This window comes from Schistocerca piceifrons, chromosome 6, assembly GCF_021461385.2.
Source record: "Schistocerca piceifrons isolate TAMUIC-IGC-003096 chromosome 6, iqSchPice1.1, whole genome shotgun sequence".
NCBI classification, from domain to species: Eukaryota; Metazoa; Arthropoda; class Insecta; order Orthoptera; family Acrididae; genus Schistocerca; species Schistocerca piceifrons.
In genome coordinates this window covers 62,923,407-63,067,585 of record NC_060143.1, presented here as the reverse complement: position 1 = coordinate 63,067,585, position 144,179 = coordinate 62,923,407, and positions in this window count along the sequence as shown.

Genomic DNA, 144,179 nt, shown 5'->3' with positions numbered 1-144,179 from the left:
CCTGTTTGTTTCCACTGATTCATAAATCCTTGTGGCAATTAGTTCTTTACCAATTGCATTTAGGTTCTATCCATGTGATGTATATAGCTCCTTGTTACTAGGAGTATTAACAAAGCAAGTGTTATGGAAGCCTTTCACTATTTGTTTTAGTTTTCCGTTTGCGGATTGAATTTCTTGGTTTACACAAGACCATTCAGGTAGGTCATGCCTGTGTGGTACACCAACTACAATCACATTTGTATTTTGTAATTCTGACAAGGCTTTATGTAGTGAATGAAATGCCAAGTTGGCTTCATTCTTTGCTTTGTCATTAGCCCCTGCCCAAATAACTGCAAAATCTTCTTTTGTCAGCTTATGCAGGTCATTGCATTTTTTAAATATTACACTAGTGGGGGCACCTGGTAGCACCTTCCCTTCAACATCATACTTATTTGAAGCTAAGTTTAAAATGTTTCTTGCACACTCTCGGCCATGACTATCAGAAGCAACAAATATTTTGGGTCTCTTACTCAATGACTCGCTCTCAGGAGAACATGTTTGGATTTTCATTGCTGCACATTTAGACTGCTTTTCATTTTGAACTGCGTTTTGTGATGTGGTATGCCCGCTATATTGTGAATCCTGATTTATGTTGGATGCTTCAAATCTGTGGTTTTTTCACATTCTTTCTTGGCTGATTCTCGCTTATGTAGTTCGTTTGTTAGTACACATATAATTGTTTTCGAATACTTAATCCTTTCTTACTATTGTCTACATCTACATCTACGTGATTACTCTGCTATTCACGATAAAGTGCCTGGAAGAGGGTTCAATGGGCCACCTTCATGCTGTCTATCTACTGTTCCACTCTCGAACGGCACGCAGGAAAAACGAGCACTTCAATTTTTCCGTGTGGGCCTTGATTTCTCTTATTTTATCCCTATGTAGGTGGGTACCAGCAGAATGTTTTCGCAATCGGAGGAGAAAACTGGTGACTTAAATCTCATGAGAAGATCCCATTGCAACGAAAAACGCCTTTGTTTTAATGATTGCCACTCCAATTCAGATCATGTCTTTGACACTATCTCCTCTATTTCGGGATAATACAAAGCGAGCTGCCCTTCTTTGTACGTTTTTCGATGTCATCCATCAGTCCCACCTGATGTGGATCTCACACTGCACAGCAGTACTCCAGAATAGGGCGGACAAGCGTAGTGTAAGAAGTCTCTTTGGTAGACCTGTTGCACCTTCTAAGTGTTCTGCCAATGAATCGCAGTCTTTGGTTTGCTCTACCCACAATATTATCTATGTGATCGTTCCAGTTTAGGTTATTTGTAGTTGTAATCCCTAAGTATTTATTTGAATTTACAGCCCTCAGATTTGTGTGACTTGTCGCGTAATCAAAATTTAGCTGATTTCTTTTAGTACTCATGTGAATAATTTCGCACTTTTCTTTATTCAGGATCAATTGCCACTTTTCGCACCATACAGGTATCTTATCTAAATCATTTTGGAAGTCGTTTTGATCATCTGATGACTTTGCAACACGGTAAATGACAGCATCATCTGCAAACAATCTAAGACGGCTACTTAGATTGTTTCCTAAGTCGTTAATGTAGATCAGTAACAACAGAGGGCCTATAACACTTCCTTGGGGAACGCCGGATATTACTTCTGTTTTACTCGATGACTTTCTGTCTATTACTATGAACTGTGACCTTTCTGACAAGAAATCACGAATCCAGTCGCACTACTGAGGCGAAACTCCGTAGGCACACAGTTTAGTTAGAAGACGCTTGTGAGAAATGGTGTCGAAAGCATTCTGGAAATCTAAAAATATGGAATCAATTTGACATCCCCTGTCGATAGCACTTATTACTTCCTGAGTATAAAGACCTACTTGTGTTTCACAAGAACGATATTTTCTGAATCTGTGCTGACTATATGCCAAAGATCATTTTCTTCGAGGTACTTCATAATGTTCGAATACAGTTTACGTTCTAAAACCCTACTGCAAATCTACGTTAGTGATATAGGCCTGTAATTCAGCGGATTACTCCTACTTCGCTTTTTGGGTATTGGTGTCACTTGAGCAGTTTTTCATTCTTTAGGTACATATCTTTCTATGACTGAGTAGTTGTACATAATTGCTAAATATGGAGCTATTTTATCAGCATACTCTGAGAGAAACCTGACTGGTGTACAACCTGGACCGGATGCCTTGCCTTTATTAAGCGATTTAAGCTGCTTTGTTACACCAAGGATATCTACTTCTATGTTTCTCATCTTGGCAGTTGTTCTTGATTAGAATTCAGGAATATTTACTTCGTCTTCTCTGGTGAAGGAGTTATGGAAAACTGTGTTTAATAACTCTGTTTTAGTGGCACTGTAATCAGTGTCTTCACCGTTGTTATCATGCAGTGAAGGTACTGATTGTGTTTTGGCACTGGTGTATTTTATGTATGAAAAGAATCTCTCTGGGTTTTCTGCCAAATTTCGAGACAGAATTTCATTGTGGAAATTATTAAAAGCATCTCGCATTGAAGTACGTGCTATATTTGGTACTTTTGTAAAACTTTGCCAATCTTGGTGATTTTGTGTTCATTTGAATTTGGCATGCTTTTTTCGTTGCTTCTGCAACAATCTGACCCCTTTTGTGTATCATGGGGGATCAGTACCATCACTTATTAATTTATGTGGTATATATCTCTCAATTGCTGTTGATATTATCTCTTTGAAAACAATCCACAACTCTTCTACACTTACATGATTAGATAGGAATGGGTGAAGACTGTCTCTTAAAAAGGTGTTAGGAGCATTTTTATCAGCTTTTTTAAAATATGTATACTTTGTGTTTCTTTTTGCTGGTTGTAGGTGTTACAGTATTCAGCCTAGCAGCAACTGCCTTGTGGTCGCTAATCCCTGTATTCGTCACAATATTCACTATTTGTCCAGGATTATTTGTTGCTAAAAGGTCAAGTATGCTTTTGCAACCATTTACGCTTCGAGTGGGCTCATGAAGTAACTGTTCAAACTAATTTTCTGAGAAAGCATTCAGTACAATTTCGGGTGATGTTTTATGCCTGCCGCCAGCTTTATAGGTATAATTTTTCCAGCATATCAAGGGTAGATTTAAGTCACCACCGACTATAATTGTATGAGCGGGGTACTTATTTGAAATGAGACTCAAATTTACTTTGAAATGTTCAGCAATCCTGTCTTCTGATTCAGGGGGGCGGTAAAATTAATAGTTATGTCCTCTACCCACACTATTTCACATGAACTATCTAATTCAATTTCGCTACAACACAAACTACCTCTGACAGCAATAAATACTCCACCACAAACTGCATTTAATCTATCCTTTCTGAATACTGTTAGATTGTTGAAAAAATTTCGACTGAACTTATTTCCGGCTTTAGCAAGCTCTCTGTACCTACAACTATTTTAGCTTCAGTGCTTTCTATTGGGTCTTGGAGCTCTGGTTCTTTTCCAACACAGCTACGACAATTTACATCTACAATACCAATCGTTTCTACAACTACCTTACTGTGTTTCACCTGCCCACTTTCTGACGGACGCCCTTTCTATGGTTCCCTGAGACCCTCTAACCTAAAAAATCACCCAGTCCCTTCCACACAGCCCCCGCTGCCAGTATAGCCGCGTCCTGTGTGTAGTGGACTCCTGACCTATTAAGTGGGACCTGGAAACCCACCACCCAATGACGCAAGTCAAGGAATCTGCAGCCTGCACCGTCACAGAACCACCTGAGCCTCTGATTCTGACCCTCCACTAGGTTCTGTACCAAAAGACCACAGTCGGTTCCATCGACGATGCTGCAGATAGTGAGCTCCACCTTAGTCTCAGAAGCAAGACTGGCAGTTTTTACCATTTCCGCTAGCTGCTCGAAACCAGACAGAATCTGCTCCGATCCATAGCATCACACGTCATTGGTACTGACATGAGTCACCACCTGCAGTTGGCTGCACCTTGTGAGTTCATTCTTTAACTTTTCGCACACACATGTTTTTAACAGGTCTGTTTTGATTTCGTCCATATCGTTACATTCAGTACAAAAACAATCATTGCATTTCCAGCTTATCACTCTATTCATTGCATTTATACCTGAGTAATAGAATTTCCTCTTTCACTTTGCACAACTCACGTCTTTTCTTGGTGTTTTGTTACAGGAACTCGGTTTATTCCACGTTTCCTTATTTATTTCGTAAATAGTATTCAAATTTTCCGAACTGCTCACTGCCATTGTGAACGAGTTAGTAACAAAACACAATATGTTACTGTTCCTTCAACAGATCGCCGTATTTTTAGTTACTTGTAGAGAATAATTACTAACCCACATATACACAACATAATATGGTTAACTTAAGCTCGTTAATCTATCAAAGTAACTTATTTTACGTACAACATTATCAGTACACGCCCATTCATTCATTCATTTATTGGTACATTTGATTCATTACATACTTAAACAGTACATTGAATATAGGACAAGTCAAAATTGCGAAAAGAGCGGAAAAACACACACACACCCACACACACATACACACACACACACACACACAGAGAGAGAGAGAGAGAGAGAGAGAGAGAGAGAGAGAGCATGGCAGAATTAATTACAGATAACAATCATAAATTACAAGTGACAAATATAGCAATTTGTATTTAACCATTATTACATAATCATTGTTTACAGAGTAAAAACATTTTCCCACTAGAAATGACTTAAGATTATGTTTAATAAAAATTTTATGTTGCTGCGATTTTAAATCACTGGGTAGGCTGTTAAATAGCTGAACTGTTATCTGAGATACACTTTTTTGGTACAGTGCTGTTCTACACTGTGACATGTGGATATTATTGGTGTTTCTTGAGTTGTGACTGTGTATATGCTTATTTTGTTGAAGATGTCCAGTTTGGTTTAAAAGATACTCATTTGCGAACGGGATACACTCATATATGTAAAGGCTTGGTAGGCTCATTATTTTTCATCTGGATGAAATGTGGTCTGCATGTTTCCAGTTTTCTTAGGTTGCAGATAGTCCTCATTGCTCTTTCCTGCATCCTAAAGATCTTTATGCTGGTGGCTGAATTTCCTGAGAAGATTAGCCCATATCGAAGTAGTGCATGGAAGTATGCATAATACGCCTGAATAACCGTTGACTTGCTTCCACTTTTATTTAAGACACGCAGAGCATAACAAGCTTTTGATAGTTTTTTCTCAAGTTCTTTCATATGACAATCCCATTTTAAATTATCTTGTACCCATAGGCCTAGAACCTTAGTGTCAGTAACCGAGTTCAGTAACGTATTTTCAAGGTATGGTACTGTAACAAAGTTTTGCACATGTGGAGAAGAGTGAAAATTCATAAAGACAGTTTTTTCTTTCTTTATTATTATTTTATTTGTTTGAAGCCAGCTAGTAATTTGGGACATTACAGTATCTATTGTTACTTTCAATGAGATTTTGTCAGCATCTATTATTAATATGCTGGTGCCATCAGCAAATAAGATTAGTTTTCCCAATTTAATAAAGTCATTAATATCATCAATATAAAGGAGGAACAGTAGAGGTCCTAGGACAGAACCTTGTGGCACTCCATACTTTATTGTTGATTTACTGGAGACATGTATTTTTCTGATAATTTTCCTTGTACTGATATGTCATCATGCCTTAAAACCACCACTTGCTGCCTGTTTTCTAGGTAAGACTTTTCCTCTGATTTGGAATTCCTTGGACACCTTTTTGATCTAATTTGTGAATGAGGAAGTCATGGTCAATTATGTCGAAAGCTTTTGAAAGGTCCAGAAAGATACCAGTAGCATCTTTTCTGTCATCCAGTGCTTTAAGCACAGCTTCTATGTACACATTCATTGCTGTTGCTGTAGAGTTTGATATACTGAATCTATGTTGATTTGCTGAGAGTAATGAATGTTTTGTAATGTAGCTTAGTAGTCTATTGCAAAAAATTTTCTCAAATATTTTGGAGAAAACACTCAGTTGGGATACTGGATGATAATTATTTACATTTTCAGAGTCCCCTTTTTTGAACAGTGGAGTTACTTTAGCTGTTTTTAAGCTATTGGGAAAGATTCCAGTTGACAAGGAGTTGTTTAATATGTATATTAAAGATTTTAATACATTATCAGATGACTTTTTAAAGACATAGTCTGGCACACCATCCAGTCCACAGGAATATTTGTTTTTGAGTGACCTTATTATTTGTTTCACCTCTGTTTCCATGACTGTTTGAAGGAACATAGACTTAACACTTGCATTTAAATAACTTGGTAGGCATGTAGGTCCATCGTCATACTGATTTTCGATTAACTGGTTTGCTATATTAGTAAAGTACATGTTAAACTTTTCAGCTACCTCTTTTGGATCTGAGTGTCTGTTATTTTCAATTTGAAGAAAGATATTTTGTGAAGTTGATTGTTCTGTACCAGTTTCTGCTCTAATAACCTTTCATACAGCTTTGATTTTATTGTTTGCATTTGAGATGTACTCTTCACTTTTTGTCTTTTTGGCTTATTTTATTACCTTGCTGAATATTTGGTTGTATTTTTTCACATAATTTCTGAATTCTAGTGTAGTATTGCTGTGCTTAATAAGACAGTGAAGAATTTTTTTCTTTCTACTGGAAGTTATAATGCCCTTCGTTACCCAACATTTATTTTTTACTATCTTAATCCAACCTTTTATTCATTGGAAACGCTATATGAAAGTAGTGAAGGTATTCATTGTGGAAACTGTCGAACGTGCTATTTACTTTAGTTTTACTAAAGATATCGCCCCACGTTTCCCTTGACAGTATAAAATTAAACACTCTAATTTTGTCATCACTGAAGTCTCTTTGTTCAACTATTTTAGCTTTTGGTCCACACTTAGTGTCTGATTTCAGTTCAATAGACAGGAGCTGAGCTTCATGGTCACTGTAACCCATATTTATAACACTAGTTTTATAATTTAGGTCACTTGGTCAACCGCAGTTTTACTGTCGGCAATAATTCTAGTTGGGGAATTGACTGTGTGTTTAAAACCAAAACTATTGACTATATTTAACATTTCATTTCTATGATTTGAATCTTGTAAAAAAATCTACATTTACATCTTTACAAATAACCACTTTCTTTTTCTCACACTTTATATAATTTTGCAGCCTTTCAAAATTTTTAATGAAAATTTCCCAGTACCCAGATCTAAATAGTATTACAACGAAAATATTAACATCTGTCAACAACACACAGCTCAAGGGCTTTGTCTCTTGCCAAGCTTCGATACTTTTCTTTTGCAGTAAATTTTAAATAATCTTTTACAAAAATAGCTGCTCCACCACATTTACTATTGCTTCTACAATAATAACTGGTAAGCTTGTGACCCGGAATAACAGTTGACATAATCTGGTCTTTGTCTCACCAGTGTTCAGTTACACATAGAATATCAATTTTTAGTTCAAGATTTACTAATTCAAACTGATATAACTTATTTTCTAGAGATTGAACGTTGTGGTGTAAGAGTTTTATAACACATTAGTATACTTATTAGCAGATGTATTTACCCATGATTGACAGTTTATCTTGCAATTTCCCTTGTTCACTGTTTTTTGTGCGATATTTAAGTCCTAGTCATTTGATGTGAGTGCAGGTAACTCGGACACTGATGCAGTGGCCTTCTGCTTACATGTTGCTTGCTTCCTCTTGTTAATAAAAAATCCTTCTGGTGATTTGGGTGCTTTGTGTTCCTAGTAGGTGGTGTTTTTGCAGTTTGCTTTTGGGAAGGCACCATAGAAAGTCCTTTTCCTGTATTGCTGCTCTTCTTGGCCTTAAAGACATTTTTTGGACCCCTGCTGCTATTGCTTTTTCAGGTGGTGATCTTGTTTCTGCTGAAGCTTTTGTTTTTAATATTTTATCTGTGACCATAAAACTGTCATTTGCTTTTGCATCTGTGTTCACTTCACTGTTAATTGTAACAGCATCTCCCACAGGTCCTATTGGGGAAGATAGGCCCACAGTGATATCCACTGACTGCAGTGTTTTAGCTATCTCTCTCGATATTAAGTTTGAGTTTGACAGTGTCCTGTTTTGCACTGATTCGGTTTTAGCAGGAAGTGGGATTGTGGCTATCTTCACAGCAGTTTCACCTTTTATCATCCTCAGTATCTCTGAACACATTTCCCTCTTTCCTCTAGTGTTTCTATGGAGACCATGTCTTGTAAAACACTCCCTCACAGCACTGTTTACGTCTATAAAGATAGGATTTTGGAAGCTTTTACAGATCTTCTCAAACTTTCTGTTTGTGGCTGTTAACTCAGTGTTTACACATGACTTTGGTATTAAGTCATGTCTCAATGGGAGGCAGACCACATAAAAGTTTACAAGAGGTAGTTTTTGTATTTCTTCCTTCAGAGCTCTTGTTGCATGCTCGTTTTCATTTTGATACACGTCATTTGAGCCACCAGTTATAACACAGTAACTGGCAGGTGTCACTGTTTTTTCGCAGGATATTACAACTTCACAGAGAGGTGCTCCAGGCTTAATGATACTGGTTATTTCTGTGTCTGGTTGTATGCTTCTTAGTATATTTACGACACCCCTGCCATGACTATCTGCCAAAACAAACATTTTAATTCTTCGCTGCACGTCGAACTCTGCACATAACCACACGTATTTACACCATGTTCATAACGTAAAGTTTTTGGGAGTCCACTACTGTGATTTTCTGGGTGTATGCTTATATCAGAAAATTTCTTTCCTTTTTTTCTCATCGTAATAACAGACGCACTCTTTGTTGTGTTTTCATTTCATAACAGTATGTTAAGTCAGTCAGGTAAACACGTAAATGAAGTGAAGCGGAAAGGGGAGTTTGAAATAGGTTTCCTCAATATACAGGGTATGACAGATAAAAACCTATCTGTTAATGAAGTTTCTAATGAAAACATGTTTGATATCTTATGTATAAGTGAACACTGGTGCAAAAAGGAAGAACTAGGTTACAAAGTACTGGATGATTATACTTTAGTTAATTGCTATAGTAGGAAACACCACTTGAATAGAGGAGTAGCAATATATGTAAAAGCACAGCCTACACGAAAGTATAGTAAGCTAGATCTCTACACTCCCTGTGAGGAACTGCACTTTGAAACATCAGGTATAGTAATTGAGTGCCTTAAAATATTAGTAGTAGTAGTCTACAGGTCACCTAGTGGAGACCCCAGTATCTTTCTTGAGAAATTTGATGACCTATTAATGTGCTTCTGTACACCAAAATGGGAACAATATACTATTGTCATTGGAGGGGACGTCAACTCAAGTTTTGATATTTTGCAGGACAAAAACCTGTGGCACATTTCAAGAATGTACTTAGGCAATATAACCTGTACTATACTAACTCCAAACCTACCAAGGGCCCTGCTTGTCTTGATAATATACTTACGAATATTAATAGAACTCACATGTGTTCAGATGTAGTTAGTTTTCATTTCTCAGACCATAACGCAGTATATATTAGTCTTAGCAGTGTAACTCCAGACTGTTCCAGCCCAAAAGCTAAAACTGTAACCTTGAGACCTAAGAACAAAGAGAGGATAGATAGATTTATACTTTCCCTCACTTGTATCAGCTGGGATGCCCTATTTAGTGGACTATGACATTTTTCCTCCAACATTGTTTTTACTGAGTTTTTCTCTATATTTTTAAATACATTTGAAAATAATATTCCTTCGAGAAAATGTACTCAAAATATTAAGGATAGTAGTTGTTATAAGAGAAGGAAAAACAGGGAGTGGTATACTCCACAGTTAGGGCAAATGAAAAACACTGTTATACTCTATTCTGGTATGTACAAGAACAGTAAAATTGGAACTACATAAAGAAGTATATTCCAGAGCTTAGTGTAATTATAGACAGGCTATTAATGATGCTAAGAAGCTGTATAATACAGCTCTCATCGAAAAGTCGAGAAATAAATGCAAAAAAGCCTGGAGTATAATTAACTCTGTGGCACACATTAAAGGAAAAGACGTTATTGCCATATCCCCAGATGAATTCAATAAATTCTGCGTGCAATCTATTGAAGAAATATGCATCTCAATAGACAAACCTCCAGAAAATGCCCTTAACTTCATCGATATCTATTTTGAAAGGCCCCGACAGAGCATTTTCAACTTCACAGAGGTGTGTATCAATACAATTCTGAAAATAGTTAAAAATTTCAAAGCCTCAGATAGTGTTGATTACTATGATTTATCATGTAACTTATTGAAATACATTATTGACTGCAAAATTGATCCCTTAACCTACTGTGTAAATATATGTCTAGCTGAAAACAAGTTTCCTGATGTACTAAAAATATCTAGAGTGGCCCCAGTATATAAGAAAGGTGATAAGAACTGTCCTGCTAGTTACAGACCAATATCGTTAACTCCTGTTTTCTCAAAAATTCTTGAAACAATTATGTATAATCAAGTTAGCACATATTTAGATAACTTAAACTTAATAAGTGACAAACAATATGGATTCTTGAAAGGTAAATCCACAACAGATGCTATGGATTCTCTTGTAAAATTTGTGCTGGATGTGTTTGAGGCTAGGGGATTTGCTCAGGCTACATTTTGTGATCTGAGCAGAGCATTTGACTGTGTGGACCATGATACTTTACTGAATAAGCTATCCAATTATGGTTTTGCTAATAGCAGCATAAATATGATTAAGTCCTTCCTTGAGAACCGCCAACAAATTGTATGCATTAACAGGGAGAAGTCAGATCTGATTAATGTTAGGTCTGGCATGCCACAGGGCTCAATACTTGGTCCTCTATTGTTTTTACTTATGATTAATGACCTGCCATCTTTTGCAAACTCTCACACAAAAATGTATGCCGAAGACACAACTTGTTTAAATTAAAGGTCAGATTTAAACACACTAAAAACATAGTTAAAGATACCCTTGCTCAGAGTTCATTATGGTTTAGAGCGAATGGTTTTCTACTAAATGAAAGTAAGACCCAGGCACTTCTCTTTAGCTTAAGAGAGAATCATGACTTAGAAAGTATAAAATTTTTAGGTGTTACAGTAGACAATAAGTTGACATGGGAACCACATGTCAAACATATATCTGCCAGACTCTCAAGAGTTATCTATTTAATAAGAACTTAAAAAGACATGTCCTAATAGTTATATAAGATCAGCATATTTTGCTTTCTTTAAAAGTATCATAGCATATGGAATCTTATTGGGTGGCAATAGCAGTCACATAAAGGACATTCTACCTTTACAAAGAAAATTAGTAAGAATAATAACCGACTCAGATAAGTTAGATCAATGTAAACCCTTGTTTGTTAAATTGCAATGCCTGACAGTAATAAACTTGTACATCTATAATGTTCTAGTATATGTTAGCAACAATATTTCAAATATGTCATTAAGAAAGGATGTACATAGCCATAACACCAGGAACAAATCATGTTTAGATGTATCATATCAAAGACTATCCAAGTCACAGAATTCATATTTAGTTCTTGGACTTAAGTTGTACAATAAGTTAAGTATAGATTTAAACGAGTTACCTGTCAATATCTTCAAAGCTAAGTTGTACAGAATACTAGTAAATAATCCTTTAAACACAGCAGACGAATTTTTTGAAACTGAAAATACTGTCTTACAGCACAGTATCTAGCGGATTGCCTTATGTAATCCAAACTAAATTGTATTTAGTAATTAATGTTAAAAATGTAAGTTATCTTGACGTTGTCTATTGCTTTATGAGCTGAACGACAGTAAAATTTTATTTATTGATTTGATTATATATCTTCTGGTCTTTTGTCTGTATCTAAAACATTGGCACTCGGAATACGTTTTCACTTTGTTTTCTATTTGCATATACATCGACTGGTCTTTTGTCTGCTTCTAATACACTGAAACTGTTTTTTAATGGCACTTCGAACGCGTTTTCACTTCGTTTAGGCCTAACAGACTCGACATAACTTTTGTTTGGCACTATATGCGTTATATTTGCACTTTTGTATGATTGTAAATATTTCAAGTCTTGCTGTAGTTTTATAATATCTTCACACAGAATGTTAATAATTTTTTATTTTGTGTCTATTTCCCGAAGCATTTCGTCTTTGTTTTTCTGCAGAAGTTCGCGTTTTGCGAGTTGGTCACTATCACTTTTACTGACACAAAGATTTGCTTGTTCTGTTCTTCTAGTGTTTTTTATCAATATGTTACATGGCACACACATATTCCCATACATTGCACTATATTTTTTGCACAGAGAACACTTACGCGCACGTTTTTTACCATTATATACGGAACCCATTCCATAGACTCTGCATACTCCCTGTGTAGACCCTCTCGATTTCATTCTTCTTTCCTCTTGTAAAAGTTGTTACTACTGTAGCTTCTTCTGTATCTTCTATTATTTCATTAAATATGACATTATTGGAGACAGCTAGGTTTTTTCATCAGTTTGGTAAATTCTGTAGGGGACGAATCCAAATCATATGTGACAAAGATTCATTTCTTTGATCTGTTTTCAGTCTTTCTTCATCTGTGATCCTCGATGGAAACATAGCAGTCACACCCCTAGCTTTTTAGTGGGAATATTCTTGATTTCGACCGCGTTGTCAGACTTTCAACCATTTTCACGGAAGTTTCTAATTTGGCAAGAGCTTCATCTCTCGTCTTCAGAAAACTAACAGTCCAGAAATGGAAAAAAATCATCTTTAAGCAACAGAAAATGTCCTGCTCCTCCTAACAACAAGAAATTAATTTCACACAAGTCAACGTGAAATACATCCAGAGTAATTTCAGCAGTCTTCGTATTTGTCAGATGAGGTTTGTGAGTTGTTGGCATAAACACAACCAACACATACACATTCATTCCAGTCATCAGTATAAAAAATGCCATTTTTAAAATATGTCTTTGCATTTGCGAGATTTTGATGTGCTATAGTTGAATTCTTTTATCCTGGCGGCTCGCGCATGCCCGCGCAGACGCGGGAGATTGCTGCGTTGCCAGTTGCAAACGACTCGCGGGCCAAGAGATGCAGCGCCATAGTATAGTATAGTTCGCAAACTTACGTTTAGGGGGGAGCGCACAGTTTATGAAGTAAAGCCACCATGGCCGCATTAACCCTTTCGGTGCTACAGAGACGTGCTTCCCGCATTCAGCGCTGTGCGCGATTTTGTCATCACTGCACTGCTCGCCTGTGCTGACACATGGTGTTCCGACTGTGCTTTGACACACTTATCATTCGATTCCACAAAAACTATTTGGCCCAAAAATTTGATTTTTACACATCTTCTTGACTGATACCTTCCCCCCATAAATGACTTAATTTTGTTTCGATGTTCAACACAGTTATTGTGCAGCATTAAATGTAGTAAACCATTGCACGAAATTTTGAAGAGTTTGCAGAGGTAATAGTCCATAGCATATACTTCCCATATGGTCGATTTTACTTGCCACAATGTTGAGAATGAAATGTGGACAATATACCTAAATTTCATATGAAATTTACTGCATAACAAAATCTCATTTAATTTAAGTACCAGATAGGTGTTGTATGTAATATTGAGAAATATTCCGTCTTTCACGACTGTAATAAAAGTTTTATTTATACCAGAGTCAATTCGCTTTGTTCTAAAAAGTTCTGATTAAAACAAAATTGGCGAAGTACCCAAAACTAAATTGTGGACGTAATAAAACATAGAAACTAAAATATATTGTCAGTGAGGCGCAATGCGCAAAAAAATTTGTATTTGTCACAACTGACAGCAAATACTTGCCAATACATAGATCAGTTGACGAAAACATTGAATATGATGATGTTGCCAAAGCAGCGAAGCAAAGAATTGCGTCAGATAATCAAGTAGCCCGGCAACGTACAAGCCGAAATTCTGTTCTAAACAATACTTTTAATACTGTCGCAAAGAATATATTTCAATATGAATAGTAAAACAGCGACTGCGGAAGAGAAGATATACAAACAAAACAGATAACATGAATATTATATGTGTGCGTTTTCATTGCTTTTAATTGCTGTGCAAAGAAATATTGGAGAACAAAATTAGAAAAACCGAAAACTTATTATGATTATAATGAAGAGTCAAAGAACTAGAAATTTCAAAACAATTACATTCAAACGAATAAAATTCATAAAGTAAGACACTTCGATATTGTTTTTAAATAAACAAAATATTAAACGTCGATCAAGGTATGAACTCAGAACCTTTTGCTTCACAGTCAAACACCGTGACCATTACGCTAAAGCATCTCCTCCTTCCAATAAACTCCTGGAGAACTCTAATACGTCACGCAAAATACCGACAACCACTGTTGATGTAACTATGAATTATTCACATTTTGTCGAAGTACAATAGGAAATAAACATATACCGCTGTTCTTTACTGTGAAAAGCGATTCATGAGAATGATACAAACACCTTTCCTTGCTATCGCCTGTATTAGGAGGCTTATTGCTTGTTTGGTTTAATTAATTAATAGAATATGAAGCAACTGGTATAAAGAATGCTTTTTCCAAACTTCCTATAAAAGAAAGTCTGCTATCAAGCCGTTGCTTTTGTTCAATTACTTTATTTATGACTGAACGTTTCTAAAACTGTACTCGTCCATGGTCTGCACTGCAGTCAAGCTCTGGCAACGTCGTTCTCTGTTCATTGGCTGACTGTGTTTTGTGACGTTAGATGCGCAGAACGAACCTAAACTCAGCCGCCGTCGTAGATGGCGCGCACTTTAACTTTTCAAGACACATTTTAAATGAGGCTACTGTCATGCATTTCTTGGTCTCTATTGTATGAAACAATATCTTCACTATTTGTGAAAAAGGTGTTCGAATTACAATTAAGAAGAGTTTCAGTGTTTCAGAAGCAGGCAAAAGACTAGACGAAATATATGCAGATGCAAATAATATGTTTATTATTATGACGATAAAGGGAGGGAAGAATTTTTCAAAATAAAATTTTCCAAATTTTTTATTAAGAATTCCTGAAAAAGTAATATATTCAAGATTAGCCTCACATATATGTAGAAATGAAGCACTAACAAAATGTCTGTTTGGTTTTCAGAAAGGCTATTCCACAGTAAATGCAACATATGCTTTCACCGATCAAATATTAAATGCTCTGAATAACTGAACATCACCAATTGGCATGTTTTGTGATCTCTCAACGGCGTTTGACTGTGTGAATCATGGAATTCTTCTGCATGAGTTTTGGTATGGTTGGGACAGCGCACAAATGCTTTAATTCATATTTAACTGGATGAATGCAGAATGTTGTATTTAACAGTACAGTTAGTCTACAAAAATCAGCAAAGTCCTATAACTGGGGAAATACCTAGAATGGTGTCCCACAGGGTTCAGTCTTTGGTCCCTTATTGTTCTTAATATATATTAACGACTTGCCACTCATATTCATCAAGATGCAAAGCTAGTTCTCATTCCTAACAATAGAAATGTGCTCACACCTCACAAAAGCAATAATTAGCTGAGGAAATTGTAAATAACATTTTTCAGATAGTTATTAAGTGTTATTATATATTATCTGTCTTGAGCTGACTGCAATGTAATTAAAAGGAATTACACCAGATGCATTTCGCTTTTATTGATAATGCATCTTTTGAGGAATTCTGTAAATTGGATACATATGTTTGTGCATTTATTTTTTGATGTAGAAACGTATGTATCCAATTTACAGAATGCGACAAAAGATGCTTTATAAACGAAAGCGAGAGGCCCCTGGTGTAATTCTTTTTAATTACATTACAGTCATCCCAAGACAGATAACCTGTAATAACTGATGTTAACAGCTGCTGCGGAAGATGGCTACACAAACAAATGTATAATTAATAAGTGGTTCTCTGTAAATTGATTCCACTCTAAATTTTGGGAAAACACTGTATATACAGTTCTGTACACTGAATGGCATAAAACCACTGATAAATATAGAATTTGAACAGAAATCTGTTGCTAAGGCAGAATATTCAAAATTTCACAGTTTGTACAGTGATGAGAAATTCAGTTGGAAGAAGACATTGACAATCTGTTGAACCATTTCTCAGCTACTTATGCTATTAGGATTACTGCAAATTTTGGTAATAAACATACCAGTAAATTAGCCCACTATAATTATTTCCAGTCACAGCTTTCATATGGAATCACATTTTGGGGAAATTCATCATTAAGAGAAAAATTATTCATTGCACAAAAGCATGTAGTCAGAATAGTAGCTGGAGCCCAACCAAGATCACCAAACTGACAGATTCCACATCATTATGAAATGTTGTGTGTGTGAGAGAAAATTATGCCATGTAAAGAAACATTACATTAAACTCACACATTCCACATCATTATGAATTGTTGTATTCATGATCTGTGGAACAAGTATTAACATAATGTAATGAAATATGTTATATGATACAGGGTAATCAAAATAAAACTGGGCTAGAAAATACTTGAGGGTGAAATGAAATGCACTGACTGAGTTAATGAAGGGAATATGCCATAACTGTTAATGTGAAATGTTGTCAAAATGTTACCACAAAATGCTTGTCTCAGGACTGTTTTATTTTGGTTACGATTCCAGTAGTAATGTTTTTGCCCCCACTTGGTGTCATTATTTTCTTCAAAATAGTGCCCCCCCCCCTGCAGACTAAGTGTATTACTCTACACTTTTATGAAGAGTAGCTCAGTCGAAAGTGTTTTGTTGATTATATCCTCCAGTTGCATGTGGTACATTATACACACCTAAACATATTAGCGCTGTCTCTTTTCCACAGATTAAAAGTAAATACTCTAAATACTGTTTTTTTCTGTGAAAGACATAATTTCAGCATAGCCCACTTAAATTAAAATTATTCTCTTTTTGTGGTCCTTGCTCAGCTGGCTGCAGTAAGTATAAACTTGCATCAATTACACATTGTGTGAGCTGGTCAGGTCAGGCCATTTGTTGTCACCCAGTATTCATTCTGACAGAATTATATAAAATGTAGAGTGTCATTCACAGTTAACAATATTTTAGTGATATGTTTATAGTTTGGCTAACTGTCAAAAAGTTACAGGTAAAATTGTGGAAGGTATAACTTTACTTTGGGCAATGTAAGAGATTCTGTTCATACTGAAGTCAGCTTAATACATGGCAGGGTCTCTGTACCAGATGGATTTCACTGTCAATGATAATGCTCTCCTATCACTGAAGTGTTGACTACATTTGCTGGCTCACTCTTCCTTCACACAATGGCTTATGGTGCACTCGGGGAAACTCACCATATAAATATGAGTAATGCATCAAGTTTTTGTAGTGTTGTGAAGATTAAAGTGTTTTTTATAAAGAAAGAAAATAATTTGTGTATCTTGTTTCCTTTAGGTAACAAACTTTAACTGAAATATCCAGTTGATTATTTCAATATTAATTGAACTCTGTGGATTTTGTGAATTTTCTTGGCTTTGTACTTTCCATAATTGAAGTATCGGTATCCACTGAAGTTCTCTTTGAGACTGAAATTGTTAACACTGTAGTACAGTATTGTTAGTCTTCTGTAGATGTGCACTGCACTGCAATCTTTACCATGGCATTTTAGAATACGTATCAGTTGTGGCAAAAAACACATTGAGTAAATAATAGCAAAATGTGAACTTGGAAGTATTTCACATATTACAATCTTTCTTGAGATTTAACTAGGTTTGTGAGGACTCTTGAGTATAACACATATGCATTTGTAACACCACTGAAAGTACTATCAAAGAATGCTAAATTTGCTGTGAGATATTTTCCTGTAGATCTTGCTTCCTTAATCAGTATTTTGAAACATATATTTCAGACCCAAAAATCTAGCAGCAGCAAGGAATATTATACAGAAAAACTTAAATATTAGAAGCACAGCATGATTAAAATTTTTTGTATTTCATTATTTAGTCAAGGAATGCTGAATTTTGAGTGTTGTAAAGGCCACCAATGAAGCAGTACAAGACAGATGTGTCCTAGTTTCTTTTGGTCACAACACAATTAAAATACAATCACAATATTTTCTTCAGTATGCTGGAACCAAGTTATAGATGGCTTTACATACACCCAGCATTATGTAAAATGTTTGTTGATAGTATCTATTGCACCTCTCCATGCTAGTCTACCCTGTGCAAGCCACATCATCTATACCTAGCAACTGCAACTTATGTCAATTTGAACCTGCTTACTGTAGTCCAGCCTTGATGTGCCTCTTACAAGTCCCCCCCCCCTCCCCTCCCCCAGCTCCTCCACCCCTCTTCATCTTCACACCCTTACCAAACCCACAATTTCCTGATTCTTCAAGCATCTGTAACACTGAATTTCAGAAGCTGTTACTTTGTACATTCAAAGAGCCAATGAAGTTTCAGATTTTAAAACCATTTATTTTGTCTGTGTAAATGAACACTGGCATAACAAGTCTGACAATTTCGATCTGAGGTCGAAGTTAAGTTGAAAAGTGACAATTTGGTTGCAAGTTTGCACAGACAACAGATGTAGAAGCAAAATAAAAAAAAAAAACTGTAAGAAACTGATCTGTAACATATTCTGATGTCTACTTTCATACCACATATAATGCATTTTTTGTTATAAAAACTGAAACTGCAAGGTAAGTTGAGAAAGCCTATATTGGATAATAGACAAATGCCTGTCAAGTGTTTTGGTGCATATGCATACGTCATACACAGTAGTTTCCTGCAAATACATATCTAGTACTTAAGCAATGAAACATAAGTGTATGGATGGCATGCAGTATATATTAGTATTGGCATAGATGAGCAATACAATGTCTGTACTGTATACCAGACTATATGTTGAAACATAAAAATTATGAAATAATTTCATAATGGAAAAAATAAAAGATATTCATATGCCATAAACTGAAAGTAATAGCATAAGCAGAAGAACATTGAAACAGATCAGCTGAGTGGCATTTCGGTCCTCCATCAACAGAAGAAAAGCCATTCATGATTGGCAGGCCAGCACAGAAGGATTGACAAAAAATGAGGAAGACTGAATGTGCAAATAGATGACTTAATGCAAAATGGGTGAAACTAAAAACTGACACATTGAAATGGATTCGAGGACACTGTCAGAATGGCACTGTAATTAATACAAATATGGTTTATATATATGCTTGTAATGCAGTAATACAGTGGAACTTAAGACTTCAAGGATGGAGTTGGTTGGTGCTACAGGTTTATGAAGCATCATGGACTTGGTATGCAAACCAAAACCAAAATTTCTCAGAAAATGCCGCAGGAGTATGAAGAGAAAATATTTTCTTTCCACCACTTTATTATCAGGGTGGAACTCAGCCAAATAGCGAATATGGATGAAACTCCTCTGACGCTTGATGTGCCAAGTAACAGGACTTTGGCTATGAAAGGTGCTGAAACTGTAACTATAAAAACAAGTGGACATGAAGAAATGCACTACACTGTTGTCCTTTCATGTTGTGCTGATAGTACTAAACTTAATCCAATGATCATTTTCAAGTGAAAAACAATGCCAAAACCTTCTGAAATCCCACCAGGTGTTGTTGTTCATGTACTTGAAAAGGGTTGAATGGACGAGGCTGGTATGAAATAACGTATTAACAGATTGTGGGAGAGAAGGAGGGGAGCTTTATTGAAGAAGAGTCCTCTTCTTGACCTAGATCAGTTTAGCAGTAATTTTAAAATTATGTAAAATAGAAATTGAGACAGGGAATCCAGATCTTGCTGTTATTCCTGCATGACTTACTTTACAATTACAACCTCTTGATGTCTAATAAATAAACCAGTTACAATGTACATGAGAGAAGAACAGAACAAATAGATGATGGAAGAAACTCAACATGAATTGATGCCAAAGACAGCTTTAAAATGACCCATAATCAAACAAACAATGGAAACCCCAGGTAGGAGTTTATTGATACTCCTACAGTCACACAAGTGTGTCAGTGGATAAAACAGCCATGGTCTAGCGTGAGAGAAGACATTATTGTTAAATCTTTCAAGAAGTGCAGCGTAAGAGACACTCCTAATTGCAGTGAAGATCATGTCATATATGAAGAGCACAACAATGATGAAGAAGAGGAAGAAGAAAAAGAAAGCTCAGATGATGATTTTCAGGGATTTTAAGGGTCAGTTCACTTTTATAAACCAAGAATTTTTTTAGTCTGGCTTTGCAGTCTACTAATAAAAACGGTAAAAATATTATTTTAAAAAATTGCTTGGAAATTAAGGTGCATCTTATATTCCATAGAACCTTATAGTCTGTATAAGATGCTACAGACTATAAGATTCACCTTAATTATTAAGTAATTCTTCAACCCAAACTAAGCATATCGATAAAGCAGATGGACATTTAGTTGCAAATTTGGCATCCTGAGCTGAGTGAAATTGTTACACGTTGTTATACATCTCCCTTTTTGGGACACACAAGCCCTGGGAATATTTAAAAAAAAAATTCGAAAGTTCTACAAAAAGTCTTGAGGTTTCAAAAATTTTGCAAATAACAATGGATGGTCAAGCCATAAACTGGAAATTTTACAATTAGTTACAAACTAAAGAGAAAAAGGATTTTGAAAATTATGTCTTGAATGTAGGTACTTGCAACCTTCATGCTATGCACAATGCATTCAAGAGTAGGGGCAGCTTCAAATTGGATTGTGGACTTCATTTTATGTAGTCTCAAAAATTTGTTCAAAGATCCACCAGTAAGTAAGGTGCGAAGATTGTATGTTATTTTCAAACACAAAAAACTTGGGTTAAAGTTTTGTCTGTATTGATGGGTAGACAATGGTCCTGTGGTATCCAAATCCATAGAAATCTGGAATGATGTGAAGAAGTATTTGTGCAATATCAAGAAGAGGAAGACAAGTAAACCAAGTCATTCATTGTCATACTAAACACCGCAAAAGATAAGATTATATCTGTTAAGTTAAACTTCTTTCTTTGCTTTGGAAAACCTATTGAGCCATTTTGACTTGCTATCAAAGTGACAAACTCCTGCTTCCATTTCTTGCTGCAGATTTAACAAGTCTGATCTGTAGTATACTGTCAACATTCAGTGTGTTAAAAGAAGAAAAACTTACAGCATTCAGTTCTCCAGCTAAATTAGCAGAGTTCACATTTGAAAGAGGTTCTCAGAAAGACACATCATAATTTTTCTTGGGATTTGTAGGGGACAGATAGTTGAAGGAATTTCTAAGTAGTGAGAAAGTCACAGAGTGGAATACACTGGAAGTAAAACATAGTTTACAGTTTGAGACCTGAGTTTCTCCTGGCGTATACAACTTTCAAATAACTTCCGGGAATTCAGCCAGGTAACACTTTCAGCGACCGCCGATATTTCGGCGGGAGAACACCCCGCCATTTTCAAGGCAAACTGGAACGGACAGGCGGCGTACATGCAAATTTAATACCTCGGTTCTCAGACCCAAGCAGGAAAGATAACACACACACACTGAACACTAGTGCCACCAAAGATGGCCAAAGTCAGAGCTATCGATAGTGAGACTATGAATTCGCAGGTGAGGTAGCATTGAGTCTGTCCCTCTGTTTCTTGACAAGGGAGAGAGCCGGATTCCAAACAGAGTTTAAACAGAAACCTCCATCCCTGTTAACAAGGTTGCTCGCTAATTTAATCTCAACTGCCTCCCGAATCACACTGTCCCAATAGCTGGACATGCATGCCAATATCTCGGTGTTATTATATAACATGGGGTGACCAGTATCCAAGCAATGTTCGGCAATAGCAGATCTATTTGGCTGCTGTAATCGTGTGTGCCATTTATGCTCAGTACATCTGTCCTCCACGGTCCTGATAGTTTGACCAATATATGCCATGACGCAGCTACAAGGGACACGATATACACCCGCCTTACGCAGTCCAAGATCATCCTTAACGGAACTCAAAAGTGCTCTAATTTTAGATGGAGGTTGGAAAACACATTTCACATCGTATTTCCGTAAAATACGACCAATCTTATTGGACGTGTTTCCTACGTAAGGCAAGAAGGCAGTAGACTTAGGTGTTGACTCAGAATTATCATCAATCACCTGATGTACAGTTGGTCGATAGTGCAACGCACGTTCAATCTGTCTATCACTGTAACCATTTTGAAGAAATGTAACTTCAAGATGGGACAGCTCAGCTGGCAAAGTCTCAGCGTCAGAAACAATATGTGCCCTGTGTACCAAGGTACGAAGTACCCCTTCATGCTGAGCCGAATGGTGACAACTATTAGCTTGTAAGTACAAGTCGGTGTGAGTACGTTTCCTGTAGACTGCATGTCCCAATGATCCATCATCCTTCCTCCTAACCAACACGTCGAGAAAGGGAAGGCAACCATACTTTTCCACCTCCATCGTAAAACGAATGTTCGGGTGGATCGAGTTTAGATGTTCTAGAAAGACATTCAAATTCTCCCTACCGTGAGGCCAAACAACGAAGGTATCGTCAACGTATCTATAGAAACAGGCGGGTTTTAAAGGCGCCGACTCCAATGCACGTTCCTCAAAGTCTTCCATAAACAAATTTGTGATCACAGGAGACAACGGACTACCCATCGCAACTCCATCTGTCTGCTCGTAATACTGGTCATTAAATAAAAAGTAAGTGGATGTCAACACATGCCTAAAGAGATTAGTTAAATCAGCACCAAACCTGGCTTCAATTAACCGCAACGAATCAGACAGAGGAAGACGAGTGAAGAGAGAGACCACATCGAAACTCACTAAAATATCAGAGTCATTCAGCCTCAGTCCCTCCAAACGACGTAAAAAATCAGCTGAGTTCCTGATATGATGTTCACACCGTCCTACTTGTGGACTCAACAGAGAAGCAAGATACTTGGATACACAATATGTCGGGGCGCCGATGTTACTCACTATAGGACGGAAAGGAACCCCTTCCTTATGAACCTTTGGAAGGCCATATAACCTAGGGGGAACCGCACTATAGGTGTTAAGCCTCTTGATTGTGTCCTGCGACAAACCACTTTTCTTCAGGAGGCTGTTGGTCTTTCTCTCAACACTTTTTGTGGGGTCAGCATCGATTCTGCGATACGTTGAATCAGATGGTAAACGTTGCATCTTTTGTACATAATCATGTTTATTTAAAACAACGGTGGCATTGCCCTTGTCAGCAGGTAAAATAACAATACTGGGATCAACTTTGAGAGAGCGTAAAGCAGCCCTCTCTGCTGCTGTTACATTACTCTTGGGTGGACGAGCCCTAGTCAAAACACGGCATGCCTCCCTCCTAACTTCTTCTGCAGCGTCAGGAGGTAGTTTGCAAACTGCCTGTTCAATTGAACTAATAAAATCAACTACTGGCAAATTCTTCGGAGTGGGTGCAAAATTTAATCCCTTCCCTAGCACGGATAAGGTTGCGTCGTCAAAAGATTTCTCTGTGAGATTTATCACAGAACGTCGAGATATAACATCTGACTCCGCGCGATGAAAACGTTCAAACTTTGCCAAATGCCGGGCAGTAACGGAGTTGTACTCCCAGTCAGCTTGGGTCCATGAGGCACCGTCCAACCAATCCCAAGTGAAATCAGACACTTCAGATGCAATCATTAAATGGAAACGATACAATTCTTTGGAGACAGAATCCAAACATCGACGAGTAAAACGAATCCTTTCGCGAACAAGAGCCAAGCCAGTACGTTGCTTAATTCGATTGGCGGCAGGAGAATTAATATGGTGCACAACCTTAGCAAATGTTGGGACATGATTTTCATCACGACACCTCAATAAAAACGACAAAGCACATTGCAGTCTAACTCGACAGCTACGAAGTTTATCCAACTTACGTAAACACCGATACATTTCCTCCCCGTAGAGGTAAACAATGTGAGACCTGAGTTTCTCCTGGCGTATACAACTTTCAAATAACTTCCGGGAATTCAGCCAGGTAACACTTTCAGCGACCGCCGATATTTCGGCGGGAGAACACCCCGCCATTTATCGTGTCCCTTGTAGCTGCAGCATGGCGTATATTGGTCAAACTATCAGGACCGTGGAGGACAGATGTACTGAGCATAAATGGCACACACGATTACAGCAGCCAAATAGATCTGCTATTGCCGAACATTGCTTGGATAGTGGTCACCCCATGTTATATAATAACACCGAGATATTGGCATGCACGTCTAGCTGTTGGGACAGTGTGATTCGGGAGGCAGTTGAGATTAAATTAGCGAGCAACCTTGTTAACAGGGATGGAGGTTTCTGTTTAAACTCTGTTTGGAATCTGGCTCTCTCCCTTGTCAAGAAACAGAGGGACAGACTCAATGCTACCTCACCTGCGAATTCATAGTCTCACTATCGATAGCTCTGACTTTGGCCATCTTTGGTGGCACTAGTGTTCAGTGTGTGTGTGTTATCTTTCCTGCTTGGGTCTGAGAACCGAGGTATTAAATTTGCATGTACGCCGCCTGTCCGTTGCAGTTTGCCTTGAAAATGGCGGGGTGTTCTCCCGCCGAAATATCGGCGGTCGCTGAAAGTGTTACCTGGCTGAATTCCCGGAAGTTATTTGAAAATAGTTTACAGTTATATTTATTAAAACACTGTAGAAAAGTCTCCTGTAAACTATCCTATAGTTAGATTTATTTCTTGTCTGGAACCAAGAAGTATTGTGTCAAAGAAAGAGTTCTGCGGCAAGAAGATGATTTTAAGCAAGTGGGTGAGCAGCAACTATGTTTGTCCAGAAAAATGTGACAACTTGTTCCTGCAATACTTTTGTAAAATCTGTTCCATAAAGCACTTTTTCTACCTTTGATCCCGTATCCCAGAGTTCTAAATTAGCTGATTTTTTTGGGAAATATATGTCTACTGAAGAATATATGGAAATATTGGATGCTGTGAAAATGCTGTTGACATTACCACATGGACAAGCCTCTGTAGAAAGAAGATTCTCAGGAAACATAAAATTGGAGGTACAAATCCTAAAGAGCCACCTTACATTTCTTTGAGAATAATCGAAGGCCACATCAATTTTTGTGATGGCCTACTGAAAGTATAAATGTCAAAAGAAGTTTTCTCATCAGGAAGCAAGACTTTGCAGAGATACAAGGTGTATCTTGACCATAAGAAAAGTCAAGGAACCTGGGGGTGTCTCTACAAGAGAGAGAAAACTGAAAGATGAACTGGAGTAATTAAAGAAGAAGATAATGTGTTTAGAAACTGATGTAGGAAAGCTAACAAAATCTGCTAATGCATTCTCAGAGAGAGCACAAAAGATTGTGGATAATGCACTTTGTTGTCAGTCAAACACTTTCTGAAGAACAGCTAAGGAAAAAACTGGTGGACATAAGTGAAACTAAGAAACAAATTAAAGAAAAAAAGAAGGCTTTGAAGAACTAAGTGAAAATCACTTTATACTGCTGTCCCATGTTCAACTGAACATGTTATATAAAAAATAAAAAGTAACCAAACTTTATTTTGAAAAAACAGTGTAATGTTCACTTTTACCAGTCACATTTCAGTCTAATGTGCCCAGACAGGCAATCAAGGCCATTTTAAGCACAAACAGTGACTAGGAACAGTAAACTCATTGTTTCATTTGATATCAGAAATAGTTATGGTAAGGCCTAATCTAAAATGTTTGCAGTGTATTTTGTTGTATAATTATTTGATTTAACTTCCATATATTTTTCTGAACAATTTTATAAAGTGATACATATAATTTGTAGCCAAACTGAGTGCTATGTCTTCATATTACTATCTAAAAATTAATATTGTTGCACAAGGGGATGTTCATACTAAAAACTTCAGACTTTTGGAAGGTAGTGAGATAAGGTATTCTTTTATTTTTATGTTTAGGTATCTTATGTGAAAAATAATTTGTTGAAGCTTACTGTTTACAAAGTTGCAGTTGGTTCAGCAGCAATACATAAAACCTCCTTATATTTATAAGCTCCTCAATTTTTTTTTCAGAAAAAGAGTGCGGTCCGGTCCATGTAAAAACTTGCCAAATCAAACATTTTTCTCTCATGCCAAAATTATGGCTTCAGAAACTGATCTGTGATGAGCAGTTGGAACACTGTCACAGAAACAGCTTTTACTACAACTGAAGATCCTTGTGGAAAGTGACTTATTTCTGTGTAATTTCTTATGCTTGCTTTGGCTATAATGCTTTCTGCACAATATTAGGGTAGTTTTAGTGGCTTGCACTGATTTACTATTCCATGTTTTGGCTGACAAAGCAGAAGCCATTGCCAGTAACTTGCAGTATAATGTTTACAGGACTGTAGAGCACAGCAATAATGCAGTTAGCCTTGGTCCCCGCATGTATAGGACGGCAAAACTCAAAGGCCCCAACCTGCACACTTATTTCCAATGCACAGGAAGTAATAGCCGATCATCTGACAGCCAGCATGCAGTCACTACATGGCATAGTATCGTCTTTATAATACAGCAAGGCAAATCTGGAACTATCTGTACTGACATTTAATGAGTGGCAAATCATCTGGAACCATGAAGTCACAGGATCTGATTATAGTGTGCCCCCATGACGTCACTTCAAATAAAATGACTCTCCTAGCAAGCAACTAGTGATGCTCACCAACAGATCCCACATTTAGATATACCAGAAAAGTCTTGAAGTGGACCTTTTGTAATGGCAGATGTCACCAAATTTCTTATAGGTTATTTCTCACACCATTTTCAATTGTTTGCAGACCTCTACAAGGGAAGAGTTTTGCCTCTCTCAGAAGTTGATTCACTGCAAACTAACACCCTTTTTTGAACACATCATTCAAGAGAGTCTGGGGATCATATCAGAGAACATGGCATTAGCAGTGCGAACATGACATGATGCATCATATTCAGACCTCACCAGGCTCATCAGTCACTGCTAAGCCAAGAAGACAAACATCCAAAAAATTTTTGGTGGCAAAGACAGACACAGAGAGGTAAATACAAGCACCTTCCAACAGCCAATGGGCTTCGTTCATTCACATGGTACTAAAGAAGAATAATACATGGCACTTATGTGGCAACTACAGGGTACTCCATTCAGTCTGTTGTTTGGTTTAAAAAGTGTGGCACAGAGATGGCAAAAGTTCATTCGCCAAGTTCTCTTCAGTTTAGATCTGCTCTTCTGCTAAATGAATGATATTATAGTGTTCCCAGGCCCCACACAATGCCACCCCTCAAAACATGAGGGAACCTCCACCTTGCTGCACTTGCTGGACAGTGTGTCTAAGGCGTTCAGCCTGACCGGTTTGCCAATCCTTAGCGGTCCATTTGGCGTGTTGTTGGGCCCATCTGTACCACACTGCATGGCATCATGGCTGCAAAGATGGACCTCGCCATGGACGTCAGGAATGAAGTTGCACATCATGCAGCCTATTACACACAGTTTGAGTCATAAAACAATGTCCTGTGGCTGCACGAAAAGACAGCATTATTCAACATGGTGGCATTGCTGTCAGGTTTCCTCCACACCATAATCCATAGGTAGTGGTCTTTCGCTGCATTAGTAGCCCTTGGGTGACCTGAGCGAGGCATGTCATCGGCAGTTCCTGTCTCTCTGTATCTCCTCCATATCCGAACATCATAGCTTTGGTTCACTCCAAGATGCCTGGACACTTCCCTTGTTGAGAGCCCTTCCTGGCACAAAATAACAATGCAAACATGATCAAACTGCAGTATTTATCATCTAGGCATGGCTGAACTACAGACAACACAATCCGAGTATGTCCTTCCTGTTGGAATGATTGGAACTGATCGGCTGTCGGACCCCCATCCATCTAGTAGGCACTGCTCATGTATGGGTGGGTTTAGTGACATCTCTGAACAGTCAGAGGATCTGTGTCTGTGATACAATATCCACAGTCAATGTCTATCTTCAGGAGTTCTGGGAACCAGATGTGTGTATAAACATTTGGAAGAAGAACTGCTAGGATTATTAAGGTATTTATTTCTCTCCATTAGAAAATGTATTAGCAAAGCAAGCCCTTAATTGATTCCAAAATAGTTACCAGATTTGTCAAAAGCATTGTTTGTGTAACTAAATATGTTATTTTCATCATTTAAACAAGTAAATTGGCTTTACCCTTGTAGTAGAAGAAACCGTTAAAAGAAGGAATTTTTTGATAGATTCAGTTAATTAAATGAGTAATGTTTTAATTGTAATTTCTGTAAGTTAAACATTGGACAATGTCTAGTTTCAGTACATATTATTGTGATGATATATAAAGGCCCAAGTTTTGGTCCCGAGACAGTCAGCCCATGGCCAATTGTCAGACAAGAAACCTGGATTGGTTAGGCCAGCAACAATGCATCAACTTAACCGTTAAATAAGTGTGACACAAATAGGCTGTTTGTTAAAATAATGACAGTGTCTGTTCAATAGTGCAACACATACCGTATTGTTCTGTAAGAACTTTGTGGTTAGGTTTTTACTGCTCATAGATGTTCAACGGTAAACTATTGTAGCAGTATGCTGACATTTGCCTGCAAACTATTACTGAGGCTTGTCAAAAGTTAAACAATAGTGAACTGGTCACATTAACTGTGTGATATTGGGAATTGTGAACAGTGAAAGCAAAGAACTGTGAAATGCAACTGTGCAACTGTTGGCTACATCATTTGCAGTAGTCAGTGTTGAACTTCCACCCCCAATTTTCAGCCAGTATAACAACACTGTACATTGACACCGAGGACTATCAATGAAGAATGAAGAAATAAAGCAGACAAATGTCACAAAGTTCCATGCTGACATGCCAGCACTTGATGTTATGCTGAAACATTCCAACCCCCCCTCCCAAAGCAATGGACCATTGTTGTGTAAGGAGTGCAAAAACAGTGGGGGAGGCCGGAGGCTGGAACCAGATGTGGAAAGCGGCAGCTGCTGTGGTGTGGGTGGGTCCAGCTCCATTGGTAGGATGAGAGGAGGCGGAGGAGATGAAGGCATCGTTCCATGGCATCATTCTGCAGTGTCGTGATGACACCCTCTAGCAGCTGCTGAGGCTGCGCTGTCCTCTGGGAGAAGAGACACAGAGGGATCACCGTTCACATGACAGTGGTGAAGCTGACTCTGATGTCGACCGTGCATCCCATCTGGACATGTAATGAGATACATGCAAGTGCCAAGTCGATGGACAATATTGCATCACACCCATCGTCTGCTGCCACTAAAAACCCTGTGAAAGACAATATCATGTGGCGCAAAGTGATACTTATGGCCTTCATTCAGTGCTGGATGCTGAGAAGTGTGGAGCTGGTGGAGCAGTCTCCAATGGTGGTGACCGTGAAGCAATTCTGTTGATGATGGTCCATCTCGTGGGTGTGAACGATAGGAGGTGAGAAACATTTGCATTGCTAGATCCCTGGTATGTGCAGAGCAAAGTTTGGCCATCTACTGCTTGAAGGTTCTGACAAAACATTCCACTTTGCCATTTGACTGTGGATGGAATGGCGCACTAGTTAGATGCTGTGTGCCATTGTGTTCACATAATGTTTCTAGTTCATTTGATGTGAACTGAGGGCTGTTGTCTGACACTATGACTTCAGGTAAACTTTCAAGGCAAAAAATAGAGGACAACACCTGAATTGTGCTATGTGAAATCGTCGAGTTCATTGACACAGAAAAAGGAAACTTGCCATACGACTCAACCAAAATCAACCAACAAATGTTCCAAAAAGGTCTAGCAAAGTCTATGTGCTCACATTTCCATGGTGATTGCTACTTAGGCCAAGCAGAGAATTTTTGTGGCAGAACAGACTGATTTTCTGCACATGTGTGACACTGTGACATCATCTGTTCTATTTGCACATCCATATCATGCCAAGTACAGTGTCGACATGCTAACTGTTTCATACAAACAGTCCCCCAGTGTCCTTGGTGAAGTAACTGCAACTCTTCTTTTTGCAAAGCTTTAGGGATCAACACATGTGACTATCCACTGTCATTTTGAACAAGAATCATACCTTTCTGTATAGCAAGGCTATGCTGACATGCAAAGTATCGGCTCACTACTGGGTTCTTTATGGTATACAAGGAACAAGGCCAAGATGTGCAAATGTATGTTAGCAAAATGTTCAGATTTGAATCAGCTTTTGTGGCCTGTGGAATTTTCCTGTAGTTCAGCAGAAAAGATTGAAGCAATTCAGAATCCTGAACATCAATGTGACAAGAAGATGCAGTCGGAGCGTCAAAGTCTGTATCAGAGCCAATTGGAAGACTAGAAAGTGCACCCGCATTATCATGTTGAGCTGATGGACGATACACAATCTCATACTAGTACTGAGACAACAACAAAGCCCATTTATCAGTTTTTGGTCAGTTTGTACAGGAACCAATTTCTTCAGATGAAACAAGAACTGCAATGGCTTGTGATCTGTTATTAAGTAGAATTTTCTGCCATACATATAGTGGTTGAATTTGGTGACACCATACACAATAGCCAAAGCCTCTTTCTCAGTTTGTGAATAGTTGTACTGAGCTTTGGACAACACTTTGGATGTGAAAGCAACAGGTCTGTCTTTATCACCGATTGTGTGTAAAAGCACTGCACTGATTCCGTAAGAGTAAGTGTCAACTTGCAATAAAATTGGTTTGTCAGGATCAAAGGGAACTAAGCATCAATCACTGAGCAATGCATCTTAGAGTTTTTGAAAAGATACATAGCACTCACCTGTACAAACAGAGGGGACATTCTTGCAAAGCAAGCAATGCAAGGAAGCTGCAATTTGTGCAACATTCGGAATGAGCTGAATATAATATTTCATTTCCCCTAAGACTAACTGCAATTCTGACATTGCAAGGAAATGGCAAATCTCGTATGGCTAACAAATGCGACTGAAGAGGAAGTACACCTTGACTGTTTACAACATGACCAAGATACTGCAATTTAGGTTTAAAAAAATCACTCTTGTCTAGTCTACACTTTAGTCCAGGATCAGATAACACATGGAACAAAACACAAAAATTTGTAAGGTGTTCTTCAGGTGTACAACCTGCTATGACAATACCGTACAAATAGTTTGAACAGTTTGGCACTTGAATTGTCAGCTATTCCAAATACCACTGGAATATGGTGGGTGCGGAAGCACTGCCAAAAGGCAAGTGCAAATATGAAGGTGACTCAAATGAAAACCTTAAATATTTTTGTAAATATTATTTATCATGCAGAAGTGGTGCAAAGCTGTATCACTTTTCAACATAATCTCCCCCACACTCTATCTAAGTCCTCCAGCACTTACAAAGTTCTTAAATTCTATTAGAAAAAATTCTTTTGGTAGTCCGCACAACCATTCATGCACCGCGCGGTGTACGTCTTCATCAGAATAGAACTTCTTTCCTCCCATTGTGTCTTTGAGTGGTCCAAACATATGGAAATCACTTGGGGCCAGGTCTGGTGAGTATGGTGGATGAGGAAGACACTCAAAATGCAGGTCTGTGATTGTTGCAACTGTTGTACAGACAGTGTAGGGCCTTGCATTGTCATGTTGCAAAAGGACACTTGCTGACAGCAATCCACGTTGCTTTGATTTGATTGCAAGCTGCAGATGATTTTTTTTAGGAGATCTGTGTATGATGCACTGGTGACAGTGGTCCATCTAGGAATGTAAAGTTCCAAAATAACGCCATTTTTGGCCCAAAAGAGAGTCAGCATAGCCTTCCCTGCTGATGGTTCTGTTGGAAACTTCTTTGGTTTTGGTGATGAGGAATGGAACCATTCCTTACTCGTGCCCTTCTTTCTGGTTGGTGGAAGTGAACCCAGGTTTTGTCCCCAGTAACGATTCTTGCAAGGAAGCCATCACCTTCTTGTTCAAAGTGCCGAAGAAGTTCTTCACAAACATCAACATCTCATTCTCTCATTTCAGCAGTCAGCTGCCATGGCACCCATCTTGCAGACACTTTGTGAAACTGGAGCGCATCATGCACAATGTGGTGTGCTGACCCATGACTAATCTGCAAATATGCTGCAATGTCATTCAGTGTCACTCGGCTGTTTTCCTTCACTATGGCTTCAATTGCTGCAATGATCTGTGGAGTCACAACTTGTTGTGTTAGGTTAAATGGCCTTGGGCAAGTACAGAAAGGCCAACAGCCTCAAAGGGTGGGGGGCAAAGTCAGGACATGTGGGGACCAAGCAGCAATCGGTATTGTAATTGTAAACTGTCAAAGCTGCATTTGTAAAGTACCGGAACTTCAAGCGCTGATAGAAAGCACAAAATCTGAAACCATTATAGGCACAGAAAGCTGGCTGAAGCCAGAGATAAATTCTGCTGAAATTTTTACAAAGGCACAGATGGTGTTTAGAAAAGATAGATTGCATACAACCGGTGGTGGTGTGTTTGTCGTTCTTAGCAGTAGTTTATCCTGTAGTGAAATAGAAGTGGATAGTTCCTGTGAATTATTATAGGTAGAGGTTATACTCAACAAGCGAGCTAGGTTAGTAATTGGGTCCTTTTACTGACCTCCGAACTCAGCAGCATTAGTGGCAGAACAACTGAGAGAAAATCTGGAATACATTTCACATAAATTTCCTCAGCATGTTATAGTCTTAGGTGGAGGTTTCAATTTACCAGATATAGACTGGGGCACTCAGATGTTTAGGACGGGTGGTAAGGGCAGAGCATTAAGTGACATTATACTGAGTGGACTATCTGAAAATTACCTCGAGAAATTAATCAGAGAACCGACCTATGGAGATAACATCTTGGACCTACCGATAACAAACAGACATGAACTTTTCAACTGTGTAAGCGTAGAACAGGGAATCAGTGATCATAATGCCGTTGCAGCATCCCTGAATATGGAAGTAAATAGGAAGTAGGGAGGAAGGTTTCCGTCTAGCAAGAGTAATAGAAGGCAGATTTCAGACTACCTAACAGATATAAATGAAAATTTCTGTTCTGACACTGACAATGTTGAGTGTTTATTGAAAAAGTTCAAGGCAATTGTAAAATTCGTTTTGGACAGGTACTTGCAGAGTAAAACTGTGAGGGACAGGAAAAACCCACTGTGGTTCAACAAAAAAGTTAGGAAACTACTGCAAAAGCAAAGAGAGCTTCACTACAAATTTAAACGCAGCCAAAAACTCTCAAACGGAAGCTAAACAATATCAATGTTAGCGTAATGAGGGCTATGTGTGAAGCGTTCAGTGAATTCGAAAGTAAAATTCTATGTACCGACTTGACAGAAAATCCTAGGAAGTTCTGGTCTCATGTTAAACCAGTAAGTGGATTGAAACAGCACATCCAGACACTCTGGGATGATAATGGCATTGAAACAGAGAATGACACGTGTAAAGCTGAAACACTAAACACCTTTTTCCAAAGCTGTTTCACAGAGGAAGACCGCACTGCAGTTCCTTCTCTAAATCCTCGCATGAACAAAAAAATGGCTGACAGTGAAATAAGTGTCCAAGGAATACAAAAGCAACTGAAATCACTCAACAGAGGAAAGTCCCCTGGACCTGACGGGATACCAATTCGATTCTACACAGAGTACACGAAAGAACTTGCCCCCCTTCTAACAACTGTGTACCACAAGTCTCTAGAGGAATGGAAGGTTCCAAATGATTGGAAAAGAGCACAAGTAGTTCCAGTTTTCAAAAAGGGTCACCGAGCAGATGCACAAAACTATAGGCCTATATCTCTGACATCGATCTGTTGTAGAATTTTAGAACATGTTTTTTGCTTGCATATCATGTCATTTCTGGAAACCCAGAATCTACTCTGTAGGAATCAACATGGATTCTGGAAACAGCAATCGTGTGAGACCCAACTTGCTTTATTTGTTCATGAGACCCAGAAAATATTAGATACAGGCTGCCAGGTAGATGCCATTTTCTTTGACTTCCGGAAGGCGTTCGATACAGTTCCGCACTGTCGCCTGATAAACAAAGTAAGAGCCTAGGGAATATCAGACCAGCTGTGTGGCTGGATTGAAGAATTTTTAGCAAACAGAACACAGCATGTTGTTCTCAATGGAGAGACATCTACAGACATTAAAGTAACCTCTGGTGTGCCACAGGGGAGCGCTATGGGACCATTGCTTTTCACAATCTATATAAATTACCTAGTAGATAATGCCAGAAGTTCCATGTGGCTTTTTGCGGATGATGTTGTAGTATACAGAGAAGTTGCAGCATTAGAAAACTGCAGCGAAATGCAGGAAGATCTGCAGCGGATAGGCACTTGGTGCAGGGAGTGGCAACTGACCCTTAACATAGTCAAATGTAATGTATTGTGAATACATAGAAAGAAGGATCCTTTATTGTATGATTACATGATAGCAGAACAAACACTGGTAGCAGTTACTTCTGTAAAATATCTGGGAGTATGCGTACAGAATGATTTGAAGTGAAATGATCATATAAAATTAATTGTTGGTAAGGTGGGTGCCAGGTTGAGATTCATTGGGAGAGTCCTCAGAAAATGTAGTCCATAAACAAAGGAGATGGCTTACAAAACACTTGTTCGACCTATACTTGAGTATTGCTCATCAGTGTGGGATCTGCACCAGGTCGGGTTGACAGAGGAGATAGAGAAGATCCAAAGAGGAGCAGCGCGTTTCACCACAGGGTTCTTTGGTAAGTGTGATAGCAATACGGAAATATTTAGCAAACTCAAGTGGCAGACTCTGCAAGAGAGGTGCTCTGCATTTTGGTGTCGCTTGCTGTCTAGGTTTCGAGAGGGTGCGTTTCTGGATGAGGTATCGAATATATTGCTTCCCCCTACTTATACCTCCCGAGGAGATCATGAATGTAAAATTAGAGAGATTCGAGCATGCATGGAGGCTTTCCGGCAGTCATTCTTCCCGGGAACCATACGTGACTGGAACAGGAAAGGGAGGTAATGACAGTGTTTAACAGACCTCTTCCTAAGATTTCCACAGTTCTTTGAGTTGTCCTACTCCTTTGTCCACATGGTGACTTCAGGCACTACAGGAGATTCAAATTTATAGTCCGAGGTCGTTAACAGGTACGAACAGTTTGGTACTTAACTCATATCGATGGCTGCGTTGTTGTCTTCGTGAAGTCTAGAGGTGATTCCACTGTGATGTTCCCGCGGTTTTTCTTTGTGGTTGGATGAGACTAACTGGTTTGTAGGGCGACATGGTATTTTGATTTTTAGAGAGCAAACGTTACATTAGTTTTGCACATCACTATTTAATTCATTTATTCACATTTAACACTTCTACAAAAATATCAAAGACATTGTTTTACACCACATCTGTATCACCACCTCCTCCAGCCCATGCTTCCTTTCCAAAAGCCCTTTAACCACCTCTACCAAAGATCGACCTCCTTTCCGCATGAGCAAAGATAACTGTCTCTTAGTTGTTAAACTCGCAGTCAAAGGCTATATTTACATAAAACGTTACACGTAAAAAAATTACTGACATACACGATCTTATGTTCTGTTATAATACCCCCCACACAAAAGTCCGTGCATGGCATGCATGGGATTGTGTGTCACTATGGAATAAAATATATCTAATACACATATCATAATAAAATTTCCAGTTCCGAAAGTTAGTAATAAAATTGGTTTCCCAAGTGATCTTAGTTATATATATACACTTTCCATGATATACAATTTGAAAGTTACATTGGCTGTATTGAGCAATAAGTGTAATGAGCTTATAACTAACAATGGTAGCTGCAGACCCGTGTCAAGATGGGTACATAATTATATAGTATATGCATAAACTCAAGTTTACTTCAATACTGACTTAATGCATCTTAGTTAACCTCATTCTTCTGATTGTCAGTGGTTTCTTTAGAATATATTAAGTGAACTGTGGAATGCAGGCATCTCTCACAATCTTTTAATATAAGTGTTTCAATAAAATACCTTAGGGCATGGCTTGTGCCCAAAACAACCATTAAATCTAAAGAAATCATTATTATAAAATAAACAGGTTCTTTTAACCACATACATAAAACAGACATAGTTCAAAATATTGTAATACTTCTACACAATGTTAAATGGTTGTCTCTTAGGGAAAATTCATGTATACGTGATGAATGGAATCACATGGTGAATCCAGTGCAAATTCAATGATGTGTGATCAGCACTGTATTTTCAGAGTCAGATTGGTTTACATATTTATGATTTAATGTTTTCTTTATAATGAGATAGCTGAGACATTTCATATGATTGCGACTATAATTGCAGTATCCTCACATTGTACATCTATTTCAGCTTTATAGGTCAAATTATGACAAACTCTACACTTAAATTGTGTAAGATTGTTAGTATTTATACCTTAACTTTACATCATTATTAAGCAGTGTTTCATTTTTATTTACTCTCCTGTGCTCAAATAGCATATTGCCATGAATAGAAATTATTCCAAATTGTGTAACAGGGTATGAGATAAATTCCTAACAGCTCTTCATTCACTTTAACATTAAATTATCTAAACTATTACAAAATATTCTCCCACAATATAAACTTCAAAATTAGTATCACATAACCTTCAATCCATCACAAGTGTTTCAAAAGTAATACACCAGCATCTGTTTCCATAATGCTCTAAACCTCAATACATTCTTAATTTGCATGATTAAATTTCATGACTACCCACTATATTTTTAACACACTATAACATACCTGGTCTTTCAAAGTCCACTCTCATAATCTGATAAGTACCTCCAGTTTGCTTTATCCATTAAATAATGTTCCATCTGACATAGCTTACAAATGACAAGGTTTTGTCTTCTTACACACAATCACTATTCATATCTTATTACTTTAAAAGTGTCCACATCATTAACTTTGGTTTCTGTTAAGAGACATTACTATGACACTGTAGAATGGTTCGTAGTCTGACACACTGATCTCGTACCAAATTTAATGAATGGGTATACTAGAGAACAAAGAGAAATTAGTACAGACATAATTCACATTAACACAAAATCTACTTCATACTTTTAGCTGACATAGTCCCACACTTTGACATGAAGTTTTCCTTGAATGATAAAACAATAAAGCGATGTAGTTGGGCCAGTCAACTAGTTCTTTCCGAGCAGCATTTTACATATTAATGACTATTTTATGGGTCATGTTTGTAGAGTTTTAACTCTGTAACATTGCACAGTCCAAATAACTTCTTGGATTTTGGGTAGATTAGCCTATAGGCGTTAGGGTGTGGGTTTTCCTTGATTTCAAAGGGGCCTACATAGATGTCAAAAAATTTCTTTATTTCAGAACTCATCAATTTAGATTTTTCATGTGTTTTTACTAAAACCAGATCTCCTGTCCTGAACTGTACTCCTTTACTTCTTGCATCATGTCTCCATTTTCTTACCTCTCCTTGTCTTTTCATAGTGTTCCTAACAGCTGTCTCTCTTTCCTGGGGTGTCATAGTTTGACAAGGTGGGAAATCAACATTCTCAGAAATCAAATTTGCAGGTCGTCTATTAAACATTACTTCATAAGATGAAAAACCAGTGGATGAATGCTGTAGGCTGTTCATTATATCCTCAAAGTCAGTAACATTTTCAATCCAATTAACATGATTTTTACTACAGTGTGTTCTGCAGAGCCTTCCAGTTTCCCTCATGTACCTTTCTGCTGGGTTACTTGATGGGTGACAAACCGAAATCAAAATATGTTTTATTCCTTTATCTTCAATAAAATTTTTCCATAATTTAGATGTAAACTGTGACCCATTATCAGACATGATGGCCTGGGGTATACCAACATTTGTGAAATAATGGTTTGTCAGCTTGATGATAATTTGTTTACTGGATGCTCTCTTTACTGTATACAATTTTATAAATTTAGAGAAAACGTCAACTATAATGAAGATGTAACTATACCTTCCCCTTGACCTTGGTAGTGGTCCATATAGATCAATAGCTGTCAAATCAAGGTTTTTATTTGGTAAAATGTTTTGCATCAATCCTTTAGATGTTTGGTTGCTCACTTTTACTCTCTGACAACGATCACAGGTTTCAAGTTTTTTCTTCACTATCCTATTGATATTATAGAAGTATACATTTTCCTGTATCTTCTGTATACATTTTGTTGCCCCGCAGTGTCCGAAGCTTTCATGTATGTAACTGATTAACGTGTCAATACATTGCTCAGGCCAACATAGTTTCCAATTGTCTAAGTCAGGTCTAGGTCTCCTAAACAAAATCCCTTTTTGTACTTTATAATACTGATCTACCTTTTCTCCTCCCTTTTTCCCTATATAACTTTTAACCAACTTCCAATTTTCATCATGGTTTTGGTTTCTATGAATATCATTACAGATTTTCAGTATTTCAGCTTCATCTTTTACACCCTTTAAGTACATAAGTTTGAACTCTTTCTCCTCTTTTCCATAAGTATTTTCAACATCTGCACCTACTGGTAGTCTGGAAAGGGCATCTGCAATGACATTATGTTTACCCTGAATAAATTTGATCTCATAGTCAAACTGTTGAAGGAATAAAACCCACCTTGTTATACGGCCATGATAGAGTCTGCACTCCTGAATGTACGATAGAGCTTTATGGTCAGAGAAAACAATTACCTTGTGCCCTAAAAGATAACTTTTAAACTTATTAAATGCCCAGTGGATGGCAAGTAGTTCCTTCTCTGTGACTGTATATGATTTTTCATACTTTTGTAAAACCCGGCTAGCAAAAGCAATAGAATGGTGTTCTAATTTTCCTTCTACTTCTATGTTTTGAAACAAGTGTGCCCCTAAACCTGTCTCACTACTATCTGTCATTATACAGAATGGTAACGACATAACAGGTCTATACAACATTTGACTTTGGGACAGTTGTTGTTTTATTTCCATGAATGCATCCTGACAATCTCGTGTCCAATCCCAAACAGTATTCTTTTTTAGTAAGTTACGTAAGCAGTTTGCATTTAAAGCTTGGGTACTAAGAAATTTTCCATAGAATCCAGTGAGACCAAAAAAGGACTTGAGTTGTTTTTTGTTCTTGGGAGTAGGGAAGTTTACAATGGCCTCAAGTTTATCCTTATCAGGTAAGATTCCCTTTTCTGAAATACTATGCCCCAAAAATTTCAGTTCATTAACTCCAAAACAACATTTTTCCAATTTTACAGTCATTCTCCCTTCCCTCAATTTTGAACAGACTTGTCTCAGAAGGTTTAGATGATCTTCCCAGGTTTTTCCAGTTACAAGAATGTCATCTACATATACTATTAATTTAATGATATGAATTAATAGAGGGAAACATTCCACGTGGGAAAAATATATCTAAAAACAAAGATGATGTGACTTACCAAACGAAAGCGCTGGCACGTCGATAGACACACAAACAAACACAAACATACACACAAAATTCAAGCTTTCACAACAAACTGTTGCCTCATCAGGAAAGAGGGAAGGAGAGGGAAAGACGGAAGGATGTGGGTTTTAAGGGAGAGGGTAAGGAGTCATTCCAATCCCGGGAGCGGAAAGACTTACCTTAGGAGGAAAAAAAGGACGGGTATACACTCGCACACACACACATATCCATCCACACATATACAGACACAAGCAGACATATTTAAAGACCAAATATGTGTGGATGGATATGTGTGTGTGTGCGAGTGTATACCCGTCCTTTTTTTCCCCCTAAGGTAAGTCTTTCCGCTCCCGGGATTGGAATGACTCCTTACCCTCTCCCTTAAAACCCACATCCTTCTGTCTTTCCCTCTCCTTCCCTCATTCCTGATGAGGCAACAGTTTGTTGTGAAAGCTTGAATTTTGTGTGTATGTTTGTGTTTGTTTGTGTGTCTATCGACGTGCCAGCACTTTCGTTTGGTAAGTCACATCATCTTTGTTTTTAGATATACTATTAATTTTGAAGACAATTCATCACCTAATACAAAATCCAGTGCTCTGATAAATTCAGCTACAGATACATTCAATCCAAAAGGGACAACACAATATTTGTAACTTTTGCCACCATACAAAAAGGCAGTATACTTCCTAGAATCAAGTTCAAGTGGTATTTGGTGAAAACCAGATGTCAAGTCTAGGCTACTCATAAATTTTACATTATCAAATTTGTGCAGGAGTTCATCCATATTGTCAGGATGGTCATTTTCTCTAATCAAAAACTTATTAAGGTGCCTAGAATCAAGTACAAGTCTAACCCCACCATTTCTCTTAGACACAACTACTAATGGGTTGTTGTAAGCACTTCTACTTCTTTCTATAATCCCCCAAGTTTCCATTTTTTGGATTTCCCTTTCTACATCTTTTTTCCTGGAGAATGGAATGCCATATGGTTTTAGGAAGAAAGGATGATGATCTCTGAGTTGAAGTCTGCACTGATAGTCTTTTACCTTCCCTGGTCTCTCACTGAATGTATCCTGAAATTCCCATAACACTTCTCTTAACTGATTTTTCTGACTTTCACTTAGATTTACAGCTTCCTTCAATTTTACTTTGACTAATTCTTCGAAATTTTGTTCATTTATAAGATCAAAGGATGTGTTATCACTTATGGCTTTGTTATCTACCTCGCTTACAACAGCTTTGATATGGTTGCAAGAATTACTACAGTTAAGGATGTACATTTCTGTTTTCAGAATACTATTTTTCTCAGGTTCAGTACTTATAACAGTCTTATCTTCCCAAGAGAAGCTTACACCCACTTTTAAGACCCAATCCATGCCAAAAATGATATTTTCTTCTAACCTTGGGACCACAAGGCAACCCTGCTCAAACTCCACATTTTCAATTTCAAACGTTAACAATACTTGACTTTTAACTACCTTACTTTGCCTACCAGTGGCACCTCTGATTTTTACCCCTACAACCGACATTTCTACAAAGTTCTTACCATCTCTAATTTTATCTCTAAATTTTTCTGATATTGCACATATGGGGCTTCCTGTATCAATAAGACAGTGCCCTTCCCACTGATTTACTCTTATTTTAATGTATGGACAGCCTAATTCCTTTTCATCTGCCTTCCCCTCGGGGACTTCATATAGTAAATCTTTTTCAATTTCTTTATAATTTCCATCTACTTCCTCCCTTTCAGTCTTCATCAGGTTTACCTGATTTTCAGATTCTAAGTTACTAGTGTCAAGTTTACACTTTGGCTGCACACAAAATATCTCCCTACTGTTTATGTACCTTTCACTCAGACTCTTTCTTTTACTCTCCCACCAGCGTGGGCATAAAACTCTACTAATTATACTTAGACGATACCAAAACACTTTACTACTACAACTCTCATTATACTGGTTCCACAGGATTTCTAAGAATTGGCTTCCTTTGCTTTCAGTAATATCACGCAAATCTAATTCTTTCACAATATTTTCACTTTTGTTATCACCACTTTGATTAACCATGAACTCATCAGGAAAGACATGTAGCTATTGATTTTCAGCTGTCACTTCATTATTCTTATCATATTCCTGTGCTTCGTCACCACAACTATCATCAAGTTCCAACACTTCATTATTTATTTCAATAAAAACATTGTACTCACTTACTGGTTTGCTTACCATACTTTTCACATCAAAAATACTAACATCATCACTATTATGGTGTACTTTACTGCCAGTTTCATCTATTTCTCTCTGTTTTTCACTTTTTATGGTTGATTCTTTTTCCTGTTGCTTAGGTTTATCATCAGCTGATTCACCATTACCTTCTTGTGTGAACAACCCCCCCAATTCTGAACTGAAACATTTGTTACTCTCTTCATTATTAGCTTGCTCTCCCCTTTTTGCCCACCTGTAAAAATCATTTAACATCTCCTCATCTAGAATTGAGTCAGAACTTTGATCTCTCCTATGTTTATTTTGTGGTGGTCTACTGTGCCACATAGCATCCCAAAATTTTTTATCAAAATTTATATAATTCACTTGGTATTCCTGGTTTTTAACCTGTTTGTTAATGGTACAGTTATTTACAGTATTGGGTTTTGTGTGAAAGTTAGTGGTCCTATTATGTTTAAATCTGTTCGCCCCAAAGCTGTGGACCCTCATTGAGGCGGTCCGGAGTTTTCCGGATGTCTACCTCTATTGTCACTCCTCAAATTTGTATTCATTCTGTTGTTACCTTCCCATCTGTTGTTCCTAGTTACACCATTGCTTTCCCAGTTACTCCCTCTCCAATTAGCATTGTACTCTCTTGTTCTATCATATTGGTGTTCATTCTGAAAATCTCTATCGTCCCTTCTAGGGTTCTCTCCACGGTAATCAGAATTCCACCTCCCACTGTAATGGTTTCCGTTACTAAACTGTTGCACATTTCTCTCCATTGCCCTGTCTAATTTGTCTATATATTTTAGAAACTGGTCTAAACGGTCGTCAGGTCCATGCACTAATTCCCACTGTATTCTTTCAGGTAACCTCCTTTTAAGGGCACCAATTTGCGTCATTTTGTCGAAGGGTTTATCTAGATGCACCAATTTCCTAAGTTGATCCCTGCAAAAGTCTTTCATTGAGTGGTTTCTGCCCCTGAAGCTAGGCCCATTAAAAATTCACTTCTTATTCTACCCTGTTCAGTCTCAGACCAAAACTTATTTAAGAAACTCTTCTTAAAATCATCAAACGTTTTCCACTCATCAAAATGTTGGTTTGCCCAAGACAAAGCTTCTCCCTCAAGAAATTTTTTGACAAATTTAATCTTTAGATTATCAGACATGCCAGTAACAAGGTTGTCAGAGCAGTGTTGTAAAATATCTACAGGGTGTAAATTATCACAAGGAAAACTTTTTACAGGTGAATTACTCCACACACTTCCACCATTCATACATAAATTTCTAAACACAAAATTATCTTGCATTTCAGTGAATCTCTTGTCTATTACACTTAAATTACATGTTACAGACTCTTGTATCTTATTTAATTCAGCATCTAAGGAGTTAACTTTTGATTCTGTATCTAGACTTAATTTGTCTACCCTCTCCTCCACAGTTCTTTGAGCTGCAGTTAACCTTTCAATCTCTTTCCCTTGACTTGAGCTAACTGTGGCTAACTTATTTTCTAAGGTCACAAACTTATTTTCTATAGCTTCAATTTTGGAGTTCACGCCCTTCAAACTTTCTCCTAATTGAAGTTTTAAATTTGAGATCTCTTCTTTTAGTACATTCCCGTTGCTTTTCATTTTTGCTTCCAGCGATTCACTGGATGCATTAATTTTCGATTCTAGGAGTTCACTATTTGAGTTCATTGCCCTTGTTAATTTGGACTGCATTTGTCCCATTCTGGCAAAGAGTAAACTTACCCAGTCCTGTTGATCCGGTTTTCTTTCGGTTTGTGAGTCATCTGGATCGTCACTTACACCACACACGTTCGAGTCTAACATTTCTCCAACTTCCTTTTTAATTTCTTCTGATAGCGTCATGCTGACACCATGTGTTTGGACACAGTTTTGACAAAAAGTTTAAAACAAAGCAGAATTGTACTTATCTTTACACACCACGACGTCGATCACAGGTCCACCTCTCCGATAAGCCAGCACTTTGTTGGTTCTCACACTACTTTTTCTGGTCCAGGAAAAACGTGTACAATGTTATTCACATTTTACGAATTATAAAGTTTGTAATGTTCCGCAAACGAAGCACAATTAGTCCCATCGCATTTAACTGTAATATCCCGGACGAACCCCCAAGTTTAACAGACCTCTTCCTAAGATTTCCACAGTTCTTTGAGTTGTCCTACTCCTTTGTCCACATGGTGACTTCAGGCACTACAGGAGATTCAAATTTCGGTTCGCCTGTGTAGCCGCCTGATTAGTGAGCTGCTTATGCAGTGTGGAGAGGTGTTTATATGACGGGGCGAGCGCAAGCTGCCGCTGAACGTGCCAGTCACAAACAAGGGACTGAACCCGACAAATTGCTGGCTGCTCAAATTTATCAGCCAACAGGGCACCTAAATCATACTGATGTAGTATTGGCACTATCTGCTGAAATTGTGAATTGTACTGTTTGAAAATCTGTTCTCTGAGTTTGGCATCAGGTGGGTTGTACATGATCGCATCACACTACATAACATCTGAATATAAAGCACCACAAGCACATTTGAATTTGCATTTCTTCGTCATATCCTGCAAATCTGTTACCCACTCATGATAGGTTTGTTCTGGCTCTTTTTTACAATTACAGAATTGATGCCTAGCTTCTACCACATTCACTTGTTGGTCATAATAGTTAATTAGCAACTCTACAATCTGTTCACATGAAAGTTCACTTGGAGTGGTGTTAGGAAATAGTTTCTGGGTTAGTCAGAACACTGCACTTCCTACTGTGAATAACAGATACAGAAGTTTCACAGTTTCTGGTACGTTGTGAGCAAGCATGTGGACTTCAAGTTGTTGCAACCACTTGAGCCATTCTTCGCCTTGTTTATGAATCCAGCAAAAAGGTGGTATAGGTGTAGATGGTGCTTGTTGTATCTGGTGTGCAGCGTTGGCCAGTAACTGCGGCATCATGTTGAGCAGTGTATGTATTTGCTGAGTCTGGAACTGTAATATCTGCATTATCTGTGTTGCATCTAATACTGGCGGCTGTAGCGACAGAGCAGGGCGTGGGATAGTTGGGGTGGATACTTTGGAAGAGAGAAATGCAAGGAACAGACAAGGCAAGCAAGAAGAAAAGTAAAAAAGCAAAGAAAATTTCTGCAACACACACCTGAAAATGCTGATTAGCAAAATAGACTGCTAAAGCAAGTAAATGCCCCTGCAAAATAAAGACAAGAGAGAATTAAGGCACCAGTAAAACACAAAATAAAAATCTGCGGCCACCTTGCACTGGGTTCTTCAGGTAACTTGTCACCAATGTGGTGTCCTGCCCACTCGTATAATATAGGATGCCTAGGAAGCTGCTTTCTCAGATCGCTAAATGATGACTCAAGCAGTCTTATTAATGGAGTTTATAACAATGAGCTAAATTGACAACACTTAACTTTGTATTTCTACAAATGTGGGTTGCAAGCAAATGGCAACATGCAAATAATCAATGTCCTCCAATATATACAATTTCCTTGCGAGTAAATCACTCAAGTTTATAAATCATGGCTCATCTTCTGGTGTGGCTCTTCTAGTGTGCCCAAGGCTAGCTAGAGCAGCACTTATATTCTCTTTGTGTAGGTGCCACTCCTGTTGTGGTATGGTGCTAGTCAGCATCCTATTGGTTGTCGTCTGACAGCCTTCTCTGCTGTGAGGTTCCAGGCTGACCTAACAGCACTTGATGTTATGCTGGAACAGATCTCATCACCATTCTGCCACATTTCTCTCCCTCACACCCCCTCCCCATCCCTTCCATTCGGTCCCTAGAGTATTGCACATACAATATATGTGAAAGTCTGTGTCAGGCATGCAGGCATGCAGAGTGTTATATCTTTTAAAGTTTGAGGTAATAGTGTCTTTCAGGTATGGTTTAGCCAATCTGTCTTCTGACTGCTATAATAACATTTAACCTATACATTAAATGAATTGCAAATACAATAAAAATTCATAAGATATAGTTTTCACATATAGAGAACTTAATGGGAGAAAGTTTGTTAGCATAAACACTTAAGTTTTCCATAGTGCCTTTCAGAAGTCCTCCTACTTTCTTTGCAGTCACCTGACCATGTCTTTGGTTGAAAACAACAAACTTCACTATCAAATAAGAACACCATCAAATTTTATTAATCGTGAGTGTCTGTGTCTGACTGATGTAGGCAGTATAACAACATACTGTTAGAGGACAAATGACTGTACCACACAATGTATGACTTGCAAAAAAAATTCCACAAGATACAAGAAATGACTGGTACTGATATCTCAGAGAAGTACTGTGTAATATGCAATGAAAAGCAGTGACAGGACATGAAGAGTATCCAGATATTAGCATCCATTAACAATGTGCTGTCAACTTCTCTGTTCCAGCTGCACATCTCTGAGAACACGTCATATGAATTAAAAACATAAGAAATGAAGTAATTTAAAATATAATTGAAAGGCAGAACAATTTTGACATTGCACTATATTAAGTAAATGTATATAAGAATTTTATAGGAATATTTGCAAGAGCACAGCACTATGACTATAACACTTGAAAGACCACTCTAACAAGATTATTCAAAACATCAGAAGAACAAAAATAGTGGACAAACTAAATAAGTCCAGCATATATATTCATCTATATAATAGAAGGAAACATTCCACGTGGGAAAAATTATATATAAAAACAAAGATGAGGTGACTTACCGAACGAAAGCGCTGGCAGGTCGATAGACACACAAACAAACACAAACATACACACAAAATTCAAGCTTTCGCAACAAACTGTTGCCTCATCAGGAAAGAGGGAAGGAGAGGGGAAGACGAAAGGAAGTAGGTTTTAAGGGAGAGGGTAAGGAGTCATTCCAATCCCGGGAGTGGAAAGACTTACCTTTGGGGGAAAAAAGGACAGGTATACACTCGCACACACGCACATATCCATCCATACATACAGCCACAAGCAGACATATTTAAATATGTCTGCTTGTGGCTGTATGTGTGGATGGATATGTGCGTGTGTGCGAGTGTATACCTGTCCTTTTTTCCCCCAAAGGTAAGTCTTTCCGCTCCCGGGATTGGAATGACTCCTTACCCTCTCCCTTAAAACCCACTTCCTTTCGTCTTCCCCTCTCCTTCCCTCTTTCCTGATGAGGCAACAGTTTGTTGCGAAAGCTTGAATTTTGTGTGTATGTTTGTGTTTGTTTGTGTGTCTATCGACCTGGCAGCGCTTTCGTTCGGTAAGTTACCTCATCTTTGTTTTTATATATAATATATATTCATCTTGTAGACATGAGGTTTTACCAGTCGATGCAGCAAAATAAGTGAATAAATTCAGAGTAAGTGCACAGGTGCACTGCTTAAATAGTTATTGTACGAACAACTCATATGTGGAAATTCTGGCAGACAAAACGTAATAGAACATGGCCCCTTTAAGGCATGAGAGCATTTGAAACACTGAATCTCTTCAAGTCTTTGACCAACATTATAGTAAAACCATGGTACCATAAGTTGCATCATTTTCACCTTACAGAGTGCTTTAGTACATAATGGCAATTGGTAATGGTTAAATATATGTGTAAAGTTAGAAACTCATAAAGTATTACAGACAGTAGAATTAGACAACAAAGTTGATCAGTTATTTACATATATTGTAGTTGGTACAGAAAATTATGATACATTTTAAAGTATTTGTATCTTTACAGGTAAATAAGGATTCATGAGTTAATCATTGTTCCAAATGATCAAAGTTCATAGAAGTACAGAGTTGTTTGAACAGATGATGAACAACAGCTTGCTTGATTGTGAAATTACACATGGTATAGGAGATTTCAACAATTTCTTATTGTAAGCCTGTATAGAATGAATCATGGATTAATTGTGATTCAGAGCATAACTACTTTTAGAAATTTGGCTTGATAAAAGATTAAGTAGACTCGACATCTTCATGGATAGATGGTCAATGATGGTCCAAAGTAAATGTTGAAGTTATGCAAACACAGTGCAGACTTGATGTCATTTGTGGAAGGAATAGGAATTTTGTAGAAAGAAAAGTCAATTTATATAAATTCAAAGTCAACTCATAGTCATCTGACTTATGGTTGATGGAAAAAAAGTCCAAATGTGGTGAAATTATACAAAAGGAAAGTAGACTCTTGTCGAGCAGTGCTGAAAGAGATGGAGAGACAGGTTGCCCCTTCCTCCGGTTGATCAGGTGGTGACAGCAGACAGCCCCTCCACCAGTACCGTCATTGTAGCAGTGGTATGCAGAGGCAAGCATTGGAAGACTCTGAAGTGTTGTCATCTGTTTGCTCAGTACTACACGGGATTTATGAAACAAAGTCAAATCCCAGCATCATTGCTTGATAAAGACTCATTCACGCAATGCTGCCTACACTATGTTCTGAACTGATGCCTCTCACAGTAAACACATTCTTGTTATATACAAAACTTTGATCATGATGTGGTGGATTTGGGACTTCTTTTTCATTTACTACCTGTAAGTTGGTGCTATACAGCCTGTCTGCTGACTCTACATTTATTAGAGTTTAAAACATTTAACCTAAATAAACAACACTGTTTGACAGAGAAGAGAGGTCTCTTCAACTCACACTTACATTAACATGACACCACGTGCACTTCTAGAGCGTCCATATATGGCATACGTGTACATTTTAACTGCCCTCACAGAAAGTTTTAGAATTTAAGAATGCACTCGCCATGCCATCAGTCAGGTTCATAGCTGAGTCTGAGGCCTTTGTTTATGTGTGTGGCCAGGTGACTCATATGTTCTGAAAGCTTCTAAGCTTGTCACATGCATGTTTCATTTGTGATAGTGTTTGTGAAAAGTGCGCTACCTGCAGGATCATAGGATTACAGTGTCAAAGGATTCACTATAATCTGACAACTTCTAACATCACTTCTACCTGTCCTAATGCCTCTGTGCTCATGACCAGATTTTAGTACTTTTCTTCTACCCTAAAGTATTTAAATTTGGACAAAGTGAAGAAGGCATAGCTAAATTAATTTGTACTGAGCTTTTTGATGTTGTTGACATTTTGGGCAATGTGTCCCAGACAGCTGCTGCTGCTTCTTGTGCAAGTTTATTAAAATAGGTTGTGGTAAGAGGTTTGATGTTTGTCTTTAAATAAAAAGTCTAGGCCATGGTGTCATTTTCCAACAGATGATTTACTTCCAAATTCTGATACAGTTTCATTATTTTACAATAATTGCACATATTAGTGATGACAACAGTTTTTAGAGCAACCCTCAAGACATGTCTATTTCCTACCTTTCCTGATAACCAAGTATGTTGTTTGCCTTGAGAGATCAAGGACTTCATAAAACCTCCCTGCTGCAGTCATCACAGATTCCTACTGCAATGGCAAACCCCAGACAGACCAGTGATGGGGGCTGCCGGCTCCACCTCGAAGTCTGGCCGACACAAGAGTGTTTACAAGCAAGTACCACAATTCACAACAATCACATAGGTGTGGCCAAATCCATCAGAGGGCATCAACCAGCAGCAGAGGAAGGGGGCGCAATGATCAATGAACTGTTTCCTGGTGATCATGTGAATGTGCATGTAGCCCCGAAAATATCCTTCTGCCCAGGGCTAGATAACCTGTCACCCGGCCTTTCAGCAGGCAGTTCTTGACTAGCCGACTGTGGAGAAGATTGGGTGGTCCAGTGGTGTGCCACCTCAACTGTCCTCTCTTCCACAATGATTGTGATACGTCACTTTCATCATGTTAGACTATCTACCAGCTGCTAACAGCCGAAATCAATGTGGAACAGTTGTATGGGTATAGAGTCAAAGGGAACTCTGATTATAGGAATTAGTTGTTATTTGCTTGATCTGCAGAAGGGATCCTCATTGTTTTTTTGTTTTGTTATCTTAGAAGAGTGTGTTACTGTTGGTGGTTTATTGTAGTTTCCTTGATAAAAAGAAGTTGGCAAAACAAGTTGGTTCTTGCTCTGTAGATTTAGCACTCCAGGATCAGGCTGGAGCTGTTACTCCGGATTTTGTCTGCAAGCTCTTGACACAGGTTAAAACTGTCACAAAAACTAGAAAAATGTGGAACTTACATGTTGAGAATAACGCTTACAGTAACTACTGATAATTATTTATGAGGATTTAATGTTTATATTGTGTTGACAATGATGTACTTAATTTGACTTCAGCAAGTTTTCCACTCTGATTGTTGAACGAGTCTTTTGCAGTTTTGTGTCTAATACAAATAGATTACATCTGTTTTATGATCTGTTTTATGTTCCCTATGGGGATTTACAAATGATAAAAGTAATTTTGGTATGAACAGTTTTGTGACTCAATGATGCTTTTCAATACAAAATTACGATGCAATTTCCATGTTTCAGATTTAGCTGTTTTTTATTAGAACTGAGGAAAACTATGGAGCATTTCAGTGTCTCTGTCTACTAGGTTTTTGGATGAAACATAAAGTTCCAAAAGACAATGCAATTAATAAGTTAACAAAATTGCATAATTTGTAATTTTCGTCTTTTGGTTTGTTATTGGAATTAACATGTGTATTTCTGTGATGTCAATGCTCAGAGGTTTGTTTACATTTAATATGCATTTTGTCCGTTCCAAACATTTATGTTATCTTGATTGGTTGGAAGCCTGCATTGAAGATAATTTTCAGTAAGCTGCAAAATCCATCCAATATTTCTTGTCTATAGAACTTATAGGATGTTTACAAATGTTATCTGTTGAAATATTTTGTGAAAAGTTTGAACAGATAGTAAAGATGAACTAGAAAGTTGTACTGAACCTACTGATACCATCTCCATAATGTTACAACATGATCAAGACTAGGCAGGGGTAAGTAAACACCACTACTGTACACATTCTTCTGTTTCATGCTTATTAATCTCACACAGACTTGAGGCAGTTTTACTTTGTCAAAGTGTTAGCCTTTTTATTCACTATACAAAATCTACATGCATCATTGCTAGTCACATGACTTTCTACAAATAAAGTGTGCAACAAAATTGTGTGTAATGTTTACATTCTAGTCCCAGGATCATGATAATAGTCTTTGCAAGATTCTCATACTCTCGTCAATTACAATTAGGCATTTGACAAGAAATTCACTATCCTCAATTACAAAGGGTGGGTAAAAATCAGTTATAGTTTCTGAAGTTTGGAATATACTAGTAAGACAATTACAAATGGCACAAGTCCAACAAATGAAAAGAATATGAATAAAAGATTGGGACATCAAGTCTTCTAAACCTGTACATTACAGAAACAAGGTGAAATGATCATAGCCAGGGAAACAACAAGGCTTGCAAATCCAAAAGATAGCACAGCTATGTAACAGAAGCTAATGTTACATGAAACACTGTAAGCATTTACCCACTAACTCATGTTCCACATCAATTTATGGACAAAGAAAAAAATATACAAACACACATACAAAGCATTAATATAAATACGCTTCAAAAAATATGTCATAAAATACATTTAGGTCAACCCAAAAATCATAAAATTTAAATTTTGTTTGCCAATTAGGCACTAAAGATTACTTCAAGTGAAGTGTTTAGTTCAATAATCTTAAAAGTACTATAAACAGTCCGATTATAGAGATCCATATCTCACAGAAAATTGTAGAATAGTGACCAGTGCTAAGTCCATGTGTGCTACAATGTGTGGTCATGAATGTCCTGATGTGATGTGCTTCAAGCACAAAAATTCAGCCTCATGTAGCTAATTACATCGAAATTTAACTGTCTAGTGACACAATTAAAGAGAGGATCCACATCCTAAATCACTAAATTTCAGATTACTACTTACATTAGGTGAAAGAACATACTAGACAAACAACAAGATAAAAATATTAACTATCCGGTCTGTGACAAAGCAAGCTAGGGATCAATTTACTTCCTCTCTTTTTTGCCAACTGCCTCCTTAAACTAATTTTATTTTCATTTTTGCCTAAGTACCATTAACATAATGAGTATAATCTGCATTTCCTTAAAAGAGATAGGTTGGCCCTCAGTCTCAAGGAATGTAGCACTAGGTTTAATTTTGTGCTTAGTTTTGTGTATATAATTAATTTCCTAATTTAATTTGACCCTTCCTAGTTAATACTTTTGTTGTAGGCTGAAATCAGTAATTGTTTCATGACTCAGATTCTATTGTTGACTTAAAAACAAATATAATTTCTGTACTAATTATAAACATTTGGAAGAAGAACTACTAGGATTCTTGAAGTATTTATTTGTCTCTATTCAAAAACATATTAGCAAACTGTGCAACTGTTGGCTATGTCATTTACAGTACTCAGTACTGAAATTCCACCCCCCCCCCCCCCCCCCCCCCCCCTCATTTTTCAGCCAGATTAACAATGCAGTACGCTGACACCTAGGACTATTAACAAAGAAATAAAGCAGGCAAACATCACAGGTCACACTCACTTATATTACTAAAATTTGTAGTGTAGGAGGCGCTAAGTACTGTGTAGAGGGCAGCTTCCTTAAAACTTGAATCAGAATTCTAGTACACCATAGATAATAATAAAGTCTGGCACAGTTTACACAAATAATTCATGGCTTGGCACAAGCTTCATTTACATTCAGTATATCTGAGCAAAAATTTCTCTCAATCAAGGATTATTTGACAATATTTCAAGTGTTCTTATGTATTTACATTGACAGACACATATATAAATACAATGTAAAATAAATAACAAATAAAACAAGACCAGAGATAACAATGTGCAATAATAAAACAGATCTCTACCTTATAAATTGGTAGTTTGAATTATATGGTATTGAATATGAATGTACAAGCTGTTATCAAGTGGTTGAAGGTTTTGGTGACAGCTGATTTGACTTTTCATTTCAATATTCAACACTATATAATTCAAACTACCAACTCCCCCCCCCCCCCCCCCCGCCCCCCCCTCCCAAAAAAAAAAAGAAAAAAACCCTCACAAACTCTTCAGCTCTCTCTCTCTCTCTCTCTCCCTCTTGTACACACACACTATATAAACATCATGAATAGAAGTTCATTTTGAACGTATACTGTGTTAGGTCGGCAAAAAGTAGGCAAACATGCCAAAGAGAAGGAAACATGTAATGGAGTTGCAATATTTATGTTATTAAAAGCTGTGTCCAAAGAAATAGTTATATTGGGTGGCAAAAGAACAATATTATACCACAAAAAAGAAGGAGAAACTTTGGTGAACAGTGTGAAAAAGGTCAGAACTCACAGTTGTGCTTATATGTCGGTAATAAAGCGGTAGTCCAACCTCCAGACTGGATGAGAGGAAACACACATCAGCAAATCATAAGTAATTACTTATTTACATAAGAAATCTCAACATGAACTGTTTAACAGTATAAAAATAACAAAACTGTATTGTTAGAGATGCCACTGATGATGCCTTAGAACAAGAAAAATGCAAAACATGTCAGAGAAAAATAAATTAAGTGGTAGCAGGAAATGGCGGTTTTATTTATCAGACAAGTATTTCTACACTTGCTGCGGAGGATGGCCACATGAACAAACTTATCATTGGAAATGTTGCACCCAGCTTTCTTAAGTGAAGGAAGTCAATCAGTGTGGGATGTATGGACTTTGTGACATATAATTGGAAGTGTTTTGAGAATAAGTCATGTACTGCATTCAATGGAGGTGATTTCTCCAGGTTTAGTCATCCGAATTTTACTAGCCAGGTTCATGAGTTTAGTTTTCAGACAAAGCATGCTCATAACAAATTATGCATGTGCCTGTGCACATTCAGCAAATAGCAGTAGGTGGAAATTTTGCATTTACATTTTTCAGATCCAAAAGATCCCCAGGCCACATGTGTACACCAGATCAGGTAATCCCGGTAAGCATGAGCTATACACATGCAACACAGCTCATTGTCAGTACTGCTCCAATGGAACAATACATCATTATGAAAAGTGTAATACTGGCTCAGCTTGTGATTTGGCTGAAGCACCAAAACATGATTAACCTTAGAACACTTAGGATCCACATCCTGTAATGATTGCATATTCTTACACATTTCCAAATAACGACATTGGTGAACAAGACCCTCATTAACAACACTTCGTAATTCATCTCTTGTTCACAAGTTCACTAAATTCACTGCATAGTGGATAGTGCATCAGTGACAATGTTTTAATTTCATTTGATACAAACAGTTTCAAAATCATATCCTTGCAGATACCACACCTACCTTATTAATCTATAGTGGAGAAGCGAGCAAGCTAAAATAAAGGTTAAAGATTTGTGGTCACAGAAAACTTTGACATGCCAATGACAGGTAAAATAATTAAAATATTAAATGAACATAGCAGAGTGTGGGCCTCTATCTCTGTCACTGGGTATTACCTCTCACATTCTGTCAAAACTGATGATGTGAACTTCTGTTCTGCTGTCAATCTCTATTGTCTGAAACAAAAAGAATCTGAGTCTTGTGTATGACGCATCTTTCTCCATATGAGGATGGTGCAAGATCCCAGTGTGGACCATTGCATCTTTAATTTCTGTCAAAAGTTTCCTGGCACTGGAGAGACCAGGACTGTGGACTATTTTTCTTCACCAAAGCCAGAAGATCTGGGCTGTTTAAAATTTGATTTAAAATGAACCATCTAAAGAATTATGTCATGCACAGAAACATTTTCAACTATTTTCTGAATGTTGATGGTGAACATCTGGCTCTTGTATTTTATCTGGTTCAGGCACAATACTTACCATAGATATGATGTGTCCTAAAAGTTTGATATGTTGTTTACTAAATTAGTGGTGACTACTGAATCTCAAAATCATTGTAAACCTTGCTCCAATAGTTGTATGAGATCTCTCCAGGAAGGTATGGCTATTAACAGATTGTCATTGTAGAATGTAACATTGTCCAACAAACCCAGACCTAGAACAGTGTCAAGCATGGTAATAAACACACCAAAACTAAAGTTCAGGCCAAACAGAGGTATTTTAAACTGCTACTACTGTCCAATAAAGATAAAAGCAGCACATTTCTGAGAATTCCTTTTATTTATTTATTTTTATTTATTTATTTTATCCATCTTTCAGCACTAACATGCAATCGATGTCGTCAGAAGAGTTACAGCTATTTGTACATTATGTTTTACATACCAAAATATTACATAGTAAAAATATAGCAATGTTGTAAACTATTAGTTTACAACAGCCTCTACACCTAGATCCATACATAACAGTAAGCCATAATTTATCAGCATTAACATGCAATCAATGTTGTCAGAAGTATTATAGCTATTTGTACATTATGTTTCATATAACAAAAATATTACATGGAAAAAAAAGACAGTGTTGTACCCTATTAGCTTATAGCTAGCTGCCTCTACATCCATAACTATACATAACAGTAAGCCTTAGTTTATCAATAAATTAGATCATCTTTACAACTATTTTGAAATTCTTCTACACTGTAGAAAGTATTTTTCTTCATCCACACTTTGGTTTTAGTTTTGAAAATATCCATTGAAACCAATTGAGCCTGTATGGGTAAAGTGTTGAATAATTTTATGCCTATGTATTCATAGCTAGATTGGGTTTTCTTAAGCCTGGTTGTGGGTATATCAATCATATTTGTTTGTCGAGTATTGTGTTGATGAACTGATTTCCTTATAGTATAGTGGCTTAAGTTTTCTTTTATGTTTAATAGGCAACAATATATGTAAAGAGATGGGTCTGTGAGAATTTTTAAGTCTCTAAAATAAGGTCTACATGAGGTCTTGTTGTCAGTGATTCCGTAAAAACGTCTAATTGCTTTCTTCTGCCAAGTGAAAATTTTTTTGGCTCCTGGAGAGTTACCCCATAAAAGAATGCCATATTGTAGATGGCAATGAAAGAAGGCATAGTATGACTGTGTAACACATGTGTGTAGTTTGGCTAGTAGGTAGATAACTCGTGATAGCTTTCGACATACATAATCTGTATGTGTGTCCCAAGTTAATTTTGAGTCAATGTGTATTCCTAGTAGTTTAACAGATGATAACTCCATGTTACTGTTTGATAAACTGAAGATTATCTTGACAGTCTTTTCATGGTTCATAGATAAGTCATTAGCTTTAAACCAGATATTAGATATTTTGAGACACTCTTCACTTTCCTCCTTCAATATGTTTATATCCTTTCCAGAATTAGCTAATGTTGTGTCATCAGCATAGAGGATAGATTTACAGGGTAAGTTATTCGGAAAGTCATTTACAAACAATATAAATAGTAGAGGGCTAAGCACTGAGCGCTGAGGAACACCTCGTTTTATACTTAAAGTCTGTGACTGTTGGTCATTATGCTTTACTATTTGTTTTCTATTGGTGAGGTATGATTCAATTAGTGAGAGTTCCAAGTGTTTGATTCCATAGCAACACAGTTTATCTAATAAAATTTTGTGGTTAACTGAGTTGAAAGCCTTACTCAAGTCAATTAGCATGGCTTCAGCAGATAATTCTGACTCAAATGCGCTTTGTACGAAAGAGATAAGGTTTTCAACTGCTTTGACTGTTGATAAGTTTGATCTGAATCCATACTGAGAATCATTTAATATATTATTGTCTGATAGGTGTATGCATATTTGCTGCAGTATGCAATGTTCTATTATTTTTGAGAGAATAGGCACAAGTGAAATTGGTCTACAATTATTGATACTGGACTTGTCACCCTTTTTTATAATGGTATGACAACTGTTTTTTTGAGACATTCTGGAAAGTGTCCACTCGAGAGCATCCAGTTTATCAGTATGCAAAGAGGATATGTTATGAGCTCTACAACTTTTTTGATTACATAGTTTGACAGGCCATACACATCTTCAGATCTAGAGTATCCTAATTTAGAGGTTGCTTTAATTATATCAGTTACTTGTACTTCTCTCCATTTACAAGCTGACACTATGTTTGTAATGTTTTGTTGAAAATTTCTGCCAGATATGGGGTGAGAAATAGGTGTATGTGTTGAATTGGAATTCTGGTTGCTGTGGGTTGGAAGGCTAAGATTGGCAGAGTTGACAAAAAAGTGATTGAAATCATCAGCAGTGACGTTACCAGCATTTGTGTTGTCTTTGTAGTTTATATCCATACCTAGCTCTGCTTTTATTACTTTCCATGCAGCCTTACATTTATTGTGTGATTTTTTAATGAAATCACCATTTGCCTTACACTTGGCTATTTTAATTTCAGATCTATATTTTCTTTTCAGGTTTTTGTAAGTTTCTTTATCTACTGTTCCCTTTTTGACCTTATCGTGACAAGTAATTACCAATAGTCTCACAACAGGATCTGCCAGTATGATAATTGGAGATCAAGTGTCATTAGAAATTTCATCCTAGAAAACTTTTGTAATCACTCTATGAGAGCTTCAGGTGTTGTTTGGACAGACACAATAATTTTTTTTATGTTTAGTGTATTGAGGACTAGATGCACATTACTTCCTGGTTTTACTGTAGCTAATAACCACCCATGGTCTACAGATAGCGTCTTTGACTAGTAATCAGAACATCCTTGGTTTGAGCCCTAATACTGCTTAAATTTTGAATAAAAATCATTGAATTTGGTGGGCAAAAATTTCCAGCATAAGAAGTCACTGTCATTCTGCCAACAGTCTTGCCATAGAGGACAGAGGAGCAGACAGAGGTTCAGTGGACCCCCTTACCCTTGAGATTGGAAACTGCTACTAAAGGTTGAAGAATCACCAGTGACAATGGCATGAGGATGCGGAAGGGAATGGAAAGCACTGAATTAAAGGCACATAATATGTAGCCACAGGACGTGTGGTCTGTAACTGAAAAAGTGTCACAATGAGCTCTCCATTGGCAAAAGGTTCTGGAATAGACACTATTTGGGTCTCTGGGAGTGACTGCTAAGTGGGAGGTGCCAATAAGAAAAAGATTGCATAACCAAGAAAAGGATAATGTTCTACAAATTGGAATGTTGGAAGCCTGAATGTGATAGGGAAGCTAGACAATCTGAAAAGGGAAATGAAAAAGCTCAATCTAGTTATAATGTGGGTTGCTGAAGTGAAATGAAAAGAAGAAAAGGATTTCTGCTCAGATGAAAATAGAGTAATATCAACAGAAGCAGAAAGTGATATGACAGGAGGAGAATTTGTTAGATAAAAAGTCAGTAGTGTCATATCTCAATGAGAAACCAGAAACTTTCAGCACAGAGCAGGAGCATATAGAAACTATGGCTCAAGTTTAAAAGAACAACTGATCATGTACTGGACAGATATGTACACAGTATGAAGGTTCATAATAAAAAGGACCCCCATAGTATACGGTCACTGTAAAGAAACTTCTAAAGAAACAGAGACACTACATAATGTGTCTAAAACAAAGCATAGGTCTATAGATAGAGAGATGTTAAGTGAAACATGTCTGGTTGTCAAGAGAACAATGCACGATGTCTTCAGTGACGCCACTTCAGAATGTTGTCAAATGGTCCTTCACTAAACCCAAAGAAATTCTGGTCATATTAAAGGCTGTTAGTGGCACCAAAGTTAATGTTCAGTTTCTGGTGAATGAGACAGGAACTGAAGCTGAGAGTAGCAAAGCAAATGCTGAAATGCTTAACTCCATTTTCAAATGTTCCTTTACAAAGGAAAACCCAGGGCAACTGCCCCAATTTAATACATGTACCATTGAAAAGTAAGCATTAGTGTCAGTGATGCTGAGACACAGTTGAAATCATTAAAACTGGACAAAACTCCAGGGCCTGAAAGAATCCCTATCAGATCCTGTACTAAATTTGTGGCAAAGTTAGCCCCTCTTCTAACTATAATCTATCATAGATCCCTCAAACAAAAAAACTTTACCCAGTTCTTGGAAAAAAAGAACAGGTCACATCCATCTACAAGAAGGTTAAGAGCAGTGATCTACAAAACTACTGTCCTATTTCCTTGACATTGATTACTTGTAAAATCTTAGAACATTTCTGAACTCAAATATAATGAGGTATCTTGAACAGAATGACCTCCTCCATGCCAACCAGCATGGACTGTGAAAACATCAATCATTTGAAACCCAACTCACACTTTTCTTACATGACATACGGAAAGTTTTAAGGCAATGCAATGAGATAGATGCAGTATTTCTTGATTTCCAAAAAGTAAGACCATACCTATGCTTATTGACAAAAGAACAATCTTATTGAGTGCAAAGTGAAATTTGTGACTGGATTGCTATCTTAGACGGAGGGTCATCATCAGATGTAGAGTTAACTTTGGGTGTGTCCCAGGGAAGTGTGATGAGACCATTGCTGTTCATGTTGTATATTAATGACCTTTTAGTCAGTATTAATATGGGGGTCATTCAATAATTAAAGAGACAAGTTGGTCTGGGGAAAGAGCTGTTAGTAGGACAAGCTTGGTACTTCTTTGGTTTTAAGTTGGCACTACTGGAATGAACCCTAATCAGCTGATATATCAACATTGTTGTATTTACAACCTAAAAATACATTTCAAGATGGTGAGTCCACTTAAAACATCCACATTAATTGAAAAACGTCTTGTTATTCATTTTTTAATTGCTGAAGGTGAGAAACCAAGGAATATAAACTGTAGAATGTCTGAAGTTTACGGTGAAGGCTTTATGAATCATGAAAATTTTTATAAGTGGATAGAGCAGTTCAAAAATAGTCATGACTCAGTGACTGATGAACACCATTCTGGGCAACCAGTTGCAGTTTCAACTCCGTCACTCGATAGTTGAATTGATGACATTATTCATGCTGACTGCCAAGTGACTGTGGAAATGATAGTTGATAAGGTTCAAGTTAGTACTGGTATAGTTCATAACATTATGTGTAACAGGCTGAAGTACTGCAAAACATGTGCAAGATGGGTCCCAAAGGTGTGGACGCAGCTACACAAGGAAACAAGGTTGGGAGTGTGCACAGAGCTAAAAGACTGTTATGAAAGAGAAGGTGAACACTTCCTCAACAAAATTTTAACTTGGGATGAAACTTGGGTTCACTATTATGAACTAGAATCAAAAAGACAAAGCATGTAGTGGAAGCACACCAACTTACCTGTCAAGAAAAAATTCACAACCCAAGCATCAACAGGGTCATGTTAATGGTGTTTTAGGATACTGAAGTTTCAGTTTTTTGTGATTATCTCAAAGAGCAGTGTACAACAAACAGCCAATACTACTCGGATTTGCTTTTAAAAAGGTGAAGCCAGCCGTGAGAGAGAGACATTGTGGATCTCAGAGGAGAGGTGTGATTTTCCAGCAAGACGATGCACATCATCATATTGCTCAGCTAACCTGTGAAACCATTGACAAAAATAGGCTGGGAAGTACTGCCTCAGCCCACTTACAGTCCTGATTTAGCACCTAGCAATTTCCATTTGTTTGGTGCACTGAAGGAGGCATTATGTGGGAAGAGGTTCCTGGACAAAGAGGACGTAAAAATTTTTTGTGGGAAATTGGTTCAAACATCAAGATAAAGAGTTCTTCACAGCCAGAATAAAAAAGCATGTAGCCAGTTGGAACAAGTGCATAAATGTTCAAGGGGATTGTGCTGAAAAGTAGAAAAAGTATTGTTTTGTAAAAATAAATGCTTTTTTCTCCAGACCAATTTGTCTCTTTAATTATTGAAGGACCCTCATAGTAACGTCAGCATTTTTGCTCATGATGCAGTTATCTGTAATAAAGTACTATTGAGAGAAGCTGCATAAATATTCAGTCAGATCTTGATAAGATTTCAAAGTGGTCGATCGATTGGTAACTTAGAATGAGATTTTCACTCTGCAGCGGAGTGCGCGCTGATATGAAACTTCCTGGCAGATTAGAACTGTGTGCCCGACCGAGACTTGAACTCAGGACCTTTGACTTTCGTGGGCAAGTGCTCTACCATCTGTGCTACCAAAGCACGACTCACACCAGTATCCTTTCTTTCAGGAGTGCTAGTTCTGCAAGGTTCACAGGAGAGCTTCTATAAAGTTTGGAAGGTAGGAGACGAGATACTGGCAGAAGTAAAGCTGTGAGGACTGGGCGTAAGTTGTGCTTCGGTAGCTCAGATGGTAGAGCACTTGCCCGCGAAAGGCAAAGGTCCCCAGTTCGAGTCTCGGTCGGGCACACAGTTTTAATCTGCCAGGAAATTTCGATTGGCATCTTGCTTTCAATGTTCAGAAATGTACAATTCTGCACTTCAAAAAATGAAAAAGAATAGTGTCCTATGACTATAATATCAGTGAGTCACCACTGGAACCAGCCAATTCATATATATTCCTAGGTGTAACACTTTGTAGGTATATGAACTGGAATGATCACATAGGCTCTGTCGTGGTAAAGCAAGTGGCAGACTTTAGCTTATTTGTAGTATACTGGGTGAGTGAAATGAGTCTACAAAGGAGATTGCTTGAAAATCAAATTCTAAAGGCCATAAATTCAACTAAATACCTGGGAATTACAATCACAAACAATTTAAATTGGAAGGAACACATAAGAAATGTTGTGGGGAAGGCTAACCAGAGATTGCATTTTACTGGAAGGACACTTAGAAAATGTGACAGATCTACTTAGGTGACTGCCTACACTACTCTTGTCCACCCTCTTTTAGAATACTGCTGCACAGTGTGGGATCGTTACCAGATACGACTGATGGAGTACATCGAAAAAATTCAAAGAAGGGCAGCACATTTTGTATTATCTTGAAATATGGGAGAAAGTGTCACTGAAATGATACAGGATTTGGGCTGGACATCATTAAAACAAAGGCATTTTTTGTTGCGATGGAATCTTCTCACAAAATTCCAATCACCAACTTTCTCCTCCAAATGTGAAAATATTTTGGTGGCACTGACCTACATAGGGAAAAATGATCACCACGATAAAATAAGGGAAATCAGAGCCCATACGGAAAGATATAGGTGTTCGTTCTTTCTGCGTGCTATACAGGATTGGAATAATAGAAAATTGTGAAGGTGGTTCAATGAACACTCTGCCAGGCACTTACATATGATTTGCAGAGTATCCACATAGATGTAGACGTAGATCATTCATGCAAGTAGCAGTTGACGCTAAATAACGAAAAGTGTGAGGGGATCCACATGAGTTCCAAAAGAAATCTGTTGGAATTCAATTACTCAATAAATAGTACAATTCTCACGGCTGTCAATTCAACTAAGTACCTGGGTGTAAAAATGACAAAAAACTTCAGTTGGAAAGACCACATAGATAATATTGTGGGGAAGGCGAGCCAAAGGTTGCGTTTCATTGGCAGGACACTTAGAAGATGCAACAAGTCCACTAAAGAGGCAGCTTACACTACACTCGTCCGTCCTCTGTTAGAATATTGCTGCATGGTGTGGGATCCTTACCAGGTGGGATTGACGGAGGACATTGAAAGGGTGCAAAAAGGGGCAGCTCATTTTGTATTATCACGTAATAGGGGAGAGAGTGTGGCAGATATGATACGCGAGTTGGGATGGAAGTCATTAAAGCAAAGACATTTTTACGAAATTTCAGTCACCAACTTTCTCTTCCGAATGTGAAAATATTTTGTTGAGCCCAAACTACATAGGTAGGAATGATCATCAAAATAAAATAAGAGAAATCAGAGCTAGAACGGAAAGGTTTAGGTGTTCATTTTTCCCACGCGCTGTTCGGGAGTGGAATGGTAGGGATATAGTATGATTGTGGTTTGAAGAACCCTCTGCCAAGCACTTAAATGTGAATTGCAGAGTAATCATGTAGATGTAGATGTAGATGTAGTTCTAGAATATTGCTCAAGTGTGTGGGACCCATACTAAATAGGGCTAACAGGGGATATTGTATGTACACTGAGAAGGGTGGCACAATTGGTCTCAGGTTTGTTTGAGCAATGGAAGAGTGTCACTGAGATGTTGAAAGAGACAAACTGGAAGGCTCTTGAAGATAGACATAAATTATCCTGAGAAAGCATACTAACAAAGTTTTAAGAAATGGCTTTAAGTGATGACTCTAGGAATACACTACAACCTCATGCATATCCCTCACATGGGGATTGTGAGGATCAGATTAGAATAATTACCTTGCACTCAGAAGCATTCAGTCATTCTTCCAATGCTCCATACATTAATGGAATGGGAAGAAACCCTAATAACTGGTACAATGGGACATGCCCTCTAGCATGCACTTCACAGCAGTTTGCCGAGTATAGATGTAGATCTGTTGTAGAATTTTAGAACATGTTTTTTGCTAGAGTATCATGTTGTTTTCGGAAACCCAGAATCTACTATGTAGGAATCAACATGGATTCCGGAAACAGCGATCGTGTGAGACCCAACTCGCTTTATTTGTTCATGAGACCCAGAAAATATTAGATACAGGCTCCCAGGTAGATGCTGTTTTTCTTGACTTCCGGAAGGCGTTCGATACAGTTCCGCACTGTCACCTGATAAACAAAGTAAGAGCCTACGGAATATCAGACCAGCTGTGTGGCTGGATTGAAGAGTTTTTAGCAAACAGAACACAGCATGTTGTTATCAATGGAGAGACGTCTACAGACATTAAAGTGACCTCTGGTGTGCCACAGGGGAGTGTTATGGGACCATTGCGTTTCACAATATATATAAATGACCTAGTAGATAGTGTCGGAAGTTCCATGCGGCTTTTCACGGATGATGCTGTAGTATACAGAGAAGTTGCAGCATTAGAAAATGGTAGCGAAATGCAGGAAGATCTGCAGCAGATAGGCACTTGGTGCAGGGAGTGGCAACTGTCCCTTAACATAGACAAATGTAATGTATTGCGAATACATACAAAGAAGGATCCCTTATTGTATGATTATATGATAGCGGAACAAACACTGGTAGCAGTTACTTCTGTAAAATATCTGGGAGTATGCGTGCGGAACGATTTGAAGTGGAATGATCATATAAAATTAATTGTTGGTAAGGCAGGTACCAGGTTGAGATTCATTGGGAGAGCGCTTAGAAAATGTAGTCCATCAACAAAGGAGGTGGCTTACAAAACATTCGTTCGACCTATACTTGAGTATTGCTCATCAGTGTGGGATCTGTACCAAATCGGTTTGACAGAGGAGATAGAGAAGATCCAAAGAAGAGCGGCGCGTTTCGTCACAGGGTTATTTGGTAACCATGATAGCGTTACGGAGATGTTTAATAAACTCAAGTGGCAGACTCTGCAAGAGAGGCGCTCTGCATCACGGTGTAAATTGCTCGCCAGGTTTCGAGAGGGTGCGTTTCTGGATGAGGTATCGAATATATTGCTTCCCCCTACTTATACCTCCCGAGGAGATCACGAATGTAAAATTAGAGAGATTAGAGCGCGCACGGAGGCTTTCAGACAGTCGTTCTTCCCGCGAACCATACGCGACTGGAACAGGAAAGGGAGGTAATGACAGTGGCACGTAAAGTGCCCTCTGCCACACACCGTTGGGTGGCTTGCGGAGTATAAATGTAGATGTAAATGTAGATGTAGATGTACATACATATGAACAGAAAGGTAGGGCAGGAAGTATGTTACTGTGAACATTTCAGTTATAAGGCTGTTCTCATCAGAAATGTCAGCAAACCTACAATGGCAATGATAGTTTAGGTATGCATGCTGACTTTGCAAGTTGAAGATGAAGAAATAGAGGAAGAATATGTGGATATTTAAGGGGTAATTCAGTATGTAAAGGGTGATGAAAATCAAATAGTCATGGGGGCTGGAATGCAGTTATAGGGGAAGGAGTGGAAGAAATGATTGTAGGAAAATCTCGACTTGATACTAGAAATGAGGGAGGAGAAAGGCTAATCGAGTTCTGCAACAAATTTAAGCTACTAATAACATGTACTCTGTTCAAGAATCACAAGAGGAATAGGTATACCTGGAAAAGGCCAGGAGATACAGGAAGATTTCAGTTAGATTACGTCATGGTTATGCAGAGATTCTGAACTAAGATACTGGATTGCAAGGTGTACCTGGGAGCAGATACGGACTCAGGTCACAATTTAGTAGCGATGAAGAGTAGGCTGAAGTTTAAGGACTAATCATGAAGTATCAGTATACAACGAAGTGGGATACAGAAGTACTATGGAATGAAGTGATACGCTTCAAGTTATATAAGGTAATAGAGAGTGTGATAAGGACTAACTCAGTAGGCAGTTCAGTTGAAGAGAAATCAACATCTCTAAAATTGGCAATCACAGATGTTGGAAAGAAAACCATAGGTGCAAAGAAGCTGAATGAGAAGAAACCATACATAACAGAAAAATACTTCAGTTGTTTGATGAAAAAAGGAAATATGAATATGCTTAGGGAAATTTAGGAATACAGAAATACAGGTCACCTAGAAATGAAATAAATAAGAAATACAGTGAAGCTAAGGTGAAATGGCTGCATGAAAAGTGTGAAGAAATCAAAAAAGAAATGATTCTTAGAAGGACTGAATCAGCATATAAAAAAGTCAGAACAACCTTTAGAGAAATTAAAAGCAAGAAAGGCAACATTAAGAGTGCAATGGGAATCCCTCTGTTAAATGCAAAAGAGAGAGCAGATAGGTGGAAAGAATAAATTGAAGGTTGCTATGAGGGGGATGACTTGTCAGATGTGGTGGGAGAAGAAATAGAAGATGATAGGGCAGAGATAGGGGATCCAGTACTAGAATCAGAATTTAGAAGAGTCTCGGAAGACTTAAGATTGCATAAGGCAGAAATGATAGATAACATCCCATCAGAATTTTTAAAATCATTGGGGGAAGTGGCAACAAAATGGCTATTCACATTGGTGTGTAGAATGCCTGTATCTGGTGGTATATCATCTGACTTTCGGAAAAAATTCATCCACACAATTCTGAAGACTGCAACAGCTGATAAGTGCAGGAGCAATTGCACAATCAGCTTAATGGCTCATGTGTCCAAGTTCCTCACAAGAGTAAAATACAGAAGAATGGGAAAGAAAACTGAGGATATGTTAGTTAATGATCAGCTTGGCTTTAGGAAAGGTAAAGGCACTGGAGATGCAGTTCTGACAAAGAGGCTGATAATGGAAGCATTAATAAAGAAAAACCTACACATGTTGATAGGATTTGTTGACCTGGAAAAAGCAATCAACAATGTTAAATGGTACAAGATGCTCGAAATTATGAGGAAAATAAGGGTAAGCTATAGGGAAGAATGGGTAATATACAACATGTATAAAAGCCTGGAGGGAATAATGAGAGTGGAAGATCAAGAATGAAGTGCTTGGATTAAAAATGGTTTAAGGCAGGAATGTGGTCCATTGCCACTATTGTTCAGTGGAAATGGAAATAAAAGAAAGGTTCAAGACTGGTATTAAAATTCATAATGAAAGGATATCAGTGATAAGATTTACTGATGACATTAATATAATGAATGAAAGTGAAGAAGAATTGCACGATCTATTGAATGGAATGAACAGTCTACTGAGTACAGAATATGGATTGAGAGTAAATCAAATAAAAACAAACGTAATAGGATTGATTTGATTTTGACAAGGAAGCTGAAACAGGTTTGGTCTAACCTGCCACTGCCAGCACCAAAACCGAGTTTATTGTGTGGTATCTCTCCCTGTATATCCAATAGAGCCAACCAATGCCCTTAAATAGTGCAAGGAGCCCCTTTACCAGTTTTTGGTTTGACACAATTTCTTCAGGTCTAGTTGTCCCGAAGATTCTGTATCTTTTGCTCTCCAGTGCCGCGCATTCAAAAATTAGGTGTGATGCAGTTTCTTCAATCCCAGGTGTACAGAGCTTTTTTTAAAACACAGCTTAGGCATCATTACCTTACCATGTTTTTGTTTATGGACCTTGTTCCAATATTCTGTGTGCTGTTTCCTAAGCCAGTTCCATAGTTCTAGTTATATCATAGCCTTAGTAATTGTCAGGACAGGTTCCATTTCAATAAATGGAGTTGTTGCCCCCATCCTGGATGATCTATCAGCTTGTTCATTGCCACAGATCCCTGAGTGGCCAGGAGACCCACTAGGTTTATCCTATTGCTTCCCCCTAGCTCCAACAGAGCCCTATGGCATTCTGCAAAAAGCTTAGATCTCACTGTAGTGATTTCAGGGCTGCCTAGCTGTCTGAATGGATGCAGATGCTGTGGTCCTTGTAGCACCTATGCTCCACACAAGCCCTGATTGCAGTAATTTCAACTTGGAATACTGAGGCCACATTTCCTAGAGAGATGATGCCCTCCAGTCTTGGCTGAACCCTGTAGACCTCTGCCCCAACACTTTGGTCTGCTTTCGACCATTGGTGAACCAAGCAATGTCCACCATACAGTGTCAAACTGTTTTTTCCCACTGCTCCCTGCTTTCAATTATTATATTGTAAGGCTTGTTGAAGTAGTTGGGAGTTATTATAAGGTCAGCTGGCATTTCCCCCACCATTCCTATATTTACCTCACTCACTATCTTAGTGTGTGATTTTGGATATCTCGATGAGATCCAGTTTGTACCAGTCTTAAGTCTGTATGCCTCAGATGCTGCCTGCATCTTGACCCTAAGGTGTAGTGGACACATGTCCAGCATGGCTTCTATCCCAGCAGTTGGTGTGCTGCTAATTCTGTCTGTTATGGCTAAGCATGCCAGTCTCTGCACCTTAGCAAGCTCCTTAGCTACAACCCGCTGTTCTGCTTTCTTCCATCACACCACAGCTCCGTAGGAAATGCTAGGTTTAACCACTGTGGTGTATATCCAGTGCATACCTCTGGGGCTTAGGCCCCAGTTTTTACCACAAGCCCTTCTGGTACTCACTAGAGTACCTTTCACCTTGGAGCAGATGCTCTTAATGTGAGGGGTACACGTTAGTTTCTCATCTAAGGTTACCTCTAGATATTTCACTATCCCCTTCACAGGTAGAGTTTCATCAAAGAGCTTTAGATTCCAACTTGAATGTTAGAAATGCCTGTTAGTGAATGGCACCACAACAGTCTTCTTAGAATTGACCCTCAGATCCTGTTTAATGCACCAGTCTCGCACAATGTCCAATGCACCTTGTACCACATTTCTAACTGTATCACTAAATTTGCAAAGTATTACTATGACAAGGTCATCTGCATATCCTTGGCAAAAGCATTGACTGGAATTTGTTCCTCAATGAGTTCAATCACCTCTAGATTCCACAATAAATGGGACAGAACTCCTCCTTGTGGGCAAACTCTAGTTGTGTTAATTACCATCTTTTCATTCATCATGGTAGCCTCTACCTTCCTTCCACTAAGCACGGCCCTGGTTCACCTACATATAGTGGTCCCTAGGTCATGAACCTCTGCTGCCCTTACCATGGAATTAAAGGTCGTTTTACTGAAGGCCCCGTTGATGTCCAGGAAGATTCAGAGAGCTATTTCTCGGAAATGAAGTGCTTTCTCCACCACCAGTTGATGGAGAGCTGTCTCACATGATTTACCTGGTTGATATGCATAAAGTAACATGGAATAGCAGAAATGAGAACAGCAAGAAGGATGGATATTCATGAAGCAGGTGAAGTTACAGAATTCTGCTAACTAGGCAACAAAATAATCTATGAAGGATGGAGTGAGGAGAACATAAAAAGCAGACTAGCATTGGCAAAACGGGCATTGCTGGCCAAGAGAACTCTGATAGGATCAAACAAAGGCCTTAATTTGAGGAAGAAATTTTTGAGAATGTACGTTTGGAGCACAGCATTGTATGGTAGTTAAACATGGACTATGGGAAAACTGGAACAGAAGAGAATCAAAGCATTTGAGATGTGGTGCTACAAATGAATGTTGAAAATCAGGTGGACTAATAAGGTAAGGCATGAGGAGTCTGTGAGCAGAATCAAAGAGGAGAGGAATATATGGTAAACACTGACAAGAAGAAGCGCCAGAATAGCAGGCCTTGTATTAAGACATCACTGAATAACTTCCATGGTAGCAGATGGAACTGTAGTGGATAAAAATCATAGAAGAACATAGAGATTGGAATTCATCCATCTTAAGCAAACATTTTGCATAATTTCTGTTTCATGCTTCCCTTCTGGCTCACTGGATGGCATAAGTCTGATTACAGTAAGTGTCATGAGGCACAATATTCGTGTGATAAACATATCCTTTTACAATGCCAGGTTTCATAGAGAAAACTGGTACAAACATCATCACTAGATGTATTAGTTTATTCTTTTGTTGTTCATCAAGGCACTCAGATGGCTGAGCATTGGAGTGAATTTTGTTTATATTGGGTAGATGTTTATCCACATTGATGGACAGTGGTTATGACAAAAATGACTTTTGCCCCCCAGTACAAGTATATCAACTAATTTCACTGACAGGTCTTGGCAGAGTCTGGCCCTACATTCTTTGGTATGAATCAGTTGTAATTCTACCTCCTTCTCATCAATAAATAGGTGCATGTTTTGTGTTGGAGGTTGACACATGCATTTCTCCACCCCACCAAGGCAAGGTACAGTTAGACACTTGACCACTAAAAACATGCACTCATTGGCACCGTTCTCAGATTCAATTAAAACTTGTACCTACTTCTCTTCTCTTTGTGTGTGGGTGCTCCTGACAACACAGTTTTCTACAGGTGACATCATGATCCTTCATTTCTCTGAAATTCTTTGCAAGAAATGTGTGGCCATCACACTCATACTAGGACCAGAGTCAGTCACTATGGTGATCAGAGTGGTTATGGCTATGCCATGTACTACCTCTTGCATCTTTTATAACAAATGTCATTGCTTGACAACAGATCACCACAAATATCTTGAGTTTCATTATAACGAAGCATGTTCATCAGTTCACTGTAACTATTGCCCCCATTAATTCCCGTGGCCCCAATCAGGGAGCAGTATGGGACTACATTTAGTGTGACATATTGTTAGATTGTGGAGGTCACTCATCCACTCACTCAACTGCCTGTATTGTCTCATTTGTCTGAGGTTGTGACCATCCTGTTGGTGGTCTCAGATAGGAAACAGATGGATTCCAGCCAGTGCTCCAGTCCAGAGGATTATTAGGCCATGGACAACTCTGTCATCACTTTGTGATATATCTGGTTATAAATTAGCTTGTGGTTCCCTGGCAGCAGTGATATGGCAAAAAAAAAGTGGCTAAATATATGGTTGGGTACAGCACTACCTACATCCAGTTATGTGGTCGACCCACACACATTTGGTTTCACAGGTTCTTACTTCCATAAACATTGGACCCTCCATCACTGAACTATTTATGGCTACTTCATGTCTTAATTAAGTGGTTAAGTCTCATTTATCAGGTATGCACATAGTGTACTTTCAAATTATATGATAATAGTCACTGTGCAGTATAACCTAACTAAGTAACAAACAGTCTCTCTCAGATGAACAGTACATATGGCACTTTTATATTAATTAGTAACCATTGTTAACTGTCCTGCCTCACTGTACATCTTCTTATTCACATCACATCACTGCATAATTACATTATTGCTATTTGACTGACACATGCTCCACATTAGAAATTTCAGAAGGGTCTGACTTACAATGGATTCAGGCCCAGTACTTATAGAGCCCTGCAAATATGGCTACTAAACTTTTGCATTGTTAAATATGTAAGTCTGATAACTTACTATTAGAATTTTTTGTCTCAAATTGATTGAACAGTGCAGAAAGTTGATTTTGTCTGAACTTGATGTTATAATAAGAGTTACAACTGAAATAAGCCTTCTTGATGATGAAAACTGAAAAAAATAGCTCTATAAACAATACCTGAATAAACTGAAAGAACCAGAGGTTGTAGGGAGTTTCAGAGAGAGCATTGGGGAACAATTGACAAATACCGGGGAAAGAAATACAATAGAAGAAGAATGGGTAGCTTTGAGAGATGAAATAGTGAAGATAGCTGAGGATCAAGTAGGTAAAAAAAACGAAGGCTAGTAGAAATCCATGAGTAACAGAAGAGATATCGAATTTAATTGATGAAAAGAGAAAATTTAAAAATGCAGTAAATGAAACAGGCAAAAAGCAGTACAAATGTCTCAAAAATTAGATCAAGAGGAAGTGCAAAATGGTTATGCAGGGATGGCTAGAGGACAAATGTAAGGAGTAGAGGCCATGTATCACTAGGAGTAAGATAGATGCTGCCTACAGGAAAATTAAAGAGATCTTTGGAGAAAAGAGAACCACCTGTATGAATATCAAGAGCTCAGATGGGAAAAAAGTTCCAGGCAAAGAAGGGAAAGCAGAGAGGTGGAATGAGTATATAGAGGATTTATACAAAGATGATGAAAGATGATGTACTTGAGGGCAATATTATGGAAATGGAAGAGGACGTAGATGAAGATGAAATGGGAGATATGATACTGTGTGAAGAGTTTGACAGAGCATTGAAAGACCCAAGACGAAAGAAGGCCCCGGGAGTAGACAACATTCCATTAGAACTACTGACAGCCTTGAGACAGCCAGCCATCACAAAACTCTTCCATCTGGTGAGCAAGATGTATGAGACAGGTGAAATATCTTCAGACTTCAAGAAGAATATAGTAATTCCAATTCCAAAGAAAGCATGAGTTGACAGGTGTGAAAATTACCAAACTATCAGTTTAATAAGTAACGGCTGTAAAATACTAACATGAATTCTTTGTAGATGAATGGAAAAACTGTTAGAAGCCAACCTTGAGGAGGATCAGTTCGGATTCTGTAGAAATGTTGGAACACATACTGACCCTACGACTCATCTTAGAGGATAGATAAAGGAAAGGCAAACATACATTTCTAGCATTTGTAGATTTGGAGAATGCTTTTGACAATGTTGACTGGAATACTCTCTTTCAAATTCTAAAGGTGGCAGGGGTCAAATACAGGGAGCAAAAGGATATTTGCAACTTGTATAGAAACCAGATGGCAGTTATATAAGTTGAAGGGCATGAAAGAGAATCAGTAATTGGGAAGGGAGTGGGATAGGGTTATAGCCTATCCCCGATGTTATTCAGTCTGTATATTGAGCAAGCAGTAAAGAAAACGAAAGAAAAATTTGAAGTAGGAATTAAAATCAATGTAGAAGAAATAAAAACTTTGAGGTTTGCCGATGACATTATAATTCTGTCAGACACAGCAAAGGACCTGGAAGAGCAGTTGAATGAAATGGACAGTGTCTTGAAAGGAGGATGTAAGATGAACACAACAAAAGCAAAATGAGAATAACGGAATGTAGTCGAATTAAATCATGTGATGCTGTGGGAATTAGATTAGGAAATGAGAAACTTAAAGTAGTAGATGAGTTTTGCTATTTGAGGAGCAAAATAACTAATGATGGTTGAAGTAGAGAGGATATAAAATGTAGACTGGCAATGGCAAGGAAAGTGCTTCTGAAGAAGAGAAATTTGTTAACATTGAGTGTAGATTTAAGTGTCAGGAAGTCTTTTCTAAAAGTATTTGTATGGTGTGTAGCCCTGTATGGAAGTGAAACATGCACAATAAATAGTTCATACAAGAAGAGAATAGAAGCTTTCAAAATGTGGTGCTACAGAAGACTGCTGAAGATTAGATGGGTAGATCATGTAACTAATTTAGCAAAGTTGGACCTGGTCTTATATTCTGAATTACAAAATGACATCTTTATGTTATGGCACATCTCTCATTAAAAACAATAATGATAATTAAGAACGCAAAAAATATCATTTAAGGAGGCAAATAACAAAACAAAATGCTTTTCTATGCTTTTCTACATAGTGCCCTCATGAACTAACTGGGAAATTTAGCGATCAAAAACAAAGTTTGAAGATTATACATAAGCTTAAACAAAGTACAAAGAATATACATAATGTTACACAAAGTATAACTGTTTTAAAAAAATAAAACACAACATATACACTCAACATTAATCTGGTTAGGAATACTGGCCATTAAAACCAAACATAAAGATGTACAGACTGAATATTATACAGTCACAAAAAAGGATCATACATTGCATGTAAAAAATGTTTCATTAGAAATAATGTACAGAAATTGCCATGTAAAGAAATTTAGACAGCATACAAAAGACACTATAATACAATTAAGGAAGGAAAACTCTCTTCCAGTTTATTATATATTTCATTTCATTCTTCATTAGCAAATTTTCCCATTACACACATTTCAAGGAAGGATAGCTTCACTTCCAGTCTGAATTACACTCTGTCACTTTATACCATCTCACATTTCACACAACATAGCACGTAGCTTCACCAGTGGGTCTATGCCTTTGTCAAGTCCAAGAGATAGTTGGTGTGGGACTTATTGCTGTCAGTGTCCTTGGAGGTGTTTTTCCTCCACCACAATACATGAAAAGAAAAAAAAAACTCTAATTTAGTACACTAGTAGTTACTCTAACTACAAGAAAAAATGTTTTCATTCTTATAAGAACCAATGAATGTCACTCATTTTAAACACATTTATATACCATGTAATTTCTCACTACGTTAAAGTAATCTGACTATAGTAAGAAAATGGGATTGGTTCCACAGTAAGGAAAGAGAAAAATAGAATCTGGTTCATATTACTTTACTCTTGTCCTTAAATCTGTCTCAAATTAAAACTTGAAAGTCAAATCTTTCAGTTTTATTGGCAATATTGTCAAAGAGTACACCTTCAAAGTATCTTTTTTAATAGTATCAAATTTGGATGGTGAAACATTTCTGTTTATTCATTCCAACAGTTGATATGTCAGTTAATAGAATCTTTTCATTTCAACTGTTCATTTGCTCACAAAGATGCAAAGAAAGCAAGAAACTGAGATGTGTAGCAGCACAAACTCATCACTCATTACACTATCAAAAGAAATAAAATCTTGATTACAATAACATTGGCTAATTACTAATTAAGGAGATGGGAGCTATTTCAAATCATTACATAATCTACAGATTCAGTCCCAGTGAAGTCTGTAATCTACCACTTCCTCACATTATTTGTTGGTTGTAACTGACTTCGTAATTAACTCTTTTAACAAGCTTTGAGAGGAGTAAGATTTACAATAAAATTTTTACTTACCTTATTTTCTCTGTAGTCTTCACACCTAGGGGCTGATTCTTGAAGCTGAAATTTTTGATATTATAGGTTCTCATGGTTCCAACTGATGAAAACTGAAACTTCTGAAGAATTGCCTGAGCAAAAATTTATGTATTTATGTTAATTTTATTCACTCACATTTTTCTGTATCACACTGTCTTTACAATTTACACTTCAAAACCAAAAATTACATTTTTATTGTGAAAATTAAAAACACATTCAATCACATCAGAGACATGCCCACTACTACTCATCCATTCTGTGGTACTAACAATATTCCAAAGAGTTTACCAATTTTCTTGACAAGTGAATCTCCACCAGTTTATATCATCATTTTGTAAATGGGTCCAGAAGTAAACATAATAAATATCAGCAGATTGCACAATTAATAACAGGAATTTTAAATGTTCCAGATATTTCATAATTTCAGACATTTCAAAAAAAGGGTAATTTTAACTGTATGTACATACTACCTGTAACAACGAAAATAAAGCAATTTATTTTTGTGGATTATAACCTGAAATATACCACGTCGTGTACGAAATCATACAAAATTCCTTTAGAAAAACAGCTGAGATAATATTAACCCGTTTAAAAAAATTTTAATTATTTTTGGTATCGACTACTTCTGTTGAGGAAAATTAATCCAAGGGGAGAGTGTCCCTTTAAAATACCCACCTCACAATGTTTGGAATCAATGTGTTCACAATATTTTATGACAGACTATAGGGTTTGTCAAATGGTGTACAAAATGATGCCAAAATATAGAATAAAAATGTATAGAAGTATCTGATACATTACATGTTACAGCAAACATAAGGAAAAACTCTACTATACAAGTCATAATTTATACATATATCAGACTACGGCATTCAGATTTCCAGGTCTATGGAACATACTGTCCCAAAACAAATAATACAAAGTCAAAACTACAAAATTAATCAAACAATGGAACATCCATTGTTGTTACATTTGACAATGCAGATTACTAGAATTAAAAATTGCAAGTTTACATCCATAAAATCACACCTTCCAAATCTTCAAAAGAGACGAGAAAAAAAATGGGTGAGCTGACTCTAAAAACTCACAACGACTGGTACAGACCAGAAGAATACACTCAATCATGAGCAGGATTATAGCACAAAATCAGTCACCACATAAGAAAACCAGAGTATTTAATGATATGTTGAATCATGAAACGACAAAATAATGAAAGATATTATGGCCTAAGCTTACGACCCATGAATCCAAACCACACCAAGTACATATCAGCAAAAAATGTTTCAACATAACAAAATCAATAAAGTTCATAATCATATCAATAAGTTCAAACATGTGCAAAGAGTAATAGTAAGGAGCATCTAGGCACAGTCACTCTCCTTGAGTACACACACACACACACACACACACACACACACACACACAGAGAGAGAGAGAGAGAGAGAGAGAGAGAGAGAGAGAGAGAGAGATTGAGAGAGTTAATCATGAGTTGACCAACAACTCAAGTTCCAATGAGATACAATATTGCAATATTCAGGATAAATACAGGTAAACAGAGTCACAATTAGCTTTGAATGATGACATAATCAAGTAGCTTAGGGACCAAAATCAGTGTATGAAAGCTTTGTTATATTGTCTTCCACACTATTTGCTAATTGTTCATACAAACTAACCTATGTACACAGCAGCCTAGAAAATTCATTTACAATTGATAAAAGAATACACACTGATTTCAAGTTACATAATGTATTGGGAAGTCTGTCCCTCTACATGAAAAAACATATGTTTATGTGGAGGAGCACTGTCTTTGGCAGTCTTGGCTAACAATTTACAAATCTGTCACAACACTGATGTAGCTGACAGATGCTTGAGTACTATGATCTCTTGTAAATCGACTGGTCCAGCAGGGTACAGTTATACACCAGTGTGTGGAATGGATCCAACGACATCTTTCAGTTTCCTCCTTAGAGTTCTCATTGCACGCTCCAAGTGATAGGTAACTTCCTGTCTAGCATTCACATCAAATCCTGAAACATTGATTTGTGTATTAAATATGCTATTCAATACCTTCCTCTCATCACATGGCATATGCTCTCCCTACTTATATTCCAAAAGCAAGTATAAAGGATTTATGTCAGAGGAGATTAAAAAGTGTTCACGTAAGAAACTTTAATAAACAGAGGTAAATGCAATCAAAAAATAAACTAATAAGGTGATACACACAGATATACTAAGATATTATTCCTAATTTTTATATTTCTATTTATGAACATTGTCCCATTTCAAAATTGTAAAAGGATCCACTCAATTAGTCTCACGACATATATGTATCAAATTCTAAAGCACAAATCTATTACAAAACATAATTATATAGCGTATCATAGATTTAAACTCAGTCAATAGCTAAGACAGAACTTAAAAAATCACATCATCTTGCATACTGCATTCCTGTCAATGGAAAAAAGGAAATGTTAGATACTTACGGATCAAGTGTACACACTTTCAGTTGAGTGATATTGTCTAATCCAAACAACTTCTTAGATTTAGGATGCACAAATCTGTATGCATTAGGCTGCGGATTTTCAAGAATTTTGAATGGTCCAATATAAATATAAAAAATTTCTTTATCTCAGATGCCAGAACTTCAGATTTCTGTTTGGTTTTCACCAACACAAGATCTCTTACCTCAAATTCAGAAAATCTGCCTTTACCATCATGTCTCTGCTTTCTCCTATTCCTTGTTTTTTCATCATCTCCATAACACACTCTTCCCTGTCTTGCAGTGACAGAATTTTACATGGCGGAAACAACATTCTCAGAGATAAGGTTAGCTGGTCTGCAATTAAACATGATTTCAGTTGGTGAAAAACCTGTTGAAGAATGTTGTAAGCTGTTCATAGTATCCTCAAAATTACTGACATAATCTATCCAACTGGTATGATTCTTACTACAATATGTTGTAAACAGTCTTCCAATTTCTCTCATATATCTTTCTGCAGGATTACTCTGCAGAAGGTACACGGAGGTTAGAATATGGCTTATTTTAGCATGTTCAGAGTCTTTCCAAGCTTGTGATGTAAACTGAGAATCATTGTCATATAAAATTATTTTAAGAATACCCACCTGATGAAAAGATGTGTTTTCAAACTTAGAAATGACTTGCTTACTGGTAGCTTTCTTAAGTGGAAGCAGCTTTATGAATTTCAAAAATACATCAACCATAGGTCCATAAACATCCAGAGACATGAGATCTAGGTTACTATTAGGCAGTATGGTTTGCATTTGGCCTCTACTTGTTTGGTTACTTACCTTCACTCTTTGACATCTGTCACAGCTGTCAATTTTCTTCTTGACTCTCCTTCCTATGTTATAAAAATAGATATTTTCCTGACTCTTTTGGGGCATTTGATTGATCCACAGTGACCAAAACTCTCATATGTGTAAATAATTAAAGTACTGATACATAATTCTGGCCAATGTAGTTTACAATCCTCTGAGTCAGTCTTATTTCACCTGAATATAATACCCTCGTGTTCCTTATAATACTGTTACATCTTTTCTCCTCCTTTGTTACTCAACATGCTCTTAACCAGTTTTCAATTTTGATTATGATTTTGATACCTGTGGATGTCTTAGCAAATTTTGAAGATAACTTTTTCCTCTTTTACACCTCTCAAATACATTATTTCAAACTCCCTTTCTCCTCCAAAGCTATTAGATGATTCACTCCCTAAAAGTAGCCCAGATAAAGCATCAGCAACTACATGGTCTGTGTCTTTAATGTACCTGATTTCATCATTGAACTGCTGTAAAAACAAGGTCCAACAAGTAATTCTGTTATGGTACAGCATACACACCTGAAGGTAACATAATGCTTTATGGTCAATAGAAATGATGACTTTGTGACCTAGTAAATATTTTTTTAACTTGTTGAATGCCCAGTGTACAGCCAAAAATTCTTTCTCAGTTACAGTGTATGTCTTTTCATGTTTCTGCAATACTCCTGAAATAAATGAGCACCCACACCAACATCACTACTGTCTGTCACAATACAAAAAGGAAGAGACAAATCTGGTCTGAAAAATATCTGATTTTGACACAACTGTCCTTTGATCTCATCATAAGCACCATGACTATCCTGATTCCAAACACAAATGACGTTCTTCTTCAAAAGTTCACACAAATATGATGCATTCAATGTTTGGCTGCTGCAAAATTTTCTGTAAAACCCAGTTAACCCAAAAAATGATTTAAGCTGTTTCTTGTTGTGAGGAGTAGAAAAATTAGCAATAGCATCAAGTTTCTGTTTATCAGGTGCCATTCCTTTCTCAGATATCGCATGCCCTAAAAATTTAAGTTATTCCATACCAAATTTACACTTACCAGTTTTCAAAGTCATACCTCTTGATTTGAATTTTGAAAACACATCTATTGACAGATCCAAATGTTGTTTCAAAGTCTTTTCAGTGGACAAAATGTCATCAACATACACAATTTTGAACTCACTTCATTACTCAAGACAGAATCCAGAGCACTTATGAATTCAGCTACAGATACATTTAGCCCAGATGGCGCAATGCAGTATATAAAACACTTACTTCCATACAAAATGCAGTATACTTTCTAGAATTAATTTCAAGTGGGATCTGGTGGAATCCAGAGGTCAAGTCCGAATGACTCATGTATTTCACAAAATCAAATTTGTGTAACAGCTCAGGATGGTCATTCTCTCTTATAAGAAATTTATTAAAATGTCTAGAATGCAAAACAATTCTCTCACTACCATTTCTCTTAATTACCACAACTAAAGGAATATTGTAAGCACTCCTACTTCTCTCAATTACACCCTATGTTTCCATTTTCTGAATTTCTTTCTCTACATCTTTCCTTTTTGGGAATGGTATATTATATGGCTTAAGAAAGAAAGCTTGATGACCTCTAAGGCAAAGCATGCGCTGATAACCTTTCACTTTCCCTGGTTTTTCACTAAACACATTTCTAAACTCCAATAACAAATTCCTAAGTTGTTCCTTTAAGCGTTGTAGCTTCCCTTACTTTAGAATATACTACACTCTCAAAATCCTGATCCTCAGTCTCATAAAAATCTATATCATCATCAAACACCTGGTACTCACCTCGGTTCATCATGTTTTGCAAATAGTTACAACTTTTTCCACAGTTTAAAACACAGTAATTAGTTTTCACTTTTAGGTTCCAAAATGAACACATGTTGGCGCCTCTGGCACAGTGTGCCCTATCTTTGATACCTTCCTGCTTTGGACTGGTTATTCTTGTGGGAACTTTTGGCATGCTGATGTGTAACAGCCATTCTTTGTTATATGTACAAGTGATCAATAAATGTGTATTCGATGTTAAGTGTGTTATCTCTCAACTACTCTACCATGATAATCACAGTGGTGACGCCAATACCATCGTCATCTCATCGAGCACTATTTGTGCTTGTTTTTGTCATTCACCCATATCGTGTGCCAGACTGCATTGTTTCCACCACAATGGATCTACCATTGTCTTTCGGTGCAAGTGTAATGTGCCCCATCAACTCTTCCACTTGTGATTATGAGTGGACAAGCGTACCTCCTTCGAACTTGGTTAAAAGTGAATAGTTATTTATGCCTGGCCTTGCCGGTGGCCACATAACCTTACCCGGTTCAACATGGCCACCACCTAGCGTGGCAGCACAACAACAGCCGTAACATGGACAGTGCATGCTGCCTAACCACAACATGGAGGACATTCCTGTTAAAGACATTGTGGTTTATCCATCATGTACACTGTTAGCTTTGGGATGGTTTGACATGCCAGCAAATTTCCAGGACTGTGAATTGAACATTTCTATGCATGGGATAGCACATTCTCATTTACGTAGTGTCGCACCAACCCCGCTTGCCATTTCGGCAGTGACGGTCACCTTTACCGCACTGGTTTCCATGACCATTGCTCCATGGTTGCACCACGAAGGCCTTAATGGCACTGCTGCCCCTTGGGTCCACCATGCCCCCCCCCCCCCCCTGTTGCAACAGCACCAGCCGCTACACCTGTGCCGAATTCTTCGACAGGCTTGCCGATTGGACACATCTTGCTGGCTTATATGCCTGCCCCTCTGTATCATGTCCTGCATGTGACCACGGCCCCACCCAGACTTCAGGCAACGCACTGTTCACCACTACTGCCCTTCTGGTGTCGAAGGCGTCCTGCTCTGCCCGCACCTATCTTCATCTGCTGGTACTGCCTCAGCATGTGTTGCCAGGTAGGTTCCCTAAGCTACCTGCATTGCAAAAAGACAACCCAAATAGTTGGTTCACCTTACTGGACCACCTCCTGGACATCCATGGCATTTCTGATGACAGTGCCCGTTTTGTCTCCCTGGTGAGCCATCTCCACACATATACGGACCTCATCAGCGACTTGCTCCTCTCACCACCAACCTCACTCAAATATTCAATGGCCAAATCACTGCTTATCAAGCTCCTTTCCTACCCTCTGGCAGAGGCTATCCATCACATTGTTCACATGGAGCATCTTGATGACTGCACCCCTTGGCAATTTTGGTGGCACCTATGTGCATTAATCGATGATCAAGCATTGCCCGACACCGCCCTTTGGACGTTGTGGATGGTCAAAATGCCTTTGGATCTGCAGCTTCATCTACTATCTGATGTTGCTGACCCACTCGAGGTTCGATTATGCATGTCGGATCAGACTTACGCCATCGTTTGTCACTGACACTGCCTGTCACCAACGACATCTCCACCTTTCTCAGTTGGCACACCTGCACCTCTGGTTCTGTGCCCTGTCAGCAGAAGCTGGTATGCTTGCCTCGGCGCCTCAGTTGCTCATCAGGAGCTGCCACCTCGCAGCCTACAGGATGTACTGCCAGTGGGCTCCCAACAGCCGCTGACTTCGCCCAAGCAGCAGCCCGATTGACTACCAGACCTGCCACAGTCAAATGCAACCCCCGCCCGCACCACGCCAGCTTGCCAACTGGCCTACCTGCTGTTCTGGTTCCACGCTACTTACAGGGATGCCACCTTCAACTTCCACATGCCCTGTGCCTACCAAAACGAGACTGGCAGGCACGTTTAGGCACCATGTCTCGCCACGTACCTTCACGGCACCTATCTTCCAATGCTGCACCATCCGCTTCAGCGATGTGACGCCTCTATGCCACAAATATCCTGACCAGCATCAGCTTTCTCGTCAACACTGGCACTGACGTTAGCATCATCCCAGCCAAGCATGCTGTCAATGTGCTATCCCTCTCTACCCTCACCTTGATAGCTGCCAACCGTTCTCCTACTGCGGTCCACAGCTCCATCAAGATGTCACTTCATCTTTCACTGGTTCACACCTTCCCCTGGCCCTTGGAACTATTTACAAGAGCAGCCAAGCGGTTATTATTCAAGATGTCTTCTAATGGATGCAGTTGTCCCTCATACAGGATACTGTGAATCATCAGTTTCATCTTTGACTGTTGGAGACAGAATTTTTTCTGGCGTGGAGAGTAGGAACTTTTACATTGTAGCGACTGAGACTTCAGTTCTGGCTCAGAATCTTGCATCCAGGTTTCATCAGATGCAACGATCCTTTTCAGAAACTGTTCTCCTTCTGTTTGATAATATTGAAGCAATTCTTCTGCGATTCTTTCTGCGCCCTGCTCTTTGCTCTTTACTCAGATCATGTGGAACCCATCTGACAGCAACTTTTCCTATCATTAACTTTTCAAGTATGATTCTGTAAAGTGAAATGTCAGTCATTCTGGTCTCATATGCATTTTCCTCGCCTGTTTTTGGTCGATTATCTCTCAAAAATTCATTAACAGTAACCTGAAACACTGTGTAGTCCATTGCAGTTGATGGCTTTCCATTTCTTGGGTTGTCCACAGTGCTTACCTGTTTCGCAGAAACGAACAGGCCACATTGATACTGTGCTACGATCTACTACAGTATAGATTCTCACCTCTCTCAAAGCGGCGTAAATTTCCATTGGGTTCTTTACAAGCAGGGACTCGATTTTGATCTAGGAACACTGGTCAGTACAGGGTGTTTCAAACAGGACTTAACAACTTTTAAAAAAATCATATAAATTTATTGAAATAAGATATAGAACTGGGCTTAGTGTTATTTTGTAGGGAAACACATCAAACTTTTTTTAACTAAAACTAAAGATGTTGTTTGTGGCTTCTGTTGGTTGTCCCCTACACATCCTATCGGAAGTCAATTTCTTCCCAAATACGCTGTAGCATTGTAGGTATAACTTGCTTAGTGGCGACGTAAACTTTTGTTCTAAGTTCAGGTAGAGAAGCCAGTACAGGAGGTACAAACATTATATCCTTGATGAATCCCCATGAAAAAAATTCGAGCGGTGTCAGGTCTGAGGAATGAGGGGGCCATGCAATTGTCGCATCATGGCCAATCCATTGACCTGGAAAGCAGTCACTGAGAAAATCCCCGATGTCAGCCAAGTAGTGGGGTGGTGCACCATCTTGCCTGAAGTAAACACTTCATTCTTAATCATCCTCATCGATCTGTGGTATCAAATATTGTTGTAACACATTCAAGTGCACTGTCCCGTTGATGGCTCTCTCATGGAAAAAAATGGGGCGTACACTTTTTTCTCACTCAATGCCTAAAAAACCTTCAGTTGAGGGGTATCACGAACATGTTTCAATGTTTGATGTGGATTTTCACTGCCCCAAATCCTGCAGATATATGTGTTAACCTTGCCACTTAAGTGAAAAGTCGACTCGTCAGAAAAGATGATTTTGTTTAAGAAATGTTCATCCTCACGCAATCGATTTAACATATCCGCACAGAAGGTCTTTTGAGAAATTTTATCAGTGTCTTTTATTGCTTGTGCGATAGTTAATCGGTACAGTTTCAGATTCAAATGGTTTCTCAACACATGCCAAACAGTCGTATGTGGGATTTACAGTTTGCAAGATGCACACCAGGTCGATTTTGTAGGATTGTTGACAAAACGTTGTCTCACTCGCTCAACGACGTCGTCAGATGTGCTTGGGCGACCTGGCGATTTCCCATGTCTTACTGAGCACCCTGTTTCTACTAAACATTCTTGCCTCTTAAATTGTAGGCCTGCTTGGAGGATCTTCAGCGTACTTGGTACGGAAATTACGCTGAACTGTATTTATTGGCTTCGATTCTTCAAACCAAAACACACAGCTAGCACGCTCGGTTCCAGTGACGGCAGCCATCTTTAACGCAACTGCCGCTAGTGCTCATTACGGTGAGATTCGGCACCAGTGAACCACGCAAGACAAAACCTGATGTTTCCCTACAAATTGACACTGCAATCACTTCTGTAGGTACTATAAATTAATTTATATGAATTTTCAGAATTGTAAAGTCCTTTTTGAAACACCCTGTATGTGTAATCCGATGTGACTCGGTTTCAGCTTCCATTTTAAAACTAAACTACTCACGGCACAGCTACGCGAAGCAGCAAATACATATACAACCTTCACATCTAAAGCTTCACGCACAACTGACACGAATTTCAACTTGATCACACACCGTAACTGATGCATATGCACAGTCTGCAGGACTTTTGAAATGATCCTCTGTGTATTTGCGTCTCAACAAGCAATGCCTGTATGGTGTTCACAGCTGTGAGGCAATGCAGCCTCCTGTTGACGCAGTGAAGTGACTCCAAGTCTTGTACACTGAAGTGACAACAGTCATGGGATAGTGATAGGCACAAATGCACTATCGTGTACATGAGGTGTAAAGGGGCAATGAATTGGCGGATGTGTTATTTGTACGCAGGTGATTCAGTGCGGAAAGGTTTCCAACATAAATTACAGCCGCATGAGGGGAAGTAACAGACTTGGAACGTGGAATAGTAGTTGGAACTAGATGCGTGGAATCTTCTATTTCTGAAATCGTTAGGCACTTCAATATTCCCTGTTCCATAGTGTCAGAAGTCAGTCGAGAATACCACATTTCAGGCATTACCTCTCACCATGGACAATGCAGTGGCCAGTTGTCTTAACTTACCGACTGAGAGCAGCGTGTGTTTGCATAGAGTTGTCAGTGTTAAGAGACAAGCAACACTGCGTGAAATAACCACAAAAATCGTGTCTGTTAGGAGAGTGCAGTGAAACTTGGCGTTATGGACTATGGCAACAGATGACCGACACGAGTGCCTTATCTAACAGCATGACATCACCTGCAGTGCTTCTCTTGGGATCGTGACCATATCAACTGGACCATAGACGACTGGAAAACTGAGCCTGGTCAGGTGGGACCAGATTTCAGTTGTTAAGAGCTGATAGTGGGGTCTGACTGTGGAACAGACCCTACGAAGCGATACTAAGAGCATGACATTGCCTGCAGCGCCTCTCCTGGGGTAATGACCATATTGGCTGGACCGTAGAAGACTGGAAAACCGTGGCCTGGTCAGATGAGGCCCGCTTTCACTTTGTATGAGCTGATAGTGGGGTTCGACTGTGGAACAGACTGCATGAAGCCATGGATTCAGGTTGTCAACAAGGCACTGTGCAAGCTGATGGTGGCTCCAATGGCGTGGGCTGTGTTTAAATGAAACGGACTGGGTCCTCTGGTCCAGATTAACCGATCATTGATCATTGGCTGGAAATGATAATGTTTGGCTGCTTGGAGACCATTCGGAGTCCATTTCACGCGCCCCATGCTCCCAAACAATGACGGAATTTTTGTGGATGACAATGCGACACGTCATCAGGCCACAGTTGTTTGCGACTGATTTGAAGAACGTTCTGGACAGTTCGAGTGAATGATTTGGCTACCCAGATTGGACGACATAAATCTCATGGAATATCTATGGGACGTAATCGAGAGGTCAGTTTATAACACTTCAACAGCATTTACGTAGCTTATTCAATCAAATACCAAGTTTGGCTTAGTACATACGATGTCCCAACAGAACAATTAGTGCTGTCACAGAAAAGCCACGTATAACACTTCCATCTGCTACTGCTATACCATAACCTCGAAACTGGAGGCAGTTTGCAAAACAGAATTATTTTGTTAGAGTGATAATGGTATAAAGCAACAGAGCAGTGTTACCTTCTGAGAGGAATTTTGTTATGTGACCGTGTTGTACCTAACGGAGGTGGCTTATCGGAAGTGAAAGTCAGAATTACGTAAATATTTGAACAGTAACAAACAAAATTTTGCCCATCTGCACTGTTTAACTGATAAAGAAAACGGTCGCCAGCCTAACTAGGCAAGAGAATGATTAACATTCTCGTTCAAGAAAATGGTTATTAGTAACTTTAATGGATAAACACAACCTATACTTTGTCACACGCGAGTGCAGTGAAATCTGACACATACATATGTTTACAGTAAGATTGAAACCAACAGTTAGAGCAGCACAAACTATTTGCAAAATTATAACAGATACCGAAACACACTATTACTTTCAGGGCTTACACAAAGTGAATGGTCTTTATAACATTACTATTAATATGCACTTCTAATACACAAGAGAGACAAACTCTTAGTAAACATGAGTATATAACGTTTCACAACTGCAGCTTTCTACTTTTACTACAGTGAGACACAAAATTAACATATATGTAAGATACTGACTCACCTTCTGCGATTTACAACAGGCAGTAATGTGATCATTTACTAAGCAAAACTTTAGAAGCCTCAGTCTTAAGAACTTTTAATTTTGCATTTGGCAACAGCACTTTAATAAGCAGTTTTAATAGAAAAATTATTTTCAGCAAACAACATTTACTTTAACTCACTCTCTTGCCACATTAACTTTAACTTTCTTTTTACTAAGTTCAAGAGGCATTAATTAGCAAACTGGGTTTTAATGTACTTTCAGTAAGGACACTCGGTAATCACTTTAGTTCAAACGGCGCGGAACCTGAGAGGTTTTATGATGAGGAGAAAATCAAGGTAAGTACATAAATTCAGATATAAATTACCTTATATTTGAGCACATTAGCACATCCATTAAGCTGATCCTTCACTGTACATCATTATAGTATTACGTTACAGTGGTTGCACAATGTGGTGGCAACTGCATGTTGGTAGGTGGATTCGCAGACAGAATTGCTGGACCCTGTCATTTCTTGGTGGCGATGCTAGATAAAAATTCCAGAATAGTTCCAGCTAGTTATACATCCATCCGAGGCATTGGAAAGTAGCAGAAAAATCCTCTCTCGGAACCAGCACAATATGCATCTTTTACATGGCAGTGCACGGTTTGGTAGCTCGTCCCCGACTCGTAGCTCGTCCCCGACTGACTATCAGTTCCACCTTTTCCACCTAAGCCAACCACAATTTGCGCACGCTACACAGTTCCGTTCCCGAGGGGAACCACTACACCTTTTACATACAAACTAACTAAGAACCCTAAGTGAGGATCAGCAGTTTACATAACAGCAACCAAATACATTAAATAAAACAGAACATTTGCACATATTGACATTTCTACCAAAAATTATTCACACAAAATTACAATCATATACAGTAAGTTTTGTTCCCTCCAAATGGGACAAAGCATTTAAACGACTGATATACTAAATTGCATAGAACCAAACCATGATATCAAAGTTTGTGCAAAGAAAGAAATATACAGTTTTATGTTATCGATTCAATCACACACATTTACAGAAGCTCAGCGATGTAACATTAAATGAAACAAAAGCGAAATAAATCAGTACAACATTAGAGCTATGGTGTTACAAGTTTGTGCACTGTATCCTGCACCGGCAACGCATTCGCAATTATGGACGGCTATAGAGGCAGCATGGCTCATTATGTTTGCAGGGGACTTCAAACGACTTGTTGAGCCCATGCTACATCAAGTTGCTGTACTTTGCTGCGCAAAAGAAGGTCCAACACAATATTACGGGGTGTTAAGCAAGAAAGGGATACAGCAGGCATGAACACATCTCATTTACTGAATGTTAAAATGTACCTGCGCATTACCATCCGTTACTGGTGTTCTATTAAAACATGATAAATCACTTCTCTTAAATATGTAATTTGTTCAGCATTAATACAGGTTACTGAAGACGGTGGGGGAATATGGGGCAAAACGGGGTAGCGGGGCGGAATCTTTCAGGACACTGACGTCACGTGGCTGTCTGCTACCACACTACAGTTTACTGCCATTCCTTGCACGTGTCTGTGTCATTTTGGCCACAGCCTAGTATTCTGCTATTATTTTGCAACGGGTCAGCACTCGTTCATCTCGAGTAAGTAGAAACAATATACATTCAGGTAACACGCTGCATTATTATTTTGAAGTGTGCCTTATGAGCTTCTCATTCCGTTACGTTACTTAAAATATTCGTATTACGTTTGCGGTCAAGGCCTCACAATTGTAACTGTGTGCTTATGGCGCAAAACGGGTGGGGCATAACGGCGCTGTACCCCGTTCTGCCCCATTTGTACTTGATTACGTTTTATTATGCTGATGTATTCCTTTTTCGGTTGTATGTTTCAGAATGATAAGAACACGGCAACAGCGGTGCAGACTGTCCACGGAAGAAGCAGTTCAGGCTGTTGTGACTGGCTCTGTGGGATGGAAGAGGGCAGCTATTCAACTTCACGTGCCCAAAGCAACTTTAGAACGTCACGTTAAGAGAAGAAGGGAGAAACTGGAACACAAAGGTCATAAGAAAACGCGGCGCTTTGTGTGTATTTTTTTAATGAGGAGCAGGAAGAAGAACTCGTACAGTACCTAACGAAAATGGAAGCTCAGCTGTTTGGACTTACTCTTGATGAGATTCGTAAACTTGCATTCCAGTTAGTCAAGCATAATACCCTCCCTCATGCGTTTCGCGATGTAAAAACAGGTACTGACTGGGCAAGACGATTTATGTCAAGACATCCTATTTAAGCCTAAGAAGATCTGAAGCTACATAGGCAGCTCGTGCAGTGGTGTTCAACAAGGTGGCAGTAAAACAATTTTATGACCCTCATTGCCAGATAGTTGAATCTTACAAGTTCACCGGTGAAAGGCTCTTTAACTGTGACGAAACGGCACTAACTGTGAATCGTAAAGGCCATTCAAAACTAATAACAAAAAAGGGTCGTTGGCACGCTGGGCGGTGGTCTCGCGGTTCTAGGCGCGCAGTCCGGAACCATGCGACTGCTACGGTCGCAGGATCGAATCCTGCCTCGGGCATGGATGTGTGTGATGTCCTTAGGTTAGTTAGGTTTAAGTAGTTCTAAGTTCTGGGGGACTGATGACCACAGCTGTTAAGTCCCATAGTGCTCAGAGCCATTTGGCACGCTGGAACGATAACCTTAGGTGAGAAATGAGAAACGGTGACAGCTGAAATTTGTGTCTCTGTTGCTGGAACGTGTTCCCACCCATGCTGCTCTTTCCAAGAAAACCAATGCAACAATGATTCCAAACTGGACTTCCTGCTTGTGCTTCTTTTGAAGTTCACGAAAAAGGGTGGATAACTAAGGAACGTTTTATAGTGTGGTTCAGAAACTTCATTTCGTTCACAGGAGCGACAAAAGTAAGACCAGTGTTGCTTCTCGATGGACACTGAACGCACGCAAAAAGTTCGACCCTGATTCACCTCGCATGGGAAAACAGGATGATTCTGTAGTGTTTTCCACCATGTGCAGCCATTGGATATTACGAGGATGAAGTGCGTAAATGTCTAAGGTCTAATCCTGGAAGAGTTGTGACCTTAGTTCAGATCGTTTTGTATGTTTGGTGCAGCTTCTGTGCAAGCTGCAACAATGATCACTGCTGTGGATGGGTTCCGACTCCATCTGCGTCGACACGTATTCAGCTGCCCAATGTGATTGAAGAACCTCCTTCGGTTTCAACTAGAAAGGAACCTCCGACTTTATCATCTGATGAAATACCAGATACTTGCCATCCTGCTGTAGATTCCAGTGTGTAAGCCCAGAAAACGTTTTGCGCGTTCCTACAGTTGTACATTGTACTAAATGAATTTCAAGAAAACGAGGTCGATCCACCATGTTAAAGTCATCCCCGTACAAGCAGGAGATGCTCGGAATCAGAAGCAATCTAAGAAAAGTGTCAAACGTTGCTTGGATTTACCCAAAAATGTCCTAAATTTGCAGAAAGAAAAAAAGAAAAATCCACTTTCAAGCATAGCAAAAACAATGTGAAATCTGGCTGCCCTCACACTACAGGCGTAAAATCATGTGATAATGAAGAAGATGATTTTTTCTGTTGCCATGATTTTTCAGAATAAGGGTATATTAGAAGCACGTCCTGCAAGAAATGCGCCCACAAGTCATGTGCAGGAGTTGATACAGATGACGAGGATGCCACACGCATTTGTGCATTATGTGAATAGAACTGTTAATTCAGTTTACATTTTCTTGTAGGAGACATGTGATATTTAATTAAGGAAAGAAAAAGGTACTCCATTCAGCCCCACATATGGGGCAGACTGGGGCAAAAGATACTTTCGTGATAATTGATTGATTTCAAGAGTTGGAAGGGCTAGATTTCCACTCTAGACGTATTTTGTACGTCCTGACAATGTAATAAATGCATGTATGCAATAAAAATAAGACTTTTAGATTATCTGATGACAAATAATCAGGTCTAAACGTTACTTACCGCGTTTCGTCCCACCTTTCACTACCTGTAGGCAGTAGCATCGTAAGGCTGTGGTTTGCACTGGCGTTAAGGTTAGAAAACCGTTCCTCAAGCAGTAAATTCAAAATAAAATAACTACTGGCGAAAGGTTCTATCTCTCAAACTTGTTGTTGTGCAATAAAATGATACAATTGTTGATCATTGTCTTCAAAGTGAGTGTTGTACGGTTCTTCAAATTGGCATGTTACACTCAGGAATGCAGAGTTGAAATAAAAGCTTATGCAGTGTTACAGGAGGAAAGTTTTAATCCGTACACGACGGCAGTGGCAACAGTAAAGAGATACAATCATAATAGCCAATTACTCTGTGCATATGGGTAATTACGTTTATGTAAGTATGTCTTGCTCTCTGTAGAATGGTACCTCACCAGTAGAGCTAAAGAAACGGTTTTACTGCGTAGGAGTGCACATGAACAGTGACGCTCTGCGAATTTCTGCGCCGAGAAGAGATGTGGTGCACCGTGACTTTGTTGCTAGGACACCGTCCATGAGGCAGAAGACTTATGCATTGTTATAACTCTTAAGCACAGTGAATTAACGAATTTAAAAACCTTTGAAAGGTTAAGCGACCGCGGGTATTACAGCGACACTTCAGCACAAGATTCTGGGGTTAGCCACTCTCTGTGTATAACAGGCTGAATGCAAAAATGCATATCGTAGCGGCCGGCTTCACTAATGTACAGTTAGCTGCCAGAGCCGGTTCGCGAACATTCTTCCACACAAGCGGCATATCATTGACATCGCCCCCCTCCCCCACCCCTGCTCCCACACACACATTACAAGCCTTTCCTGGAGCTCTTGGTACTAACCTTAAAAAATAAATCTACACATAATGATTGTGGAATTCAGTTGTTTTTTTCTTTTAAAATATTACTACACAGACATTCCTATGTAACAGATATTGAAATTCTGAATCTTATTCCAGTGCTAAATACTAAAAGAAGAAATAATTTACACGCTTTTAGGGTAAATCTTGAGGTCCTTAAAAGATTTTAGTAAAAGCAGGAAGAAGTAAACGTTACATTTCTCTAGCTTCAATAAAAATACGCTATCTTTTACTTTGGGTGGAAAGAACGAAAGTATAAAATTTCTGTATTTTTTTTGTTTCATAACGGAATTTTTATTTTTATAATTTACAGATCAGTTCACTTCTAATCGGAAAAATTTGGACAGTAATTAAAAAAAAAGTCATCTAATTTTATAACAACATATTAAACATAAGGCACAGCTTAACTGCGTAAGTTAATGTCACGTTTGAAGAAAGCTCCCAAGCAGTTCACAAAGTAATTGACATTAGCTTCTATTGGGCCTGATTTAAATCAGTGGGGAAAGCTGAAAATTTTTGCGGGGCCAGCATCCGAACCCAGGTTTCCTGCTTACTAGGCAGATGCAGTGACCACAGCACCGTCCAGACACAATGTTCATTACAGCTACATGGTCTATTATAGCGTGTTTTCCAAAAGTCGCGAATTCTCAACTTAACCACACACTACTGATGTAGTGCCCCTTGCCCATTTTCCTCATTACTAAGGGCATTTCGCTGACTCCAGTCAGAGTCTGAACTTAATGTGCGTTTGCAGTGAAGGTACCATTGGCTGTCCTTGCCTTAATTGAGTATGTGGAGTCTCTTCTTTTGGCCATGTCCGAAAGAACAGACATCATTATTGATCTTGCATCCACTATGAATCAAGACACAAACGGATTAAAAACATTAGCTGCAGTGGGCATTGATTCAAATCAATTGGGAAAGTTGAAAATTTGTGTTGGGGCTAGATTCAAAACCGAGTCTCCTACTTACTAGGCAGATATGCTGAACACTGTGCCAACTGGACACAGAGGTCAGTTCAACTACATGGACCACCCTAGCATGCCTCCCATCAGACCCAAATTCTCAGCTTAGCCACACACTACTGATGTAGTGGCCCTTGCCCGTTATCCTCGTTACTCGCAGCAAGTTCGAACTGGTGTGCATCTGCACTGAAGGGATCATTGGCTGTCCTCACCTTAATTATGTATGTGGTGTCTGTTCTTTTAGAAATATCCAAAACAACAAACACCACGCATTCATATATTTAATTCGCCTGGGTGGGCAACGAATCCACAACCTTCAGTGCGGATACGCAAATATGTCCGACTTCCAGAAGGAATCTAAAATTAGTAAGCATGGAGGACATGGATGGGGACCGCAGATAGCTGGTGCTAGGTGGGAGGTGTGGATCGGCTGGGGAGCTTGCCGAGAAAGTGCATTTGCGATAAACACTGTGTCCAGCTGGTGCAGTGGTTAACACAACTGCCTAGCATGCAGGGGATCCCGGATTCGAGTTCCTGTCTGGGATAAATTTTTACTCGTCACCACCGATTCCGTATAAAGTTCCGATGCAGCTAATATTATCAGTTCCTTCACTCTCCTTTCCTTTCTCCCCAATCCACCTTCAATTTACAAAATATCTCTGTGCTCTTTGAACTGGTACTAGTCGATATTTGAATATAAAACATAAACGATTCTCATTTTACAGTTTCAGAGTACCTTTTAGAAGAAGTGACACTAGCTTATGAATTTAAATTCTAAAAGCTAAAAGCCGTGCAAGCCTTTATTTTGCAACGTGAGAGGAACAAATTAATGCGTAACTGGATGTGGCCAGACAGTATACACCAGAAAGTTTGTGATTTTAGCCCATAAATTTTCTGTTTCTAATAATGGATGACGTAAGCAGTGATTGTTAGAAATATATATCAGCAGCGGTGAATCAACCGCCAGAGCTCCAGTTTTCAGACGGTTTTTTGTGAGCCAGTTTTGTTACAATCTTACGCAGTGAATGTGTAGTCCTGAAAGAGAACACCGTGTCAGCCTAAATTTCTAGACATTTCTCTTGGAACAACCAAATCATTAGCTACAGTGTGAAGAAGTGAGCAAGTTGCAGCAAATTTTGATGGAGCAGATTCGCGAAAAATTCCTTTACAGCTACTGCAGCATCGGAGATTGCCGAGGAAACGAAAATAAGTATTAGCTAATTAACTGTTACACCCCGTTATATTTCAGTTGTAGTGGATGAGCTGGTATTACAGCTGCGCTGCTAATGAGGTTTTGGTAACAGGACTTTAAAGAAGGAAATGATGTTTGTGGCATGGAACCACAACGTTGCGTTTTCTGTGTGCTAGAAATTTCGGGGAGAAGACTAATTTAGTGTGAGGACTGTAATTTTCTTTCAAACTGTCAGAACTGTGTTTATCAATATGGCAAGTAGTAGTAACCAAGGCACACTGCCAGTAGAAAATCAGGAGCAGCTAGCAGACAATGTTGCGACTTTAAACAACGTCACCGATAATGAAAGAGAAATCAAAGTAAACAGTGTTGTAGCACAGAACTAGATTCGTGACAGTGAGGTACTAGGAAGTGTTAGTGTGAGTGCCTATTCAACTTTCCTTGATTTTGACAAAACTGAAGTTATGGGTCCAAATAATGAAGTCGTAGAGTTATTGTCCAGATTAATGGCAGAAATCGTCAATACTATAACTAGTACCTCTGGTGGCTAAATTTCTGAAACAAACAATACTTTGAAGGACGTCAAAACACAAGTGGAAACTAATACAAGAATAACAACAAACGAAGAGAAGATCACAAAGTTTAAAATTCAGGTAGGAGCAGATTGGAAACAGGCTGATGCTAGAGTTGGGTCTGTGGAAACCAAAGTTTCTTCTCTTGAAACAGAATTCAATGCAGAAATTGCTCATACCGAACGCAATTTCTAAGTTGTTGAGTAGAACGTAATAGATAGTTGTGATGTATTGAAAAATGCAATAAATAACAGCAATTCGGACTCAAAATTTGAACTGAAAAAATTAGAAGATCATTGTAACAGAGTATTGGATTCCAAAGTTTCTCACGTAGAAAAACTTAAACTATCAATATAGCTGCAAGTAGTAGCGAATGAATAATATGAACAAGAAAGTTACTGAATTGCAGGAAAATTTTGTAGCTGAAAGCTTTAGCAATAATTGTGCTGGCTTGTGGGGTAATACCTCAATTAAGCAATTTCCGGGTGAGAGTAAAATTCACCTTGTTGATTTTTACACCAATGCAGGGACAACTTTGTAACTGGCATGGCTTATAATCTAAAAATCAAATGTTTGCAGAAATTGTTGGATGGAGAGGCACTATCATGAGCAAACCAAAATATTAGCACTTACATGTCTTATGAAGAATTTGAGAGGTGTTTCTTTTAAATAAAGTTTGGACTAAAATGGAGCAAGCATGAATAAAGAGTAAAATTTTGAATGGGCCAATTTATGGTGAGGGCAGGGACGCATGAAAGCATTTTGTTAAAAAAAACTTGGGAGATTAAGTCATTTAAACACCATTTGGTGCACTCATTCAGACTGATACTTTGAAAAAGGGACTTTCAAGACGAGTGCAGTGGTGACTTGCGGTGGAGTGCTTGAATCTGTAGAAGAGTTCCTAAAATACATAGACAAACTTGATACAACGTTAGAATGAAATGAAAGTCAAGACACTAAGTTTAGTGGGAATAACAGAAGTGTAATGTGCTGCGAATACACAGAAAGATAGATCCTTTATCATTTAGCTACAAAATAGCAGGTCAGCAACTGGAAGCAGTTAATACCATAAATTATCTGGGAGTACGCATTAGGAGTGATTTAAAATGGAATGATCATATAATGTTGATCGTCGGTAAAGCAGATGCCAGACTGAGATTCATTGGAAGAATCCTAAGGAAATGCAATCCGAAAACAAAGGAAGTAGGTTACAGTACGCTTGTTCGCCCACTGCTTGAATACTGCTCAGCAGTGTGGGATCCGTACCAGATAGGGTTGATAGAAGATATAGAGAAGATCCAACGGAGAGCAGCGCGCTTCGTTACAGGATCATTTAGTAATCGCGAAAGCGTTACAGAGATGATAGATAAACTCCAATGGAAGACTCTGCAGGAGAGACGCTCAGTAGCTCGGTACGGGCTTTTGTCAAAGTTTCGAGAACATACCTTCAGCGAAGAGTCAAGCAGTATATTGCTCCCTCCTACGTATATCTCGCGAAGAGACCATGAGGATAAAATCAGAGAGATTAGAGCCCACACAGAGGCATACTGACAATCCTTCTTTCCACGAACAATACGAGACTGGAATAGAAGGGAGAACCGATAGAGGTACTCAAGGTACCCTCCGCCACACGCCGTCAGGTGGCTTGCGGAGTATGGATGTAGATGTAGATGTAGATGAGCAAGCAGATGAAATCAGAAAAATAATCGGGATAACTATGTGAGGAGAGATGGGAATAAGTTCAGAAATGATTATCATGGCAGAGGAAATAGGAGGGATAATCAATGGAGTGATAAAGATAGGAATAGAAACAGAGAAACAAATAACAGGAATAGACCATGGGAGAGATAGAATAGGGACTATCACACCTTGGGACAAAACAACAGAGGCAATCATCAGGGAAACTGAAGGTCACCGGAACAGGCGCCTGTCAATTTGGGACGAGATAAAATCATTGAAATTAGGCAAAACACTATAGACAGAGAAGACAATATGAAATACTCCAGATTCAATAGTAAGTGGACTCACTAAGTGTATAGATTACGTTTTGACAGAAAATTTTGGAGGGCAGTGAAGTTTGATGAATACAATAGGAGAGATTTAGAAACGGAAGAATGATATGGATGTAGACTGGATTCACAAACTTTTCATATTCTATATAGTCAAGAGAGTAGTAAGAATGTAAGGGATGAAAGTGTTAATGGTGATGACAATTTGATCTTTATGGCATAAATAATCTTCTGAGTAAGGAAGCCGTGGGAAGCGTGAGTGAATCTGTTCACTCTAGTACTGAAACTAGTGAGTCTGACGACCTTGTGCCAAAAGGGGAAACAGAGAGTGTTAATTGTATTTGTGAGGTTGAGGAGGTCGATAATGATTCTAAGATTTGTCAGGCTGAGGAAACTGATGTTGTTCCTGTGATTCGCAAAAATAATAATGAGAGATATTATGATGTTGTCAATGATTATGTTGTAGATGGCACTGATGATGATTGGAGAAGTGAGATGCAAGAGGTGAGATGATTTATGTGGAGATGATGTTTTAAAGGGAGAATATTATGCAAATCATGATTGGCTTTGGGGAGGGGTGATGTGTACGATAGGGTGGCACAAAAAGATTAGATGATACAGGTGGGTGTGAGAAAAGCAGGGAGCACTGATAATAACGCTCAGGAAGGGTTAACTTGCATTCATGATGAGACTTTGAAAGTTGCTTGGAATCATTACAAAAAATATGGACAATAATGTTAATGTTGTTGAGAAAATGGAGGAGACTTGCAATGAACTACATCCAGTCTGGTGGAAAGAGAAAAATGAGTGTTATTTAGAGAAACCTAATACGACTGTATGAGCTTTGCAATCAGTTTCTGGTAATGAATGTGGTAATAATGAAGGTGATGGTGATGTTAGCTATGAAGAAGTAGAAAATTACTTGTTATTTTAAAAAGAAAATAGAAATGGTGGGGAGTTATAGGGGAGTCCTTACATCTTTGTTAAAACTGATAACTGGGAAAGAAATTGTTTGGTGGAAAGTGGCAGTCAAATCTGTGGACTTTCTGTGAAACTGAGAGACAGTATTAAGTACAGTAAGAATTTTATTGAATTACTTGTTGTTGGTGTCAAGATTAGGGGAGCTACTGGGAGGCACAGTAAAACAGCAAAGTTTCAAGTAAAGTTAGAGTTTGAAACTGATGGTGTACTCTTTGTACAAGACTGTCTTGTCATTCCTGATATTAACGAAAACTTAATTTTGGAGACTGATTGGATAGTTAAAGAAAGTATATATTTTAGTTGGGGAACTGAGGAACTCATTTTTACAGAGTGGGATAGCTGGGAAAACGAACTTGTTAATGTTAAGTGGCAGTGGTGAAGCCAATCAGATAAAAGGGATTGTTTGTAATGAGGGCAGAGGATGTGTAATTGATGAAGCATATATTAGTGATGAGGGACAAGAACGAGCATGGATATTATGAATTGGTTAACTCAGAAGTTAATGAAGCTAGTACAGAAGGGGAATTGAAAGAATTTTTATTTAAATATCAAAATATATTTAGTGAGAAACCTGGAAGAGTTAGGAACTATCAGTGTAAATTAAAGTTGGAACTTCATCAGCCATTTTTCATGAAGCCTTACTGTATTCCAATTTCAGAATGACGAACCATTGAGAGGGAGCTACAGAAAATCAAGAACTGAAGGTGTCATTGAAAGAGGTTGTAGTGAACACAGTATCCCTTTGGTTACTGTCGAAAAAGAGATGGGGTAGTGAGAATTGTACTAGATTTCAGGCGGTTAAATAAATATATGCAGATAGAAATACACCATCAGGAGAATACAGATGAGCTTCTAAATAAATTTGAAGACATAGTCTGTTGCGGCTGTGCCCTCCTGTAATGTCTCGTGGTTCCTGGCTTGATGAGGCGAGGGTGGTATAATTGACAGGTGGCCAGTTTCCTCTCATTGCAACACAAAATGTTCACGTGGTTAAAGTACACTTTATTACAGAAACCTATTGAGTACTTAACTTCAGTTAAGCCCAGTCTGAAGTTCTGTGGTGAACAGCGATCAAATAACATGCACTAATTCTTGAATCTTGTCCGTGTCCATATCCCAACTATATACCAAGATTAACGTTCCCTCACAGCCGGCTAAGGTGCGAGGCTGTAATATTTCTGGCTTTACGGCCACCACACTCAGATACAAGTAGCTCTTGTTAGAGCAGCTGAGAATTCAGCAGTGGCAAGATGACGTAATATAATGTGAGGTATCGATGGCAGATGGTTTGTTAGATACGGGTATCGTGAGAAAGACCCCCTAATTGGTCCTTCTCCGCGATTGGCTGCTGCGTTCGGTAGTTGCGCGCCAAACTGACAACCTTTTGTTATTAATATTAGACAAACTAAACAGCGTATTTACTTACAGTTCAAATTAAAGCATCTCTCAATAGCGTGCTATCATTACATTATTTCACAAGTTTTAATAACCTGTAGAATAATAAACAAGTACTAAACGAAAAGGCAGACGAAGTACTTCGGTGATCTTCGGATTGCGCCTAATTTGGATGGCGGACGAAGTGGTTCGGCTGTAAGATCAGAGCTGGTTCGGCAGTGTTGGAGGATGGATATGTTGTCTGCGGCGGTATCAGTTAAGAATTAACTGGCAATTGCTAGTTTGTAAATGTGAAAATTGGTTGGGAAACCTCGGAGGACAGGTATGTTGTCTGCCGCCATCAGTGTTAGTTAAGACTTTATTACCAATGTATGGTTATTTGGTACATATAGCTGACAATAATACGCAGTTCAATGATTTGCTGAAGAATAGAAATTATTTGTGATTCTCAAGTGGAACGTAATTGTGCGGTTTCTCGTGTTCTGCTAACAAAAAGCGAGTGGCATCCCGTATAAACAAATTGATTGGAAATTGAATTATTTCTAAAATAACAGTTCCTCGCTGAGAGTTTCTTACAGCCTCAGGATAAGGGATTCACGACCTACGCGTTGTTTTCTTCGTAGGCGACAACAACTGTAGAAGACAGCATCTTTGTTGATCCATTATGGACTGTGGGACAACGGCTGTCATGTATTTCTTGATGCAATGATTTACCAACAGCCATATGTATTGTAGAAATTTATCTTATGAACTTCTTATATGCTACCAGTTTCGGCATTACATTGATGCCATCTTCAGGCCCCACGCGTCAGAGTCGTAAAATCGCTATACACGGAAGGAGCCATATAACTGGATCCGTGAATCAAATCGCTATGCAACAGCTCTTGGTGTCGCCTTAGCAACTGCCTGGTGCGATACAGACCATGCACACTGATGCCACAGCCGCTACAAGCCAGTCAACAATCTCTCCACAAATTAGCAACATACAAGGCACTCCATTGCCTGTTGTAATGTTCCATAACGAAAGCTGTTTCTCACAAATACTCCAATCACTGAACAGTAACCACAATTGCATCACTATGAGACTTCTCCCATAAATAAAATGGTTGTAAATATAATGAGGTATGGTACTTCAAGATTGTTTGTTGCATCTGTTGTCTTTTACCATCTGTGCGTCCTTTGAGACAATGTCTGTGCTAACATAACTGCTGCAGCAGGATATGTGGGTATTCAATGAGTCATGTAAGCTGGAGCACAATGAGTGTAACCTACTATAATCGAATGATAGTAAATAGCTATTTGTGAATATATATATATATATATATATATATATATATATATATATATGTAACAGATGATTGCATAAAATGACAAATAGCAAGTACTGTCTCTGAGGGGAGGAGAGAAGGGGGAGGGGGGGGGAGGGGGAGGATGGGTCAGAACTGTAAAATCATTGATGTACTGATGTAGTAGGAATTTGGAGCTGCAGGGGTGCTTCTGGTCAACTACAAGCCACACATCTGAACTCTGCTGCGTCAGGCCCAAAACTGCTGACCTGGCGCTCTCAAACCGGATAATTCTACATACAGTCCATTGTAGAGTTTGCATGGGTCTTGAAGTGGATGAATGAAAACATAGCACTTTACCAAGCTTACCAGTTATGCCACAACAGTAGTATATAGTGGTATGATGTGAACACTCCATGCTAATATGAATTCCCAAATAAGGTCTGCACTTCATAGTCTGAACATTGTTGTACATGACTGCCACGATGTTCTCTTTCAGAACTACATATTTGTTGTGCAAAACTGAAACAAAACTGGCTCACAAAAATCTGTCAAGAAACTGAAGCTCTGATCACTGATTTGCCACTGCTTGCATAGACTTCTAACAATCACTGCTTACATCATCCATTGTTAGAAACTGAAAATTATGGCTTACAGTCAAAAATTTGCTGGTGTATTCTGACTGACCACATCAAGTCACCCATTAATTCATTCCTCTCACTTTGCAACATTAAGTTTGACATGGCTTTTGGATTCTAGTATAGAAATTCATAAGATATGGTTGAGGACAATGGTTTTTATTAAGTTGCTTGAGTTGATTCCATAAATACTATGAAAAAGCTAGTTTCATTTCTTCTAAAACGTATTCTGAAATTGTGAAACGAGAATTATTTACATCTTATGTTCACGTATCGATTAGTAACTGTCTAACCAGCCCAAAGATATTAATATCAGAATATGAATCAGTATAATAAACTGAGTTCTAAAAGGCCAAATAAAAGAAGTAAGATGGTTACAAAACTTATGTAAGCCTATAAATGTGGTAGCCTGACACCTGAGATCAACATTTCTTGTCATACTTATCCTCACGATCATATATTGGCGTGTTTCAACAACCCCAAGGGTATCATAGTTATGTATCTGATACAATGATCTGTCAAAAATTAAACTTCAGTCGATAGCCAGAAACACAGCATAAAATTCCCCAAAAATTTCCAGTCAGCACAACATGGAGCTGATTTCAGTGAAATAAAAAGTAACAATGAGTGTACCACATGAAATATGCAAGAACTATGAATACATGTTCAAGGCATAGCTTAGCACAAAGATTCAAATTTAAACCTTGTCGCAATTCCACACAATTTGAAAAAGAAATAAATGAATCATTTACACAAAATTATACAAGATATACATTCTGTTGTATTATGTGCTTTTCTCACTGCTTGAGAAGATTCCAGTCCATTTATGGTAACATTTCCTTTCAGATTCTTCGTAACATTTCCTTTCAGATTCTTCATATTCCTCTGTTGCTCCCAGGAACACAGTCTCTGTGTTCAGTAATTTCTGCAAATACATACGCCTGACTTTTACTCACTACTTACCACTCTGACATATACAACACAGTGTACCAAGAAACAGGACAGAAACAGTTGTACATGGTTAGTGCTCAAACACACAGATATGGTACTTGTATTGAATAGTCTTAAATTTGATTACTGTTACAGAAATAAGGTTTCGTAAACAGTAGCATTCTAACAAGATAATTTTTGTTCAATTCTGTCAATATCTGTGCATGACTTTCTCAAATGGCATATGTGGGTTAATATGTACATTCTCAAATATCACCTCCACGACAGAATAAAAGATAAAACAGTATGCAAATAGCGTGATAAAGTATTTTTTTACATAAGTAGTTTTCAGTTTCCTTGCACGTTTGTAAATTCATTGTGATTCTTACCTTTGCTCTCTCTCCAAAGTAGTCTGCAATTCATAAAACATAAAAATATTGAGTAACAAAACTTTTTTCGGGAGGAAGAGTACACTGTGCAAGCAATGCTTTTGTGTTTCTGTCTCCCTCATGTCACCAAAGTGATCTGTATATTCATGAAGTAATAAAACAGCATTTAATAAATTCCTAGCAAGCACCTCCCTTCATACAATGGACAGAAAATCCCAATACTTGGACAGTGTAGTTTGCCTGCCACTTACAAATCTCACACTAGAATACTGAAATTTAGTGTGTTGCAATCAAGTGACAGTAAAAATATTTTTGGCTTAGAGACGTTTGACTTTTTTGGCCTTGGTATCCAAGACAATGTAATTTCAGTGACTGCTTTTAATCTAAAAGACAATGTAGTTAGTTTGCTTAAGGAATTTCCTGAACTATTTTCTGATGGTGTTGGGAAAGCTAACAATTTTGTAGCGCATGTTACCCTAAAAGACAATGCAAAGCCTAAGTTTTTCCGGGCTCGGCCCGTTCCCATTGCTTTACGCGACAAAGTAGCCAGTGAGTTAAAAGAATTGCAAGATAATGGTGTGATTACTCCCATACAAGCTAGGTAGTGAGCAAGTCCACTGGATTTGACACTGAAGCCTTCTGGTCGCATTCGCACTTGTGTTGACTTCAAAACTACAGTCAAACCACAGACAATAATTGACACTTATCCATTGCCTCGCCCAGAGGAACTTATGGAGAGGCTTGGGGCAGGCCGTTAGTATTCTAAGATAAATTTACGTGATGCTTATTTGCAAATACCACGAGATGAAGAATCATAGAAATTGTTTATTGTTAATACACTCTTAGATTTATTCAAGTATTTGCGTTTGCCCTTCGGCAGTGCCTCCACACCTGCCATTTTTCAACGTTACTTGGAACAGCTGACTGCTAAAGTGCCGTTCTGTTCGAACTACCTTGACGATATTGTCGTCTCAGGTCGTACGCCAGAGGAACACACAGCCAATCTGGGTACTCTTTATCGAGTGTTGTCAGATGCAGGACTCAAGTGTCGTCTCGGAAAGTGTGACTTTTTTCATACTGAACTACCGTACTTAGGTCACGTCATGAAGTCAGGGTTTTCACCTCCTCCAATCTCATTTGTCTGCAACCCGTGACCTGTCTGTTCCTCGCAATGTATCTGAACAGCAGTCGATGCTAGGCAAGTTGACATACTACATTCGTTTCATTCCAAACGCTTCACCGATCGCGGCCTCATTGAATCGCTTGAGTCGGAAAAATGTGCCTCTCGTGCGGACCAAAGAGTATCACGACGCATTTCAGAAACTATAAAATGCCTCGCTCAGTGACAGGACGTTTAGTACACTTTGATCCTGACAAATCAGTGACGCTTCCTCTTACGGAATCGGTGCTGTGCTTTCGCATAGAATTGGTTCACAAGACCTATTGCTTTTGCCTCAAAGCTGTTAACTCAAACTCAGTTCAGTTATTCACAAATTGAGAAAGAGGCTCTCGCTATTGTGTATTGTGTGATATAATTCCATTACTATCTGTTTGGTCGCAAGTTCTGTTTAGTGTCAGATCACAAGCCTTTACAGTCCGTGTTTCATCCGTCAAAGCCGGTTCCTACACGTAATGCTAAAAAAAATGCGAAGTTGGGCTTTGCTTCTTTGCCAGCATCAGTACGAAATTGTGTACAGACCTCTATGGTAATGCTGACGCCCTTTCACGTCTTCCGATCGGCCACCACTCTGGTTTTAATTCCTCTGACGCATCCTGTTGCCAGATCGGTGGGCAGGACTCTGAATTGCTGCGATCTTTTCCATTGAATTACAGAAAAATACATCTTGTGGAGAGTGACTGAGTGACTGTTGCTGCCATGGTTCAGGTGGGAACAACTGTGTCCTTCCCCAGCACTGGATCAAGGGCTGGCTGCTGCTGCTGCAGTGGCTGTCATACTGTATCACTGAACGACATTAGATTAGAATGACATCCTCTGGACAGGGCTGCCACTGTGATATGCACTTATCTGTAAGACCAAAGACATAATTATAACGGCATACACACATAACAACAATAACAATTTGACATGGACTGGCAAAATACTTACTGCTGACAATTTGGAAAATTGCACACAATTGACTGAGCAGGGGTGCGAGGCACTCTCAGCAGAGGCCTGGGGGAGGGGGAGAGTGTTCTTCACCTGCTCCTCCATGGCCTTGGAACGTATCAAACGAATTACTGATGTTAGTGAACTGCCTCAGCACTGCAGATGCTGGGCCCCCCTCTCTAACCTTGATACTTCCCTTGTGTATGACATGTGCAGTTGTGTCAGCTTTAATATGACACAGGGAAAAAAGTGCTGACAGATGATGTGTCAGTGGCTAGAAACCACAGTGGTCCACTACTTTCTGTATCTCCTTAGCTACTCCCTTTCTGCATTGATCAAAGTTTATGGTGTTCCAAAACTGTCTGTTTACCTGCTGTGTCCCTCTATTCTGATATTGTGGGATCACACACTCCACTCTTGTTCTCTCTGCCTATAGCACTTACGCCCGATTTTTGCTTCTTCTTTCTGCTCCAAACTGACAGGCTCCCAATGGGTTGACTTTCAATTTACTTGACTATTTCCTGTGTTATTTTGTCTCCTATTTTCATATGATCTTTTATTCCCTTCCTATGATCTATTTTTGTTGTCAATTTCTCTATCTCCATTCCTATTCCTATCATTACATTGAAATTCCCTTCTGTTACCTCCTTCTACCATGACTTCCTCCATTATAGCTTTGATTCCACCCCACCGACTGAACTTCGCCATGTTCATTGTAATTAAAACTCTGTTTATTGTTTCTTTCTAATACTCTATCAAGTTTATTCAAATATCTTGAAACCTCTTTAATAGGTTCAGCAGGCCCATAAATCAACTCCAACTGTAAATCCTTGTCCGCTCAGTTTATGACCAAAATTTACTCAGGAAACTCTTCTCAAAATCACCATAAGTAATTTCTATGTTAATGTTTAGATTGGACCTTGACAGAGCTTCCCTACCCAAAAACATTTTTACGCTACTTAATTTTAAGTGCATCAGTCATGAATCAGACTATATTATCTTGAAAATGACGTACAAAATCAAATGGGTGCTTGTTAATATCCAAACTTCCTTGCAACAAAATTTTCCTGCAGTTCAGTTACCTTTTTAGTAACATTACTCATGTCTTCAGCATGCATGTACATTGTTAGATACAAAATTCCTTGCATCAACAGCTTTTGTACTAATTTCAGAGCTTCGGTTATTAATATTGTTTTCTAGTTATTCGAATTTTTGTTCAGTTTACTATTTGTTTTGTTCCATTTTTAATTGAAAATTACGATTATCTGCGCCATGTTTCTGAAAAAATGTGCTAAAGGATGTCATTCCAGCAACTTTCACAGTTTTAACATACCCTACAATGAACACCCAGTGTTTGTAGACCACTTCTTGCTTCCGTTATCTCAATTGCTGAATGATGCACTTGGAGCAGCCCTGAATCTACATATTTGTTAGGTTTGAACTGAATGAGTGGATGGGGATACCACGTCTCCCACACTCCTAATAGGTCGCTGTAGGTCAGCTGCTCTACAGGCGCTCTGAGTTTATATTCACTTGGGACATTCCTCCTAGGTTGCCATTTGGTGAATTTAGTGCATGTCTGTGACTTTTTTTCTTTATTGTAAATTCATCCCTCTCGCCACACAAGAGCTTGGGGTTGGCTGTCATCGGTACAACATCCCACTCTTCAGCTAAGGGAAAAACTAGACTAAACTCCGTTCGAACAAGCTTTGATAGGCCCAATGATACCGACTCATTGCTGTGTCACCCTCAGCTGATCGGCGTCACTGGATGCGGACATGGAGGGGTGTATGGTCAGCACACTGCTCTTCCAGCCATTTTCGTGATTGAACCCGCTACTTCTCAAGCAAGTAACCCCTCAATTGGCCTCACAAGGGCTAAGTACATTCCACCTGCCAACAGCGCTCAACAGACCCTGACGGTCGCCCATCCAATTGGTAGACAAGTCCGACAGCACTGAGCTACTCTGACAGAAGCTGGTGTTATCATTGCGGCAAGACCGTTCTTGAGTCAAGAGATTTTAACAAATATAGCAAAGACGAAAACAAATATTACAAAGCGAAAAATGAACAATGAAATTAAAAGCTATTAAAAGTTTGAATTTTTGTTGACGTTTATATACAAACAGTAAGACTTGTCTTTTTATTTTAGATTAAAATCAAAGGACGAAAAGTTAAAAAACAAACACAATATTTACATTTTAAAAAGGTGGTCATTCCTTTAAAAAAAGAGAACTGCACTTTCAGTTAACCAGCTGAAGGAGCTGAATGAGGAGAAGAAGGTTTGGGCGCAGAGAATGTGTTCTATGGGGCTGAGGGTAGACGAAAATTAGGGGATCTGTTAGGTAAGAAAAACTATGGAGATGAAAGTGAGTGTCGGGAAGTGAAGAGGAGTCTGGTGGATTGGAAAGGGCCGTGATATCAAGGGCTGGGATGGGGAGCGATTAGGGAAGAGGGAGAGGGCATCATTGATGTAGAGTGGGATATGTGGGGAAATCATAGTTGGCTGGATTGATAAATCTTGTGTGCCATCTCACTGTCTGATGGAGAGTGTGGGCTGCAGTTGCACTGGAATGGGATGTGGAGTGTGTGTGGGTGTATGGATGGTGGGAGATGTTTGTAAAGGCGCAGCAACGTACTGGGGTTGATGATCAGAGGGGAAACAATAGTGCTGTTGGAATCTAGTTTGCAGGCAGTCTACAGCTTACAAATATGTAGGTAAATATACTCCATAAATAATGTGCTTAACGAGAGTGTCCATACATTTTGTGAAACCTCTGTATGTGTGGTGTGTTTACCATAAAACAAGTACTATACTGCGAAAGCGAACTGGAAACCTGACAAGGCTGGCAGCATGGCCGTATTTATGCCTGAGATATAGAGAGGGGGACGCAGTACTAGCATACATACCAGTATTCTTTCAAGTACTGGGTGTCCCTTGTAAAACCGGTACGCCTCACATACGTCTAGTCGCATTGCTTGTGAAGTGGCGATAATGTCTCGAAAGTTGGCTACACTGTATTTTATCGGAAAGATGAGTGCAGCCGTGTCAGTTGTGAGAAGCTCATACTGTTGAGTTTTTACAGCAAGGGGGAAGTTTCCATTGGAGCAGCAAATTGACGTTGTGGAGTGTTACATGAAGACAGGCTCTACCAAGGAATGTTTCAAGTGAAGTAGCTTTATAGGAAACTCCCGACGACCAGCACTATCCAAGATCTGTTTAAGAAATAGAGCACTGTAGGATCCATTCAGAATGTACAGAGGAACAGGCGACCGACAGTGAGGACTCCCGATACTAGAGGTAGAATTTGCATTGACATTATGAAAAGTCCCTGAAAGACGGTAAGGAAGTTATCACATCAAGTTAGTGTATCTCGTATATCGCGTCATCGTGTACTAAAAGATGTGAAAATAAAAGCCTATCGCATGACTGTGGTGCTAGAGTTTAAATCTGAGGATCAGGAAAAAAGAGTTCATTATTGTAATTGGATGTTAACATCAATTACTGACGGTTTCTTGGATCCCTTGCCTTACTTCATATGAGATGAGGTCTGGTTTCATTTGTCTGTTTATGTAAACTCCCAGAACTGCTGGTACTGGTCGCAGAACAACCCACATATTCTGCGTAAAGAACTTCTCCACTAAGAGAAGATAGGCGTTTGGTGTGCGTTGTTGGGCATGAGCGTTATTGGCCCCATATTTTTCAATTACACCTTAAATAGTGACAAATATCAAGAAATATCTGACTCTTTTATGTATAATTAGCACGATGGAGCAACCACCTATACATCCAGCCAAAGTATGACCAACTTAGTACATATTCCTCCCATATCAAACAATTTAGCCGAATTGAAAAAGCGAATCTACTCTGCCGTTGCGTAAGTTACGCCCGAATTGGTGCAATGAATGTGGGAAGAAATTGATTACCTGTGGGATGTTTGCCACATCACAAATGGTAGTCACATCCAACCAAATGACACTTGGTACCTTTATGTGAAACTTGAGGTTGTTTCCTACAAAATAACGCAGCTACCAATTCTGTAAGTTATCTCAATAAATTTCTGTATCATTCCAGATTTGTAAAGTGCTTTCTGACTCACATTGTACAACAGGTGTCCATATGAAAAGGAGATTACAGTTATATGTAAAGAAATGATAATAGCAAAATTATAATTACGTTTGTATGGAACACTATAACTAAAAATAATTGCCATTGACATTAACACACCGAACCCAGCGAATAGGAAGGGAGTGGACGGCTTCAGTAGAGACCAGGACTATCTAACCTGCGTCTCATGGGCTGCATGCAACCCAAGCAAGTATCAGTGTTGCCCAAGAAGTGAGCAACTATCACAAGATCAATAAAATAAAAAGTAAGTAAAATTCCGTTTATGTTAAGATAAACTATTTTAAATTTGAAACTCCCGCCACGCGATGATGTTCACTCATTGGTTCATCCCGTTCTTAACATTGCAGCACCTACTGTATATGGACACATAGAATCTCGTTCTTATAACTGACCAATCAGTTAAACGAGTTGATCTGTTATCTTACACCTACTTCAGTTGCAACTGCAGAACTAGAGATTTAGAGATGTATAACGAAATGTGTGCCAGAACTTGATGATGCCAGCGGGTTGTAGATTTAGCATTTTTGGTAGGTTGCTCATTTAGGAGACTTAAACAGTAGTTTTTAAAGGTAGAAACCTACTTATCAGTACAATGTTTCAAACAATAAACGCGTTCTAAATGAAACTGAAATTTTGACAAGTACAAGTAAAAGCAAACCAAAACGTTGGCCAGATATAACCCTAAAGACGGGATGGTATACGCAGCCATACTTTTCGATGTGATGCAAGAATTTGAAAATCAATTTCAGGATTTTCGAAAAAATAACCAAAATTTTTATATTTATGCGACATCTTTTCTTTTCTTTTGTGTTTTTTTTTGTTTTTTAAATATAGATATGTTGCCTGAAGATTTTCAGATGGAATGTATACAGCTGCAGTTTGACATCCGACTAAAAGGAAAATTTGATCATGTATCTTTGTTGAATGTTTACAAAACATACCTGCCCCCACAGACGAATATCCCTTGCTGCACAGTCATCCGTTATATACGTTATCTTTGTTTGGAAGCAGGTACGTTTGTGAACAGTTGTTTTCAACAGTAATGCACACAAAGAGTAAAAATAGAACCAAAATCTCAGATGAACACATTGAGGAAACCATGAGAATTATGACCACTTCGATTGAACCTGACTGTAATACATCAAATTACAAATTCAAAGTCAATGTCATATTAATTTATGATTCGTAATTGCTTACATATAACATTATCAATGATCTCATACATAAAATGTTAAATAAATTACATCTTGCTTTTTTAGAAGAGAATCATAAAAGAGTTATTGCTTACCTCCGACTTTTTTTTTGGGAATCCCTAGTTTAGACACTCCTGGGTTACTGACGGATCCCGATTTCCACGGTGCCCTGCACTTCCTTGTCGCAGTTGTTCACAAACTGTTTTAACAGACCGAAGATATGCAGGACACATAGGGAGATATCGGAACTGCAAGCAGGATCCTGGACCTCTCATCGAAATTTTTGAACGAGCTCGGAGATCTTGGCTACACGTCCCACTACTAACGCTGACTCCACCGGAATAATGTGCGTCGGGAGAGACACTGCATCGGGTGCACCCCTTTCATCTTGCGATAAATTTGTGAAACACGCTCCCCTTCTGCGCGAAGAAATAGGATAACCTTTCTTTCTGCTGACTGGGAGGGATCCATCACGCTACAATCTGCGGAAACAACTCAGCAGAAATCAGAAAATCACTGACAAGGGAACCTCCCCATCGCATCCCCCTCAGATTTAGTTATAAATTGACACAGTGGATAGGTCTTGAAAAACTGAACACAGATCTATCGAGAAAACAGGAAGAAGTTGTGTGGAACTATGAAAAAATAAGCAAAATATACAAACTGAGTAGTCCATGTGGAAGATAGGAACATAAAGGACAACGATCGTTGATGAGCGCCGTGGTCTCGTGGTTAGAGTGAGCAACTGCGGACCGGAAGGTTCGAGTCCTCCCTCGAGTGAAAATTTTAGTTTCTTTATTTTCGCAAAGTTACGATCTGTCCGTTCACTCATTGACGTCTCTGTTCACTGTAATAAGTTTAGTGTCTGTGTTTTGCGACCGCACCGCAAAACCGTGCGATTAGTAGACGAAAGGACGTGCCTCTCCAATAGGAACCGAAAACATTTGATCGCAAGGTCATAGGTCAACCGATTCCTCCACAGGAAAACGCGTCTGATATATTCTTTACGACACTGGTGACGGCATGTGCGTCACATGACAGGAATATGTTGTCGACCCACCTAACTTGCACACTTGGCGAATGGGTAAAAAGATTCTTCTACCTTGCCCGATTTAGGTTTTCTCCAAAAAAAGTGATGAAAACATAAGGGTTTGTCACATAAAGTGCATCAAATGAATGCAACAGTTTCAGAGTCGCACAGTTTTCCCTGTGCTCTGTCAAAACATATGTTTTTTTTACGTTTTCAGATGTTTCCGTGCGTAGACCGTCAAATTCTGTATATGTCCAAGCAAATCTGAACATGTCCTGGAATTTTGGAGAGCGAAGTTGATTATGTGTGAGTGCCTGAACTTTGATAATTATCTGAAAATAAAAAATTAAGATTTTCACCCGATAGAAAACTTGAACAAAGGACCTGTCGTTCCACAGCTGCTCACGCTAGCCACGGGACCACGGCGCTCGTAAGTTAACACTTTCCTTGATGTTGCCTAGGTTGCGCATGGACTACTCAGTTTGTATATTTTGCTTATTTTTTTCATTGTTCCACACAACTTCTTCCTGTTTTCTCGATTGATCCGTGTTCAGTTTTTCAAGGCCTATCCCTGTGCCAACTTATAACAAAATCTGAGGGGGGTGCGATGGGGAGGTTCCCTTGTGAGAAGCCGTTAACTTCGCTTGTGCAACTGGGAATACCTCCACACCATCTCTCGGTAAACACATTCACCCACTAGGTTACATACATACACGCTACAGCAAAGGTGTCCTTTTCAACCGGGCATTCCTTGTATATTCATCATAATCATAGGGGAGCCAGCATTTAAGAGACAAGTTATCGCTGGCAGAGCGGCGGAGACAATGGTTACACTGCTTCTTGAGACGTGCCCTGAGGGAGGTCGGGGACCTGGAAAAGTCCACGGCGTTTAGTCTTTAAAGAAAGCCGCTCTCGCTAGCGCCTCAGTGTGTGTATTGGAGCCTCCTCCTCCGCAGACAGCTTGCACAAGAAATTCGTGCTGCACGGCTGTTTGTCAAACTTTCACTCTAGCTGTTTTTACTGCCGGCCACACAGTAATGAGTCACTGTGACGCAGGACACACGCCCTCAACCGACACGAGCCGGCTGCCCTCTGAGTACCGCCTGTAATCTCTTCAAATTGGAAGCCTTAGCTCAGCCTTAATTACTCTGTTTCAAAATATCCCACCATCCGTAGTGATGGGGTATCACGATACACGAATTTCACAATCTCTACAGGCGGCCTTGCGGACGGCTAGGTAAGCATAACCTCTGGTCTCTCTTCTCTTCATTGCATCGAACGCTCTTCCGTGATTAAATGGTAACTCCGTCTATATTTCAGCCATACGTATCTATAACCTCTTACTTACTCACTACGTGCGACTGACACTCATGCGACCTCGAGTAGTTCAGCGTTTCTTAATCTTCTCAATAAGTGCAACTCATTTTAATGCCCACTTTCATCATAGAACCCCTGGTGTGTATCTATAGGGTTTTTGTAATCCAACAATCTGTAAGTGGATTCTTTACAACAAAAATGACAATTATTTAAAATAAAAATTACACTCTAAGACAAAAAAGAACCACCACGAAGGAATTATGCGAATGGGGTGGGGATCGGTATAAGCAACGAACATATACAGACAAACAAACGATTACAATTTCAGAAAAATTAGATGATTTATTCACGAGAAAGAGCATCACAAATTGAGCTAGTCCACCTCTGAGCCTTATGAAAGCAGTTATGCGGCTTGTCATCGATTGACAGAGTTGTTGCATGCCATTCTAAAAGATATCGTGCCAGATTCTGTCCAACTGGCGCGTTAGGTCGTCCAAATCTCGAGCTGGTTGGAGGGCCCAGTCCAAAATCCTCCAAACGCCCTCAATTTCGGTGGAAGATCCGGCGACGTTGCTGGAGAATGTAGGTTTTGGCGAGCACGAAGACAAGCAGCAGGAACATCGCCGTGTGCGGGCGGGCGTTATCTTGCTGAGATGCTAGCCCAGGATGGCTTGCTTCGAAGATCAACAAATCGGAGCATAGAATGTCGTCGACGTACCGCTTTGATGTAAAGGTTCCGGAGATGACAGCCAAAGGGGTACTGCTATAAGAATAAATGACGCCCTCCGGGTGTATAGGTGGCCGACGGTCAGGTTGGTACCCAGACCGTCCCCACACACGCCTTCGGCCTTGAATCTCGTTGACTGCAGTAGGATTGTCTTCATAGATAAGCCCCACTTCTAACTGGGCCTTAAGACCATCGAAGAACTGTCTGAGAACGCCCCGGACAGTTATGGGTTACCATCCTGACTGTCACCGGCCATACGGAACCGACAACCAGGGGTGATGATCGGGGATGCCATTTCTTTTCATAGCACGACTCCTTTGGCTGTCTTCTGCGGCACCCTTGCAGCACAGCGATGAGTGGGCAACATTCTACGCCGCGATTTGTTGGCCTTTGGAAAGTCTTCCTGGGCATACATTCCAGCAAGATAATGCCCGCCCACATACGGCGAGTGTTTCTACTGTTTGTATTCGAGCTTGCCAAACCATACCTTGGCCAGCAAAGTCGCAGGATCTCTCCCCAATTGAGAACGTTTGGAGCATTATGGACACGGCCCTCCGGGCATCTCGGCATTTTGACGATCTAACGCCCCAGCTGGGCCGAAATTAGCGCGATATTTCTCAGGAGAACATCCAGCAAGGACATCCAACAACTTACTTAGTCAATCTCCAGACGAATAACTGCTTGCATTAGGGACAGAAGTGTATCAACGCGTTGTTGACTTGCTCAATTTGTGAAGATCTTTCTCTTGAATATACCATCCAATTTTTCTGAAACTGTAATCATTTTTTCGTCTGTACGTGTACATCACACGTACCGATTTTAATCCCGTGCGGATAATTCCTTCGCAGTATATAGTTTTTTTTGTCTTACAATTAGAGTGTGTTTTCTTCAAAAAGTAATTCCAAAAGCCAACCTAAACGTTCTTAAAATGAGTTAAATTTAAAGTAACATAGCTAAATAGGACTTTTAAATTTAAATTTTAGTGGGATAGATGGTGTTGGTTTTAATATTAGGCTCCTTAGCTGAAAGTTGAATTCTCGTATCAGGTTCGGCACCATGCCTGCTGCCGTATACGCAAGTGGTTATAATTAAACTTTCGTTACTTGAGAGGGTCCCCATAAAAAAACGAGTGGTCGTAGGACAATGAAACCTTGTAGAAACGTTTGTAAGGACATGTGGCATAGAAATAACGGTTGAAAAAAAGGCATTTTAACTTCCTTACATGAGAGGGTAATATTTGTTAATTGCATACCGTTTTTACTTTCCAGGTTACAAACGTGGCTCAGAGTGACAACTATCTGCATTCGCGACAGCTTGAAACTGCACTAGAGATTCCATTTCACAATTGTTCGCAGCACTTTTAGAACGGTGGACCATGAAATGTTCAGCTGTCTTGACACATCTCGTGCACTTCTTGAGGATCGCTCATTATGTCCAACATTCTCAACTATGGCAACAGTAACTTCTTAACAATTTGTGTCGCAATTGGCCGTCAGCCTCTCGCTGGAGCAATTTCCAAATTGCCGTTCTCATACCGGCACCTAACGGCAAGTCGTACACTAACACTGCAACTACTATAAAGTTGGAAGCCCATACGGTAAATAGTTTTCCGTCTACACTGGCTCAAGAAGCGAAAGTTTAATTATAGCCACCCTGTGTTCTTTGGTGACTGATAGCTGAGAACCTTGTTTCGCACTTACATATAGTTGCAAATGGTAAGAGAACCAGCATGACCTTCAGCGACAGTTGAGAAAGTTTCAAACTGCACCAGAATTCCACCAATAGCATTAACTTAAAATTTTCTTCTAACGATGGATCACACGCCAGTTTAATAAAAGTTTCGTACTCCCCTGCTGACATTGACGAAGGTTTCAATTTCGCAGTAAAAGGGTTTTTAATCAACAATTCATTTTTATACTGAATCTGTTGTTCTTTTGGAAAATAGCGATTAAAAGCTTCGTTCAAAAGTTGTAGGTGCTGAAAAGATTCTTCAACAAATTTCTCTTTTATTTCAATCCCATCCTCTTCCAAAAACGCTTATTGTTTGGAAGGTATCAAAGTCATTTGAGCGCATAAAATTGCCCAAAATACTATCTTTCTCTTGAAAGCAGAATTGTTTCGAGACCAGTAAATACATATACCTGTCTGCCTTCTTCTTCTTCTTCTTTTGCCGCTGCAGTGTTAGACCGAGGGCCCGTGCCGGTCTCACCATCTCTTCCTCGGTCTTCCCATATTCTCTTGCCCATGGTTTATGATCCACTGCTAGTTTAGGAAGTCTTTGGGTGCATGCATGTAATGCTATGTCCATTTCTCTTTATGTTAGATTGCCTTTTGGGTTATTGGTTGCATCCATAGTTCTTCTCTTAATACTTCATTTCTAATTTTGTCCTCCCTAGTGCAGCCTTTCACAGATCTTCGAATTAATTTTCATGCCTGATTGCCCTCGTTGTAGCAAATCTTTGTTTCTCAGCGTCCAACTCTGCGCCCCTTATAATAAAATAATCTAGGCAACAATAATCTGCTTGGGTTGTGATATGTAACAGACATAATCTGCCTTGAGGAGGATAATGATAAAGCCGCTTTTTGTACCCTTGTGATTTCTTCATACCTTCTGAGACCAAGCCTTGTGTATTATAGTAGCTTCAGTGTATCCGCCGCTTTTCACTTCTTCTGGGAATGTACATAGGTTTCCATGGGACCTCATTATGAGAGCAACATCCTACAGGTATAATAAAGTGACCTATATTCGTGTGCTGCTTAGAGTCTAACTTTAACGCATCGGTATCCATTATAGCCAAACAATCCCTTTCCGCCGGAAAGCGACCTCGCATTCTCGACGAAAGGAAAATAAATATTTTCAACATTTCGCGGCCCACTCAGTAACTGTATAAATATTAATTTTAATTTTAAAAATCAATAGCCTCAGTTGCACAGGTTACCTAGATTTACCTAGGTTTTAGTCGGGATAACTCAACCTTCTTCAGAATAAAAGTAACTATCGTTTGTGCATAGTGGACATCGTCATGCTAACACTACACATCCATAAATTATCGTCAGACTGTACAAACTTATCTGAAACTGCCTCGGCCCCACTTCGCGACCGTGATACAGCAGCCACGAGTGCTGTACTGGACCTGTCTGACGATAATTTATGGGTTTATAGTTTTAGCTCCACTATGGACAAACGGTAGTTACTATTGTTCTGAAGAAGGTTGGGTTATCCCGACTGAAACCTAGGCAAATCTAGGCAATCTGTGCAACTGAACTGTAGTTTTTAAAATTAAAATTAAGAAAGGAAAATAGCCCGATTGGCCAGCTAGACTATCTTCCTAGTTCGTTGTGGGGTCACGTATGCGTTTGATACCTTCCACATACAAGCAGTATCCTTAGGGTAATAGATCTACTACCTTTTCAAAATGTGTTTATTGTTAAAGCAACACCCAAAGTTTCAACAATTACTGTTTGTTGATCTCCTCCGCTTTGTACATTAGTGTCAGACCTAAAGTAGGGCTAATCGAATCATTGTCATATAGAATGCCTTGACTACGCAATAATACACTCCTGGAAATTGAAATAAGAACACCGTGAATTCATTGTCCCAGGAAGGGGAAACTTTATTGACACATTCCTGGGGTCAGATACATCACATGATCACACTGACAGAACCACAGGCACATAGACACAGACAACAGAGCATGCACAATGTCGGCACTAGTACAGTGTATATCCACCTTTCGCAGCAATGCAGGCTGCTGTTCTCCCATGGAGACGATCGTAGAGATGCTGGATGTAGTCCTGTGGAACGGCTTGCCATGCCATTTCCACCTGGCGCCTCAGTTGGACCAGCGTTCGTGCTGGACGTGCAGACCGCGTGAGACGACGCTTCATCCAGTCCCTAACATGCTCAATGGGGGACAGATCCGGAGATCTTGCTGGCCAGGGTAGTTGACTTACACCTTCTAGAGCACGTTGGGTGGCACGGGATACATGCGGACGTGCATTGTCCTGTTGGAACAGCAAGTTCCCTTGCCGGTCTAGGAATGGTAGAACGATGGGTTCGATGACGGTTTGGATGTACCGTGCACTATTCAGTGTCACCTCGACGATCACCAGTGGTGTACGGCCAGTGTAGGAGATCGCTCCCCACACCATGATGCCGGGTGTTGGCCCTGTGTGCCTCGGTCGTATGCAGTCCTGATTGTGGCGCTCACCTGCTCGGCGCCAAACACGCATACGACCATCATTGGCACCAAGGCAGAAGCGACTCTCATCGCTGAAGACGACACGTCTCCATTCGTCCCTCCATTCACGCCTGTCGCGACACCACTGGAGGCGGGCTGCACGATGTTGGGGCGTGAGCGGAAGACGGCCTAACGGTGTGCGGGACCGTAGCCCAGCTTCATGGAGACGGTTGCGAATGGTCCTCGCCGATACCCCAGGAGCAACAGTGTCCCTAATTTGCTGGGAAGTGGCGGTGCGGTCCCCTACGGCACTGCGTAGGATCCTACGGTCTTGGCGTGCATCCGTGCGTCGCTGCGGTCCGGTCCCAGGTCGACGGGCACGTGCACCTTCCGCCGACCACTGGCGACAACATCGATGTACTGTGGAGACCTCACGCCCCACGTGTTGAGCAATTCGGCGGTACGTCCACCTGGCCTCCCGCATGCCCACTATACGCCCTCGCTCAAAGTCCGTCAACTGCACATACGGTTCACGTCCACGCTGTCACGGCATGCTACCAGTGTTAAAGACTGCGATGGAGCTCCGTATGCCACGGCAAACTGGCTGACACTGACGGCGGTGGTGCACAAATGCTGCGCAGCTAGCGCCATTCGACGGCCAACACCGCGGTTCCTGGTGTGTCCGCTGTGCCGCGCGTGTGATCATTGCTTGTACAGCCCTCTCGCAGTGTCCGGAGCAAGTATGGTGGGTCTGACACACCGGTGTCAATGTGTTCTTTTTTCCATTTCCAGGAGTGTACTATGAAGGTTCTCCTGTAACTTTTGATATTTGTTCTACAGAATATCCCTTCGTTTCCCACTGAAGACTGGAAGATCGGTGCATCAAATAGCAGGAATCACTAGTAGAAATATGCCGTAACCTTTCCTCATTGGAATTTTCAACGTTGAATTCAATTGGTGTACTCATGCCGATCTTACAAGCAAGCTTCGCACTGTAAACTCAGTGCTACTTCGTGAACCAGCTGACTCCAAACGTCCGGGCCGTCACACCCAAGCGTCGCGCGTCACTGTTAGCTCTTCCCAGTTCAGCTTTTCTGCCGTTCTTATGCACTCTTTGCTATCACTAGCAGCCACCACTTATTTCATTTTAGCATATTTTCTCCCTGCCAACTTCTAAATTTTGATATCTCTCCAGTTGCACGTTCCGTTTAGGACGTCCTGACCTGTTGCAGGAACTGCCTAATTTACTAAAAATGAATTAATTACTCTTTTTGACAGTTATTATACAAAAGAAAAAACTAATATCTTTAGAAAAGGCAATTCTTTATACCGCAGAGCTGCAATGCCACAGCAAAATACTTAACCCAATTTACCTCACTTACAATCGTAACTTCATTAATCATAGGAGTACTAGGCTAGTTGTAGATTGGAGGATATCCCATCTCTTGCTGATGCCTTGCCTAATCCACATAGAGAAGGAAATTATAGACCTCATGAATAGGAAAATACTGGTATATAACGATGTATGACCAATCCAATACTTATTATGCTCGCATATGTAAAAATTGCTTATACATATTATACAGTATATGTTATTGGAGGGTAAGTAAGAGATTTGTAAAATGTGGTCCCAAATTTTAAATTTGTTCCATGTACGTTTCTTGTTGAATCTGAAAGATATATTTTTACTAAATGCTTTATTTTAGGACCTTATTTCCTAACGCTTGCTTATCTCTGCCCAGGAACGGATTGTGCTGAATTACTTTCATGTATTGTGGCACTTTGCTGGTGTGTCCGTATGAGAAAGCGGTGTACTTGAAACAACATACATGGTATGGACGAATTCTAAGCTAGTGTTATCTTATATACTTCTCCCCTTCTTCCCTTCCTAATTAAAATTTTTTGTGTTCCTTGTATATTACTTTTACATTTGGGACGATTAATCCACGTAATGCTTATGTACAGGGACCTAGGAATGTTCTACTAAATTGATATTCACGATAACATTGATCTGGCTGAAAACTTTTATTTCTAGGTCAATGTGCCCTCCTACAACACCTCGTTGCTTAAGATATAAATGCTATGTAATTCTGACTTTGTCTCCAGATTGACTCTTGTGAGTACGTGTAACTAAGGAGGATTACGGTATCTATAGTACGAAATCTCTCCCCTTTTTTATCGGTTAAGTCCTGAAGATAAGACTGATCATTTTCCTATATTTAAACGTTCCATAGATGTGTAAAAAACTACCAATCTAATGCCCACTCATTTTCTTGGTCTAGTTTGAGGTAGTTAATTCAGAACCTAATAAGACACTTGGAGTACACAGCTATTTAGCTGATTTCATGTGCCACATAATGATGAATTAAGTAGATTTAGATTATGATAATTTTTCACAATTCCCGTAAAGATGTATGAATTATTTAATTTGGATTTTGAATTTGTTCTTGCTATGCATTATGCAATCAACGGAAAAAATTGCCACAGCAGAAAGAATTGGGTAACATAACCGAAAGTTGGTATGAGTGTTTCTACATCTGAAGGATAATGTCTTTTCAAATTTCACGCCACTCGTATAAGGGTGGCGCTAGCAGCGCCACTATGAGGACGCAAAATAGGTTTGCTTTAAATACAGACTGTAATGGTCGTGTTACTTATCTTTGAGATAGGACGTGATGAGTCGATGTTAGCCAGGAATGCCTTTAAGGCGACAAAAACGTGTTTACCAGCACCTCACTGACTTTGAACGAGGCCGTGTAATATGGCTACGACAAGCTGGATGTTCCTTCTGCGATATTGCAGAAAGACTTGGCAGGGACGTAGTCACTGTACGTGACTGCTGGTTGCGGCGGTCACGAGGATATGCGGTTACAAGAAGACTGGGCTCTGGACACCTACATAGCACTACTGAGAGGGAAGACCATCGTTTTCGGCGTATGGCTCTGGTGTGGTACTGCAGTTGGCATCACAGTGATTCAACGAACTTGTACAAAACGCTCGAAGGACAGCGCCGAGCCGGACGCCCAGGAGCGTGCATTCCACCGACTCCAAACCACTGCCATTTGCGACCTTAGTGGTGTCAAGCGAGAGCACTTTGCAGGACAGGGCGGAATCTGCATTTTCTGATGAAATCTGGTTCTGCCTCGGCACCAGTGAAGGCCATTTGTTGGTTAGGAGGAGGCCAATTGAGAGCAGGCAACCAACTTGTCTGTGTGCCAGACATACTGAACCCACAAGCGGAGTTATTGTCTCTAGTGCGATTTCATATGACGTCAGGAGCACTCTCGTTATTATCGGACGTATCCTGCTGATTTGACCTGTTTTGTTGGCATTAGAAAACTACATTGCAGGTGTTTTCCAACTTGATAACGCTCGCCCACATACCACTGCTGTAACCCAACATGATCTAAGGAGTGTTGACATGTTGTCTTGGCCTACTCGAATCATCTGTAATTGAACATGTATGGGACGTCATCAGACAAGTCCAGCATCATCCATAATCAGCGTTAGTAGTGGAACAAACTACGTTTCAGTGCGTTTTGTTGGTGCGGGTTGCCTACATCAGGGGCAGGTATGCACTCAGGGGCAAACCTATTGTTCTCCTTTGATTGACAGGTACTTAACCTATTGTTCTCCTTTGATTGACAGGTACTTAACCTATTGTTCTGCTAAAAGGATCCTTCCTTTTGATTGACAGGCGCTTAACCTATTGTTCCACTGCCCCCTCCCCCTCCTCCTATCCCTCAGGAAAACTCCCCCCCCTAGCTGCTACAGGTACACTTTCTTACCAATTTGACGTGCAAGTCACTGAAGTGGCATCAAATTGAAAGACTTGCACCCGACGAACAGTCTACCTGACGGGAGGCCCTAGTCACATGACATTTACATTTATTCTTACCAGCTTGATTGACTACTTAATTAGTTTTATCTGTTCATTAACCTCTCCCCCTCTGGTAAACCTCCTCCTGTTCCATCCTCCCTCTTGGAAATTGATGGGAAAAAGACTCAGTTGATCGGTCATTTGGAGGAAATTCGATTGTAGTGTATCATACATTGTTTAAACGATTTGGACAATGTATAGAATATTGTTTAGTTATTTATGGCAGTGTATGGAATATAGTTTATTTATTTAGTTGAAGAATTTGCCCGGAAATCGAACGCTATGTATGGAATATTGTTTAAACAATTTAGACAATGTGTGGAATATTGTTTATTTAAACAATTTAGGGGATTCAAGGCAGTTTATGGAATATAGTTTATTTATTTACTTCAAGAATTTTTCAGGAAATCGATCACCACTCCCGCCACCCCATCCGCGACCCCCTGACCCCCTCCCCTCTACCCCTCCTCTCCTCTACCTGGAAATTGGCCACTCTGCGTTGGAGAGGAAGGATCTCACGAAGGGAAATTCAAGGGTACATTGTTTTTTTTTTTAAAAAAAATCAGTGTGTGGGGTTTGGATTTCTCTTGCTCATCATTCTCTGCTGTTTGGAAAGATGCAGGTGTTGTGAGAAGTAATTTCATCGACGGCATTTCTTTTTTTTATTCCGATTGCGCAAGGAATACTGTCATGAAACAGACATCACACGTAATTACACACAGTTAAAAATGTCTCGATCGTGAAGCACGCACCGCCTGCCGTCCCCTGTGCACTGGAGTGCACAGTACGCTAGCGCGCACGCTCCTAGGAGTCGGGATGCACTGGCGGGCCCCGCGAAGTGCCGACGCGGCCGTCAGCTGCCGAACCACGTGCAGGTGTCAGTTCGGGTCCTGCAAGGATGAGGCGGCGGCGTCCCTTTGATAAATGACACCTGAAAAACGCTTGTCGAAATATGTATTCACCTAGGCGCCGTTGCTGGCATGAAGACGCAGAGCTACGTGTCCAGCGCTGAGAGAAATGTAATGGGACATCCCGTCCATTAATTATCAGTCCCTTCCTGGAATTCGTAAAGTGCTGCAGAAATAGTTAATCGTCGCTTTTTTAGGAGCTTTCGTGATGTCTCAGCTTGCCAGCATGGAAATTCTTGCCCTAACAGGACCTGTTTACGAAAATAGCCCAGAATAACAGCGAATGCATTCTTCCTGATGGTCCTAATGGGACACCACGTGTCCCCTTCCTGGAAATCGTGATGTCGTGCTTTCAACATACGTCTCAGAAACGGCAAACGTTCTCACGGCTGAAAGCCCTCATCGTGTCTGTGCACGCTACTGAAAACACCGTTAATCATAAAAGCATTCTTGTTGTTTGGAAAGAGAGCACTATCTAAGCACAGACTGGAAAATCGGAACAATTATGCAAACAGAATTCGAAGCACTGTGCTACAGAAGAGAAAAGTTTACTGCAATTTTCGGTGTCCTACAGCTACTGGTCTGGAGATGTCCTAATGCCGCAGTGGTGGATGGCCGCCCGGTGTGGCCGAGCGGCTCTAGGCGCTTCAGTCTGGAACTGCGCGACCGCTGCGGTTGCAGGTTCGAATCCTACCTCGGGCATGGATGTGTGTGATGTCTTTAGGTTAGTTAGGTTCAAGCAGTTCTAAGTTGTAGGGCACTGTTGACCTCAGATGTTAAATCCCATAGCGCTCAGAGCCATTTGAACAATTTGAACAGTGGAGGATGAGTGATGGAATCCCCAGCAGAGATGGAGGATGGTCTGCTTCAACTTGTCTTTGAACATTTGCTTTCTCAGAACTTTCTGTATATACCTTGCCTCCATCTTGTTCGAATCAGTTTGTAGAGGTTCTTACGCCCCAGCACGAAGGACGTCTTGTGAATGAATGGAGCATTCTGATCGGGTCATACTGAATTTACCCTCCACTTTACTGATACTGCCGGTGTGGAAGCACTGTCCGCATTTTTTTTCTGCAGACGAGACTTTCAGCGGCTAAAAACTATTTTGTACAGATCGCCATATTCCACTGACAGTTCAAAATGGTTCAAATGGCTCTGAGCACTATGGGACTCAACATCTTAGGTCATAAGTCCCCTAGAACTTAGAACTACTTAAACCGAACTAACCTAAGGACATCACACACACCCATGCCCGAGGCAGGATTCGAACCTGCGACCGTAACAGTCCTGCGGTTCCGGACTGCAGCGTCAGAACCGCATGGCCATCGCGGCCGGCGCACTGACAGTTAAACCACGCGAAGTGGTCTACAGATCGTCATATACATCCCATGTATTCACTGTGCCACTGTGCAGCGCCGACGGAGGAAACTGCCGCCGTAAAAGCGCCACATGACACAGATGTGGAGGTGCATGTCAGCCAGAGAGAGGCCAGCCAGCTGTGGATGACCCTCACACTCCAAGAGGACTTGAGTGGTACCAGTTCGACCGCTATCAATACTCCCAGCGCAAACACTCGTCGTATTGAATCTTCTCAAATTTCCGCAGTGTATACACGTGATACATGCAGTCCCGAAGGCCACTTGGTATTAGTTCACTATTCGGCCGCCCAGGGGGAGCCACGAGCCAAATCGTCATAAGCTGGAAGCTTTCTTGGACTCTCTGAACCGGTGTACAGAGGATGGGTAAGCCCCATCTCGGAACAAAGGTATCTGCTGAGATGCTGTTTCCGACTCCGACCTGCTTGCTTGGTGCTTCTCTTTCTACAGCCATCTCCAGACTCACCAGAATATTGGGAACCAGACACATATTGACCAGTGTAACTACGATTTAATATTAGGATTGCTGCTGCAGCCTGACACCGAGCAATGTATTGGATATGTCTCCTCTTTACGGCCGTGGTTCTGAAACGAATCTCAGTATCTATAGCGTACATAATTTTTCACGTAAAAAAAATCTTTCATTACCCTTAGGACTATCGACGTTCTAAGTCTATACCTCCCTCACGATAGCAGACGCAGTAGCGACCGTCAGACTCTCATACATATACTGCAAAGGCTGTTGCACAAAGACGGACACATTTCCCCTTGGTACAAAGGCGTTACTATTTCCGGCCCATACCAGCATGCTTGCTTGCTTTCTACATCAATCTCCAGGCTCCGGGATTACACGAACATATCTAATTTCTCATGTTTTGTCAGAATAACATACTATTTTTGCAATATTTTTCGTATCAAGCACATAGCAGTTTGCTACCGATCGCTTGCACAGTATAATTCCGAAGATACAGACTGGAAATTATTTCTCTAGAAACTCGAAACTTTAGCGAGGTGCAGCGTCCTGTAAACCACTGAGTAACTAGAAACTGTCTGCGAAGACCTTTACGTGAAAACGCGAAAAACACAGAGGAAACTGATATTTCCACTCGCAAATACCGATATCGCTGATGTAAAAGATTCCAAATCATCCCTATAATTTACAAAGTCAACTAAGGTGTCTTTCATGTCTAGAGAACCTGCAAACATGTCTTCCACCTGTCTATCACCTGCTACATGCGCACACCACAATCGATGTTCTCTCAACTAAATAAAGGCGCGAAATGTGCTGAAGCATCGACTGGACAATTTACATGGTAGGGAATAACGGTCCAGTGCAAACACACGTCCATATTGAATCTTCTCATACTAAGCATTAGTTCGCTATTCGGCCGTCTAGAGGACGACACGGTTGAGTCAACTACATTCCTGCATCCTAACAGGCCTCTCCATTCGGACAGCTCCTACCATTAGCTGGAAACGTGAATCATTCCCGCCACAGGTCACCAGCGCAGATAATATCATCCTAGGAAACCAGTCACATATATATTTTATCACTGTACTTACAACCACAACGGAGGGGTATCTGTTGAGAGGCCAGACAAACGTATGGTTCCTGAAGAGGGGCATCAGCCTCTTCAGTAGTTGCAGGGGCAACAGTCTGGATGATTGACTGATCTGGCCTTGTAACACTAACCAAAACGGCCTTGCTGTGCTGGTACTGCGAACGGCTGAAAGCAAGGGGAAACTACGGCCGTAAATTTTCCCGAGGGCATGCAGCTTTACTGTATGGATAAATGATGATGGCGACCTCTTGGGTAAAATATTCCGGAGGTAAAATAGTCCCCCATTCGGATCTCCGGGCGGGGGCTACTCAAGAGGACGTCGTTATCATGAGAAAGAAAACTGGCGTTCTACGGATCGGAGCGTGGAATGTCAGATCCCTTAATCGGGCAGGTAGATTAGAAAATTTAAAAAGGGAAATGGATAGGTTAAAGTTAGATATAGTGGGAATTAGTGAAGTTCGCTGGCAGGAGGAACAAGACTTTTGGTCAGGTGAATACAGGGTTATAAATACAAAACCAAATAGGGGTAATGCAGGAGTAGGTTTAATAATGAATAAAAAAAATAGGAGTTCGGGTAACCTACTACAAACAACATAGTGAACGCATTATTGTGGCCAAGACAGACACGAAGCCCACGCCTACTACAGTAGTACAAGTTTATGTGCCAACTAGCTCTGCAGATGACGAAGAAATTGAAGAAATGTATGATGAGATAAAAGAAATTATTCAGATAGTGAAGGGTGACGAAAAGTCAATAGTCATGGGTGACTGGAATTCGATAGTAGGAAAAGGAAAAGAAGGAAACGTAGTAGGAGAACATGGATTGGGGATAAGAAATGAAAGAGGAAGCCGCCTGGTAGAATTTTGCACAGAGCACAACTTAATCATAGCCAACACTTGGTTCAAGAATCATAAAAGAAGGTTGTATACATGGAAGAAGCCTGGAGATACTGACAGGTTTCAGATAGATTATATAATAGTAAGACAGAGATTTAGGAACCAGGTTTTAAATCGTAAGACATTTCCAGGGGCAGATGTGGACTCTGACCACAATCTATTGGTTATGAACTGTTGATTAAAACTGAAGAAACTGCAAAAAGGTGGGAATTTAAGGAGATGGGACCTGGATAAACTGACTAAACCAGAGGTTGTACAGAGTTTCAGGGAGAGCATAAGGGGACAATTGACAAGAATTGCGGAAAGAAATACAGTAGAAGAAGAATGGGTAGCTTTGAGGGATGAAGTAGTGAAAGCAGCAGAGGATCAAGTGGGTAAAAAGACGAGGGCTAGTAGAAATCCTTGGGTGACAGAAGAAATACGAAATTTAAATGATGAAAGGAGAAAATATAAAAATGCAGTAAATGAAGCACGCAAGAAGGAATACAAACGTCTCAAAAATGAGATCGACCGGAAGTGCAAACTGGCTAAGCAGGGATGACTAGAGGACAAATGTAAGGATGTAGAGGCTTATCTCACTAGGGGTAAGATAGATAATGCCTACAGGAAAATTAAAGAGACCTTTGGGGCCACTTGTATAAATATCAAGAGCTCAGATTGAAACCCAGTTCTAAGCAAAGAAGGGATAGCAGACAGGTGGAAGGAGTATATAAAGGGACTATACAAGGGAGATGTACTTGAGGGCAATCTTATAGAAAGGGAAGAGGATGTAGATGAGGATGAAATGGGAGATAGATACTGCGTGAAGAGTTTGATAGAGCACTGAAAGACCTAAGTCGAATAAAGGCCCCTGGTGTAGACAACATTCCATTAGAACTACTGACAACGTTGGGAGAGCCAGTCCTGACAAAACTCTACCATCTGGTGAGCAGAATGTATGAGACAGGCGAAATACCCTCGGACTTCAAAGGAATATAATAATTCCAATCCCAAAGAAAGCAGGCGTTGACAGATGTGAAAATTACCGAACTATCAGTTTAATAAGTCACGGCTGCAAAATGCTACCACGAATTCTGTACAGACGAATGGAAAAACTGGTAGAAGCCGACCTCGGGGAAGATCAGTTTGGATTCCGTAGAAATATGGGAAAACGTGAGGCAATACTGACCCTACGACTTATCTTAGAAGCTAGATTAAGAAAAGGCAAACCTACGTGTCTAGCATTTGTAGACTTAGAGAAAGCTTTTGACAATGTTGACTGGAATACTCTGATTCAAATTCTGAAGGTGGCAGGGGTAAAATGCAGGGGGCGAAAGGCTATTTATAATTTGTACAGAAACTAGATGGCAGTTATAAGAGTCGAGAGACATGAAAGGGAAGCAGTGGTTGGGAAGGGAGTGAGACAAGGTTGTAGCCTCTCCCCAATGTTATTCAAAAATGGTTCAAATGGCTCTGACAAGGGAACCTCCCCATCGCACCACCCTCAGATTTAGTTATAAGTTGGCACAGTGAATAGGCCTTGAAAAACTGAACACAGATCAATCGAGAAAACAGGAAGAAGTTGTGTGGAACTATGAAAAAAATTAGTAAAATATACAAACTGAGTAGTCCATGCGCAAGATAAGCAACATCAAGGACACTGGCAGTCAAGGAGCGCCGTGGTCGCGTGGTTAGCGATAGCAGCTACGGAATGAGAGGTCCTGGGTTCAAGTCTTCCCTGGAGTGAAAAGTTTAATTTTTTTATTTTCAGGTTATGTGACAAACTCTTATGTTTTCATCACTTTTTTGGAAGTGATTATCACATCCACAAGAAAACCTAAATCGGGCAAGGTAGAAGAATCTTTTTACCCATTCGCCAAGTGTACAAGTTAGATGGGTCGACAACATATTCCTGTCATGTGGCGCACATGCCATCACCAGTGTCGTATAGAATATATCATACGTGTTTTCCCGGGGAGGAATCGGTTGACCTATGACCTTGCGATCAAATGTTTTCGGTTCCCATTGGAGAGGCACGTCCTTTCGTCTACTAATCGCACGGTTTTGCGGTGCGGTCGCAAAACACAGACACTAAACTTATTGCAGTGAACAGAGACCAGAGACGTCAATCAACGAACGGACATATCATAAATTTGCGAAAATAAAGAAAGTAAAATTTTCAGTTGAGGGAAGTCTTGAGCCAAGGACCTCTCGCTCCGCAGCTACGGCGCTCCTAAGCATGCATTCTCCTTGATGTTGCTTATCTTGCGCGTGGACTACTCAGTTTGTATATTTTACTAATTTTTTCACGGTTCCACACAAATTCTTCCTGTTTTCTCGATTGATCTGTGTTCAGTTTTTCAAGCCCTATCCACTGTGCCAACTTATAACTGAATCTGAGGGGGGTGCGATGGGGACGTTCCCTTGTGAGCACTATGGGACTCAACTGCTGTGGTCATCAGTTCCCTAGAATATAGAACTACTTAAACCTAACGAACCTAAGGACGTCACACACACCATGCCCGAGGCAGGATTCGAACCTGCGACCGTAGCAGCAGCGCGGCTCCGGACTGGAGCGCGTAGAACCGCACGGCAATGTTATTCAATCTGTATATTGAGCAAGCAGTAAAGGAAACAAAAGAAAAATTCGGAGTAGGTATTAAAATCCATGAAGAAGAAATAAAAACTTTGAGGTTCGCCGATGACATTGTAATTCTGTCAGAGACAGCAAAGGACTTGGAAGAGCAGTCGAACGGAATGGACAGTGTCTTGAAAGGAGGATATAAGATGAACATCAACAAAAGCAAAACAAGGATAATGGAATGTAGTCGAATTAAGTCGGGTGATGCTGAGGGAATTAGATTAGGAAATGAGGCACTTAAAGTAGTAAAGGAGTTTTGCTATTTGGGGAGCAAAATAACTGATGATGGTCGAAGTAGAGAGGATATAAAATGTAGGCTGGCAATGGCAAGGAAAGCGTTTCTGAAGAAGAGAAATTTGTTAACATCGAGTATAGATTTAAGTGTCAGGAAGTCGTTTCTGAAAGTATTTGTATGGAGTGTAGCCATGTATGGAAGTGAAACGTGGACGATAAATAGTTTAGACAAGAAGAGAATAGAAACTTTCGAAATGTGATGCTACAGAAGAATGCTGAAGATTAGATGGGTAGATCACATAACTAATGAGGAGGTATTGAATAGGATTGGGGAGAAGACGAGTTTGTGGCACAACTTGACAAGAAGGAGAGACTGGTTGGTAGGACATGTTCTGGGGCATCAAGGGATCACCAATTTAGTGCTGGAGGGCAGCGTGGAGGGTAAAAATCGTATGGGGTGACCAAGAGATGAATACGCTACGCAGATTCAGAAGGATGTAGGCTGCAGTACGTACTGGGAGATGAAGAAGCTTACACAGGATAAAGTAGTATGGAGAGCTGCATCGAACCAGTCTCAGGACTGAAGACCGCAACAACAACAACTTACAATTAATTGTTACGATTACGGTCTCAATTGGACGACATTCGGCAACGAGCGAAGTATCAGAAATACACCCTGCTGACGGTTGTGGCTTTGGAAATAGAAATATCTGTACCATTCTTATTAGCTGACATAGTTTCCCCTTTGCTATCACAGTATTCCACGTCAAATCCATACCTTCCTTACGACTGGACGTAGTCATTTTCTTTGCACATGTTGGAACGCACACGCACATACTTTATAAACCTGATGCTCAAGGTGAACCTATCACGCATCCCCTACTACTAAGTATAATACTTGGCCAGTTAATTGTTTGCCAGTGATACGAAATAACACTGACCGAAAATCAGCGATAGGTGGACAGGTCTCATAAGTTTTTCTTGCGATTGGTACTACTGTGTTTTAGAAAGAGAGACGGAACTGTCTTACGAACCACCAGATGTTAAAAATAACACAACCATATTGCTATCACAAGTGGTCTTGGCTCTGCAGGTGCACACAAGTATCCATGTTAAAAGCTATACCGGCTTTATAAGTCAAGGTGTGGCATTACCTCCGAATGAAGTGATTTTTTTCAGACAAATACCATTACACTGAATATAGACGTTGATCGCTGGAATGTATATTATCAGACCAACAGTGCAGTAACATGTAGCCGATGGTGCAACCTCGAATAAAATTACCGAATTTAGAAAGTGATTCGGCTAAGGAACATGGTATGAAACCGGTATTTGCAACTCCCTCATGCCACCGCTAGATATTTCTCCAGTATTTGTTACACATTCTGTCTCGATGCCATGTCAAAGGTTCTGCGATATATCCACTGGGTTATAGGCGAAGGTTGATTGAGAAGGATCACAAACAGTAGATGGTGTACTGACTGAGGTCGCAAGAAATGTACACTAGCTTTCCAGATCTCTAGTGTTATGCTCTCCGGTAGAAATGCTGTTTGGGATTTGGAATCAAGTCTTTCCATTCAACCACATAACTGCCTTGGATCCTATGGCAAAGTCCTTTAATGATTACAGCCACATTATCATGTTTCTTACACTCTCAAATCCTGAAACAAGTTTTTCGAACCCATCTGCTACCGTAAAAATGTAGATGTCCCCTGTGCCTCCTGCAACTGCTGCCATTTCTGCAGCTTTGCGCATGTGATAAATCCATTTTAAGTCGGAACTGAGCAAAAGTCGGAGAGAGCTATATCCACCATCTTTTGCAACCCATGTAGAAACAGAGTGACCTAAGTTACTGAGCCAGGAGATGTGTTTTGACCATTCAATGGAAGTAGGAACATATTGTCGTAGCTCCGCCAACAGTGCACAATGTGTAAGGTCAGCTCCAAACGAAGCCTGCTCCTGCAACACGAGGTAGTATAAAGACAGTATGGGAAGGGAGGGAAGAGGATGTTGCTACTGCATTGTGGTGCGTCCCAAAACTACATACAAGTACTGCTGTCTGAAGCAGATCTGCGTCCGTCAGGGCCCATTCACGTCTATCAGCCCAACATGCTATCTTCGTTATTCTGTACCATCGAACAGAGAAAAATTACGAACAATAAAAGTTCCAATAAGATGAAGATCCAGTAGAGAACTCGATAAGATTTTTACAGCATCTCTATCCTCCCATATATCAAAAACAAATACCATCTGCATGCCAGCAATGAGCACATGTGACAATCCTATTAAATACACAGGTATTGATCCACTGCATGAACCAGTGTAAAGTTGTATCACCTGTACTGTACAAGGATGACCGTATCCTACAAACTATACTCTAAGTTGAAGTGACCCTCCCTGTAACCCTGTATTGTTGTTTGAAACATTGTTTTTTTGCTGATATAACAGGTTTTGTACACTGCCATACCTTTTTTTCCCGCCATGACTTCGAGGTCTGTGTCAGGTTCTAAACTGATGTTAACATGCTTCTCACAGAAAACTAGATATCACACGGTGTAAGTCATGTTGTTACTGCTGCTACCATAACACACCACACACACTGGATGGTTTGAAATAAAAGTTACAACATAAGGAAACTGGAGGAGTTTGGTAGCGTTGTGGAGAGTTTCCAAACTGCTGTCCGAAGGTGATTGACGAGCTCTACTTTTAAATTCATCTGTCAAAAAGACACCGTCGATGTACAGTAATAATAAGCAGCACAGTTGATAGTGCAAATAATTTTAGTAATTTACAGTAATTTCAACACCGACAAATGATGCGACAGCGTGTTTTCCAATTTGAGTATCATCGCTAAACCGTCCCATGTCTACTTTACGAATATCATTGTGAATGTAGATGGATGACGGTGCAGTACTTTCATTCATTGTTAGTTCTCGAACACACACATCATCAAAGAATACCAGACAGCGCGCTACATATATCTAGCACCTCGAGCATAGTGCACAATTTACAATCTATCTCTATGCAGATGGGAGTCACAGAGGCCGGCCGCGGTGGCCGAGCGGTTCTAGGCGCTTCAGTCTGGAACCGCGCGACCGCTGCAGTCGCAGATTCGAATCCTGCCTCGGGCATGGATGTGTGTGATGTCCTTAGGTTTGTTAGGTTTAAGTAATTCTAAGTTCTAGGGGACTGATGACCTTAGAAGTTAAGCCCCGTAGTGCTCAGAGCCATTTGAACCATTTGAATCACAGAGCATTCTCGCAGTCTTGCGATAAAATTAGAGACTGTAAGGTCCCTTCGCTCTCTCTTTGTCCAACCCACCCTGCACCACCGTTACAGATTTAATCTGCAGCTGAACAGAAGTAGACTGCTACATTCCGCATCTCGTGAACGAATGGAACTATCCGAGTCCCCGCCCATCCAAGTACACAAGATTTCTCCAGATGGGCCCATGTTGAGGATGCTAGCACCCCTTATCAGTTTACAGTAACATATTTGAAAGTGTTGTGATGTAATAGCAAACCATTAAGAAGAATAAGAATCTGCGGGTTTCTGTGCATGTTGGAGTTCCAGATGGACGGAGTTCGAAGCATTTTTACGTAAATCAACCACGCTGGAAGGTATTGGCAAAATAGAACATAAACAAAATAGAACATAAACAAAATAATAACATAAACAAAATAGAACATAAACACAGGCTACAACGTTCCGCACTTAAAACAGGCTATAATGTTAGATCGCTTCAGTTTGCGACCTGTTAGTTGTATGGAATGTAGCGCTGTTAATATTCCAATGTAAGAAATGTATTTCCAGCACATGACCTACATCCTTCTTGCCGGTTTCTCTACGATAAACTATGGTATCGAACCGTAAAATGAAAGAACTACTTCCTTAAAATATCGATTCTGTGTGATTCGAGCACAATATAGCGTTCCAGAGATGTATAGCGTGCACTGTTCACATCCTGTCACGGTTAAGAAATTATACTATGTCCGCATCAGTCCTATATAAAATGACTCTTAGTAACGGATAATACCTCTTAGAAGGAAACAGAGAAACCAATAGCAGCGGCGTTTGACATGTGAAATTACATGTCATGCCGCCACTAACTCTGTAAACAGGACATCTGTCAAGCAAATGTATACACGGGGATTGCAGTGCCTCACAAACACCTATCGCTAACTTAGAATAATCTTAGTTATGAATCTGAAGTCTTGATTTTATACCCAAGATGTGACAGGCGAATGCAGTACATCGCATAAATCATAGTTCGTTTAGAGGAATGTGTCACGTTTCATCACACAAGAGATGGAAGTCCTCTGATGACCGAGAGGTTTACTAATAACGATCGCAAATGTCTTCTCTAAAGTCGCGCTGGATTAGCCGAGCGGTCTAGGCGCTGCAGTCATGGACTGTGCGGCTGGTTCCGGCGGAGGTTCGAGTCCTCCCTCGGGCATGGGTGTGTGTGTTTGTCCTTAGGATAATTTAGGTCAAGTAGTGTGTAAGCTTAGGGACTGATGACCTTAGCAGTTAAGTCCCATAAGATTTCACACACATTTGAACATTTTTTTGTCTTCTCTAAGACCTACACAGAACACACGGTTGTATACGAGTCGAACGCAGGCTACGTCACACAACTGATGCATCCTGACAGAACATCAGGAAAAAATGGTGCAGATGCACTGAAGTGCCGGCCGTGGTGGCCGGGCGGTTCTAGGCGCTTCAGTCTGGAACTGCGCGACCGCTACGGTCGCAGGTTCGAATCCTGCCTCGGGCATGGATGTGTGTGATGTCCTTACGTTTGTTAGGTTTACGTAGTTCTAAGTCCAGGGGACTGATGACCTCAGATGTTAAGTCCCATAGTGCTCAGAGCCATTTGAACCATCTCTGTTAGGAACGCGTCTCTGTTGCAGGTGCCATTTTGAAGGCTACCTAGAGTGCCACCACTTATTGGAACTTAATAAAACCATAGGGGCTGAAGCAGGAATATTCCAAGATGTCTCATAACAAATTTCGCATTTTGTCAACCGAAAATGGCCAAGAAAATAATGTTGCGTTACTCACTGGCCACCCCTGGAATATTCTGTTATTGGCGTCTCTCCCCTCTCGTATCTTTGCGGAATATTCCCTCTATCAAACACCGTACCATATTCAACATAGTGCTACACTGCGTGTGCAGACTAACTTTTTTCTCAGCTTCAGTTTATCATCGTGTCAGTTTTACCTTTTCGATTACTCTTGTCACCCATCATATCTCTTTGTCTTCTTTTCTGCTGACTTTGGCCTTTTTTTCCTTTCTGTTGATAATGTCTTAAAGTTAACACTGGCTCAAGCGTTCAATCTTCTCCTGTCGCTTCCACAGCTATCCTACGTACCACATAAGTGTTAGCTGAGTAAATCCTGCATTACTACAGCCGGCCGAAGTGGCCGTGCGGTTAAAGGCGCTTCAGTCTGGAACCGCAAGACCGCTACGGTCGCAGGTTCGAATCCTGCCTCGGGCATGGATGTCTGTGATGTCCTTAGGTTTAACTAGTTCTAAGTTCTAGGTGAGTCCCATAGTGCTCAGAGCCATTTGAACCATTTTTTGCATTACTACAACCTTATTTACTTTAAAAATAGGACAGCCTTTTTAACTACACTCCTGGAAATGGAAAAAAGAACACATTGACACCGGTGTGTCAGACCCACCATACTTGCTCCGGACACTGCGAGAGGGCTGTACAAGCAATGATCACACGCACGGCACAGCGGACACACCAGGAACCGCGGTGTTGGCCGTCGAATGGCGCTAGCTGCGCAGCATTTGTGCACCGCCGCCGTCAGTGTCAGCCAGTTTGCCGTGGCATACGGAGCTCCATCGCAGTCTTTAACACTGGTAGCATGCCGCGACAGCGTGGACGTGAACCGTATCTGCAGTTGACGGACTTTGAGCGAGGGCGTATAGTGGCCATGCGGGAGGCCGGGTGGACGTACCGCCGAATTGCTCAACACGTGGAGCGTGAGGTCTGCACAGTACATCGATGTTGTCGCCAGTGGTCGGCGGAAGGTGCACGTGCCCGTCGACCTGGGACCGGACCGCAGCGACGCACGGATGCACGCCAAGACCGTAGGATCCTACGTAGTGCCGTAGGGGACCGCACCGCCACTTCCCAGCAAATTAGGGACACTGTTGCTCCTGGGGTATCGGCGAGGACCATTCGCAACCGTCTCCATGAAGCTGGGCTACGGTCCCGCACACCGTTAGGCCGTCTTCCGCTCACGCCCCAACATCGTGCAGCCCGCCTCCAGTGGTGTCGCGACAGGCGTGAATGGAGGGACGAATGGAGACGTGTCGTCTTCAGCGATGAGAGTCGCTTCTGCCTTGGTGCCAATGATGGTCGTATGCGTGTTTGGCGCCGTGCAGGTGAGCGCCACAATCAGGACTGCATACGACCGAGGCACACAGGGCCAACACCCGGCATCATGGTGTGGGGAGCGATCTCCTACACTGGCCATACACCACTGGTGATCGTCGAGGGGACACTGAATAGTGCACGGTACATCCAAACCGTCATCGAACCCATCGTTCTACCATTCCTCGACCGGCAAGGGAACTTGCTGTTCCAGCAGGACAATGCACGTCTGCATGTATCCCGTGCCACCCAACGTGCTCTAGAAGGTGTAAGTCAACTACCCTGGCCAGCAAGATCTCCGGATCTGTCCCCCATTGAGCATGTTTGGGACTGGATGAAGCGTCGTCTCACGCGGTCTGCACGTCCAGCACGAACGCTGGTCCAACTGAGGCGCCAGGTGGAAATGGCATGGCAAGCCGTTCCACAGGACCACATCCAGCATCTCTACGATCGTCTCCATGGGAGAATAGTAGCCTGCATTGCTGCGAAAGGTGGATATACACTGTACTGGTGCCGACATTGTGCATGCTCTGTTGCCTGTGTCTATGTGCCTGTGGTTCTGTCAGTGTGATCATGTGATGTATCTGACCCCAGGAATGTGTCAATAAAGTTTCCCCTTCCTGGGACAATGAATTCACGGTGTTCTTATTTCAATTTCCAGGAGTGTATTATCATTGCAATACTTAATCAAGTAACTTCTAAGCATCCCATGCATATGATAGATGATGCTACCTGATGATAAACATTGGTTCTTTTTGTGCGTGTGCTGCTAATAGACAGTTAATCATACAATTTGGAGCGCATCACACATAGTTTTCACTGAGTAGGAAAAACCAAGACATCAGTGCGGTAAAGATTGCCTATCCAAAGAGGAAGACGGCGATCACTGCCTCTTACAATGAATTTCGCTACTGCCCGTTTTTACCAGAGCTGAAAGTTATTTGATGAGAGTGAATGTTAGAATCATTTTTAAATGAGAGCAGTTCCCACCATCCTGCTTGAAAGCACTCTGTCCTGAGTACTTTATCATACGAAGCACAAACACTTTCAGACCGTTATTACCCGTCATCTGAATTGAGAAACGGATAAAACAATATCACATTAGAGCTGCATTTGTTGGTAAGCCTTGGCCCAAATCCATCCAGCCAACAGAAGGAGACAAACCCATAGCATTCTTTCTATCATGAGGAGCGAACCAAGCAAAATTGGACTCATGTTACGTAAATATGGTGTTCGGTCAGTTTTCCGACCGCCGGGGAAAACTGAGGATTTACTGCGCCGAGTGAAAGACAATCTGGATTTGAGAGTTGCGTTTACACTATGCCACGTAACTGACAAATATGAAGAGGGGGAAAGAATCCGCACCATGATCGAGCTCTGCACTGAACATAAACGGAAAATCAAGGACAGAAATCTAGAGGAATCAGCGACAGCAGAACACAGCCTTGCGGAAGGTCAAAAGATCAACTTGGAGAAAACGAATGTCCTCTCCCATGCATCAAACTACTGGAATTCTGTAATAAAAGAAATGGTAAAATTTTAAGAGAGACAGAGGTTCTGAGTGGTGCTTCGACGTGAACACTGACACTACAAAGAAATAATCTTAACGCTTAAGGAGGTAGGTTATGCTGTGGCGGTGGGGGAAGGGGGGGGATGGGAGCGGTCTCCGCTCCCACCCCTCAATCGCAGCCCACCGGCGATGGGGAGCATTGCGCGGTATTACCGATTTCCTACATTCGAGCATGCGAATAATCCCTGCCAGTTGACATCACTGACAATAGAAGCTAGAATTCCAACCGACATCACCCGACCAATTACAAGTTTGACACCACTATAAAGGAAGCAGACACCGCTCCCAGCAGACAGTCATCTCCTGATGAAGAAGGTGGTGTCAGTCTTTGAAAACTCGAGTTTTAATTCGGATCTGACACAGTCTGAACACCGGCAATATTTTGTACAAAGACGCCGCCGCGAAAAACCAGCTGTGCCACAACACGCTACAACTTTTCAACAATCACAAGTAACAGCAAATTCCAAAAACGATAGGTAAGAACTAAAAATTGATCATACTTCACTTTTTTACCAGAGAATGGAAAAACAAAAATCATTGTATCTAGATATTCCGTCGTCACGACCACACTGATGTCGCTATATTCACTGCTGCTGTCATCGTCTGATGAAGAGACTATTACCATCGTTATGTTCCTTCTCTTATGGCCCTGCCATTCGAACTTTTGATCTCATTCGTCACATTGTTCTCAATAAGGTCCATTTCTCTGGACTTACTAATATGACAGCCTCGTAGCACGAACCAACTATTTCTGCTTTAGTTTCAGGCAAACAAGTTCAGTTGCATTGAGGTGGGATTAAAGACGTACAACTTTGTGGCTGCGATTTAGTGCGAAGAAATCAATTACATACATCGTTTTCCGTGGGTTACATCTCACCACTGCTTTTAGAAGTTCTGATTTTCACATATTCTGTTAAAAGTCTATATTCTTTTCCTTCACTTAAGTTTATGTTCCATACTAATAAACTTTTCTTCTTCAGAAATGCTTTTCTTGCCATTGCCTGTCTACATTTTATATCCTCTCTTCTTTGGTCATCATCAGTTATTTTGTTGCCCAAATAGCAAATCTCATCTACTGCTTTTGCGAGTCTCGTTTCCCATGCTGTTTCCCTCAGAAACACCTGATTTAATTCGGCTGCATTCCATTATTCTTATCTTGCTTTTGTTCGTGTTCATCTTATATCCACCTGTCAAGGCACTCTCCATTCCGTTCAACTGCTCTTCCAAGTCCTTTGTTGTCTCTGAGAGAATTACAGTAAAGCTTTGAAGAGTTTAGATTTATCGCAATTTCCCAGATCCGTTCTCTTGACAAATTTCTCGGCGCTCGCCATCGATTATACCATGTTTTCTGGTCGTATCTCCACAGTGGTGCGTTTCTGATCTTAGGTTATGCAACAGTTTTACTCTATGTGAGGTCCGGTTACTTCCTCTGCTGTGAAGATCAAGTTCATGTCTGCACCTTATAATTATTAGAAACGTGAATCAATATTTTCAGTAGCGCTGCAAGTTCCAGAAATTAGTGTCATTATGTGTCGTAGGTCGTTGTTGATTTAGCTCACGTTACAGTGCGTCCTGACAGTTGTCACACGTGCGGTCTCCTTGACCCTCCGGTCAAGTCACTCAATCAAAGCGGAAACTGTTTCTGATCCAATGCTATCCGAAGATCTCCATAAGCATCAATTTCTGCAGCAAAAGCCTTACATTATATTAATGTCGCGATTTTATGCATTTATCGTCAGTTAGAGCTAGCATTTCATAGATTTTTCAATCCTTAGCCTCTAACCTATTTGTAATTCTAAATATGTCACGTTTATTTTTTCTCGTTTATGTACAATGATCAGTTTGAACACTTTGATTACGCACCTAGAGTGGAAATGCGCACAGCCGGATCTTGATAAGATTTCAAAGTGGTACAAAGATTAGCAACTTGCTTTAAATGTTCATAAATGTAAAACTGTGCATATGACAATAGAAAAAAAGCCATGGTATCCTATGACTCTAAGATCAACGAATCGCAGTTGAAATGGGCCAACTCGTACCAATACCAGCGTGTGAAATGGAATGATAACCTAGACTCAGTCGTCGATAAAACAGGTGGCAGACTTCGGTTTATTGGTAGAATGCCGGCCGCAGTGGCCGTGCGGTTAAAGGCGCTGCAGTCTGGAACCGCAAGACCGCTACGGTCGCAGGTTCGAATCCTGCCTCGGGCATGGATGTTTGTGATGTCCTTAGGTTAGTTAGGTTTAACTAGTTCTAAGTTCTAGGGGACTAATGACCTCAGCAGTTGAGTCCCATAGTGCTCAGAGCCATTTGAACCATTTTTATTGGTAGAATAATGAGGAAAAGCACTCAGTCTACAAAAGTGACTGCTTACAAATCATTCGTGCGACCCGTTTGAGAATATACTCACGTGTGTGGAACGTGTACCAAATAGGACTAACAGGGGATTTTGAAAGTGAACAAAGACTTGTGGGAGAGCGTCACAGAGATGCTGAAGAAACTGACCTGGCAGACTCTTGAAGATAGACGTAAACTACCCTTAGGAAACATATCTAGAAAGTGTTACGTCAGTTACTGCGGGCGTCAGCACCGTTACAAACAAGGAAGGAGAGAAGTGGCGATGGCCGGTGGCAGGAATCAATAATGATCTGTACATACACTTGCAGATCAATAGAAATCTTTATTTTTGGAAAGAGAAGAAACATAACTTCTACTATGCCTCATGGTTGCGATTACATTTATCCACTATTACTATCCGCAGAACATAGGCAAAATATCGTCTTCCTACTCCTCAGTATCGATGCTCTCGAAGTCTGCGACCGAAAACTGGGCTCGACCAGCGGTGGGCGGATGGTTAAGTCAGCGTTGACAGGGGGCGCTTAACGCTGTCTTCCTGGAGATGTGGCGCTGCCCGCTCTTTCCAGTGGCGCCTTCTTGATGCCGTTTCGCGGCGCTGCGCTGATCGGTGTGCAGTCGATGCTTTAGGGCTGGATAGAAAGTTTCAATAACTGGCTTTAAATGATGACTCTAGGAATATACTAAAACCTCCTACATATCACTAACTGAGGGATCGTGGGAACAAGATTAAGTTAATTACAACACGCAGAGAGGCATTTAAACAAGTATTCTTCCCACACTCCATACGTTAATGGAACTGGGAGAAACCATAATAATTCGTACGGTTGGACATATCCTCTGCTCCCCCCCCCCCCCCCCAAATTCTATAAGTCCCTCCAGATCCTCGAGTGCCATGCACTCCGCCTCGCCTTCCGTATACGCCTCCCGTCCCCCACGCAGATCCTCTATGACCTGATTCATTTCCCCCATCTGCTCCTATTCCTTGAACATAACTGCATACTCTACACCTCCCGCCGCCTCGATTCCCCTCTTCCCCTGGTTGCTCCTCTTCTCTCCAACCCGCGCCTTCACTGTTGTGTACCCCCTACCCTCAATCTTTACACCCCTTATCAACTTTCCCAAGGTGGCTTCCGTCAACTCCCCTCCTGGGTGATGCCCTCTATCCCTCCATTTATCCCTCCTATCAACTCCTATCTCTCCCTCCTTTCCTCTGTCCTTTCCCCTGGCTCCCTCTCCCTCCCCTTCCATCCTGATTTTTCCCCACCTGCCCTCTCTCTGCCTCCCTTCTCCCCCCCCCTCCCCCGAGTCCTTTTGCATTCCCCTCTTCTGCCTTTTCCCACTCCCTCTCACGTCTACCCAGACCCCCCCCCCCCTCTTACGGGTCGTCATCATCCGGCGGCTCTGTCCCCCCTCCCTCCCCACTTCGTTTTTCCTCTCCTTCCCCCCTGTTCTTTCCCATCATCTGTCCAAGTTCCCCCCATCTGCCCTCGGCTGTGGTATGTCATATTTGTGCAAGCTTTTTAGTGCAGTGTTCAAGTGAGTGTTCAGGGTTGTGCGTCTTTCCAAAGTGTTGCGAACAGAAATCATGCTATCGCTGGGTGTGATTTTTATATCTCTTGCGAACAGAAACCAGACTGTCGCCGTGTTTTTTAATTGTCTGTCTATTATTTTACCTGTCTGCTTCCTGTGTATTTTATTAGCATCTTCAACCCTTTGTTTTATGTTTTAAGTTCCATAATTTTCCGCCATTTTACAATTTAAGTCACCGATTTTATCGCCTGCTTTTATTATCTTCATCTTTTTAAAACAAATTCTGTAGGTTAAAGAGCGGCGTACTAAGCTGCTGCCAGCCCGCCCCCTTCGGGCGAAATCGAAACTCAATCAAGTAAAAAAAAAAATCCCTCTGCCGTGCACTTCCCAGTGGTTTGGTTCAAATGTCTCTGAGCACTATGGGACTCAACTTCTGAGGTCATTAGTCCCCTAGAACTTGGAACTAGTTAAACCTAACTAACTTAAGGACATCATACACATCCATGCCCGAGGCAGGATTCGAACCTGCGACCGTAGCGATCTCGCGGTTATAGACTGCAGCGCCTAGAACGGCACGGCCCCTTCGGCCGACTCCCAGTGGTTTGCAAAGTATGATGTAGACGTAAGAGATGTGCACTGCGAGAGAGAGACAGCAGGTGCCAGTGATACAGAGAAATCATTCGATCGACGCTAAGTGCCGAGACGGTGAAAGCTGCTGATTTAAGCGACTTTCACAAAGGGTACATAGCGAACAAGATCTGGCGACTGGAAACGATTGAGTTGGAAATCCCGTGGCTCATCGAATATTCACGCGCTGCCGTGATTAATATCTATCGAAAGAAGACGGACAACACTGACACTGTCAGTAGACGATGAGGCAATGAGCATACTTTCCTTTTTCCTTGTCCAATATCGTGGGCTTAGTAGGCTCATAGCAGAATGAATGGCATTCATGACATCTTGGACGTCTCAAAATTACTTAATGTAAAGCATTTCTATTTTATTTCTCTTTTCTTTCTTCAATTTTATCTGCAAATCTTACCCTGTTATTTCTCGCTCTCTCTCTGGCCAGTCAACTTCTCTACAACGATTCCTCCTGTGCTGTTGTCACATGTTTCTGTTGTATGTCACTACACACACTCGACAACATAATAAGGAGGAAATCGCTTAATGTTAGTAGGACTGAAATTTCTCAAAGTCCAAATTTTAATTACTATACCTATTTTCATTATTATTATTATTATTATGTCTGTTGTACACTACAGGCCATTAAAATTGCTACACCACGAAGATGACGTGCTACAGACGCGAAATTTAACCGACAGGAAGAAGATGCTGTGATATGCAAATGATTAGTTTTTCAGAGCATTCACACAAGGTTGGCGCCGGTGGCGACACCTACAACGTGCTGACATGAGGAAAGTTTCCAACCGATTTCTCATACACAAACAGCAGTTGACCAGCGTCGCCTGGTGAAACGTTGTTATGATGCCTCGTGTAAGGTGGAGAAATGCGTACCATGACGTTTCCGACTTTGATAAAGGTCGGATTGTAGCCTATCGCGATTGCGGATTATCGTATCGCGACATTGCTGCTCGCGTTGGTGGAGATCTAATGACTGTTAGCACAATATGGAATTGGTGGGTTGAGAAGGGTAATACGGAACGCCGTGCTGGATTCCAACGGCCTCGTATCACTAGCAGTCGAGATGGCAGGCATCTTATCCGCATGGCTGTAACGGATCGTGCAGCCACGTCTCGATCCCTGAGTCAACAGATGGGGACGTTTGCAAGACAACAACCATCCTCACGAACAGTTCGACGACGTTAGCAGCAGCATGGACTATCAGCTCTGAGACCATGGCTGCGGTTACCCCTTGACGCTGCATCACAGACAGGAGCGCCTGCGATGGTGTACTCAACGACGAACCTGGGTGCACGAATGACAAAACGTCATTTTTTCGGATGAATCCAGGTTCTGTTTACAGCATCATGATGGTCACATCCGTGTTTGGCGACACTGTGGTGAACGCACATTGGAAGCGTGTATTCGTCATCGCCATACTGGCGTATCACCCGGCGTGATGGTAAGGGGTGCCATTGGTTAGACGTCTTCGCATTAACTAGACTTTGAACAGTGGAAGTTACATTTCAGATGTGTTACGACCCGTGGCTCTACCCTTCATTCGATCCCTGCGAAACCCTATATTTCAGCAGGATAATGCACGACCGCATGTTGCAGGTCCTGCACGGGCCTTTCTGGATTCAGAAAATGTTCGACTGCTGCCCTGGCTAGCACATTCTCCAGATCTCTCACCAATTGAAAACGTCTGGTCAATGGTGGCCGAGCAACTGGCTCCTCACAATACGCCAGTCACTACTCTTTGTGGTTTCGTGTTGAAGCTGCATGGGCAGCTGTACCTGTACACGCCATCCAAACTCTGTTTGACTCAATGTTCGGGCGTATCAAGGCCGTTATTACGGCCAGAGGTGGTTGTTCTGGGTACTGATTTATGAGGATGTATGCACCCAAATTGCGTGAAAATGTAATCACAAGTCAGCTCTAGTATAATGTATTTGTCCAGTGAATATCCGTTTATCATCTGCATTTCTTCTTGGTGTAGCAATTTTAATGGCCAGTAGTGTATATTGGTCATATACAATACAAAGTGTACTTTTGACCAACTGAAGATGTTAGACGTAACGGATGGCCTGGACACCCAATGTTACCAAGTGAAATAAATGCGTAAATAAATAAATGTATAAATAATAAATATGTGCTGCGTTTGGAATTTTGTGCGACACTGGGATCCAAACCCGGATTTTTTGCTTATCGTGACCAGTTTTCAACGGTCACTACATACGCATTACGTAGCACCTTCAATGTATGTGACTGGTTGTTCAGAGTATCTGAACGGTTTGTTCTTATAACATTCCATGTCATTAAATCTTGATTAGCTTCATCCTCTTCGACCCATTCATTTCATTTCAGTGCATTTAGTTCATTTCGTTTCGGAGAGTAATGTTCAGAGTATTTTGTTGCAAAAAGGATTCTGCAACAGAATATCCCTGTACATGAATTGAGTACCTCGAGCAACGGTAGTTACAGATACAAAAGAATACAGAGACATCGTGAAGGGCAAATGGATCAATGGAAATGAATTTGCAAGTGGGCTACTGTTTTAGGAACTGGACTACCAATGCAAGTAGTACCTTTAAGGCCTGATTTATTGAAACTATGCCTTGATATAAAGAAATTCGTGAGCCAGTAAGCAATTGCGTAATGTTAACTCACTATGAAATAAATTACAACTTAATCATTAGCTCATACTTACAATAAATCGTTCAGTTAATAAAAAACTTGTATAAATTAACTTCAACCACTGTGAAAATCACTCGTGTGCTCGTATAAAAATTATAAGATCGTAATAGTGATCAACTTATATTTGAACTCTGTGAAATGGATATTTTCGCTCCTGTTTGTAATGAAAGTCCTTAGATAAGGATAATATTTCTGCAAGTTGTGGAAATAATGACGTGGTTAGAAAGAACCGAATATACATGAACTAGTACAGAATACTAAATCCGTCAATGCAATGCGCTGTACAGCATGAATACGCATACTGTAGAAAATCTGCTACAACAATTCCGTACTCAGCAATCGAGAACAAAAATTCACTCCTGAAAAATTAGCATGCATAGAGAGAGATATTTATTGCTATTAAGGGGGAAAAACTATTTGAAATCCGACTTACTTCATTATCTGCATTATTTACAATCCTAAATAGATAAAAAGGGGTACTTTGTGGCATGTATGCACAAGAAAGCGTCAGACAACATCTACGCCAGAAATATACGTAAATATTCAAATAAATGAATTAGTAAAGTAGAAATGAGTAACAGCAGATGCATATGTTTTTGGGTGGGGCTCGCCTTTAACAAAACGCAATTTTGTTTCTTGTCCCAGACATGTTTTACTGCAGTTGCCTATCATCAGTGGTTTTTTTATCATTATGGCTCTTAAACACAAGCAATCTTCTTTACTGTTTAAATACCTACAAATATTATTTTCTAAGTCGTAATTACAGGTTTATGAAGAGCACATAAAATTGTGTATGCATTCCTTCTTACCACATGGGGTGGTTTTATTGCTGTATTACGTTTTTACAGTGTCTGTTTTTCTTTAAGTTTGTCACCTGCAACTATATACAACTTCATGTAGGCAAAATATTTACGCAAAAATTACGATTTCTGATCTGTTATGGCTATGCCTGAGATTAATAATTTATGTGAAAGGTTGTGTGTGTGTCTATTTACATTATGTTTCACTTATGGTTTCTTTTTTCGTCATCTTCTTCATTGCCCAGTTCTATGTATTGAGTTGTCACTGTCACTGTTTACCAGCTGTAATAAGAAGATGGCGGACAGTGGAACAGTTGAAGGTGTGAAAACAAGTTGGTGGACAGTGTAATAGTTCAAGATGTGATTGGCGGTTGTTTTGAATTTCTCAGAGATGTGTGTATGGAAAAGAGAGAGAGAGAGAGAGAGAGAGAGAGAGGGAGGGAGAGAGTAGGTTTGAGGGTTTATCATTATTTTTTATGCGTGTGTATCTGTGTATGTGTTTGTGTGTGCATGTGGGGGGGGGAGGGAGTTCTATAGGTTGGTATTACCTAATAATTCTTTGAGGGCAGAGAACAGAGTTCCATTGCAGAGAGCTGTGTATTCATTTATTACTTGCTTTCCTTCAACTATGGCTTTTTGTATTTTATAATTTTCTTCAATTATTAGTTTTTGTGGGGGGCTGATGCTGTTACTGTTGCTGTAATTTAGAAAAGAATATTTATATATTTTTAAACAGTGAAGAACATTCCTTATGTTTAACAGCCATAATAATAAAAAACCCACTGATGATGCTGCAATTGCAGTGAAACATGTCTGGGGCAAAAAACAAAATTGTGCTTTGCTAAAGGTTGACCCCACCCAAAAACATATCATGTTAAAGCAAACACAGACAGAAGAGCTTCAAATTCAAGATGAACAGGAAATGCAGTTACATGATCAATGAGGGGTGTTCAATAAGTAATGCAACACTTTTTTTCTGAAAAGAAGCTGGCTTTATTTAAGATTCCAATACACCTTATTATTCACCAGTCTTTTAGCTACAAAACCCTATTTTCAATATAATCTCCGTTCAACGCGACGGCCTTACGCCACATTACTGGAAGGACCTCACCAGTCGACGTCGGAGCCAATGTGTTGCTGCGTCAGTAACCTTCACAACTTCTAAGTAATGCTTCCTCCGAAGTGCATCCTGCATCGGGCCAAATGGATGGAAGTCGGAAGTGTTCAATAAAGTTTTGTGAGTTCCTCTCGAGTGTGCAGATTTGTGTGAGGCTTTGCGTTGTCATAGAAAACGAGAAGTTCGCTTGCATTTTTGTGGCGATGAATATGCTGTAGTCGTCCCTTCAGTTTCATGAGGGTAGCACAGTACACTTGAAAGCTGATTGTTCCACCATGAGTGAGGACATCAGAATAACCCTTTTAGAGACCAAGAAGACCATAGCCAAGACTTTAACGCTGAACTTTTTCTTCGAAGGAGAGGCGGTGTTGTTTTAATGACGGTCGAGATGATGAACAATGTTTCACCGCCTGTGACGATGTTCGACAAAAATTGTTACGACCAGCCTCGTAATGCTCAAGCTGTTACGCACATATGATCCTCTATTAGGTGGCAAGGAAGACAGCGGGCTCACACCTGGTGGGTGACTATGTCAACTCTACCAACAAAGACATCCAGTTGTGCAGCGATGTGTTTGTTTGTGGTCCGCCGATCGTCTCGAGTGAGAGTGTCCGCACGTTCCAACATTTCAGGAATCACTGCTGTGTGCGGCCGGCCGGCATACGGGAGATCGGACAGGTTTGCGTCACTCTG